General features: G+C 54.7%; 4 protein-coding genes and 1 long non-coding RNA gene across 7 annotated transcripts; 3 read left to right on the forward strand and 2 right to left on the reverse strand.

Moving 5' to 3' along the window:
* Positions 1 to 22,909: 22,909 nt before the first annotated feature.
* TMEM130 (transmembrane protein 130) lies at positions 22,910 to 38,445 on the reverse strand. 3 transcript variants are annotated; one of them, XM_040989932.1, is made up of 8 exons: positions 38,361 to 38,445; positions 33,198 to 33,503; positions 31,877 to 32,036; positions 26,661 to 26,827; positions 25,985 to 26,069; positions 24,796 to 24,998; positions 23,367 to 23,479; positions 22,910 to 23,062 (listed from the first exon to the last, which is right to left on the reverse strand). In XM_040989932.1, the coding sequence occupies exons 1-8, from the start codon at positions 38,443 to 38,445 to the stop codon at positions 22,910 to 22,912; spliced, it is 1,272 nt and encodes a 423-aa protein (XP_040845866.1). The 3 variants fall into 3 exon arrangements, with proteins under 3 accessions (XP_040845866.1, XP_040845865.1, XP_040845867.1); XM_040989931.1 differs by having other exon boundaries at positions 22,910 to 23,098; XM_040989933.1 differs by lacking the exon at positions 33,198 to 33,503.
* A 7,670-nt stretch (positions 38,446 to 46,115) lies between these two features.
* On the forward strand, positions 46,116 to 63,178 carry LOC121162752 (speedy protein E4-like). The gene is made up of 7 exons (XM_040989960.1): positions 46,116 to 46,218; positions 46,683 to 46,919; positions 47,394 to 47,452; positions 47,882 to 47,967; positions 48,596 to 48,773; positions 48,898 to 48,997; positions 63,103 to 63,178. Exons 1-6 carry the CDS (start codon positions 46,116 to 46,118, stop codon positions 48,955 to 48,957), a joined length of 723 nt encoding a protein of 240 aa, XP_040845894.1. The 3' UTR covers positions 48,958 to 48,997; positions 63,103 to 63,178.
* On the forward strand, positions 62,605 to 81,619 carry LOC121162753 (speedy protein E4-like). Its single transcript, XM_040989961.1, has 7 exons — positions 62,605 to 62,707; positions 63,172 to 63,408; positions 63,883 to 63,941; positions 64,371 to 64,456; positions 65,086 to 65,263; positions 65,387 to 65,486; positions 81,536 to 81,619. The coding sequence occupies exons 1-6, from the start codon at positions 62,605 to 62,607 to the stop codon at positions 65,444 to 65,446; spliced, it is 723 nt and encodes a 240-aa protein (XP_040845895.1). The 3' UTR covers positions 65,447 to 65,486; positions 81,536 to 81,619.
* A 14,110-nt stretch (positions 81,620 to 95,729) lies between these two features.
* LOC121162791 lies at positions 95,730 to 97,269 on the reverse strand. The gene is made up of 2 exons (XR_005884858.1): positions 96,563 to 97,269; positions 95,730 to 95,767 (listed from the first exon to the last, which is right to left on the reverse strand). It is a non-coding gene; the product is annotated as an uncharacterized LOC121162791 (long non-coding RNA).
* Positions 97,270 to 99,069: 1,800 nt separating this feature from the next.
* Positions 99,070 to 108,930, forward strand: RBAK (RB associated KRAB zinc finger). The gene is given in 4 exon segments (XM_040990019.1): positions 99,070 to 99,123; positions 103,126 to 103,252; positions 103,395 to 103,547; positions 107,071 to 108,930. Coding segments are annotated over 4 exon segments (2,160 nt in total). The 5' UTR covers positions 99,070 to 99,084; the 3' UTR covers positions 108,912 to 108,930.
* Positions 108,931 to 121,896: the final 12,966 nt, after the last annotated feature.

Consider the following 121,896-nt stretch of genomic DNA (forward strand, 5'->3'; position numbering starts at 1 on the left):
GGGAACAGGTGGACCTGGGGAGGAGTGGGGTGGCAGCTTCTGTTTCTGTAAGTGCCATTTGCTCATCCCCCGTGTTGCTGCAGTGGCACCATGCTGAGCACTTGTGGACCCGACTGTATTGGGTCTCCACCGTGCGCACAGTTGAGGGGTGGAGGCGGCCCCCTGGAGTATGCAGCATGGCTTCCGTGAAGAATTCTCAGACACTCAGAATGCCATCGGATTTGACCTTGGCAGGTGCAGTGAGACAGGATGAGGTCAGAGTGGACTCAGTGTCCCCTCTATCCAGTACCTGCGGTCCTCTTAGGAAGCAGAGGCGCACCACACAGAGGTCATGGTCGTGCTAGAAGCAGAGATCGGCACAACACATCCACAGTACGAGGAGTGTGGGTGGCCGGAAGCCACTGGCAGCTGGGGGGTGAGGCACAAAATTATATTCCTCCAGAGCTCGCAGAGGGACCGTAGCCCTGCCAACTCCTTGAGCTTGGGCTCAGCCCCCAGGACTATGGAAGGACACATCTCTCTTGTTTGAGCCACAAGACAAATTTGCTACAGCGGCCCCGGAGGCTCATGCCATCAATATTTATTGATCTGAAATGCAGAATCACACAGAGAGGGGAAAAGCGTTCTTCCATCCATTGTTTCACTTCCTGAATGGTCTCAACAGCCAGAAACGGATCAGATTGAAGTCAGAAGCCTGGCGCTCCCTCCAGATCTCCCACGTGGGTGCAGGGGCCCAACCACTTGGGCCATCTTCTGCTTTTCCAGATTCGCAGGAAACAGGATGACAAGTAGAGTAGCCAAGACATGACCCAGCACTCACAGGGGATGCTGATGCTGAAGGCACAGGCTTAGCATGCTACGTCACAGCATGGGCCCTGAAAACAAATTTTTAAGACAGTCACTAGTTTAGAAAGAAAATAAACCCTCAACCTTAAAGAGACCTGGGAGGCAAAAGGGCTGCAAGGCCACCACGCGAGGTCTCCTCTCACCCATAGACACCAGCCACAGAGCCCAGCGTCAGGCCTGGACATTCCTCCAGGCCCAGGTCTCTCACCTATGGCTTGGGGCCATGGAGCAGGCTTCTAAATGGCCCTTGTCGAGCCCCGGTCCCCTCAGGGGTGGACACTGGCCCTGAGGAGCAAGGCAGAGTGCCTTGAGGACACTGGCTCTTTCCTCCCGGGATATGCACTTTGAAGGAGCTCCTGGCTCGATGGCTTCGGGTGGCTGTTACAAGCTACTTGGCCCACAGTTTCAGAGGCAGCAAGGCCATACAGCATGAGACCTGCTGTGGCAGAAGACTCATGATTAAGGGCTGCTATGGCAGGAGAGGGAGAGAGGAGACCCTGGTGCCACCCACAGCAGGCACAAGCCCAGGGTCCCAGTCAACACCAGCCCAGCCACCATCTGATTGTGACCTGAAGAGGCCTGAGCAAGATCAGAACCGCCCAGCTGAGCCCTGTCCACCTCCAGGGTCCTGAGGGACACGAGGAGGTGGCTGGCCTCACAGGTCCAAGTAACAGCAGCTGTCCAAGCCCTGCTGTGGCTTTGAGCATCCACCTGGGCGGGGGCTCATGGGGAGAGGTGCCCTCTTTTAGCCACCTCTGCTACTCGGCCATCCTCCCTGCCATTTGCAAAGCAACACTGTGGAAGTATTGGAAACAGCAGGGACCAGTGTCAGATGAGGGTCCCCGTGTGACTCCCCCTCCCTGCACTCCCAGGGAGCCCGTGGCTGGGTGTACCTCCTCCTCTGAGCACTTCCCTCCTGCCCCCCACCCCCATGAGGCTCTGGGTACCTGGATCCAGGTGAGGGAGCATGGGGAACAGGGAACAGCTTGGAACCCACACCCCACGATCGTGGGGAGAGAAGGACATAGGGTGCAGTACACCCCAGAGAGCCTCTGGCACTCAGCCCAGGGTCTACACAGCCCTCGGAGTAGATGGGGCCCAGAGAGGATCCATCCCTGCCCGCGTCAGGCACTGGCACTGCCCATCCTGGGCTCGCCCCTCTCCTGAGTCCCTGCTGAGGTTGTCCAGGCAAGTGGGAGAGTCCCCTGGGCACCACGGGCCGGACCCTGCTGGACAGTGTTGCTGTCCCCTGCAGACATGGGCGTCACAGCACTAGACGCGGTTGGAGCGACTGTCATGATTGTCATCAGCCTTGGCGACAATCCAGGGCTGTTTGTGTGAGTGGCATCGCCATGGAAACCCTGAACCAGGGCTGCATTGGCAGAGCCTAACTATGTCAGGGGCTCTTAGGGCCTGACATCTGCCAACGCCAGAGGTGACAGACACCCGCCACATGGTGTCTCTGTGGGACTCATTAGCAGAGTGGAGGGGGAGGGGGGTAGGGAAGGGAGCCGATGGGGCAACAGACGGCGAAGGTACAGAACAGGCCTCTGGGACTAGAGCTGCCCAGCCGGATGGCAAGGGCCGAGAGGTGCTGCCAGCCCCACTGCCAGTCTGCCTCACACTGAATCGCAGCAGCCATACCGCCCAGGAGGCTGGCATCTGGGGTTGAACAGCCCGTTCCCCACTGCGACCCAATGGACAACACCATGGGGTCAGGAACCCCTAGACTGAGGGCTACACCCTGAGGGACACCCGGAGTGGCTACTTTGTTCCTTGGGGTCAAGAAGAAGTGGCTGGAGCCTCATGGTGGGACGTGACAGGCACACAGCGTTAGTCTACTGCCAAACTTCTTTCAGCTTCCTCCGGGCAGCGGGCACAGGGAGGTCAAGGCCCATGATATGGCCTGCGCCCAGCAGGTGACAAGCTGCTCCCATGTGGTATGTCCCTGGGTGCCCAAGATGTGCTGGTGTCTGGGTTCCATAGAGGGCCAGAATCCCAGGCTAGCCAATGTGGGCTCGTGCCCACCCCTCCAGGGGCCATCCTGGAGCTGCCCTCCCAGCTAGGGCCAACCTTCCACGGCTCCATCTTCCTGCCCGCCAGGGGCCTCCAGCAAGGGGAAGGCTGAGCTCCCTGTCAGAGTGCTGGGCTTTGATGCACAGCTCTGGCTCCTGACCCCGGCTTCCTGCCAGCACAGACCCCGGGAAGTAGCAGTGAGGACGCCTGCCAGCCACGTGGGAGACCCAGATTGTTGGTGCCAGCTCTCAGCTTCTGTAATTAGAATCCAGTTTTGTTCTCAGTTGCCCCCTGCCACCCTCCCCCCAAACGGCCAAGCAGCCTTGTTGTTCTTATGCTTATGAGGCAGGCGGCTGGAAGAGAGCGTCCTAAATGAGATCACATCTTATACATGTTTAATGTACTGCTCTCGCTGCTTCAAATGCAGTTCTATTAACATCCTGGGGAGGGAACGCGGCCTCACGGAGCTGGGCGTGGAGAGAATAGCTCACCAGTGAAATGAATAATATATTAACAGAATAATGATGTTGCTTCTCATATTAATCGTATAAATCACACGATTCTTGGGCTGTCTGCTGAAGTTAAGGGAAAAAAAAAAAAAACCAAACAGCTGAGTTTGGGTTGGCCAGCCTTGGTGAGTGTTGGTGCTGCTGGGGTGGGGAGCCTACACTGCCTGTTGATGGGACAAATTCCTGTTGTCGGGTGCAGCAGGAGACAGTGGGACACCTGCCCGAGAGTGACAGGGGCTGCTGCCTGCGCAGCCAGGGGTCTGCCGTCAGGGGCTGCTGCCTGCGCAGCCAGGGGTCTGCCGTCAGGCGAGGATGCGCCTGCACCGTGGGTGTCAGCCGCCATGTCCCCAGCAGGACCTGGGAATGGCAACAGCATCCAGTCCTGTCTGCAGGGAGGCGAGTCTCGGTTGTGGCGGACACTTCCGTCCCAGTGCTCCAGGAAGGGACAGGAAGGCCTGGGTAGGCAGTGGTGGCAGCAGGTGGGTTAACATGAGCATGAATGGAGCAGAGAACAGCCACGCTGGAGCAGGACACGGAGAGCTCAGATCCTGGCCAATGCAAACCACGTTGGGGCTTGTAAGGTTCACCCTGCCCAGAGCCAGCCCTCAGGGCAGTCAGCCAGGTTGGTTCCTGTCTTCACCCACACGACCTTACTCACGCACACCGTTCAACCGCGAGTGCTGTGATGTGTTTGGAAAGGGTCAGGTGGTGGAGCTGTACCTGAAATGGCCTCTTGTACCCGTACCAGGGTGCCAGTTCCGGTCCTGGCTGCTCCGCTTTGGGTCCGTCTCCCCGCTATGGTGCCAGGCAGAATAGCAGAAAGTAGCTCAGATGTTTGGGCCCCTGCCACCCATGCAGGGAGACTCAGATGCAGCTCCTGGCTTCAGACTTACCCAGCCCTGGATGGAAAATGGGTCTCTAACTCTTGCTCTCTGTAACTCTACCCTTCCAAGTAAATCAAACTTTTTAAGGATAAATTATTTCTTCAAAATTAGTTCACTTATTCGTGTATTTCAAAGACAGAGACACAGAGACACAGAGAAAGCGCTCCAGTCCGCTGCCTGACTCCTCGAATGCCCATTAACTGAAGCCAAGCACTCCAGCCAGGTCTCCCGTGGGTGGCAGGGACCCAGCTACTTGGGAAACTGGGCTGTCGCCTCCGCTCTGCCACATGAGCTAAGGCATGAGAGGACCTTTCCCCACCTTTCCTTAGCACAGGCTGTGGTTAGCAGGCCATGGGAACTGGGAGCCGGAGCCAGCAGGACTTGGGCATTCTGATATGGAATTGAATATTCCAAGTGGTATCTTGCCCACTGCACCTGCTCATGGTCATGCATGTCTGGAATCTTCCATTTACTGTCTTGCTATAGCTGTGATAAGGAAAGTGTTGGGAATGGCTCTGTTTTTGCTCCTTGTCGCTCCCCAGAAGTGTTGGGCTGGGCTAGGAACAGGTGAACAGCCTGGAGAGGGCCAGAGCACAGGATGGGCCTGCAGCTGGAATTCACACAGTGGGAATTCACAAGTCCTCAGGCCCCGGCTGATGGGGTGGGTGGCAGAGTAGCAGCAGGTGCCAGTGAGGATGGTGCTGGGCCTGCTGCTGTGGCTCAGAGGGACCCATTCAAGAGGGTCATTACCATGCCTAAGGGTTGGGACACATACCACCATGTTCTCAGACAGCTGACACCCATCTCACAGAGGAACCACCCAGAAGGTATGGCTCATCACCCAGTGTACCCCTGCCACCCACAACGGGCACTGCCCAGGGCCCCAGGACCGGAGGCTGCAGCCTTTTACAGAGAGCCCAGCTTAGGGGAGGCGCCCCGCCCACTTGAGCCAGTGTGGCTGTTGGTGTGGCCAAGCTGGACCCCCATCCCTGGCAGGGTCCACCTACAAGCCTCAGTGTGGAACTCAGCCCCTGCCTGGGGAGGTACAAAGGGCTGGGACTAAAACATCTCCATGGCAACCCCCATTCCGCCCAAAGAGATCCCTTAACTGCCTGCTGTCCAATGAACCCGTAGGCCAGGGAAAGTGGGGCACAGACAAAATCGGCTGGTGGCACAGGAGGGATTCTGGGCTCCCTACCCCACGCCCCTCCCCTGGTCTCAACCAGAGCCCTGACAAGCCAGGAAGGTAGGCCACGGCCTGGGAGTCCCGCCCACACAGCCTGCCTCCTTTCCTCTTCCGAAAAGACCGGAACTTTCCCCACCTCCATCCCAGACAGCTCAGGCCTCGGTGGGAGGCCAGCGTGAGCCGTGGTGCTGGCTACACAGCACCTGCCTGGGACTGTGGGAGCCAGGAGCAGCCTGGGGACCCTGCAGAGTGTGTGGTAGTGCTCAAGCTAGAAGAAGGAACCCCGTGTCTCCTAGGGCTCCAGCACAGATGTGGCACAGTGCCACAGGAACGTGAGGGTGTGTGGTTCCTGCTAAGGGGTGCCAGGGCTCAGCTGGCAAGACAGAGCCACAGCTAGGCACAGTGCCCAGCTCTGCTGGGGTCTACACCAGCTTCCTGGGGCAGCAAAATCATCAGCACTGTGTGCAGAGTTTTTTTGTTTGTTTGTTTAAAAAATAAAACGTTGGGCCTGGCGTGGCACAGTAGCCTAGTGACTGAAGTCCTTGCCTTGCACACCCGGGATCCCATATGGGCGCCAGTTCTGATCCCGGCAGCTCCACTTCCCATCCAGCTCCCTGCCTGGGAAAGCAGTCAAGGATGGCCCGCAGCCTTGGGACCCTGCACCCGCGTGGGAGACCTGAAAGAAGCTCCTGGCTCCTAACTTCAGATTGGCTCAGCTCCAGTCATTGTGGCCACTTGGAGCGTGAAACCAGCAGATGGAAGATCTTTCTCTGTCTGTCCTTCTCTCTGTAAAACATGCCTTTCGAATGAAAATAAATAAATCTTTTAAAATGTATGTGTTGATTTGAAAGGCAGAGTGACTGAGAGGCCAAGCATCTCCCAAGTGCTGGCTCACTCCCCCAGCTGGCTGCAGCCGTTGGGGTTGGACCAACTGAAGCCAGAGTGGGGAACACCCTTCCAGCCTCTCCCGCACGAGGACAGGGGCTCGAGTGTGGAAATCGCCCCAGGGGTCTGCCTCCTACCTGGTGGGCGTGACCTTGAGCTTGTCTGCCCTGGTCTAGTGTGTGACTTCCAACCCTGTATATAGAACGTGAGCTTTGATGTGATCGGAAGGTCAACAGGACTACCGGGTGAAGGGACTACCGGGAATGCCCTCACACCCTCCCTTTCCTTAAACCTTTGTGAGCCTGGAACTTGGGCGGAATAAACCAACGTTCCTCACCGGCTTGTCTCTGGTGTTTCTTATGGCCAAAGAACACCATGTCCTCACCCTCAGTGACCCCGGGGTCTCTGGCAAGATGCTTAACCCCGAGACTCGAGCACCTGGGCCCTCCTCCACCGCTTCTCCAGTGTGTGAGCAGGGAGCTGGAGCAGAAGAGGAACAGCCAGGGTGCAAACCAGTGCTCGGAGACGGAGTGTCGGCGCCACGGGCAGTGGCTTAGCCCTCTGTGCCACCATGCTGGCCCCCAAAACTTGCGTGTAAGCCCAAAATTAGTGTGCACTTGAAACATACAAAGATTTCACACAGAGTGACAATCATCAAACCAAAAAAAAAAAAAAAAAAAAGAGGGAGAGAAGTCATAGTGTGGCTACAGTTTTGAAAAACAAATGTAGATTTTATCAGCTTCTGCCCTGCAACCCAGCTCTTGATAAGCTCCAAGGTGGCCAGGGGTGGGAGAACGTGCAGCATCCTGGACGTCCAGCCTGGTCTCCCCTCCTCACACCCAGTGCCCTCTGGGCCACCCAAGACCCCTCCTAGCTATGTTTGATGCCCGGGGCCCGAAGCACCGATGTCCTGGCCGTTGCTGCCACCTCCCCGCAGCCTTGGCCGTGAACTCCACATCTGTCCCCAGGCCCTGATACATAATCCTGAGCTGGTAACAGTTGTGCAAACACAGGGGCCTTGGAGCCTTGACTCACACCGATGCCCATCCGCCCTGCCTGTCCTGCGTCATGGCCACGTCACAGCTACGTCACAGGTAGAGACACCCAGGCTCTCAGGAGTGACTCCTTCAGGGCACTCAAAGCTCTGAAAACTGAGAGTGAGTGAGTCAGTAAGTGAGTGAGTGTGTGAGTATAGCTCTCTCCTGGTTATTTTAAGACAACTCTGCTTTCCTCCATCCTAACACACAGGAAATGTGTTTTCTAGGCCTTCAAAAGACAGCAAGCGGAGAGCAACCCACCGGCCCACAGAGTCAAGTCCTGGATGGATGTGAATTATTCAAAGCGGCAAGAGTTCCCATCATCGAAGGTAACATACTTCGGGGGGGCAGCACCGGGGAGGGTTGGGGGGCAGCTAGGCTGACGTCTGATATCCTGCTGTGCGGCCCCAGGGCTCAGCAGCCTGGGCAGCACCTGCACATGGAGACACACACACACAGACACACACAGATATATGTGGGTACGTATAGACACATGAGGAAACATGAACCTACGCAGACATATGGAAACACGCAGACACACACGGACACACGTGCTCCTCCAGGGCTGCGTGGGTCGGGACCCTCCATGTGCTGCCAGAGCTGTTCTGTACAGATCAGCAGCCAACAGATACTGCTGTGGCTTTCAGTGGGGGCAGGAGAGGGGAGCATGGGGTGTCCCGTGGAAACCCCACAAGGACCACAGCTTCCACCAGCTGCCAGGGTCCTCTGGCCTCGTGCAGGGTGCAAGGCCCTCTGAGAGGTACCACTGGCCCCCTTCCCTGGCTGGGTGCATTGGGCCTACACCTGCCCCTTCCAACACAGCTCTCTCTCTCTCTCTCTCTCTCTCTCTCTCTCCCAAGGGCCAAGGGAGACCCAACAGGACCAGCTGTCACACAGCGCCTTGGCACTGAGCCACCTGCCCTTGTCCTGCTCCCAGTGCAGTGCCCAGGGCTGTTCAGCAGCTCAGGACTACCAACACGCTTCTGTCCCGTGTGACCCAAAAGGAGAGATGAAACCTCAGAGAACTGATTGGGGTGCATGGGGGGTGGTGGTTGAGAGTGCATCCTAGGCTTTGGCGTGAGAACTGCTGCTCCAAGGTAGCATTGAAGGAATGAAGAAGGAGGGAGATTCTTTCCTGGTCTCATAAAAAAGGCAGCGTGAGCAATCCCTCGTGACACCGGGCCCCTTAAAGTCCTCATTTCCATTCGCCTGACTTCATTAGGCTCATCCAAGCTATTCATCAGACAGGCACTCTTGCAAGGAGTGCCCGGCGGCTTGTATTCCAGCGTCTTCCTGCCCATGAGTACATTAGGTTTGCGCCGCCCCACCCCCATGCAGCTCTGGCTTCTCCTTATCGCTGGGCCCCACATGGTTGCAGGTGAGATGCTGGTTGACCAGTCACCCAGAAACACCTGATTCCTATGTATGAATTTCAAAGCTGTTGGTGGGTTTTTGTCCTTTTGTCTCAGAGTTTGGGAAAGATTTTCCATCGCAAAGAGCACAAGCTGACAATCTTTTTTAAAAGATTTATTTTTTAATTATTTTTCTATTGGAAAGGCAGATATACAGAGAGGAGAGACAGAGAGAAGATCTTCTGTCCGATGATTCACTCCCCAAGTGAGCGCAACGGCCAATGCTATGCCGATCCGAAGCCAGGAGCTCTTCCGGGTCTCCCACACGGGTGCAGGATCCCAAAGCTTTGGGCCGTCCTTGACTGCTTTCCCGGGCCACAGGCAGGGAGCTGGAAGGGAAGTGGAGCTGCCGGGATAGAACCGGCGCCCATATGGGATCCCGGGCGTGCAAGGCAAGGAGGACCTTAACCACTTGCGCCACCGCGCCGGGCCCGCCAATGGGTATTTTTGAAACTCAGTCCCTGGATACAGGCTGCGGAGTGTGGGTAAGGGGTGACAGGTGACCCTGGGGCCACAAGGCTTGGCAGGGGACCGGCTGGGTGCCAGCAACAGCAAACCCCTGGGGTATAAATGGGGACAGAAATCAGCAAGGATCTCCCAGGCTGTAGCTGTCCAGCAGAAGAGCTTGGAGCAGGGTGCTTAGCCTCTGTGTGCCTCAGTCTTCTCATCTGTAAAATGGAACTCAGAGCCCTCTCACCCCCACCCCCGGGATGTCAGAAGACCTGCAGGATGGCACCAGGGCATACAGAGCCTGCCGTGAGATGCCGGGCACACGGCACACTTAGAACGCGTGGTGGCTCTCAGGCCAGCGACTCCTCCAAGTTCATTCCCAGGTGGTAGCCACCAGTCCCATCGGCCAGGCAACCTTTGGGTGGAGGTGTGTTCCACCCCAGCAGTTTGGGGGCTCACAACTGTGACTGTCCCAGGAAGACTTCCCTGGCTGAGAGATCCGGCTGCCTGGACATGGTTCACAGCTGTGGTGCAGGGCACATGGGGGGACCCCATCTGCAGGGGTGACTGTGTTGGCCTCAAGCTGCATGGATAACACGGTGAAAAATCTCAGCAAGGATGGGGTGTCAGGGCTGGGGTGGCTGTGTGTTCTGTGGTGTGTGTGTCGGAATATGGCTATATGCGTGTGTATGTGCATCTGTGTGTGTCCATGTATGTATGCATATGTAGGTAAGTTTGTGTGTCTCCGTAGTATGTGTCTCCACAACGTGTGTGTGTGTGTCCCATTTAGAGAGGTGATCTTTGGAATTCTGGCTGCTGTTTTGAGATGAACGGGCACCTGCTGTGTGTTGTGGCGGGGGAGGGTCTGGGTGACCGCAGGGTGCTGCCCACAGCAGCTGGGGAGGCCCCTGTCACGGTACCAGATCACAGGACGGACATCTGTGGGGCAGGAGAGGACTCGTGGGGGGCCAGGCAGGAAAGGGGGCTGCCAGGGCTGGTGTGGGAACAGCAGGAGTGGGAAGCCACGGGCGGACCCTGGAGGAGCCAGGTCGCAACGGTCATCACCGCAGGAGGACAGGTGAGGTGAGAAAGTCACGGCCGCCTCTGCACACTCTTGGCTCCAGCCGGAAGGAGCAAGAATTCTCGCTGCAGAAACAAGATGTGTACACCTGCCGGTGGTCTCACACCCGCCGGTGGCCTCACACCCCTCGCTCGCTCTCCCAGGCAGGAGACTGGGGCTCTGTGTATTTCATCCAAGAGGCCACACGCAATGAGCTCCCTCTCCATGCCTGTAAAAACCTGCAAGTTGGCGCCCATGACCTTCAGATCTTGGGGCCCCACGGCTGGGGGTGACTCACCGGTGAGTTGGCATCTACGGGCTGAACCACCATCGCTCTCCCTTCCTCCGGAGGCCCTGGGATAGGGCTGGGGGTGTTGTCATTCCCTCAGTCTGCGTACACTGAATACCTGCTGTGTGCAGGGCCCTGGGGTGCCGGTGCTGCTTCTCCCCAGCCCACACATCTGTCTCTCTGTGCAGGTGTGGGACTGAGCTGCCAGCTGCTGGGCAGTAAAGAGCTAAGCCAATCCAAAGAGAGCTACCAGCCCCCAGGAGGTGCTGCCCGCCTAGTGGGGCCAGGCATTTGGCCCAGCATGGACCACTTCTGAATTCATGGCATTCATGAAGTTGGAGAGTCCACCCCTGGCCTCTCCCAGCCCCTGCAGGGACTCATCAGTGGCCCCTGGGCTTGTGAGCACTTAGATCCAGTCCCTGCCCCCAGGGCCACTTAGTCTTCCATTCTGCGTGTTTCTGTGTCCTGTCTGCTTCACAACACTAGTCACTGGATTTTGGGGTCCCCTGCCAAATTCAGAACGATGTCGTCTTCAGACCCCATATGATGTCCACTGTCTGAGGTCTGCATGGATGTGAGTTTAGGGTGGAGGTGGCTGAGGGGGTGGGGGACATCCTGCAGCCCCACTGCACTGCTACTGCCCTCGGTGACACCCAGAGCTGGTCCCTGTCCTCAGGGACCACCAGGCAAGCACAGGGGTGTCCTGGGCGGCTGCTCTTCCGTGCCGCTCACCCGCCTCCCAGCCCGGGGGTCTGTTCCTTCCATCTCCTGCGGGTTCTGGAGCCGGGCCTCCCGGAGGCTTCCAAGGTGTCCGTGCCCAAGAGGCTGTCACATTGATGAAAAGGCCACGGAGGTGTGTGCAGGCGCTTGCTCCGACTGCCTCTCCCGCATCCGAGATAAATAAGAAAAAGGCATTTCTGGCAGGGCCTGCCAGAGAGCTCACGGCAGGAATGGAAATTGGCCGCAGCATCCAAGAAAATCCTCGAGCGGTGAGGGATTTCCAGGGACAGCACACCTTCAGGAACTGGATACAGTGGCAGCGGCTGCAGCAACGCTGGAGGGGTCAGGTGTGCGTGTCCGCTGTGTGCACACCCGCACAGGTGTGTGCACCTGCTGGCCGTGTGTGAGGACCCAGAGCCAAGGCCACAGCAAGGACCCCCCTCCGCTGCTGGTCCATCTGCCAGCCCCCTGGGATCACCTTGTCCACAAAATGGGGCCTGGCTCCTGTCCAGGCCTGGGAGCGATGCTAGGCTTCCCTCAGCTCCCTGGAGATGCTCTGTGGGCTGACATGGCTCCGGGCCCAGCTGGCACCAAGCTCCGGCTTTTGCTGAATACTCCATCTGCACTGGCTTGTAGAGTGGCCCATGCCATCTGTGCCTTCTCAGCTGGGTGACCTGGCCATGGAGCGGCCAGCAGGGTTTGGGGGTGTGTGTGTGTACAGGGAGCAGTGTTGCTAGTTGGTGGCTTCCCCCGGGCTCCATTATAGCCTGGGATGTGCCAGAAGAACCCCAATCATTCAGTCCTGTCCCTGCAAGCTGGTCCTTCGCCCTGGGAACCCCCGTCCACACCAAGATCCCTGGTTCCTCCCCAGTTACCCATTCAGGGGCTGCCACAAAAGCCCCTCCCAGTCCCTAATCCCAGTGCAATCTACAAGACCTGTCCCACCTTCCCTTGGCTAGCTGAGCCCCGCCTTGCCTCCTCTCAGAGCCCTCCACCACCAACCTTGTCCCTCCGGAAGCACCCCCCGGGTGCTGCTGGTGTCTGTTTGGGGTTGGGAGCTGAGAACCCAGGAGAGCGCATGACCTGGACACAGGGACTGCCTCCCTGCCTCGCCTCCTTCTCTCCAGGGGCGGAGGCACAGGGGGCCAGGTGAGCTGACCTTAACATTTTCCTGTAGCCCCCTGACTTATCCCAGTTCCCCCAGCGCCCTCCTGCCCATCAAGGGAGAGTGTCCTCATTACAATCATTATAAATCGTCACCCCAAATCCAATCTTGGATCCCCAGTTCCCAGGATAGCTGTGTCTTTGGAGATGGGGGTCTCTAAGGAAGAAATGATGTTTAATGAGCTGCAATAGGAAGACAGTCTTGATAGGAACAGGATGCCCAGGGGCCACCATTGTGGCACAGCCAGTGTAGCCACCACCTGCAATGCCAGCATCCCGTATGGGCACCAGCTTGAATCCCAGATGCTCCACGTCCTACACAGCCCCTTGCTAATGCACCCAGGAAAGAGCAGAAAATGACCCAGGTAACCGGGCCCCTTGCCCCCACGTGGAAGACCAGGACGAAGCTCGGCTGCTGACTTTGGTTGGGCCTAACCCTGGCCATTGGAACCACTTGAAGAATGAGCCAGTAGATGGAAGATGTCCTCTCTCTTTCTTTGTCTCTTTTATTTTCTCTCTGCAACACTGCCATTCATATAAAAATAAGATCAATGGGGGCCCGTGTTGTGGTATAGCACATTAAGCCTCTGTCTGCGATGCCAGCATCCCACACAGGCACCAGCTCAAGCACCGACTGCTCCACTGCTCTTCCAGCTCCCTACTAATGAACCTGGGAAAGCAGCAGCAGATGGTCCAGATGCTCAGGTCCCTGTACCCACATGACAGACCCAGAAGAAGTTTCGGGCTCCTGGCTTCAGCCTGCACCAGCTCCTGCCATTTGCAGCCATGGGGGGAATGAGCTAGCAGTTGGAATATCTGTCTCTCTGTGTCTCTCCTCTCTCTGTGATTCTGCCTTTCAAGTTAGTAAAAAAAAAAGATGTATAAATATTAAAACTAAAATAAATCTTTTAAACAGAAAGGACACAGAAGCCCACACACCTCTGAGCAGGCAGGCCCAGAGGAAAGGCCACCTGAGGCCACAGCAGGGACTGGGAGGGAACAGTCCCGCCCTGTGTCTCGCCTATCCACCTTGCCGCCAGGCTGCGCGGTCTCTTTCAGCTGCTCCGCTGCCCAGGCTGCTGCGCTGTGCCGTGGCAGGCCCGGTGTGCTGCGAGCAGGGACCCAAGCGTTTGCAGACCCAGCGGTGGCATGGCCCAGGGGTTGCTTGGACACCTGGGTAGGCAGGTGGAGTGGGGGGAGGAAAGGGGCTGGGGGCTGGAGAAGGGGTGGGCTTTTCTTGTGTGTGTTTGAAATGTGTGACAGAGTGGGCGATCCCATGCACCCTCAGGCCTTTCTATAAAACGATGGAACATAGAACGTTCTGGAAGAGGACGCCCCCAGAAGGCATGACCTGCAATAATGCCAGCTATCATCTCTGAGCCGTTTCTCGGCAGACAGGGAGCTTCCGGAAGTGCAGCGAACCTGCAGTAAGGAAAAACATTCTTAAACTTTCTGTTTGTTTACCCTATGAACTTTTTTTGTTTCAAGCATTCCTCTCTGTGAAGGCTGGGTGTCCCGGGTCTCAATACCCAATACTCCTCCCATGGCAGAGCCGAAAGTCCTTTGTCATGGTCAGCTTGAGCTGCAGGTGTGGCTGGGGGCCAAACTTTGGTCCGGGAGCAGGAGAGAAGCCCCCGGCAACAAGACCTCCAGCGGCCCGGCAGCGTAGCCACGGATGGTTACTGAAATTCAAGTGCACTTTGAAGACGTGGATCAATGTTTTTGCTTTACATCCTACTGTCTTCGCTTGACTTCCGATTTCTAAGAGCGTCCTGCCTTTGGTCACGGGAAGAATTCAGTCCATGCAATCTCTCAGGCACAGACACCTATGTCTTGGGCAGCACATTTTATAGAATCTAAACCCAGAGCCAGCTTTAAACATGGCAGCAGATGGCAATGATGGAGCACGCGGGCACGAGCGTACACACAGGCAAGGGACCTCATTAATACAGTGCATGTAGCTCTCATGGCGAGATGTTGTTACTTGGGGAGAGAACGCATTGTTAACACCATCCAGTTTGTGTCTGGTGTTTTTAACAGGGTCGTTAGGAGGTGCCGCCAGTGCTCCGAGGGCTCCCTCACCCAGCAACGGACAGCCCAGGAAGCCAACGCCAGGGTTCCAGCTCCGAGTCCCCCGGGGAGAGCTGGGTGTCATGCGGTGGCTGTAGGCACAGAGATGGGGCTGTTGCCTGAGGAAGGTGACCTCACTGGGGCCGGGCGGTGGAAAGGGAGGGTGAGCAGGTGACACACAGGTCCTGGATGGCGCCCCTCGGGGAAGAGGACCCAGCACCAGCGTGGGTCCTTGCAAAGTGCCCACTCTACAGGTGCCAAACGAGATGAGCGTGACCAAGTCGGTGTTCCAGATGTTGGATTGGGGGTCAGGGAGCAGGGAGCACCCAGCACCCTGTGCTATCTAAGTTTTCGTTTGCTTATTCGTTGCATTTATGAAGCAGACACAGACAGCTCTGGCAGCCACTGCTTCTTTCCTCAGCCACCCACAATAGCCAGGAGCTGGCCGGGACTCGGATGACTGGAACCCTTGGTGGGCTGTCCCTTGGGCAGTGAGGTCAAGAGCCAGAGTGAGCAACTGAACTCAGAGACTGTGATCTGGGCCAGATCAGTGCAGCAGCGTGGAACCTGGCTGTCCCATGCGGTGGCAGGGAGCCAAGTGCTTGAGCCATCAGCTGCTGTCTCTCTTCCCACCCACACAGTGCAGGAGCAGCACAAGGAAGTGGAGCAGCTGGGACTTGAACCAGCAACTCCGGCTTCAGAGGACAATGTCTTAGCCACCACACCAAGCGCCTGCCAATGATATTAGTGCTACCGCTCCCTACTGCAGAGGTGGCCTGGCATCACAGGTCTGTGCCACGCGTCCCACCACCTCCGCCAGGCCAGCACCCTCTCTCCTGCGCCTGCCTGGGTCTTCCTTTAATGAGCCCTAATGAGCTGCTGGTCTGTGACAATCACACTGGGCCTTTTATGAACTTAACAAACAGAAGCTGCAGGGCATGAAAAAAAAAAAAAGAGCTCATTGAATAAGCAATGGGCTTTTCTGCACCAACTTTTAAAGTGGGAGCTGCAGGCTGGGCTGTGAGAGACTCCTGAAGGTCACAGACTTCAGAAGGTCCCAGAAGGCAACGGCAGGGGGTAGAACCTGCAGCCCACCCCAGATGACTCAGGGATTCCGGGTCTGGCCCTGCCCACCCAGCTCTCTGGGTGCACCCTGGGAGAAGTGGTAAGACCCAACCCTGGGCTTCAGGCTCCCAGCTTGTGCCTGCCCAGCCCCCAGTGTTGCAGGTTCTTTGGAGATCACATCACTGTCTGTGAAATAAATAAAAAATTATAACAAATAAAAAAAGGCAGAGGTGGCCTGCGCTTTGTCCATCCCTCCTTTCCTTGGCCCCTCTCAGAATGCCGCCCACTAGCCCCGGGCCTGCCCTTTGCAGGTCCCAGGTTGGGACACAGCCCCTTCCCCACCCCTGACTTGTGCCTCCCCCAGACCCCAACAGTCACTTCCAAGAATCCGAGGCGGAGGAGGTGTGTGGCCTGGCTGTGGCTCACGCCCTGCTCTGCTTCCACATTCCCCATTCTACTGGTGATGTGTGCTTCCAGGGACTTGGAAGGTTCTAGAACTTGGCAGGAAGGCATGTCTGGGCTAGGCTGCCAACTGTGTGGCAGAGCGGAGGGTTGCCTCTCGTTTCCCTGTGCAGGTAGCCCTGGCTCTCTGGGCTGCCATAGTAACAGTCGTAGTTTCGCCATGGGCTGTTTGGCACAGGGTCCCCGGAACAGGTGTCACTATTTCTCCCCCTTCCCGCCCTGCCATGGAGGCCAGGAGTGTGAGAGCCAGAGGAACAACATGGTGTTGCAAGCATTTAGCCCCTGCAGCCCTGGCAGCCACACCTCGCAGGGCTCCAGATGCCAGGAGGAACCTGCATTTCTGCCCTGAGACCCTCCATGCGCCCTCCCCACCGCCGGGGCCTCGGCGTCCCCTGGTGCACAGAGCAGCCCCTGCAGGTTCTGCCTCCACCCGCCCAGACCAGCTTCCAGCTCTGGACTCCCAACCCAGGCGGGCCTGGGACAAGGAAGACCGAGGAGCTGGGCGACAGAGAGGGCGGGCTTCCAAAGTCGCCAGCTGGGCCTAATGAAAGCCTCTGGTGGCCCCCTCTGGAACATCGAATCAAACAAACCCGGACTGGCAACAGAGGGGGCTTACTTGCAGGAACTACCGCCAGGGCTGGGTGTGGGCAGGGGAGCGTTAGGGCACTTTTGAGAGGCACAAGGACTGGCAATTTTTCTTTTTTCTGCTGGCAAGTGGCAAGCCAAGATGGGCAAGAGCCAGCATACGGACGGACGTGAGGGCTGAGGCTGCCTGGCTCACTCAGGCCGTGTGACAAAGGAGACATGGAGCCAGCATCTGCCTCAGAAGCACCACACTCTGTCAGGGTCTGCAACAGCCTTGCTGGACCCCAGAGCTCTGAGGTTGGACGGCAGCTCTTGGGGGTCCTGAGGGAAAGGCAGGCTGCATGGAGAGGCCCAGGAGCAGCCCCTAAGCCCAATCCCACCCACGCAGCTGACCCAACACTCCGCCCCCTACCCAGGAGACTCCCCGATCCTGGAACCAAGACCAGGTAAGGCTGCTGGGCTCCTCTGGGGAGAGCCTGCCTATTGCTATGGAGGTGGTGGTCGTGACACTTGGTGGCTGCCCTTACCATTCTGAGCTAGGGAGGAACAGTGAGCCATGGTGGTTCAGCACGTGCAGCTCCCCAAAGACAGCCTGGGGGTTCTCTGCCCCAGGAGCCACCTGCAGCCAGCATGGCCTGGGTTGTACTCAAGCTGACCCTGCCTTTCTGGGAGCTTTGGCACTGAAGGTCCTGGGGCTCCCCCTGGTGCCCATCTCAGGGTGTGTACATAGCACATCCAGACCACAGCTCACGTTTGAACGCCTGGCTCTCCCCGCACACGTGATTCTGCACACCTCAGCCCCGGGGTCACAGCAGGGAGGCGGGGAGTGGGCTCCTGGGGGTCAGCACGTGCTTCCGCAAGCTCAGGTTTGTCCCTAGAAAGGCTACGTCCACCAGAAGCTCGGGATGCGGCCTTACAGAGACTGCGTTTTGAGGCTTGGCACCATGGCACAGTAGGCTAATCCTCTGCCTGCGTGTCCTGGCTGCTCCACTTCCCAACCAGTTCCCCGCTAACATGCCTGGGAAAGCAGCAGAAGATCCAGCAAACCCAGGCACTGTGAGGTAGAGGTGGGCATCCCAACCACTGGCTCAAGTCCCTGCCCGTGGGCATCCTCATATTTTTTTAAAATAAAGATTTATTTTTATTATTTTTTCATTGGAAAGGCGGATTTACAGAGAGGAGAGACAGAGAGGAAGATCTTCCATCCGATGATTCACTCCCCAAGTGAGCACAATGGCTGATGCTATGCTGAACCGAAGCCAGGATCCAGGAACTTCTTCCAGGTCTCCCACGCGGGTGCAGGTTCCCAAAGCTTTGGGCCGTCCTCGACTGCTTTCCCGGGCCACAGGCAGGGAGCTGGAAGGGAAGCGGGGCTGCCGGGATAGAACCGGCGCCCAGATGGGATCCCGGGTGTGCAAGGCGAGGACCTTAACCACTGTGCCACCGCACCAGGCCTACATCCTGATTTTGAGGCCTGTCCTGGAAGAGTCCTCCTCGCTCCGTCATAGTTGCATGTTACTCCCTTGTATGGCTGTTGCCATGTGTACATCCATTCACCAGCTGGTGGACAATCGGGTTGGGTCTGCGTTTTGGCGATGGCAGCGTGAGGTTACGAACACCCTCGCACAGGTGTCTGTGGCTGTGTGTTCCTAGGAGAAGAGGTGCTGGGACCTTGGACCTTTTGTCTGACTCTGCGAGGAGCCACCTCCCCGTGTTCCACAGTGCCTGCGCCATTTCGCTGCCCTTGAGCCGCAGCTTCTCCCAGCCATGGCCAGCACTGACAACCAGCCACCTGCTGCTGTGTGATCCGGGCCGTGCCAGTGGCTGTGACGGGGTGTTGTGTGGTGGTTTGCCTTTGCATTTCCTTGATCAATAATGTTGCACATTGATTCATGTGCTTGGGGGTGGGAGTTGATCCTCTTTGGGGAAACATCAGTTCAAATCCTGCGATTTTTATTTAAGATATGTTATTTATTTGAAAGGCAGAGAATGAGGACTGAGGGGAGGAGAGAGATCTTCTCCCACATGGCAGCAACAACCAGGGTAGGATTAGGCAGAAAGCAGGAGGCAGGCGAGTCTTCGGGGTCTCCCATGTGGGTGCAGGAATCAACGCACGAGGACCGTCTTCTGCAGCTTTCTCAGGCACGTTAGCAGCAAGCTAGGTCAGAGGTGGAACAGCCAGGACAGAACTGCAGCTGATGCCCATATAGGATGCCAGCATCTCTGGCACCAGGTTTACCCACTAGGCCACACTGTTCATCTTTTTAAAGATCGTTTATTTATTTGAGAGAGTGGCAGAGAGAGGCAGAGAAAGAGAAAAATCATTTGGTTGACTTCCCAGTGGCATTCCAGAGAGGAACCAGCAGCTGCATTCGGGGGTCCCCTGTGGGTGCGGGGCCGTAAGCTGAGCCGTCCTCTGCTGCCCTCTCAGGCACATTGGCATGCAGCTGGAGCAGAAGGTGCAGCAGCCAGGACTTGAACCAGTGTTTCTGTTTGGGATGCCAGCTTTGTAGGTGCTGCCTGAGCTCATTATGTCACAGTGCTGGCCCCTCCTTTCTTTGCAATCTTCTTTATTTGTACGTATCAAACATTTATTAGTTGGAGCGCATTGAATGTAGTTGGTAGATCCTCTTGTGAGAACACAGCAGGACTCCCCTCCTCCCTCTTGGCTTGTGTGTGGAGCTGTTGGCTCTCGTGAGTGCAGCAGAGAATAGCTGAAACCCAAGCAGGTGACTGTGGTGCAAGGTCCCAGAGCCAGGCTGCAGCTGGGCCCTGCAACTCCTCACTGAGGTCCAGCTGGACTGCTTTGTGGCTGAGCTGTCGGCCAGGGTGCCACGGGGCAGATCTCAGAACAGACAGGAGGGAAGCATCATCCAAACCTCCTCCTGCCCACAGGTGCACCTGACAAGGCTGGGTGCATGGCTGGACAGAGACTGCCACCTGCCGGAGGAGCTGGGCACTGCCGTCAGATGCCTGCTAGGCAGTGTGAGGGGTGGGCTGTGTGTGTCTTTCATGGCCCCTGGGCGAGGGGAGGGTCCATCAGCGCCCCCTCCAACTGTACTCTCTTGTGATAGCAGGCCCCAGAAATGACGCTGAGATGAAGCTTGTTCCTTTCTGGACACAGGTGCATCCTGACTCCCGGGCGCCACCACGTGGGCCCACACCAGGGCCACTTGTCCAGAGACAGTCTACCCTCCCTAAACTGCGCTGTCAGCTCATGCCAGTCACAAGTTGCAGCCCCCCTCCCTCCCTGCTTGTGTCACCAGGGCACCTGGCAAAAACCCCCGTGATGAACAGGCCCGGCAGCAGCAAGCTATCTCAGACCTTGGTCTCCTGGGTCCTCACCCACACTGCTCAGAGGGCAACCTCCAACCCGCTGCCTGCCCACTGCCTGCCCGCTGTCCCCCACCTCCCCACGCTCACTTGCTCTCACGCAGTGGATGCTCCCAGTTCGAAGGTCGGAAAGCACGGAGCAGGCTGTCAGTGCCATGGCTATTTCAGGACGAAGCAGCAATGGGTCTGATGTTAGGAACCAGGAACTTCTTCCTGGTCTCCTGTGTAGGTTCAAGGGCTCAAGGCCTTGGGCCTGGAGCAGCTGGGACTCCAATTGGCACCTATATGGAATGCAGGCATTGCAGGCAGAGGCTTCACCTACAACACCACTGTGTGGTCCCAGCATTTACTGCTTTACTTCTCTATTGATACGAAAGGCAATGAGAGGAGCAGGTCTCCATCTGCTGTTGCACTCTCCCAAGTGCCCACAGCTGCCAGGGCTGAGCCAAGGACCCAGAACCCACTCTGGGTCCCTCGGATGAGTGGCATAGACCCAAAGACTAAAGCCATCATCTGTTGCCTCTCGGGATGAATGTTAACGGGAAACTAGAACTGGAAGCAGAGCCGCGACTTGAGACCACGCACTCGGCTGTGGCACTCGCACATCCCAAGCTGCAGCTTAACCCTGCAACCACATCCCCGCCCCCGTATCTCCTCCCACATGGAGCCATACAGTGCTCTGGGCAGCTCTGGGCAGCTCTGGGGAGCCTCATGGAGCCTCATGGAGCTCTGTGGCTCTATGGGGTAAGCTGTGGCGTGGGACACCAGCATTCAATTGGAGCCCCGGTTTGAGTCCAGGGTGCTCCACTTCTGATCCAGCTCTAGGGAAGCAATAGAAGACGTTGAAGTTGGGCTCCTGCACCAACCTGGGAGACCCAGGTGGAGTTCCTGGCTCCTGGCTTCAGTCTGGCCCAGATCTGGCTGTTGAGGCCATGTGGGGAGTGAGCCAGCACGTGGAACACCTCCCTCTCTGACTCTCCCTTCTCTGTTGCTCTGTCTTTCCAATAACCAGACACAGATACAACTTTCAAACAAAGCTTGTGTAGCATGAACAACTGATGACCCAAGCGGTTAAGTTAATTCATAACTTTTGGCAAAGCTGTAGCTCCTCTTGCAGTGTGAACAAGCTAGAAATTGGTGGGTCTTCTTATTCTTGGCCTTACCCAAGGCCAGGAATGGGAGCCACTCCAAGCAGGAAGCAGACGTGCAATGGCTCCTGACCCTCTGTTCCTGAGACCATGTGAAAAAGCTCAAAGCAGGAACCTCACTGCCCCCCAACTTCTACACAGTGACCCAAGGCCTGCAGGTCCTTGGCAATGCCCTGGACCCTTCCTGTCCTTGCCTGGCTCCCGACCTCAACTCCCTGCTCAGGCACATCTGGGAGCAACCCCGCATTGGGTCAAGCAGTTGGGTCTCTGAGACCCACACGGAAGGGCTGCAGTGTGGCCCATGGGTGGCCTGACTCTGGCCACTGTGGGCATTTCAGACCCAGGGTTTTGGAGCTCTGTGAGGCTGGGGACACCTGCAGGGTGTGGTGGGTCCTCAGTGTCCCACAGGACCAGGACCAGAGTGGGTACTGGATCCAGGCTCTGGCAAGCCAGCTCCAGGCCCTTAAGCGGCATCGGTACCACCTGCAGCCTGCTTGTCACATGGAAGGAAGCCGCAGTGGACATGACAGAGCTGATGACAACAAATGCCAGCATGGGTACCCCCTCCCCGGCCCCAGCTGCTGCTGCTGCTTCAGGACCCCAAGCATCTGCTATCCCACGGCTTCCCAGGGGCGGCCCATGTCCTCATGATGACTGGAGATGCTGTCCCAGCCTCGCACATAGGGGGTCATGCAGGTCCCCGCTGCATCCAGGTATAACCTTGCTGGCTGTGAGAACCCAGGGTCCACAGGTGACAGAGACCCTGGCCACGAGGCAGTGGCTGGTGATAGTCAAAGCACACGAACTTTATTTGGCAGGAATGGCGGCAGTTCATGACGATGATGGATTCGAGTACTGTTCCATGTCTGAGGGCAAATGGTGATGGCGACAGGGCCCTGCCCCCGTGGCCCTGCCCTTCCCCTCCAGCAGGTGCAGCCCCATGCCTGGGTGGCTCCTTGCTCATGGACGTCACTCCACTGCCTGCCCCAGCTCACTGGGCCGGGGAGGGGCTGAGCGCGGCACTGACTGCCTGTTCAGACAGTATCACCCGTGCTGTTCCCTACCCCCGGGGAATGCCACACACTGCCACCTGCTCCCGTGACACAAGAACCAAGGTCCCCCTGGGGCTGCATCTCTTTTCCCCCAATGCAACTTGAGTTTACAAGTCTCCACAGAATGAGGTCACACTCACACAGCTCTGTGTGCTTGAGTCAAGGCTTCCCTCCCCTACCCCAGAGTCAGCCCCACACCCAGCCCCCAACAGGCAGGGAGGGTAGTGGCCTTGGGGACAGTGTGCAGACGGAGGGGCTGGGTATAGGGGAAGGGGGGGTGGGCCAAACCTCATGTGAGTTCTAACTCAGGTACGGTGCTGCAGGTGACCCAGCAGATACACAGCAAGAGGCCCGTAGGACACTTTCAAGGGTGGGGGTGGGGGTTGGCTGTGTGGGAATGGTCTTTGATGAACTCATCCTCAGGGGAGAGACGTGTGACTCCCAACAGATGGCACTCATGCCCACCCAGGGACACGGACAGGACCAGGGACGGTGCCGAGCAGCAGCATCTTCCTCCGAGGCAGGCCGGGGCGGCGAGGGTGACAGACGGGCTTGCAGGTTGGGGCTACACTGGTCAGGGGGGCTTGGGGGATGGCAAAGAGAGCTGGCAGCAGCAGCAAGCAGCGGTACAGACGGAGGGTCTCCCTCATTCACATACACACACACACCCTGCCCCAACCCCAGGTTGGCAGTCAAGTTCACGCTGAGGTGGAGCTCACGTTGGGAAGGGTGGCACTCACACGGTGTAAGTTTTGACGGACTTGTAGAGGGGCGGGAGCAGCCCGTGGTTCTCACGCACGACCTCCAGGTACTCGGAATGGGTCTCCAGCAGGAAGGGCCCGCAGCACATCTGGCAGCAGCACCTGACCCCAGAGGGCGGCTCCGGGTTCTTGTCAGACAGGGGGGAAAAGTCAAAATCAGCCACCTATGGTGAACAAAACCCCATGCATGCGTCAATGAGCTGCCCACAGGGAGCCCAGTGGGAGGTGGCCTGGTGAACTCACTGTCCGGCTGGCCCCGGATGTGTGCGCGGAGGTAAGTCACGATGCCTTTGCGGGCACGTCTCCCCCTGTGCCTCACTACAACATCAAGACACCTAACCCACCGCCGCCAGCTCACCCCACCCCAGGCATCCTGGACTGGGCCCCGAACCCTGGCCTGGTGGTCCAGCCCCCACCCTGGCGAACACCCACCTCCACCATGTCCTTCTGCTGAGTGGCGTTTCGCAGGGTCATGTACATGATAAAGGCCAACATCACGGTGATGAGCGTGGCGCACGGGAAGGCAAAGACGGCCGGCTGCAGGCCTGGGAGCGAGACAGGGCAAGTCAAGACACCGGGGAGCTGGTGTCCCATCCCTGGTTCTTAGATCCCTGAGGGCACCTCACCCCTGCCAGGGTGCTTCTCAACTAGGCCAGCCACCACAGGTTAGGGCCAGCACTTGGAAAACAACCATGTCTCCCAGTCAACACAGCCACTCCTGCGAGCCTGGGGTCCGCAGGACTCATGGTCAGCTCCCAGTACAGAGGTGACAGCCAGAAAGACAGGGCCGGCTCTCCTGCCATGAGGCCGTTGCTTAGAAGAAAACTGGTGCCAGTGACTTTTCCTACTGTCTCCTCGGCAGAATTCAGGGAGCCCCAAGTACTCCATGCCCAGAGGGCACTGGAGGTCTCAGGGCCCAAGGCCTCCCCACCCGCCTCCAGTGAGGCCCGCCAGTTCACCCAGGGCCCCAAATGGAACATGGCATCGGCTCTGGCCCTGCAGAGAGCGGAGTGGAGACGAACGGTGTTGGGTGCCCTCCAACGGCCACCCTGGAGGGCAGGGACAGTGGGGAGGCTTTAGTGTGAGCTCATGGGCAGCACAGGGAATTCTCAGCCTGGACAAGAATGCTGCACTGGGTGTCCGGAAGCCTGGCTTTGGACCCAGCTGGTCTCCAGTCCTGTGGCTTCCCTGTGCCTCAGTTCCCCCTTTCATAGCACCAGGCTGGGTGTGGAAAGGCCACTACATAGGGTTCCGGGATCTTTCTCCTCGGTGTAAGGACACGCTTTTGTGAACCCCAGAGTTCCCCAGGGAAATGAAGGGTAGGCCACAATGCAGCCCCCAGTGGCCAGCCCGATGGTGGCGCCTGGGCTCCTGACACTTCCCCCTCGTCCCCCCGGCAGTCGGGCCGTGGCACTGGGAATGCTTGCTTTAATAGTGGCAACAGGAGGGGAGTGAGGCTGACGGTGATGAGGGCAGCAATACCGTGTTCCTGGTGGCTCCTTTGGCATGGGGTGTTGGCATCAGCGGTCGGCGTGGTCTTAGGCATTTGTAGAGGAGATGGTAGGAGCGGTGGGCCTGAGGAGTGGTGTCTGCAGGCTTGGTGGGCGTGTGGTCACAATGGGAGCTGAGTGGCAGTGAGCGTGTGCTGGTGGTGCCTGTCGGCTTGGTGGTGCTGGCCACTGGCAGAGTTTGGTGGTGATGGGGTGGGCAGTGTGGGTCGTTGATGGGGTGGTGGCTGCGTCAGGTTGCTCAACGTGCTCATGTTGGCGGGGTCACCCGTGGACTCCAGCGGGGCTGGCCGAGGAGCGCCGGGTGCTGGCAGCAGGACTGACCGACGGACAGCGAGCCAGCTGTCACTTACTGGAAGGCCACACCTGGACTCGGTGGTACTGGTGCGACTTGCTGATGACGTTCTCAGCCCGGATGCTGAAGCAGTAGTCGCCGGGGTCCCGGAAGGTGTGGGTCAGGTTGTAGGCCATGCTGGCCACAGACACTGGCTGGCACTCCCCTTCCTCCAGTGGCAGGCACTCGGCCTTGAGGCGCCAGCACACGGTCAGGGGTGGGCTGTGGGGCACGGGCACAGGCTTCAGAAACAAAGCAGAGAAGGGCACGGACCCCGGCTGAGGCGGCCTGCCTGGGGAGGCCGGCCTGGACACCCGGCCTGGGTGGGGAGCAGACCTTCCCAGGAGGGGATGCCATGCTGTGCTCAACATCCCATGTTCCAGACCAGCAAACCACATAGAGGTGCAGGTGTTCTGCCCCCACCCCAAACACCCAGGAGGATCCTAGGCTGGCGAGGCCACCTGAGACACCGCTGGGGGAACCAGGGACACATTCTTGAGGAGTAAGATGGGGGGCTTCCCGGAGGAGGGGGCATTCACACAGGCTCTGGAAGGACACACGCGTTGGACACTGGCTCTCTGCCCACACAGGCTCCCAGGCTGGAAAACACACCCCCTCCAAGCTCAATCCCCTGCCTGCCCTTCTCTTCTCAGATGCAGCCTCACCTCACGCTGCTGTGTGCAGGGTTGGGTGGCACGAGAGCCTGGCCCCGACTGCCAACCTCGACATGGGTGTCTCCGAGGGAAGAGAACCCAGCCTCAGAACTCACCCAGAGCCTGGGCTGCTCCTGCCAACCAAGTGGGTGTGCCTGCTCTGCTTGACCACCCCACCTTACCCTCACTGCATGTGACCCTGGGAAGCAGTGGCTCTTGCCTTCCACCTGGCTGTTCCAGCTCCTAGAGTGAGCGGTGCGTGACCCAAACCCCGGGCACTTCTCTCTGCTGGCCTGCCCCCTCCATGGAGGTCCTTTTCCAATAGGCACTTCTCTGCGGCCTTGACACAAAGCCTGAGACCCAAGCTATGACGGCTGGGTGCTGCCCACCACACAGCCACGGGGCAGGCGCTACTTCGTCCCATGAGCTGCTAGGTTGAGGGCCCGTGTCGTGGCATGAGTCATGTTTGGGACACCTGTCACAGAAAGATAGCCGGGGGGCAGGGGGCTGGCAATGGGGAGGGGGAACCGGCAGGGCACTCGGGTGCTCACTCACCTCCCCAGGAAGTTTAAGGTCAGTGTCAGCTTTTGGAAGGTCTGAATCAGTGTGGGTCCCAGCACCTGGATGCCCTGAAGGGTTTCTGGCAAAGCAGAGAGGACTTGGTCAGACCAGGTTGGTAGCTCAGGGCTGCTGCCACCAGAGGTGGTTCCTAGGACCTGAGCCATGTAACTGCCACTCAAGGGAGGCCACGGCACCCGTGCAGCTCGCCCTTCACAGTCAGTAGTGGGCGTGGAGCCAGCTCACAAGGAGGAAGCTGGAGGGACGGGCAGAGTCACCTTCAGAGCCATGGCCACAGGCACTGAGCGATGAGCCATGTCTTGCAGACATCACCACCCTTTTTGGCAAGAACCAGGAGGTTCCCCCTGCCAAGCTGGAGTGCAATGGGCTCAGGTGCTCACTGCCTAAGCAGGGACTGAGGCCTCCCACCAGGCTGGGGGTGGGCAGGGCAGATGTGAAACCGTGCCTGGGCTCTGAGAGTGTGCAGGTCTGGATTCAAATGCCAGCTCCACCACTCGGGCTCCCTTTTAAGTAGGGACGGTGACCAGCACTGCTCAGAGAACTACAGGCCCAAGAAGGCAGCCAGAACATCTGAGCTGGGGCCGCTGCTGGTCTGGAGTGCCCCTGCCACCTTGACGGGCAGGGTCCAGGGCTCGGGGGGAGGGAAGCCCACCCTGCAGCTTCAGTGAGGTGGAGAAGTCACCGGTCTTCTGGACGATGCCCTTGGTGGCATCCAGTCTCGCTTGTTCCCACTCGGCCACCACGTTGAGCTTCACTGTGAAGGTCCCGATAATGGAATAGTTATAATAGACCACAGGGTCCTCCGTCACCATCAGGGTCCTGCGAGAGGATGGAGGGAAGAGAGAGAGAGAGAGAGAGAGAGGACAGGACCGTTTCCCCTTCTTGTGCTCAGAAGGGACACCTGGGACCCCTGAGAGTCTGGCATGGCCAGAGAGAGACATGCAGGCTAGCAATCTGTACAGCTGTCATGGTGGTAGCACCCTCCACCCCCCAGAGCCAGCTAGGACAGCAGCATGGCTGGCCCATTTCCCAGAGCAACAAACTGAAGCCGGGGAGGGCAGGAAAGGCTCTGTTATGGATGGCAGGTTCTGCAGCCCCAGTTAACGATGGGGACAGCCCACCGGCCTCAGCTGACAAGGTGCTCAGCACGGCAGGTCAGCAGAGTCACCCACAGTTAGTTTTGTTCATGTGTATTCACTTATTCATTTGAAAGACAGAGACAAGCCAAAAGAGATCTTGGCACCAGCACCATGCCATAGCACATGAAGCTTCCACTGTGGCACTGGCATCCCCAGGACTGCCAGTTCGAGTCCCAGTTGTTCCACTTCTGACTTATCTCCATGTTAATGTTCCCAGGAAAGCAGAAGAAGATGGCCCAAATGCTTGGGCCCCTGCACCCATGTGGGAGATCCAGAAGAGCCCCCTTGCTCCTGGCTTTGGATCAGTTCAGCTCCAACCATTGTGGCTATTTGGGTAGCGGACCAGTGGATGGAAGATTCTCTTTGTCTCTCTTTCCCGCTCTGTAATTCTGCTCTTCAAATAAAAATAATGAGGGCCCGGCGGCGTGGCCTAGTGGCTTAAGTCCTCGCCTAGAACGCGCCCGGGATCCCATATGGGCGCCGGTTCTAATCCTGGCAGCTCCACTTCCCATCCAGCTTCCTGCTTGTGGCCTGCGAAAGCAGTCGAGGACGGCCCAAAGCCTTAGGACCCTGCACCCACATGGGAGACCCAGAAGAAGTTCCTGGCTCCTGACTTCGGATCAGCATAGCATCAGCCGTTGCACTCACTTGGGGAGTGAATCATCGGACAGAAGATTTTCCTCTCTGTCTCTCCTCCTCTCTGTATATCTGCCTTTCCAATAAATAATAAAATAAATCTTAAAAAAATAAATAAAAATAATGAATGCATTTTTAAAAAGAAAGAGAGAGATCTTGCACCTGCTGGTTCACACTCCGGATGCCCATGACAGTTGCTTGCTAAACCAGGCTGACTCCAGGAGCTGAGAACTCGGTCCGATCTCCCATGGGAGGGTGGGTGTAGGGACTCAAGCACTTGAGCCATCACCTGCTGCCTTCCAGGAACATACCAGAAGGAGGCTGAAGCCGGAAACTGAATCCAGACCCAGGCGCTGACAGCGATGTGGCTGTGCCTTAACCCCAGCTGCCCGCCCACGGGTCTGGGAGGCCAGCTGCCCGCCCACGGGTCTGAGAGGCCAACTGCCCGCCCACGGGTCTGAGAGGCCAGCTGCCCGCCCACGGGTCTGAGAGGCCAACTGCCCATACCTCCTCCCACGCCTGCACCTGCCAATCCTTCATGTCTCTCAGGTGCAGGTGGGAGAGTTGCTGGCAACAGGATAAAGCCAAGTGTTTGGGGGGGCGGTGCAGTCTGGGGAGAAGAGGAGTGTCAACTCTGAAGTGAGGACACACCCAGGCTTGAATCTCAGCTCCAGCCTGACTTTAAGCCTCCCTTGCTCCCTCCCTGGGGATGACAGAACACAGCAGGCGCATAGCACCAAGCTCCTCCCACGAGTCGCTGAGTCACTCAACAGGAACTTTAATAACAGCAGGTGTGTGCTGACGGACTGATGCTCTTTGCATAGGATGGGGTTGTCAGAACTTCGTCTTGTTCCCAGTGTAATGCCTGCTCTGACTTCCCTGTGTGCTGAAACGTTTAATTCTGGTGATACCTGATTCTGGCAAATTTTCCAAGTGTCTATTTTTGCTTTGATTCTAAAAGATCTTTTATCACTGTCACATTATTCGAATACAGCTGTTCCCCTGCATTTCAATCTATGAAAAGTTATGTCTCATTTTTTAACCCCTATAAAATGACCCTTATTAGGGATTGGGTTGTTTTGCGCCTAAATACTCAAATAACTGCCCCAGTACCGTTTATTAAGTGGTTTTTATTTAACTACCTGTACATGCCGCTGTTACCATGGACTAATGTGTCAACAGGTGACGGGTACTGGTGCTATAGAGCCAGCATCCCAGAGGGGTGCCAGTTTGAGTCCCAGCTGCTCCACTTTTTTTCTTTTTAATCGGATATACAGACAGGAGGAGAGACAGAAAGCAAGATCTTCCATCTGTTGATTCACACCCCGAGCAGCTGCAACAGCCAGAGCTGTGCCGATCCAGAGCCAGGAGCCAGGAGCCTCTTCTGGGTCTCCCACATGGGCACAGGGTCCCAAAGCTTTGGGCTGTCCTCGACTGCCTTCCCAGGCCATAAGCAGGGAGCTGGATGGGAAGTGGGGCTGCCGGGATTAGAACTGACACCCATGTGGGATCCCAGCACATGCAAGGTGAGGACTTGAGCCATTAGGCTACCGTGCTGGACCCGCTGCTCCACTTTTGATCCAGCTCCCTGCCATGCATTTGGGAAAGCAGCAGAGGATGGCCCAGCTGCTTGGACCACTGCACCCATGTGGGAGACCAGGAACATGTTTTGGGCTCCTGGCTTCTGCTTGGCACATTCCAGGACCATCGTGGCTATTCTGGGAGAGAATCAGTGGATGGAATCTCTCTGTAACTATGCCTTTTGAATAAATCAATCCTAGACCCCATGCACAGTCCGGGGCTAGGCCCAGAGTCAGACACACAGCCTAGGTGTCCCACATGCAAGGCAGGAACCCAACTGCTTGCTTTATCACCTGCTTCCTCCTGAGGACCACAGGGGCAGGGAGCCGGAGCCAGGGATGGAAGTCGCCTTCTCCGTCTGAGTACGGCTGGCACTTTAGGCTAACTGCCCACTCCAGGAACTGCTTCTCACATCTGTGAAGCAGTGCACTCTCAGTTCCCTTCTCCACCTGTCTTTATTCTTAGTTTTTGTAACTATCCTAAGAGCTCTGCTCGTAGCTCCAAAGCTGTGAATCTTTCTTTGTGTGTGTGACATACCATATTCCTAAAATACCGGGACCATTGTTGTTGCCCCCCACGATGGGTATCAGCAGGAAGCTGGGCCTGGAAGTGGAGGTGGAACTTGAACCCAGCACTGTGCCATGGGCATTCCCAACAGCATTCTGACCACTGCCAAATGCCTGCCCCAAGATACAGGGTCTTTGAAAGTCCAAAATTGGGGGCAGGCACTGTAGCACAGTGCATTAAACTGCCATCTGCAATGCCAGTATCCCGTAAGGGCATGGGTTCGAACCTTGGCTGCTCCTAAACAATTTTTAATGTGTGTATGCATGCGCATTTTCTCATCCGAAGAAATTAGTGCTAGCTTGAGGATTTTATACTTTACTTCTAAAACACAGTTTTGAACTTATCAATTCTGATTTTCTATCTTCTAATTCATGCTTTGGAATTAATTTTTTTTTTCATCCAAATTCTGATGCATGGGATTTTTCCTTCTTCTCACTCCTTGAGGGTTTTTTCATTCTTTCTTTATAAATAAAACACTGAGAGCCACAAATCTGACTCTGATGGCAGCCTCGGACCCACTCTCCACATCTTCATGTGCATCATAATTTTCAGTGACTTTTGCCCCCAAAATTTGCTTTTAAGGGTCTTATTTTTTTAACTTTTTTTTTTATTGGAAAGTTAGATATTCAGAAAGGAGAAGAGACAGAGAGAAAGATATTCTGTCCATTGATTCACTCTCCAAGTGGCTGCAACAGCCAGAGCTGAGCCACTCCAAAGCCAGGAGCCAGAAGCCTCTTCCAGGTCTCCCATGCGGGTGCAGGGTCCCAAGGCCTTGGGCTGTCCTCCGCTGTCTTCCCAGGCCACAAGCAGGGAACAGATGGCAAGTGGGGTCACCAGGACACAAACCAGCACCCATATGGGATCCTGGCACATGCAAATGAGGATTTTAGCTGTTACACTACTGCGCCAGGCCCAAGAGTCTTATTTTAAAGTCCTGACTTGGTAGGATGTGCTTGTGTGCCCACAGGGCCTTAGGTCACCTGCTGTCTCTTGGCCTAAGCTTGAGCACACAGGCAGTTTCCCATGCTTATTTGATGCAACCCCAAATACAATGCTCTGAATCCCTAGGCCCTAGAGTGATTGTATCTGGAGACAGACCCTTAAAGTTTGAATGAAATCACAAGGGCAGGACCCTAATCTAACAGGCTCTGCTGGCTCCTCCCCCTCCCCCAGCCACCAGATTGGCAATCACCCCTGATGCTGTCGCCCGAGATCGCTGGAAAAGCACCTTACCTTGCTCAAGGGCGCTGCGGGTCCTCGCACTGTGGGAGACCTTCACCGGGACAGGCGCGGGGCCTGGCAGCGGTGCGACAGCCGGGATGCTCACGTCCCACTTCCCTGGCTCCTAACCCCAGCTGCTGGGGTTCTGACAAACGCAGACCCTGCTAGTCCAGTGAGAACTGGACTCCTGCTGCCCACACAGCATGAGTTCCTGGGTCCTGGCTTTGCAGCCTGACATCAGCCCCTGGGCTGGAGCCGTTGCAGGAATGTACGAGTGTAAAACACCAGATAGGAGCTTCCCGTCTGTTTCTGCAGTTCTCAGAGCCTCCCAATACATTAAATAATAAGAAGAATAATAAGTAAGCCATAACTACAGCGGCTTTCAGTGATTCTGGAAAGTTCTCTAAGCCTTTAGCTGACCTTCAGTGTGGTCTTGGCAGCATAGCACCAGTTTTGTAGCTAGGGTCAAAGGTCGAGGAAATGAAGCATCTGTGGCAGCTGCTGGGCAAAACCCCTCCTCACCCTGGCCTTCCCTCAAGGGGCAGCTGGGATGCCATGGCCTCCTTTAGCAGGCCATGAACCTCCTGGGCAGGTTCACCCAGGGACCCCGAGGCCTGGCCCTCAGCAGGTACTGGAGGAAGAATGTCTGGGGAGGGGGTGGGGAGAAAGGAGGAGGGGAGAACAAAACAGGGCACCTGCACGGGCCAAGGGGCCAGGGACATACCCGTCTCCAAAGTCCCAGCTGTAGAGGAACGAGGCGCTCTTGAAGAAGTCGCTGGGGTCGTGCAGCAGGAAGGAGACTTTGAGGCCCATCCTGGTGAGGTAGGAGCTGGGCCAGGGCAGGGAGCTGTTCTGGGTGACCACAAGGTTCCCCACGAGGGAGTCTGTGAGAAACAGGGAAGGGTGAGTCCAGGGAGGTAGAGGCGGCCGGGGACCTTGTGGGCAGGGCAGGGTGGGGGACAGAGGACCCCACATGTCCCTCCCCGCTGTGCAGATGCAGGTGAAGAAGCACGGTGCACAGCATGGGCATGGCTTTTGCTCCCAGCACACTCTCCTTTCGCCAGGACCCCGAGCCTCGGTCACTGTGAGGACCAGAGGGACAGGCTCAGTTGAAGGGAACTTGGGGGAAATAGTTCAGAACGTTTTCTGAGTCCACCAAGAAAACAACACTCCATGCTGATTTTTTTCTTCCCCTACCAGAGCCAAAAGTGAGGCATGCTCAGCAGAGCCTCATTGGGTATATTCAAATGTAGGATTTTTTTTTTTTTAAAGGAACGAAATGGCCTACCATTCAAACACTACTAACCCTGACATGGCGAGGAATTTAGAGTATTCCATATGTGCTTCACATATGTCTATGGCAAACATGACTCATCAAATTTATTCTACAGTTCTGTGTTTTATTTCACAAATACACACATAATGCCCAGACACCACAGAGGACAGCACACTTCTTACAAGGTGCATAAATGCTCACGGCGCATTCAACCAGCCCCTAAGGCTCCAGACTTAGGAATCTTTCCTTTTGCTAGTTTGAATACCTGAGCACACAAAGCATGCTCTAAGCAGAAGTTTGTTTCCTCAAGATGACTTCTTGATTGGGCTGTCAGTTCTACAAGGCTAGGAGGAGAGAGAGCTGTCAGAATAAGACAGACAACTGACAGAAGATAAAGAAGATACAGGATAGAAAAGACAGAAGGTAGATACAGGTGACAGATAAAACATACAGAGAGAGATGACAGAGAGACGGGGGAGATAGGAGAAAGAAGTAGTGCATGAAAGCGTGGACCAAAGACTAGAGTAATTCACACCCACGAATACACAGCCATCGGCTGCGTAACTCGTCCCCCGGGCAGCCATGTGTGCCGTCCGAGTCAGCACAACCTCTCCAGCAATGCATGTTCTGACCACAGAGAAAGAGCCCTGGCAGGGCTGCAGTGGGGGGCTGCCTCATTTGCCTTCCCTTGATTCACGGTAGGCTGAGTGTTCCCTGCTACACTGTGCTGTTTGGGGCAGACCAGCCAACGGGACAGCTGCCCCTGTACCTGTGATGGAGACGACGGTGAAGCTCCTGGTCACCGGCTGGCACATCCAGCAGTCGGTGGCAGTGACCCACACGGAGACGGGGAAGTCGCCAGGCAGGTGGCCCACCAGGCGGATGGTGGAGGTGAGGTCCTTCTCCATCTTGCCGGTGAGCATCAACGGAGTGTGGATCCAGTGGAAGCGGTACAGGTGAGTGTCGGGGGCCATGGCCAGGCTGCCATTGTCCTTGGCCACCAGGCTGGCTGAGATGGTCATCTCTGTTCCTGTGGTGGCCGGGCCATCGGTGGTCAGATTGAGCTCATACAGGCCTAGCGTCCAGAAACAGACTGTGTCTTAGGAGGGGGCTTTTCAGGCAGACCAAGCCCTGGGCAACTCAGGGGACAGGCCTTAAAGGTCACATAAGGCTAATGACTGTCAAACTTGGCTCTAAATGACAGCTTCTTAACTATTACCAAGTTGTATTTTTTTTAAAAATTGTTTTTATTCGAAAGGCAGATTTATAGAGAGAAGGAGAGAGTGAGTGTGAGAAAGCTCCCTAGACAACTACAATGGCTGGAGCCAAGCTAAGCTGATGCAAAGCCAGGAACCGGGAGCCTCCTCTGGGTCTCCTATGTGGGTGCAGGGTCCCAAGGCTTTGGGCCGTCCTCCACTGCTTTCCCAGGCCACAGCAGGGAGCTGGATGGGAAGTGGAGCAGCAGGAAGAACTGCCACTCATATGGGATGCCAACGCTTGAAGGTGAGGATTAACCTGTGAGCCGAGGAGCTGTCTCCCCATCTCCTGCTCGCACTGTGCTTCCTCCTGACGTCAGACAGGCTACCTGTGTGGCTCAGGCATGACCAGACCACACCTGGACTTAGGAAAGTGACCGGTGGTCCCTTGGAGGGGGGGAGCTGGAGCTGTCCCTGCTGGACAGCTATTATCAAGGAAGCGCCACCACTCACTCCCCTATGGCAGAGGGTTCAAATCGTATGCATGGAATGGGAGGGAAAACACAGAGCTTCCTTCACCCTCCCTGCTGTGGGCAGCTGTGGATCACCAGCAAAGGTCTATGGCCTTCCAGGCAGACCCCGTGAGGGCCCTGTGTCCCCTGCTCCCTTTCTCCCTTGGTTGCACTTCCAAGTCCATCATGGCCAAGATTCTGGCTTCAACCTGGTCTAGCTCTAACTCTTTTTTTTTTTTAAAGATTTATTTTTATTATTTTTTTTATTGGAAAGTCAGAAATACAGAGAGGAGGAGAGACAGAGAGGAAGATCTTCCATCCAATGATTCACTCCCCAAGTGAGCGCAACGGCTGATGCTATGCTGATCCAAAGCCAGGAGCCTCTTCCGGGTCTCCCACGCGGGTGCAGGGTCCCAAAGCTTTGGGCCGTCCTCGACTGCTTTCCCAGGCCACAGGCAGAGAGCTGGAAGGGAAGTGGGGCTGCCGGGATAGAACCAGTGCCCATATGGGATCCCGGGCGTGCAAGGCAAGGACCTTAACCACTTGCGCCACCGCGCCGGGCCCTAGCTCTAACTCTTGTAGCCATTTAGGAGTAAACCAGTGGATGGAAGATCTTTCTCTCCCCCACCTTCTCTATAACTCTGCCTTTCAAATACATGCATACATACATAACTAAATAAATTAATTCCCACTATAGCAGTAACACAAAAAAATCTTCAAAAAGTCTGTGGAAGGAGTTGGTGTCACGGCATAACAGTGTAGGCTTCCACCTGTGGCACTGGCATCCCAAATGGGCACCGGTTTGAGTCCTGGCTGTTCCATTTTCCATCTAGCCCCCTGCAGATGCGTCTATGAGGACAGTGAAAGCTGGTCCACGTCCTTGGGCCTCTGCACCCACGTGGGAGACCCAGGAGAAGCTCCTGGTTCCTGGCTTTGGATTGGCTCAGCTCTGGCCGTTGATCGGGAGTGAACCAGCAGATGGAAGATCTCTCTTTCTCTCTGTAGAAAACAAAACAAATAAAAGCCTACCTATCAAATAGAAAATAAATGAGTTTAAAAAGAAAAAAAGACAAGTGGAACACCTGGGCCTTGAGCCGATGCCCACACAAGATGCCAGCCTTGCAACCAGCAGCTTCACCCGCTGCACTGCAGGCTTGGCCCCTGCACGCAATTCTGCATCACGCTGCTGTACCTACAGCACGCCCACAGCATGTGACACGTTCAAGATCATCCCACAAGCCGGTGTATCCCAATCCCATAATCCCTCACTCTTGCCAACAGAGTACTGCGAGGCTCCGAGCGTGCCATCACTCCTGCGACTTGGTTCTTCCTGCAGGACGTGATGCCCAGGAGGGTCTCAGGCTTCTGGGGAAGAGAGCCAGAGCAGGCTGGACAGCAGACAATCCCCGGTCCCCACTGAAAGCCACCAAAGTGACCCCTCCTGTGCCTTCCAGTGCCGGGGATGGACCTGCCCTCTGAGCTAGTACTGCTCATGTGCAACTACATTTGAATGACAATCCAATCACCTCTAAAGGGAATGGAGACCAAAAACTCAGCTGCACTGGCCACAGTGTCAGAGCTAGAAGCTGCATGTGGGTGGCAGCTGCTCTCCTGGGCAGGGGACACGCCGTTGCCTAGATCTGTCAGACCGTGTGGGTCTCATCCCTCTGGGTGCTTCCTCGTCTCTCGCTCTCTGTCATCCCGACTTCTGTCAGGCATCCTCTCCCACCAGGGACAGTGCCCTCACCTCATCTCTGGCAACCTGTGTGGGTTCCTGCTCCATACCCGCCTGGTTCCTGGGCCACTAATGCAGCCCTCAACCGAGGCCCCCGACAACAAGCGTCCCAGTTTGAACCAGCACAGGGTGGCTTTCCAACTCACGGCATCCTTGCTGCAGCCACTTGAACTCTTGCACGCAGCTGCCCCCACGGGTTCTGCCCTTTGCATATACTGTCCCACAACATCCTTCCCACCTGCTAGCCTGTGGGGAACACCTCTTCCAGGAAGCCTTCCTGGTCCCTCTCACCCAACAGCTCGAACATACCACCATCATCATTCCACGGGGAACCCAAAGTTTCCACATCTCCCCATGCATTGTCTGGAGCTCCTTGAGGGCCGAACTCACTTTTGGGTCCCCCATGGACCAGCAGGTTTGCCATGTTGGCTGTTGCTGAGGCATCAGGCACTGTTCCAGGAGCTTGCCCACCCACTCAGTTGCTACTGACCAATCCCCTGACCCTACCAGTGCCAGGGTGTGGGGGTTAGAATTCTCAGACTCCTGCCTGGAAGGAGCTCACAGCACACCTGTTAAGCTTTCAGCAGAGACAGGAGGTCAGCGATGGGGCTCCTCTGGCTCACAGCAGCTGGGACTCAGGCTCTGGTCAGACCTCTTGTCCATGTCATGTGTGTCCCTGTTCGGAATCTCTTTCCTTCATGGATGTGTCTTACACAGTCATTCGAATCCAGATGCCAAGTGCCAGTGCAGTCATCACCCCCGGAACGCCCCACCCCTGGCACAGCGGAGGAGGCTTTTCCAAGGAAATGCATGTGTCACACTGGGGGACCCAAGGCCAGCAGGGGCCACCCAGCTCCCACCCCCAGCTGCACTTTCCCCCTTTCTGGCGGGAAGGCAGTGTCTGGGCAGGCTGCTGGGCTCCCACCTGTCCCCTCCCTTCTCCCTGGGCTCCTAGCCCCCTCCATCCTACCGCCTCTCAAGTCAGGAAGCGTGGGCCAGAGCGAGGCTGGCAGGTGGCAGGGACATTCAGCTGCACGCTAATGGCCACCCAACATCCACAGCGAGCCGGGCGCATGTCAGCTCCATGTCAAACCGTTGCCAAGGGAATGGGACCAGGAGGGCAGCCAGCTGGGGCTGCCTGGAGGGAGGGGCGGGGCACAGCAGCTGCAGGCTCCATCCAGCTCTGGGGAGCCCCACCCCCTTTAAACTACCCAGCCGCCCGGCAGCTCCCAGGTCACTTGCGTCCCCTGCTGGCTTTGACTATGATCTCTGGGAGCTCAGTGGCCCAGCTGAAAACTGCCAGACGTGGCTGAAAGAAGCAAGCCCAGTCTCTTGCTGTCCTCATGCAAATTCATGTTCCCAGGCCCCTGCAGCGGCAAAGGCAGGGTCTAGGGCGGGGGAAGGAAGTAGGGAGCGGACTCCACAGGTGGCCTCAGGCATGCCAAAGCTGAGGGGACCAAAGCAAACAGGGAAGGGGCCACTTTCCCTCCCCTCAACCTGGCACGGGAACAAACTCCCCTGCTTCCAGGGCTTCCAGTGTTCCAACACTGACCAGCAACACAGCAAATGGGGTTCTAGAAAGCCACTACACCAGTTCTCCAGCCCATGAGTTGGCGTGTTTCTATGATGACCCATGGTGCAGCTCGTGGCCTGGACATGCCAATCCCTGCAGTGGGAGGCGCCCATGAGGCCTGAGGGGGCTTTTGAGCCCCCCCCCCCAAATTTCTGGGTGTCAAAGGTGCACTGCACCCACCTGTGTGTCACGGGCCCTGCTGAGAAGGGAACCACTCTCCTAATTTGTTCTCCGTTCTGGGCACATTCCAAACCTGCAGACTACAGACCCCCACCTTTCTCTGATTCTGGCTGCAGAGGACCTCCTGGGAGGACGACCCAGTCCCTCTTACGGATGGCCTGTCCTGGTCAGCCCTGCATGAGCACCTGCTGCCCACCTGCCCATCCCTCCCCTCCAGTGCGCCAGCAAGGTGGGCTGGGGGGAGGTGGGCGCTCTGAAGAACCACCGTTCAGGATCCATTTTACAAATCACTCCCAGAGGAGAGGAAATGGCCCAGCGGCCTCCTGGGTCGACACTGTAACATCACCCCTCCCCGTTCCAGCTCTCTCCACCAGAAACGGGATCTCTCCGGACGCCCGGCGTTTTAGGGAGAACCTGGAAGGGGGGTGCTGTGGCGCCATCACTTGCTTAGGCACCTTTCACCCCCACCCTCATCCCCGGCCCTGCCAGGCTCTCCCCCGGGGCCCAGGAGGTATCCTCCACCACCACCTCCCCCCACCCCCGCGCTCCCTAAGGGTAGGATGCGCCAGCGTGGAAGTGGGACCCCGGGGGAGGCTCCCCGCCTGCAGCTCCAGGGCAGGGTAACTCCAAGAGGGAGGAAGGGAGGCCGGTGGGGTGCCACTGGGAATGTGGGAGGCGCGCGCCAGGGCACCCGGCGCCACCTTCGCAGCCCAGGACGGGCCCCACAGCGCCTTACCTGCGGCTACCCTCGCGGGGGCTGAGCACAGCATGCAGGTGAGCCAGAGCAGGTGGCCGCGGCGCGACCCCACGGCCGGGGCCATGGCGGGACCCCCAGCGAGCAGGCGAACGGAGCGCGGCCCCGGGTTCGGCGGCCGCTCTGGTGAGCTACGTGCGGGCGCAGCGGCTGGCTCCTCCTCGCCTGGGCCCGCGGTGTCGCTGCGCGTCGCCGCTGCCTCCGCGCGACCCTGACCCACGTCAGCTCGTCCAACGCCACGCCGCGCCCCCTCCCCGCCCACGACCACGCAGGCCACGTCTGACTTAGCGGCTCCAGGGGCACGATCGGACCCCGTGGGGACTCCGCAGGTGGGCAGCCCTCTGCGGCTCCTTGCTTGGCGTTACGGCTCATAGCATTCCAGGGGGCCGAGGCCTGGAGCCCTGTTAGAGTTGGGCCTGGCATGGGTCTTGGTCCTGCACACGCCGGTTCCCACAAGAATCAGCTCCATCCTCACCCTCACTAGAAGGGAACCGCTCCGTGGTGTCAGCTCATGCTACCAAGGCTGGCCTCTTAGAAAATGTAGCCGGGCTAGGCGGATTTAAAGACGCAAATGACCCTAACCAACATCAAGGTCCCAGCTTGACCTCTCGGACTTCCTGGGTCAGCACAGTGCTCAGGCTCTGGGTACTCCTGGTTAGTGCTGCCTGACCTGCTGGCATCCTCTTAAGGATGTGGCAGTGTCATTGGGCATCAGGCACTTAAGTACCTGAGAAATAGAAGACTAAGTTGGGGGAGTTTCAGGATTTAGGACTATTGAGCTTTACCTGAAGGTCGTTTGTGTTTTTAAAAACCTATGGGGAAGCGGGACTAGCACGATGGCTCAACGGCTAAATCCTCAACTTGTAAGCGCTGGCATCCTGTGTCCCAGATGCTCCACCTTTAATCCAGCCCCCTGCTAAGGTGCCTGCAAAAGCATGTCTTCGAAATCCTTGGGTCCCTGCACAAACGCGGGAGACTTAGAAGCTCCTGGATCCGGGATTCAGATCGGCCCAACCCTTGCCATTTGGAGAATGAATGAGTGTGTGGAAGATCTCTCATGCACCTCACTTTATATAACTCTGCCTTTTCAATAAATACAGTAGGTCTTTTTAAAGATTTTTTTTCTTTTTCTTTTTAATAAAAAAAGTGTTTTAATTGGAAAGGCAGAAGAGATTTATGGAGAGAAGAACATTGAGAGAGATGTCCCATCCGCTGGGTCATTCCCCAAATGGCCACGCTGGCCGGCAGCTGAGCTGATCTGAAGCCAGGAGTTTTTTCTGGATCTCCCATGTGGACAGGGTCCATGATTTTGGGCCATCCTCGACTGCTTTCCCAGGCCATAAGTAGGGAGCTGGGTGGGTTTGGAGATGGATTTGTTTTTCTTGGTGAGGCAGATTTACAGACTGGAAAGACAGAAAACTCTTCTGTCTGCTAGTTCATTCCCCAAGTGACTCCAACGGCTGGAGTTGAGTCTATCTGAGGCCAGGAGCAGAAGCCTCCTCTGTGTCTCCCATGCCGGTGCAGGGTAGCAAGGCTTTGGGCCATCTTCCACTGCCTTCCCAGGCCACAAGCAATCTTCACCAGGTTGCTCGGTAGGAAATGAGATTGGGGGGGGGGGGGCATTGGGTGCGTAGGGACAGGTCCTGGGGTACCTGGATGGAGCCTTATGTGTCTAGCTTGGCCCAAGGCCTACCTGCTTTGCAATAAAAACAAGTACATCTTTTAAAAAATTAACAATAGCTGGAATGGTTTGTAGGCCAGCCCGGAAAGGCCACTGTTCCTGGCAGATCTAAGGATGTGGACTAAGTAGTGTGAGCCCACTGACCCAACAGTGTGCAAGAAATTGGCTTTGGGAGAGATTCTGATAGGGGAGCTTGGGATACTATTCTGTCAGGACGCAATGCCTACAGGTGAGCGCAAGAACCACAATAAGGTGCATTCCAGAACCAGACCCAGCAAGGGAAAGGTACCCAGCAACATATATTTGCCATAGGCTGGTGGCAGATTAGGCTGAACCAGTGCACACCACCCACTGGTGAATCTGAGCACCAGGACAGAGTGTGGGTCAGGCCACAACTGGTCACAACACATACCAGTACACAGTACAGCTGGGATTGGGTGCCTACCTGGCTGGGCTAGATTGTAATGCTCACCAGCTGGAATTGGGGCTGAGCCGGGCCGGGCCAGGCTAGAGCACCCACTGGCAAATGCCAAGACAAGGTGGGCTATGCCAGACTGGGCTGCAATACCCAATCAGCACACATGAGAACCAGGGGTGGTGGGAGCAAAGTTGATCTGGTTGTGGGCCCAGGAGGGAAACAGTGTGAACCTCCCTGCTGGATTTTCACTCCCACTGGAGAGCATGAAAACCAGGACTGGGGCAGACCTGGCTGGACAGAACGGCACCCACCAGCATGTGTGTGGGCTGGAGAGTGGGGCTGGATGGGTTGAAATAGTCTTCAGTGCTCACTGATATTTAGAAAAACTGAATGGGATGTGGGACAGACTGGACAAGTTTGCTGTACATACTGGCAAGCAGGGGCACCAGGGCAGGGGATGGGCCCTGTGGGGGTTATTGTAGGTTGCTCTGACTAGGCTGCCGCTGCCACTGGTTTGCGTGAGGACTGAGTGTGTGCTGGACAGAACCAGAATGGACTGCAACACCCTTTGGTTTATGTGGAAGACCTGGCTGGAAACGGAAAGAGAACTGACCCAGCCATTGCAGCCACCAGCTGACTGGGGGTGAAAGACTGCACTGGGCCCTCCTATACTTACACATACACAGAAGAATCTGTTCTGGAATCACCTCAGATGAGGTTTCGCTGGGGATCCCTCCAACTGAACTGCTCATCTCAGAACCCTAACCATGCACAGAAGTGCAGGTTCCAAGGTCTGACCATGGAGTGCAAGTGTCAAAGCTGAGCCTCCTCAGAGACTCACATGGAGCAGTGGACAGCATTTCCAGGTGCACGTGGAAGATATGGCAGTGCATCGGAACCTGCAGAGGACACTTGGTACCACAACAGTGGACAGAGGACAGAACAAATCAATTTCCCTAGCCATGTGTTGGCAGTGAAAATTGGGCAAACAAATAGTCTACTCTAAGGTAGACTATGTCAATTAGTGGATTCTGCAGTGATTTCATTGTGCTTGGAATGGTGAGAATGACAGATTCAGAACTGTTGAACCAGCAAAAGCACTTTAGCAGGACCTCTGAGCATTCCCCACATCAGGGACCTGTGATGGGTGCGAGGCTGGGTGCGGCTTCTCCCTTTATCTCCTAATTTACCCCAGAGACAGGGGGAAAAAAAAAGGAATAAAGTGGAAGCAATAGTCTTACCCACTTTCCTGTAGCCCTTGACCCTTAATGCCTTAATCAACTATGCAAAGATTTTCAAAAATAAAGAAAAAAAATAAAATAATAAGAGAAATTTCCCCTAATGTAGAGAAAAAACTGGGAAACAACATCCAAGAAGCACACAGAACTCCCAACAGGCTTAACCGAAAGCGACCTTCACCACAGCACATGATAACCAAGCTGTCCTCAATGAAACATAAGCAAAACATCCTTAAATGTGCATGCGAAAAAAGTTAATGCACATATAAAACAACGACAATTAAACTCACAGGAGACCTCTCACAGGAAACTCTGCAGACCAGAGGAGAATGGAGCGACATAGTACCAATTCTCACAGCAAAAAACAGTCAGCCCACGATGTCGTACCCAGCAAAGCTTTCCTTTGTCTTGGAAAATGAAATAAAATTCTTCCACAGTAAAGAAAAGTTAAAAGAATATTCTTCTTCTAAACCTGCCCTAAAAAGGATATTTCAAGATGCTCTCTTGACAGAGAAGAGGAATAACGCCCAAAAAAACCCAAGGCAAATTGTGATGGACCGGCTCGGCCGGGAGCAATCGGGAGCAATCAGTCCGACGGGAACAGGACCCCGGGAACGGTGGACAAGGATTTGGCGAGTGACAAACAGACACGACAACTCAAGGAAGTTGTATCTGAGTGCATTTTGCAAAAGCAAGGCATCAGCTTATATACAATAGATGATTGCAAAGGGACATTTTCCTTGTTTATACATGTGGTTACATTTCTACAAGCAATTATTCCAGGGAGGTAAGCAGGTGTGTTGAGCAAAGATTGTTCTCTAATAGCTTGGTGACAGCCCGCAGTTGCTATTTCTTGTGGACGCAGTTTGGCACCATTTGACTTTTAATCTTTAAGCAGTTAGCTCTCATTGTGCTTTGTGCCTTACACTGGTTTTAATATTAACTTGCCTATATTTCTAGTTTTTCTTCCTGTATGGCTTTTTAAGCTATAGATTTCTACTATAATCTTCTTTTTAGGAATTCTCAAAAATAGTCCTAAGTAGGTTTATTAAAGCTAGTAACTTGATAGTTTTTATCTCAGACTGCTTGCTATCCTTGTCCAGTCTCCTGTCAGAAGGCTTCATAGAACTATAAAGGAACATTGAGCCTTTGCTGCACATAAATAGTATTATTCCAGCCATAAAGATAAGAGCAAAGAGAGTACAGCTAGGAACGCCAAGACCACTAGAGATGCAGCCGAGTCCAGGAGGCATCCTTCCTTGGAGCTTCCGCCTCGGCCCGGTGATTTCTCACACAGGCTCCACTGGAGGTGGCGTGACAGCAAATGAGAAGAACATCCCAGGAAAAGAACAACAGAAGACTAAATCAATGAACAATCCATTGCTACAAGGACAGCACCAACTTACCACCCATTCATATGAACCCTGAATGGAAATGGCTTAATCTACTCAATCAAACATCATAGATTGTTAGATTAGATTTAAAAAACACCATCTGGGCCCAGCGCAACAGCACAGTGCTCGAAGTCCTTGCCTTGAACATGCCGGGATCCCATATGGTCACTGGTTCTAATCCCGGCAGTCCCACTTCCCATCCAGCTCCCTGCCTGTGGCCTGGGGATAGCCCAAAGCCTTGGGACCCTGCACCTACGTGGGAAATCCGGAAGGGGCTCCTGGCTTCTGGTTTCGAACTGGTTCAGCTCCAGCCGTTGTGGTCGCTTGGGGAGTGAACCATCAGATAGAAGATCTTCCTCTTTGTCTCTCCGCCTCTCTGTATACCCGCCTTTTCAATAAAAATAAATAAACCTTTAAACAAAATAACACCATTCATATTTTGCCTACAGAAGACATATCTCGCCAACAAGGACCAACACAATCTACATCTCATGGATCTTGATTGTCATATTTAGGTTCATCTCTTCAAAACACTTTCTTTCTCACTAAATTCTTCACTGCCTCATAGATCATATGGTACCAGCATTTTCTACACGAATGTTCTTGAATTCCTTTTGTATTTCTTCAGTGACACATTACTCAGTCAGTACCATGTTATTGAACTTCACCGAAAGTTCAATTTCAAATAAAGAAATTTTTAATTTCTTCTTTTCTTCCTGTTCTTGGTTGGCTTTTGTGGCTTTCCATGTGCGAGGATGTGCAGTAACTGCAATGGAGACGATCATGTCAGGTAGCATGTTACTCAGTTTCATGGCATTGTCAATTTCTATTTTTCTTCCTGTTGTTGATTTTGTATTGTGGCATTTCATTTGAGGGGATGTATAGTACGCGTGCAATGGAGACTATCATATCCAGATGTGAGGATACAACGCAGTACGCATCGCTACTTCCAGATCAAAGATGGACTCCCAGTGAAGCTGTTCACTAAATACTGAAAATAGCATCCTGGACTCTTTGCCATTGTCCATTCCCTCAACGATGGACATATAATTGTTTATGAAGAACTACACTATAGTAATAATGTAGGGAAACTCAGTGGGGTGGAGAGGGAACTTGGGGAAAGGGTAAGGAAAATCCCAGGGCCAATGGAAATGCATCCTCATTGATAACAATAATAATAAAACTAATTTAAATAATGTATTCTTCTTTAAAGAGCACACTATTAAAAAGAAGAAGAAAAAAAGCTGGAAGCCTTCCTAACACCCGCTGAGTCCATGGGAGCTGGGTGAGGGGGAGTGCAAACCTGGGCGATACAACTGTACCCGCTCTTGCACGCAAAAGTCAGAGTCGGTGCAGGCTGGTTGGTCTGTCACTGCATCAGGTGGCAAGTGCTAGGAAAGGAGGCAAAGTCCTTTTGAGCTAGACTGCAAAGACACCTGCAAAGGGAATCATCCGGGGCTGGGAGTGGGCCCAGGAGGGCGAGGGGGCACCGCTCTGAGGGGCTGTAGTGAGCATGACATCCAAGCCTGCTGGTGGACCCGGCTGGACAGGCGTGATGACCACCAGCCTAGGTACAGGACAGATAGCTGAGTAGACAGGGCTAGGTTAGCACTCATAGGTGTATACAAAACAAAATGTGGTGTGGGCCAGGCCTGAGCAGCCTGCTCTACTCACTGTCATGTGCATGGCAAGGGCTGGGAGCAGTGCAGGGGGCTGATTGGGAGCTGCTCCATGTGGGCTGCAGCGGATGTTGAGTGTGAGGACTGCGTGTGTGGTCGGGCGGTAACATGCTGCGCTGCTGCATCCATTCATTTGCGTATGACATGGGATGGGAGACAGAACTAAGCCAGCACCTGAACCACCAATCCGAACACAATGATTAGCATGACAGAGAACCCAGACCCTGTACTAGCAAGCACACAAAGGAGTCAACCATGGGATCACCTCGGGTCAGGTTTCTTTGGCTAAATTCCCAAACAACCACAGGACGTCAAACTATAAGGGAGGGGAAAGAGCAGGATCTGAGGTCTCACCATGGCATGACTGTGTCAGAACTGGGCCTCCTCACTTGCTAAGCCTGAGCAGTGGACAGCATGCCCAGATGCACTTGGGGCATATGGCAGCTCACCCAGGTCTGCAGAGGACATTGAGTACCATGTAGACGATGGGAGACAGAACCAATCGGACAACTCTCCAAACCAGGCTTTAGCATCAAGCATCGAGGCAAACGGACACTCTCAGGTGGACAACGTCAGCCAGCAGATCTTGGAAGAATTTCCTCATTCTTGCAGCAACAAAACCAACAGCCTTTCAGAACTATCACAACCCCTTGCGCAGTGCCCTCAGAGCCTGATCCACATCTGGGACCCTGGGATGATATGGGGTGGCTGTCCTCCACCCCCCGGCACTCATGCAGTTAGGATGCTGGGTATGGCTTCACCTCTTCTTCTTCCCTTTCCCCAAGAACAAAGAGAACAAAATGAACATCAGAAGCGATGGTGTCATGCACGGGAGCCTATTCCTCCACCCTTCCCATGGGATACACTGGTACACATGGACATGGATCCATCTCAACTACATCATCAACACCAAAATAAAATCATTTTATCAGACTTGATGTGGATGAGTAGGGAGGCCAGAGGCCTGGAGTGTGGCAGTGGACAGTGTGGTCAGAGATGGGGTCCTGGGTCAACCAAACAAATGGTCCACACAGGGTCAAGTGTCAGGCAGGTATGGCAGTTACTCCTGCGATGCTTCGAGCTGGTTGCCAGGTTGGAATAACAGATGACATCAGAGGATTCCGCCCCTCCTGATTGGAGGGGCCACACTCACTGGCACCTGCCAGCACTGGCTAACAGCGTCTTCTCCGAGCTGGGCTTCAGTGTTGACTCCCACGCTGAGGAAGATACGACACGGTGCGCTTGAGCCAGCCAGGCTTGATCGGGAAGGACTGAGAGAGATCAGGGTGTGGGTCCGCAACAGGGAGCCAGGGTTTTGAGAAAGACCATGGCCAGCTGCGAACCGGACCCCCAGATCGAGGACTGTCCCCTGGAGGCGCTGGTGGATGATGAGGTCCCAGGACCACCAGATGAGGGGCCCGAGGGAGCAGGTGACTCACAATCTCACTGGGGAGGAGGAGGGTGGCAGCAGTCCTAGGGAGCTGAGGACAAGTGTGATGGCAAAGAAGGCCTCGGGGGGTCAGGATTGGAGGACAGGCCTCCAAGAGGAGACCAGGATGCCCACAAGGACACAACCCCAGGGAGCTAGGCACGGCAGTGGGGGGATTGGGAATGGGGCAGGTGTCCTGGCTTCCATTACAGGCTAGAAGACAGGCTGGGCAATGTTGGGTGTTGGGGGTGGTACCAAGTGTGCCATGTGTCAAGGAGCAGGCGGCCTCAGGAGGAGGCCCCAAGCTGGGGCTGGGGAGCATGGCAGCTTTCAGTTATTCTGTGGGGGCCAAGACTAGAGATGGCCCGTCACAACAGAGCCAATTCCTTCCCACAGCCCCACACGTGGACACCAGCTCCCAGCCCCAGAGTTCTGCCGGCAGCACAAAGAGGCCTTGGTCCACAGCCTTCTCAAACTCGGGGTCAGACTCAGAGACAGAGGTGACAACAGAGATGCAGGGCATATGGCCTCGGGGCTGCAGGGCGAGCTGGCCCCGGAGACCAACCCAAAGGTGCACACAAAGCACAGAGCCCACGGAGAATTGGGATGTGGAGTGGCTCCTGGGGCTGAAGATGAGGCTCAAGAAGCAGCGTGTGTCGACGGTGCTGCCTGAGCACCACAAGGTCTTCAACAGGCTGCTCGGTAGGGCATGAGACTCGGGGAGGGTTGTGGGGGGTGCTTCGGAGGGAAGGGACAGGTCCTGGGGGACCTGGATGGAGCCTCACCTGTGTAGCCAGAAAGACTGGGGGCCTGGGGAGAGCCCTGGATCTGCCAGCCTCTCTGATACACATGAGCTCTTGCTGCCCACGTCCACCAGCGGGGCTGCGGAGATGCCGGGCTCACTGTAAATGCCGGGCTGCCTCCCACTGATCACCCCATACAGACTGAAACAGGCCTCAGTGGCACATGGGCAGCCACGGGCATGTGCACAGGCCCAGGACACACATCCATGCTGGACCAAGCCCTTCCACACTGGCAGCCACAGACCCTTGCTTGCCAGCCACATGTGCCCAGCCTCTGCATGGCTGCTGGACCCTTGGCTCTGACCTGACACTTCCCCAGAAGAGGCCAGGGCCCGCCTGCTTCTCAGCCTAACACACTGGCCCCTTTCCCCAGAGGATCCCGTGGTCAAGCGGTTCCTGGCCTGGGACAAGCAGCTCAGAGTATCTGACAAGGTGAGTGGGCCCGACACACGGGGATAGATTGGGTTGGGGGACACAGGGCATAGCACCCCTGCAGTCATCTGCCCCTGCACGTGCCTCCACCCAGCACGCACACACAGTGCCTGCCCTTTCCTGACGGGCCCCGCATGTATGACGGAGCCTGTGGCATCTCTGCTCCCCACTGAGACTGCTGCCTCTGTGCCAGGCCCCAGGTCAGGCCAGCCTGGATGTCACAACTCTCGTGGGCATCCCTGATGATCAGGGCCCAGGTGCCCAGCTTCCTGCTCCTCCAGAGCCCTGGGAACCCCAGCTGCCCTCACACAGGGCCCTGGCAGTGGCAAGGCTACACTGAGTGGCAACAGCCCACTGCCCCAATACCCACCACCCTGTCCTGATTCTCGTCAAGTCATGACTCGTGTCGTGCTGCCCTCTCTCCATCAGTACCTGCTGGCCATGGTCATCGCCTACCTCAGCCGAGCCGGCCTCTACCCATGGCAGTACAGGCGCATTCATTTCTTCGTAGCTCTGTGAGTATTCTGCTTCCCGACTCTCTGCCCTGGAACATGCAGGACTGAGTCCTCCCTCCACCTGCAACAGCAGAGTCAGCTCCAACACCACACCCTCCCTCTGCTTCTCTGGCCTCCCAGCGCTGCTGCCCAGCCCGCTTCCGGGGGCACCCTTTCTGATCCCTGACCTGCTGGGCCCAGGCCCGTGTGGCAGGGTCACGTCACAGTGCCCACAGGCTCTTACAGGCTTGGCCCTACTTGAGTGTAAGATGACAGCTCAGCTCCTGCCCTTTTGTGGCACCTCATTCACTCTGCACAAGGCCTTGCCTGGTACATGCCATGGGTCAGAGAGTTGACAGGGAATGTGGAACTACAAGCTGCATGTGGAATGAGTGCACGGGAGTGGATGGACACGCTGTGTCTGCCCTTGGGGGCACGTCTGTGTCGTTGGGGAGGTGTGTGCACCTGCATCATGGTGAAGGGGTGGGGAGGGGGAGGGCAGGGATGCAGTGCCCAGGGCCCAGGAGGGAGGCATTCTCTGCCAGTTCCTGTCCAGCTACAGGGGCACTGAGGGCTCCCATGCAGAAGCTGAGCTTGGCCAGAGGTCTTCCCGCTGGGCCCGCGCAAAGAGATGGGCTTCTTTTCCCAGCTACCTGGCCAACGACATGGAGGAGGACGAAGAGGACGACGAGCCTCCCAAGCAGGCCATCTTGTCCTTCCTCTTCGGCAAGGATGACGCCCAGCGGCCCCTCTTCGACCACCTGCGCCTGCAGTTCATGCGCTGCATGGGCTGGAAGGCCTGGGTCACCCTGGAGGAGTGTGAGGAGGTGGGTGAGGCTGGGGCGGCTTGAGCAGGACCCAGGAGCAGGGCTGCAGGGCCCGGGGCTTGGGATGTGGGGACAGGCAAGAAGGGCCAGGGAAGAGCCTCTGAGGGAACGTTTGTCTTTCCAGATCCAAGCCTATGACCCAGAGCTCTGGGTGTGGGGGCGAGACCGGGCCCTCCTAGCCTAAGCTGCTGCACTGACACCAGTGGTCACCGGCCAGAGGGCAGGTGCGTGCAGGTCCTCGGGGTGGGCTGGGAGGGGGCTGTCTCCAGTCTGGGAGATCTGGGGACCCCTTGAGCTGCACTCCCTTTTGTCACCCCCACCTTTCTAAACCTGGTCCAGATCCACAGTGGGAGATGATTAGATGAGATGATTGGATGGGACTGTGTGCATGTCCACACCTCCCATTCAATTCTGCCGTGCTCTGCAGTCACCCACACTCACTTTCCAACAACCCTCACCACGTTGGCCACTCCAGCATCAACGCTGGCCCCTGACTCCCACCCCTGCCGCCTTGTCCCCTCCTGCAAGCTTCCACCCCAGCAACACCTCCAGCATGGCCAGTGCAGCTGCACAATTGTGTGGCAGCTCTCATGGGGGACCATGCATGCATGACTCTCCTTTGGGGTGGGGAGGGCACCAGCTAAACATCTCTATCTACTTTCCAAGTATTCCTATGCTCATGGAATTTGCCAGAACGCGGAAGGGTAAGCACAGCAACATCCTGCATGGTGGTCACCCCGACTCATCAGTTCCTGTCAGGGATGGGGGCTGGGCAAGGATGCACCTTGGGCCGTGAGCTGAGTGGTTAGGGTCCGGGATTGGGCATGGGCTCTCCTGTTGGCGAGTGGCCCACCTCAGGCCCAGAGTCAGGGACCCCCACTGACAGGCCGAGGATGGCTGACAAAGACCAGAGTACAGAACCAAGGGCCAGGGCGCCAGGGAGTCTGTCTCCCAGCCCACCCGTGGGGACTGAACTGGCTGCGAGTCACGTCTGACTGGGTCTCTCCTGCTTCCAGGTCGGTGAGCCCAGGGGAGACGTTCTTCAGCAACAGCAGCAGTCCAGACACCAAGGGCCACTGCGAGACAGGCGACAGGCCTGCTGGCCGACAGTCTGGAACAACCCAGACTCTTCGACAACAGCGTCCCCGCCAAGTACTCCTGCCAGCTGTGGGCACTCCCGGGGCTGTGCGGTGGGACAGGCCTTCTATCCACTTCCATCCTGGCCCGACACTCCATCAAACTGGCACAACTGATCTCCTCCCCTGAGACAGCAGCTGCAGCCCTACTCCTTTATTGATTTAGTCACTCAGTTTTCAACTATCTGGTCCCCACGGTCAAAAACCATCAGAGGGGTCCCACTCTTGAACCCATCATTTGTTTGAATTGCACTCCAATTTTACTCATACTTCTAATGGAGTGCATATTCTATATATAGCTCTTACAGAATGTATACATATTAAGATATATTTTCTTAGAAAAATATTTTTAAAACGCTATTTTTAGAGATACCTTATTAAATTTATTGCACATCGTTTTGAAATAGGGGGCAGAATTGGGAGGGGGGCTACAGGGAGTCGCTCAAACTAGGCTGCAGCTCCCACTGGTTCGCGGGAGGACTGAATAGGAAGTGGATAGGATTCAGCTGGACTACAACACACTCGTTGGGTTATGAGGAAGACAGGGCTGGAAACAGAATGGACCCAGCAAGCTTAACGACCAGCATGTGCATAAGCTGACTGGGGTGACGGACAGTGCTGGACTCTGTACTAGCAAACTCACGCAAGAATCAGGTCTGGGATCATCTCAGAGGAAGTTTCTTTGGAGATCCCTCCAACGGAACTGCTGATCTTAGAAGCCCAACCACCAAGAGACTGTCCGCCAGTGGACTCTGAATAGGTTTCCTTGCGATTGGAACTGCGAGACTGGCAGCAATCCAGAACTGATGAACTACCAAAACTGCTTGAGCAGGACCCTCGGAGCGCGCCTCCCCTTGGGGATCTGGCATGGGTGGTAGGCTGGGTGGGGCTTTGCCCTTTGTTACTCCCCTAACCCCAGAAAAACAGACAAAAATGCTAATATTAGTGTGGAAACAATGCTATTACCCACTTTCACCCTGTAGCCCTTGAATCTCAGGACCCTAATCAACTAAGTCAGAGTATAAAGAAAAAAAAATTTATAAAACGCTATTTTTAGAGATAATGTATTACATTTATTGCACATAGTTTTGAAATGGCCACTGTTGTGGAATCGTGGCTTGTATACTGTTGTTGGCATTTTGACTGTTATGTTATATATATATATGGAATTTTGTACAACATTAAAAATTTTTTAACTCATCTGCCCTGGACACCATGAGGACCGTGGTCAATATGTGAGGGGAGAACATGAACTACACCTCTTGGGGTCTTGTAATAAAACAGTCTCCTTACCTCCACCATGCATGCTGGCTTTTCTGTCCCATCTTGCGTGCTGTCAGGTGGTCTTGCTGCGCCATGGCGTGGTGGTCCCTTGACTCCCTCGCTGGACCCTGAGCACTGATGGTGACTGACTCTTCACCTGCAAAGGGCCTTGGAGCGGGAGGCGTGGCCTGCACTGCAGTGCAGAGAGACCCAGGGTGCAAAGCTGGCAGGGGCCTGTCGGTTAGATGATAGGGACAAGGAAAGTCAGCTCCTGGGTTAGTCCCCAAACAAAGCTCCACAAGCACCAGGGCTGGGCCAGAGGCACACGCGGGAGGCTGACACCTCTGTGGGCAGCACCGGGCAGCGGGGACATTCACCTGTGCTCAGGGAAGACAGGACCACCCCTCCCTCATGTGCAGGGTCCCACACCTGCGGTGGAGGATACCTCTTCCTCCTCGGCTCCTGAGGCCAATGCACTCTCCCCTCCTGTCACCAGTTCACTGCAGGAAGACCCTGCTGGCCACACCCTGGCTGGCTGCTTCTGCTCCTTGCCTGCTATGTCTGCTCTCTCCAGCACTCCATACTTCCTGCTGGAGGCCAGGCAGCCTGTGGTCTCTTTGGTGACAGTCCCCACCTGTCCCCTAGGCTCAGCAGGCTTCCTCTCTCTCTTTACACAGTCGTGCTCTATGTGCTCCACTGAATGGAGCAACAGCGTTTGATAGGACGCACCAGACACCCTCTGTGAAGACAGGGCCAGGGAGCCTGCCAGAGTATGGGGAAGTACAAAGGGGAGCTCCTGCCAACTCCAGAGCTTCCAAACATGGACTTCTTGATCACAAACACAGAGCTACAGAGAGGGACAGAGGGACAGACAGAGAGAAAGCTTCCATCTGCTGGCTTCCTTCCCTGAGGGCTGCAACAGCCAGCACTGTCCCAGGGAGAAGCCCACATTCCAGAACTTCATCAGGGTCTCCTGCACAGGTGACCATTCGGCTATCTACTGCTGCAGCTTCCCAGGTTGTGTTCACGCAGCTGCAAGGGAAACACAGCAGCCGGGACATGAACTGACATCTCTGTGAGATCTTCTGTGTTTGTGGGGAAGGGGGCAAGGAGGGGGCTGGCTCAGAGGCACATGCTCAGGAGGGAGGGAGGGAGCCATTGCTTTCCACTTCCCTCACGGTAGCCTGTGCATGGAATGTTTTGTGTGTTGTTTGGTTTTGTGCATGCTGCCCTATCAGTGGGGCGATGTAGGTTGAGGAGGACCAGATGGCACAAGAGCCTCGATTCAGCTCCCAGCAGCGTGGCCATCCAGCCTGCGACCTAGCCGCCAGCTGAGGCACAAACAACATGGCCCCAACCTGGCACCACAAGAGCACAGCACCTGCCTCTGAAGATAGAAATTGGGACTGATAATATTAGGTTGCATGATAATACTAACTAACAGGCTAGAGAACCAAGTCTGAGGAAGATTGTGTGAGGTATCTGTGGACTCATCCCTGTGCAACTGCAATACTCACTGGTTTGCTCAGGAGTTAGGGTGGCCATGCGTTGAGCTAGGCATGACCAAGGAACCCGCTGGCACTCATGGAAACTCGGGTTGGGAACAGACCCAACTCATCCAGGATGCAGCACCTGCAGGAACACACACACACACACAAATAAATGATATGTAGTGGCAAGGGCAACATCATACATCAGCTCACACAAAGGACAAGACAGAGGGTGCAGACTGCAGGGTTAGGGGCTAGAAACCTCTAGAACAAGTGAGATCTGGGTGTGGGAGTCGGCCTGGTGGGGGAAGGTGGGGAACTCCCCAGCTGGGCTCTAGCCCTCACTGCTGAGCACATGAGGCAAGCTGGCAATTGGTCAGTCCGGGCAAGGCTACTCCACTTGTTGTCAAGTGTATCGGGTGTTTCTGGTGGAGGGGTAACTGGTGCATGTGGCAGGGCCAGAGAAAATCGTGGCACACTAGCATATGCAGGATTCCAGATGCATTGTGTGCTAGTAGGTTAGGCTATCATAACAACTTGCAGCATGAAAGCCTGGGATGACACCAGACTTGACTAGGCTAGGTTGCACCCAACCCCAGTCCCCATAAGAATTGAGCCTTGGGCTGGCTCACCTGGTTAGATTGCAGCATCTGATGGGAAAGGCCAAGATGGGTGATGGGTTACGCCAGGCTGGGTCAGAGCATGCACTGGCACATCCAAGCTCTATGGCTGGGAGCAGGTCTTCTCGGGAAGGTAAGAGGATGCCCCAGCTAGGGTACGGTTCCCACTGGAGAGTGCCAGAGCCAGAATTGGGGTGGCAAACTGGGCTGGACAGGTCTGCAGTATCCCTCAGCATGTGTGTGGACACGTCTGGGGGTGTGCCAAACTAGGTCAGCTCTAGCACCAACTAGTGCCTGAAAGAGCCAGCGCAGGAACTGGTGCTCTGCAGGACCAGGGCACATGTAGGATGGAGTAGCCTAGGTCTCTGCCCCAACTGAGTCTCGTGATGAACGAGCCTTGGCTGTGCTGAAACCTGCAACAGTAAGAACTGGAGGGCACAGCGCCTTGGCCCAATGGCTAAAGTCTTTGCCTTGAAGGCACCAGGATCCCATAGCAGTGCTGGTTCTCATTCTGGCAGCCCTGCTTCTCATCCAGAGCCCTGCTTATTGTTGGGGAAAGCAATCAAGGACAGCACAAAGCCTTGGGACCCTGCACCCACATGGTAGACCCGCAAGGGGATCTGGGCTCCTGATTGGGATCAGTGCAGCTCTGGCCATTGTGCTCATTTGGGGAGTGAATCATTGGACAGAAGATAGTTCTCTTTACTTCTCTTCCTCTTTGTGTATGATTTTGAAATCAAAATGAACATATAGTTTAAAATATAAAAAGAACTGGAATGCTTTGTAGGCCAGCCTGGAAAGGCCACTGTTCCTGGCAGATCTAAGGATGTGGACTAAGTAGTGTGAGCCCACTGACCCAACAGTGTGCAAGAAATTGGCTTTGGGAGAGATTCTGAATGGGGAGCTTGGGATACTATTCTGACAGAACACAGTCCTGACAGGTGAGCACAAGAACCACAATAAGGTGCATTCCAGACCCAGACCCAGCAAGGGAAAGGTACCCAGCAACATATATTTGCCATAGGCTGGTGGCAGATTAGGCTGAACCAGTGCACACCACCCACTGGTGAATCTGAGCACCAGGACAAAGTGTGGGTCAGGCCACACCTCGTCACAACACATACCAGTACACAGTACAGCTGGGATTGGGTGCCTACCTGGCTGGGCTAGGTTGTAATGCTCACCAGCTGAAATTAGGGCGGGCCAGCCGGGGCCAGGCTAGGGCACCCACGGGCAAATGCCAAGACAAGGTGGGCTACAGCCACTCCCACTGGAGACCGTGAGTTGGGATGCAGGCACACCAAACCGGACAGGGCTACAACACCCATGTGCCTCATGTAAGCCAGATCAGGGAAGAGCCAGGCTGGGCTGACTGTCCCTGCTGGTGCAAGCATACAGCACAATGGGTGAGGGTTGGTTGCCTTTGCCACAGCTTCAGACGGAATATGCTGGCACTGGGGGCTAATTCTGTCAAGCTAAACTGCACAACCACCTGGAAACTGCATGATCCAGAAGTGGGCCCAGGACAGAAATAAATAATGGGCACCTCCTTCTTGGGTCAGCATTCCCACTAGAAAACCAATCCTGAAAACCAGGACTGGGGCAGACCTGGCGGGACAGAGTGGCACTCACCAGAATGTGTGGGGGCTGGAGAGTGGAGCTGGTTGGGTTGAACTAGGCTTCAGTGCCCACTGACATGCATGAGAGTTGAATGGGATGTGGGACAGGCTGGGCCAGTTTGCTGTACATACTGGCAAGCACGGACACCAGGGCAGGGGATGGGCCTGGTGGGGGTTATTGCGGGTTGCTATGACTAGGCTGCAACTCCCAATGATTTTTTTTTTTTGCCTGAGGGTTGAGTGTGTGCTGGGCAGAATCGGGATGGACTGCAACACCATTTGGTTCATGTGGATGACAGCGCTGGAAAGGCAACTGACCCAGCAATTGCAACCACCAGCATATGCATAAGCTGACTCGGGTGACAAACTGTGCCAGACCCTGTACTGGCATGCACACACAAGATTCTGTTCTGGAATCACCTCAGACCAACTTTCCCTGGGGATCCCTCCAACTCAACTGCTCATCTCAGAACACTAACCATGCACAGAAGTACAGGTTCCATGGTCTGTTCATGGAGTGCAAGTGTCAAAGCTGAGCCTCCTCAGAGACTCACACGGAGCAGTGGACAGCATTTCCAGGTGCACGTGGAAGATATGGCAGTCCATCAGAAACTTCAGAGGACACTTGGTACCACAACAGAGGACAGAAGACAGAACAAATCATTCAACAATCAACTCCCCCAGCCATGTGTTGGCAATGAATACCTCGGCAAACAGAGACTCTAAGGTGGACTATGTCAATCACTGCATTCTCGAGAGATTCCATCACGCTTGGAATGGCGAGATTGGCAGGAATTCAAACCTGTTGAGCTACCACAACCTCTTGAGTAGGACCTTCAGAGCATGCCCCGAGTCGGTTACTTGGCATGGCGTGGAGGCTAGGTAGGGCTTCTCCCTTTATTTACCTTCTTCAAACACATACAGAACAAGAAAATGTGGAAAAAAAGGTCTCACCCAATTTCCTGTAGCCACTGACCATATGTGCATTAAACAACTATGAAAATGTATCAAACACAAACAAAAAAAACACCAGCCAGGGTAGGTGTGTGACACACTGACTGAGGTCTCCACACTCGCTGACACACACAAGAGCTCTCTCTGGGAACAGACATTCGAGGTCAGTTCACGGCACACACTGGGTGCAGGACAACCTGCTCTGGACTTGGAGCTAAAATGTGGCAACAACTCCACAGTCCCCGTGTAGTGAACAAAATCAGTGGTGGCATCTCCTGAAGGGGGTGGGTGTAGTACTTAGCTTTAGAAAGTGCAAGCTTTTGGGAGAATTAAGATCTGCTGGAATCAGGTGAGGACACATTTCAGCAGACAGAAAAATGTTAGCCCATGTGAAGCACAAAGGGCACATTCCAGGAAATAGGGGAGGACAGAATGACAGCAGAGGGGCACCTGGAGACTGACAGACACAGGAAAGCAGCAGACAAAATGCTGTGGTGTTGCAGTGACCAGTAACCCAGCGGCATTTAGCAAGTGGCGATCTGCATTGCACTGGCGCTCAGAACCCCAGCAGCAACAAGGTGGGAAGGGGCGTTCACCAGAAGCCTAGGAGAACTGTATGTGTTGGGAGCAAACCTGGCCTGATCCACACTCTGTTCTGGTGCTCAGATTCGCAACTGGGTGATGTGTACTGCTTCACTACCCAACTTTTCAACCTACAGATACACAATACACTTTTATTTTTACTGAAAAGGCGGATAGACAGAGAGGAAGATCTTCCGTCCCATGATTCACTCCCCAAGTAAGCGCAACTGCTGATGTTATGCCAATCCGAAGCCAGGAGGCTCTTCTGGGTCTTCCACACGGGCGCAGGGTCCCAAAGCCTTGGGCCATCCTCCACTGCTTTCCCAGGCCACAGGCAGGGAGCTGGATGGGAAGCCAGGCCACCACGATCAGAACCGGCACCCAGATGGGATCCCGGGCATGCAAGGCGAGGACCCAAACCACTGCCACACCACGCTGGGCCTTTTGCTTTTCATCAGTGAATGGAACGTTCTCAGGAACTGACCATGTTTACGCCACAAAACAAGCCTCAGCAAACATAAATAACATCAACATTATACCATGCATCATGGAGTAAGCTAGAGACCAAGAACTCAAAGCAGCCAAGAAGACTTGCAAACACATGGAGGCTGAATAATATGTTACCACATGAGCACTGGATTCAAGAGGAAATGAAAGGAGAGATTTAAAAATTGCTTGAAATCAATGAAGGCATCAACACATAGATTAAATCTGATGAGACACAATCAAGCCAGTGTCAAAATTCATCTCAATCCATGCTTACATTCAGAAACTAGAAAAGCATCAAGTAAATCCACTCTCCTTACAGGAGTCAGACAAACCAGACCAACAACAGCAAGCAATCCCAACATCATGAAGGAAAAGAAATCATCAAAATAAGGGAGGAAATAAACCAAAGAGACACCAAGACTACAGTTCATCAGCTCAATGAATCAAAGAGCTGGTTCTTTGAGAAAATCAACAAAATACACTCCCCACTAGCACAACTCTTCAAAACAAGGAGGGAGAAGATACACATCAATAGCATCAGACATCAGAAAGGAAACATAACAACTGATACCTCAGACAGACAGACAATTCTTACAAACTATCACAAGCAACTCTACAGAAACAAATCAGAAGAGCTAGTAGACATGGATAGATGTTTGGACACATACGAACCACCAAGACTGAATCAAGAAGCAATTAACAATCTAAATAGACCCGTAACATCATTGTCTGTGTTTCAGTCCTTTCCACTCAATCTCTACCATCTCAAAAAAGAAATAAAGAAAAGTTCAGAGAACTAATAGTGATATCCCATTGGTCACTGGTCATCTTTGACGTTTGCAAACTAATTTCTGCTTTTAAGATCCTGTGAAGATGAGAAATACATGCACATATGAACTATCCCTCAGAACAAATCATTTCCCCAGAAAGCAGTTGCTTAGCTTCACTTATGAGCACTTTTTCTTAATATATATCAATGTAGGCACAGCGATTTGGCATAGTGGCTAAAAATCTCGCCTTGAATTTTCTGGGATCCCATATGGGCGCTTGTTCTAATCCCGGAGCTCCACTTCCCATTCAGCTCCCTGTTTGTGGCCTGGAAAGCAGTCAAGGATGGCCCAAAGCCTCGGGACCCTGACCTGCATGGGAGAATTCATGGAAATTCCTCTCTCCTAGCTTCAGATCGGTGCAGCTCCGGCCACTGCCGTCACTTGGAGAGTGAATCATTAGACGTAACATCTTCCTCCCTGTCTCAAATAAATATAAATATTTATTAATAATTACATATATATGTATGTGTGTATTTACATTTATGTCAACGCTGATCCTGGTGTGATAGCTCAATTGGATAATCCTCCCCTTGCAAGCACCAAGATCCTACCTGTGTGCTGCTTTAACTTCTGGCCGCTCCATTTCCCAACTAGCTCCCTGCTTGTGGCCTTGGAGGACACGGAGAAGAGCCCAAAGCCTGGGGACCCTGCACCCGCATGGGAGACCTGCACAAAGCTTCTAGCTCCTGGCTTCTGACTGGCTTGGCTCTGGCGGAGTGGCCATTGCAGAGTGAATATATAGCCATTCACACAATTCAAGGGAGTCTGTGTACCAACTGACTAACACAAGCACTGTTTGTTATACGTGATATTGCCATGTAACTTAGCGACTGATCATGGTACATGCATACAGTGGAAAACTCAAAGGTTACAAAAAAGCAATGAAAAACAAACATCTGTAGAAGAATCTCTAGGTCATACTGTTAAGTGAAGCAAACATAAAAGGCAGATGTTGTGTGCACATTACAAGGGGGAATGATAGCGGAATAAGGGAAGGACACGTTTAAACAAATGGAGAAACATTAGCCCGTGTGAAGCACGAGGGGCACATTCCAGGAAATAGGAGAGCACTGAATCACAGCAGAGGGGGACAAGAGACTGACAGACACAGGAAAGCAGCCGACACAATGGTGTGGCATTGCAGAGACCGATACCCCAGCTGCTTTCAGAACACCACTGGCAGCCAGAACTACACCAGCAACAAGCTGGGAAGGGACTTTCACCAGGAGCTCAGAAGGTGAACCCAGACAAACAACTGCCCGTCCTGCTGGCCTGTTGGATTTCACCAGGAGCAGAGACAGAGCAGCACGTCCCAGACGGGCAGTGAGGGAACAGGGTGGATCTCACAGCCCAGTTGGCCCCCACAAAGCCGACTCAGGTGTCATTTGGTATAGGGAGGCAAAGGCTTTGGGGCAGGACTGAGCATGCACTGAGCTGGGAGTGAACGCATTTCTGGCTCATTTGTTGAGTCAACTGCAACAAAGTGCCATCCTACAGGTTCCACCCAAGAGAGGCACGGGTAGCCCTCAACCTGATAGCCAGCAGATCAACAACTCTACTAGCGGCACATCACGTGCCACTTTGTACAGTGTGGAAAGACTTTAAGACTGTAGGACAAGAGTGAGCTGTGCATGTGCTGAACGGGGATGAACTCACTGAGCTCAGTGCATTGCACTGGTCCCACAGGGAAGAACACCGACTTTGGCATTGTATGGGTCAAAATAGGTACATGTGGCCCTCTGCCTAACAGCCAACAGGTTCAGGAAGGATCAGCACCAACAACAATCCAGTTATACAAGACACCGGATGCCTCCCTAATTCTGGGACCTCCTCTAACTCAAAACCGGAAAAAGATCCTATAGACAATGGTGCAGCCTCAGCTTGGTATCACAGCAGGTGGAGATGGAAAGCCAGGAGCTGGGGCTACGCAGACCATGCTAAAATCGAACATAAGAATCCAGACCTGGAACTCGTGGAGGGAGTGGCACAAGGGATTGCAAGCAAAGAGCCACGTGCCAACCACAAAAAGAAAAATCAAATTGCAGACTTGTGGGTGACACAGCTTAGAAACCTGCCCCAAGGAGAAGAATCTCACAACCTCAAGTACAGTGACCAAGAGAAAGGAAGAGACAGAGACACAATGCATGTTACTCAAGACTCCCTTGCAAAGCAGCAAAACCCTTGGTCAATCTCAGAGTGAACTGAGGAAGACATCAAGAACATGAGGGATAATCCTCAAGACTCTCGAATCCTCACAAAGGACTATCAGTACGGGCACCAAGGACTTCATCCCAACAGCCAAGCAGAACACGCGGAATGGCAGTGCCTCTGGAGGCCGAGAACTCCGAGGTCACCCAGCCCCGTCTGGATCTGCTACATGGGATGGAAGAAGCTCAAATCCTTCCTCACATGATCCAAGGTCCTCGGAACAACAGCCAGGAGCCCAGAGTCGTCTGCAGAAACACAACAACAGTAGGCTTCCTTCAGGACCAGGCAGAGCAGCTTTTTCTGGTCCTTACTTAGTTCCTACTTGGATCCCCACCCTCTCTTGCAACGACCATCAGGGTCGCTCCGGATCCCCTGCCCCCACCCCCAGAAAACTAGAATAGATACACAGAAATACAAGCAAAGCTTAGAACCAGACAGGAAATGGTCAGCATGGATCCACATAAACCTTACGAGGTAGGAAACAAAGGATTAGTTACTCCTCAAAGGATTAGTTACTCCTCACTAGGGGATTGGAGATTTCTCTGCACACCCCTCCTAAAACGCTTCTGCACCTCAACTGTTGACAAATGCCTTGTTGAAGTTACAAGCCAGTTTAGACTATCCTAAAATCTGCCAAGTTCAGCAAAATTATGCTTCAACACTGTAAACTGATAAACACTAAAATGAAAATAGACACGAGACAGCTGAAAGCACCCGATAGCCACTTCAAGGTGTATAGCAGCCAGTCCTGTGTATCAACAAAAATTGAAATGTCAATGAAGTAGTCAGGATGTGGTTAAGAACTTGCATTTTTTTTAACATATTGTTTACTCAATACTATGTCAGTTGATTCCATAATGGTATCAATTCTTGCTGATATTATGTTGGGGCTTTTAAGGGATCGGGATGATATTCTGCTGGCTCTCCCTTCAGACCACAGAAGGTCTCCCCAGCAAGCCGTTCAACTTCTCTAGACTACAAGGGGCTGGACTCTATGCTGGGTATATGCTTGCAAAGAAAGAATCTCAACTGAACTTGAACTCTGGTCATGCAACAAGGTGGAGGAATCCACCATGGGCAGAGGGGTGGGGGGAATCCCAGTACTTATAAAACTGTGTCACATAAAACAATGTAATTAATAAAAACAAAACAAAAGAACAAACAGAAAAGAAAAAAAAAAAGAAACAAAAAAATGGCAATTAAACTCACAGGAGACCTCTCACAGGAAACTCTACTGGCCAGAAGAGAATGGAGCAACATCTTCCCAATCCTCAAAGCACAAAATGGTCAGCCCACGATGTCGTACCCAGCTAAATTTTGTCTTCACAAATGAAATAAAATGCTTCCAAAGCAAAGAAAAGTGAAAAGAATTTGCCTCTTCCAAAACTGCACTACACAGAAGACTTAAACAGGTTCTCTTCACAGAGTAATGGAATACCACCCACCAAAACCAACAACATCCCAGGAAAAGAACAACAGAAGACTCAATCAATGAACAACCCATTGCTAAAACGACAGGACCAAATTACCACCCATTTACACTAACACTGAAGAGAAATGGCTTCAACTCCTCAATGAAACGTCACAGATTAGTAGACTAGATCTAAAAGAAAAACAAACACATCTGTTTCTTGCCAACAGGACACATCTCTCACCAACAAAAACTAGATCTCATGGATTTTGGAGAACTGGGCCTCCTCACTTGCTAAGCCTGAGCAGTGGACAGCATGCCCAGATGCACTTGGGGCAGATGGCAGCTCACCCAGGTCTGCAGAGGACATTGAGTACCATGTAGACGATGGGAGACAGAACCAATCGGACAACTCTCCAAACCAGGCTTTAGCATCAAGCATCGGGGCAAACGGACACTCTCAGGTGGACAATGTCAGCCAGTGGACCTTGGAAGAATTTCCTCATTCTTGCAGCAACAAAACCAACAGCCTTTCAGAACTATCACAACCCCTTGCGCAGTGCCCTCAGAGCCTGATCCACATCTGGGACCCTGGGATGATATGGGGTGGCTGTCCTCCACCCCCCGGCACTCATGCGGTTAGGATGCTGGGTATGGCTTCACCTCTTCTTCTTCCCTTTCCCCAAGAACAAAGAGAACAAAATGAACATCAGAAGCGATGGTGTCATGCACGGGAGCCTATTCCTCCACCCTTCCCATGGGATACACTGGTACACATGGACATGGATCCATCTCAACTACATAATCAACACCAAAATAAAATCATTTTATCAGACTTGTTGTGGATGAGTAGGGAGGCCAGAGGCCTGGAGTGTGGCTGTGGACAGTGTGGTCAGAGATGGGGTCCTGGGTCAACCAAACAAATGGTCCACACAGGGTCAGGTGTCAGGCAGGTATGGCAGTTACTCCTGCGATGCTTCGAGCTGGTTGCCAGGTTGGAATAACAGATGACATCAGAGGATTCCGCCCCTCCTGATTGGAGGGGCCACACTCACTGGCACCTGCCAGCACTGGCTAACAGCGTCTTCTCCGAGCTGGGCTTCAGTGTTGACTCCCACGCTGAGGAAGATACGACACGGTGCGCTTGAGCCAGCCAGGCTTGATCGGGAAGGACTGAGAGAGATCAGGGTGTGGGTCCGCAACAGGGAGCCACGGTTTTGAGAAAGACCATGGCCAGCTGCGAACCGGACCCCCAGATCGAGGACTGTCCCCTGGAGGCGCTGGTGGATGATGAGGTCCCAGGACCACCAGATGAGGGGCCCGAGGGAGCAGGTGACTCACAATCTCACTGGGGAGGAGGAGGGTGGCAGCAGTCCTAGGGAGCTGAGGACAAGTGTGATGGCAAAGAAGGCCTCGGGGGGTCAGGATTGGAGGAGAGGCCTCCAAGAGGAGACCAGGATGCCCACAAGGACACAACCCCAGGGAGCTAGGCACGGCAGTGGGGGGATTGGGAATGGGGCAGGTGTCCTGGCTTCCATTACAGGCTAGAAGACAGGCTGGGCAATGTTGGGTGTTGGGGGTGGTACCAAGTGTGCCATGTGTCAAGGAGCAGGCGGCCTCAGGAGGAGGCCCCAAGCTGGGGCTGGGGAGCATGGCAGCTTTCAGTTATTCTGTGGGGGCCAAGACTAGAGATGGCCCGTCACGACAGAGCCTATTCCTTCCCACAGCCCCACACGTGGACACCAGCTCCCAGCCCCAGAGTTCTGCCGGCAGCACAAAGAGGCCTTGGTCCACAGCCTTCTCCATCTCGGGGTCAGACTCCGAGACAGAGGTGACAACAGAGATGCAGGGCATATGGCCTCGGGGCTGCAGGGCGAGCTGGCCCCGGAGACCAACCCAAAGGTGCACACAAAGCACAGAGCCCACGGAGAATTGGGATGTGGAGTGGCTCCTGGGGCTGAAGATGAGGCTCAAGAAGCAGCGTGTGTCGACGGTGCTGCCTGAGCACCACAAGGTCTTCAACAGGCTGCTCGGTAGGGCATGAGACTCGGGGAGGGTTGTGGGGGGTGCTTCGGAGGGAAGGGACAGGTCCTGGGGGACCTGGATGGAGCCTCGCCTGTGTAGCCAGAGAGACTGGGGGCCTGGGGAGAGCCCTGGATCTGCCAGCCTCTCTGATACACATGAGCTCTTGCTGCCCACGTCCACCAGCGGGGCTGCGGAGATGCCGGGCTCACTGTAAATGCCGGGCTGTCACCCACTGACCACCCCATACAGACTGAAACAGGCCTCAGTGGCACATGGGCAGCCACGGGCATGTGCACAGGCCCAGGACACACATCCATGCTGGACCAAGCCCTTCCTCACTGGCAGCCACAGACCCTTGCTTGCCAGCCACATGTGCCCAGCCTCTGCATGGCTGCTGGACCCTTGGCTCTGACCTGACACTTCCCCAGAAGAGGCCAGGGCCCGCCTGCTTCTCAGCCTAACACACTGGCCCCTTTCCCCAGAGGATCCCGTGGTCAAGCGGTTCCTGGCCTGGGACAAGCAGCTCAGAGTATCTGACAAGGTGAGTGGGCCCGACACACGGGGATAGATTGGGTTGGGGGACACAGGGCATAGCACCCCTGCAGTCATCTGCCCCTGCACGTGCCTCCACCCAGCACGCACACACAGTGCCTGCCCTTTCCTGACGGGCCCCGCATGTATGACGGAGCCTGTGGCATCTCTGCTCCCCACTGAGACTGCTGCCTCTGTGCCAGGCCCCAGGTCAGGCCAGCCTGGATGTCACAACTCTCGTGGGCATCCCTGATGATCAGGGCCCAGGTGCCCAGCTTCCTGCTCCTCCAGAGCCCTGGGAACCCCAGCTGCCCTCACACAGGGCCCTGGCAGTGGCAAGGCTACACTGAGTGGCAACAGCCCACTGCCCCAATACCCACCACCCTGTCCTGATTCTCGTCAAGTCATGACTCGTGTCGTGCTGCCCTCTCTCCATCAGTACCTGCTGGCCATGGTCATCGCCTACCTCAGCCGAGCCGGCCTCTACCCATGGCAGTACAGGCGCATTCATTTCTTCGTAGCTCTGTGAGTATTCTGCTTCCCGACTCTCTGCCCTGGAACATGCAGGACTGAGTCCTCCCTCCACCTGCAACAGCAGAGTCAGCTCCAACACCACACCCTCCCTCTGCTTCTCTGGCCTCCCAGCGCTGCTGCCCAGCCCGCTTCCGGGGGCACCCTTTCTGATCCCTGACCTGCTGGGCCCAGGCCCGTGTGGCAGGGTCACGTCACAGTGCCCACAGGCTCTTACAGGCTTGGCCCTACTTGAGTGTAAGATGACAGCTCAGCTCCTGCCCTTTTGTGGCACCTCATTCACTCTGCACAAGGCCTTGCCTGGTACATGCCATGGGTCAGAGAGTGTGACAGGGAATGTGGAACTACAAGCTGCATGTGGAATGAGTGCACGGGAGTGGATGGACACGCTGTGTCTGCCCTTGGGGGCACGTCTGTGTCGTTGGGGAGGTGTGTGCACCTGCATCATGGTGAAGGGGTGGGGAGGGGGAGGGCAGGGATGCAGTGCCCAGGGCCCAGGAGGGAGGCATTCTCTGCCAGTTCCTGTCCAGCTACAGGGGCACTGAGGGCTCCCATGCAGAAGCTGAGCTTGGCCAGAGGTCTTCCCGCTGGGCCCGCGCAAAGAGATGGGCTTCTTTTCCCAGCTACCTGGCCAACGACATGGAGGAGGACGAAGAGGACGACGAGCCTCCCAAGCAGGCCATCTTGTCCTTCCTCTTCGGCAAGGATGACGCCCAGCGGCCCCTCTTCGACCACCTGCGCCTGCAGTTCATGCGCTGCATGGGCTGGAAGGCCTGGGTCACCCTGGAGGAGTGTGAGGAGGTGGGTGAGGCTGGGGCGGCTTGAGCAGGACCCAGGAGCAGGGCTGCAGGGCCCGGGCTTGGGATGTGGGGACAGGCAAGAAGGGCCAGGGAAGAGCCTCTGAGGGAACGTTTGTCTTTCCAGATCCAAGCCTATGACCCAGAGCTCTGGGTGTGGGGGCGAGACCGGGCCCTCCTAGCCTAAGCTGCTGCACTGACACCAGTGGTCACCGGCCAGAGGGCAGGTGCGTGCAGGTCCTCGGGGTGGGCTGGGAGGGGGCTGTCTCCAGTCTGGGAGATCTGGGGACCCCTTGAGCTGCACTCCCTTTTGTCACCCCCACCTTTCTAAACCTGGTCCAGATCCACAGTGGGAGATGATTAGATGAGATGATTGGATGGGACTGTGTGCATGTCCACACCTCCCATTCAATTCTGCCGTGCTCTGCAGTCACCCACACTCACTTTCCAACAACCCTCACCACGTTGGCCACTCCAGCATCAACGCTGGCCCCTGACTCCCACCCCTGCCGCCTTGTCCCCTCCTGCAAGCTTCCACCCCAGCAACACCTCCAGCATGGCCAGTGCAGCTGCACAATTGTGTGGCAGCTCTCATGGGGGACATGCATGCATGACTCTCCTTTGGGGTGGGGAGGGCACCAGCTAAACATCTCTATCTACTTTCCAAGTATTCCTATGCTCATGGAATTTGCCAGAATGCGGAAGGGTAAGCACAGCAACATCCTGCATGGTGGTCACCCCGACTCATCAGTTCCTGTCAGGGATGGGGGCTGGGCAAGGACGCACCTTGGGCCGTGAGCTGAGTGGTTAGGGTCCGGGATTGGGCATGGTTTCTCCTGTTGGCGAGTGGCCCACCTCAGGCCCAGAGTCAGGGACCCCCACTGACAGGCCGAGGATGGCTGACAAAGACCAGAGTTCAGAACCAAGGGCCAGGGCGCCAGGGAGTCTGTCTCCCAGCCCACCCGTGGGGACTGAACTGGCTGCGAGTCACGTCTGACTGGGTCTCTCCTGCTTCCAGGTCGGTGAGCCCAGGGGAGACGTTCTTCAGCAACAGCAGCAGTCCAGACACCAAGGGCCACTGCGAGACAGGCGACAGGCCTGCTGGCCGACAGTCTGGAACAACCCAGACTCTTCGACAACAGCGTCCCCGCCAAGTACTCCTGCCAGCTGTGGGCACTCCCGGGGCTGTGCGGTGGGACAGGCCTTCTATCACTTCCATCCTGGCCCGACACTCCATCAAACTGGCACAACTGATCTCCTCCCCTGAGACAGCAGCTGCAGCCCTACTCCTTTATTGATTTAGTCACTCAGTTTCCAACTATCTGGTCCCCACGGTCAAAAACCATCAGAGGGGTCCCACTCTTGAACCCATCATTTGGGTGAATTGCACTAACTCAAATTTTACTCATACTTCTAATGGAGTGCATATTCTATATGTAGTTCTCACATAATGTATACATAATAAGATATATTTTCTTAGAAAAATATTTTTAAAACGCTATTTTTAGAGAAAATTTATTAAATTTATTGCACATCGTTTTGAAATAGGGGGCAGAATTGGGAGGGGGGCTACGGGGAGTCGCTCAAACTAGGCTGCAGCTCCCACTGGTTCGCGGGAGGACTGAATAGGAAGTGGATAGGATTGAGCTGGACTACAACACACTCGTTGGGTTATGAGGAAGACAGGGCTGGAAACAGAATGGACCCAGCAAGCTTAACGACCAGCATGTGCATAAGCTGACTGGGGTGACGGACAGTGCTGGACTCTGTACTAGCAAACTCACGCAAGAATCAGGTCTGGGATCATCTCAGAGGAAGTTTCTTTGGAGATCCCTCCAACGGAACTGCTGATCTTAGAAGCCCAACCACCAAGAGACTGTCCGCCAGTGGACTCTGAATAGGTTTCCTTGCGATTGGAACTGCGAGACTGGCAGCAATCCAGAACTGATGAACTACCAAACCCGCACAATTCTTGTAGGCGATCTCAACACGCCTCTAACACCAATGGACCGGTCTACGAAACAAAAACTCAACAAAGAAACAACAGAGCTCACACAAACAATAGAACAACTGGACTTAGTAGACATATATAGAACTTTTTATCCTAAGGCCACAGACTATACATTCTTCTCAGCGGTGCATGGCACCTTCTCCAGAATCGACCACATGATAGGTCATAAAGCGAATCTAAACAACTTCCAAAACATTAGAATCATACCATGTACCCTCTCAGACCACCATGGGATGAAACTGGAAATCAACAACTCAAAACTCCCCAGGAAGTATAGGCACTCTTGGAAATTGAACAATATGCTATTAAATGAACAATGGGTCAGAGAAGAAATTAAAGATGAGATCAAAAAATTTATGGAAACCAATGAAAACTCTGATACAACATTCCAAAACTTGTGGGACACCGCCAAAGCAGTGCTACGAGGTAGATTCATCGCAATCGGAGCCCATGTCAAGGCCCAAGAAAGACGCCAAATACAGGAACTAACCACACACCTCCAGGATCTGGAAAAACAGCAGCAGAAGAGTCCCACGCACAATAGGAAACAAGAAATCATCAAAACAAGGGAGGAGATAAACCAAATAGAAATCAAAAAAACTATACATAAAATCAACAAATCAAAAAGTTGGTTTTTTGAGAAAATAAACAAAATAGACACTCCACTGGCCCGATTGACCAACAAAAAACAAGAGAAAGTGAGAATCAATAGCATTAAAGATGAAAAAGGCAACACAACAACAGACACTACAATCATTAAGAAAATAATTAGAAATTACTACAAAGAACTGTACTCCCACAAATTTGAGGACCACCAAGAAATAGAAAAGTTCTTGGACTCCCACCACTTACCAAAACTCAGTCCGGAGGCAACTGAAGAATTAAATAAACCCATAACCGAGGTAGAGATTGAAACAGTCATCAAGGATCTCCCAACGAAAAAAAGCCCAGGCCCAGACGGCTTCACTACAGAATTCTACAAAACATTCCGAACAGAACTAACCCCAATCCTCTACAAGCTCTTCAAAACAATAGAGGAGGAAGCAACCCTTCCAAACTCATTCTATGAAGCCAACATCACCTTAATCCAAAAACCGGACAGAGAACCGTCAGAGAAGGAAAACTACAGACCTATTTCTCTGATGAACATTGATGCTAAAATTCTCAACAAAATCCTAGCCAATAGAATTCAAAAAATCATCAGACAGATCATTCATCCGGATCAAGTAGGATTCATCCCTGGAATGCAGGGATGGTTCAACATTCGGAAATCCATAAATGTTATAAACCATATCCAAAAACTGCAAAACAAGAACCACATAATAGTTTCAATAGATGCAGAAAAAGCTTTCGACAAAATCCAACACCTCTTCATGCTAAAAACTCTAGCCAAAGTAGGCATAGATGGGAAAATCCACAACATAATCAAAGCAATTTATGAAAAACCCAACGCCAGTATCATACTGAATAAAACAGTCTTTTTACCTCCACCATGCATGCTGGCTTTTCTGTCCCATCTTGCGTGCTGTCAGGTGGTCTTGCTGCAACTTGCTCCCTCGCTGGACCCTGAGCACTGATGGTGACTGACTCTTCACCTGCAAAGGGCCTTGGAGCGGGAGGCGTGGCCTGCACTGCAGTGCAGAGAGACCCAGGGTGCAAAGCTGGCACGGGCCTGTCGGTTAGATGATAGGGACAAGGAAAGTCAGCTCCTGCTTTAGTCTCCAAACAAAGCTCCACAAGCACCAGGGCTGGGCCAGAGGCACACGCGGGAGGCTGACACCTCTGTGGGCAACACTGGGCAGCGGGGCACATTCACCTGTGCTCAGGGAAGACAGGACCACCCCTCCCTCATGTGCAGGGTCCCACACCTGCGGTGGGGGGCACCTCTTCCTCCTCGGCTCCTGAGGCCAATGCACTCTCCCCTCCTGTCACCAGTTCACTGCAGGAAGACCCTGCTGGCCACGCCCTGGCTGGCTGCTTCTGCTCCTTGCCTGCTATGTCTGCTCTCTCCAGCACTCCATACTTCCTGCTGGAGGCCAGACAGCCTGGAGTCTCTTTGGTGACAGTCCCCACCTGTCCCCTAGGCTCAGCAGGCTTCCTCTCTCTCTTTACACAGTCGTGCTCTATGTGCTCCACTGAATGGAGCAACAGCGTTTGATAGCATGCACCAGACACCCTCTGTGAAGACAGGGCCAGGGAGCCTGCCAGAGTATGGGGAAGTACAAAGGGCAGCTCCTGCCAACTCCAGAGCTTCCAAACATGGACTTCTTGATCACAAACACAGAGCTACAGAGAGGGACAGAGGGACAGACAGAGAGAAAGCTTCCATCTGCTGGCTTCCTTCCCTGAGGGCTGCAACAGCCAGCACTGTCCCAGGGAGAAGCCCACATTCCAGAACTTCATCAGGGTCTCCTGCACAGGTGACCATTCGGCTATCTACTGCTGCAGCTTCCCAGGTTGTGTTCACGCAGCTGCAAGGGAAACACAGCAGCCGGACATGAACTGACATCTCTGTGAGATCTTCTGTGTTTGTGGGGAAGGGGGCAAGGAGGGGGCTGGCTCAGAGGCACATGCTCAGGAGGGAGGGAGGGAGCCATTGCTTTCCACTTCCCTCACGGTAGCCTGTGCATGGAATGTTTTGTGTGTTGTTTGGTTTTGTGCAGGCTGCCCTATCAGTGGGGCAATGTAGGTTGAGGAGGACCAGATGGCACAAGAGCCTCGATTCAGCTCCCAGCAGCGTGGCCATCCAGCCTGCGACCTAGCCGCCAGCTGAGGCACAAACAACATGGCCCCAACCTGGCACCACGAGAGCACAGCACCTGCCTCTGAAGATAGAAAGAGGGACTGATAATATTAGGTTGCATGATAATACTAACAGGCTAGAGAACCAAGTCTGAGGAAGATTGTGTGAGGTATCTGTGGACTCATCCCTGTGCAACTGCAATACTCACTGGTTTGCTCAGGAGTTAGGGTGGCCATGCGTTGAGCTAGGCATGACCAAGGAACCCGCTGGCACTCATGGAAACTCGGGTTGGGAACAGACCCAGCTCATCCAGGATGCAGCACCTGCAGGAACACACACACACAAATAAATGATATGTAGTGGCAAGGGCAACATCATACATCAGCTCACACAAAGGACAAGACAGAGGGTGCAGACTGCATGTAGGGTAGGTGCTAGAAACCTCTAGAACAAGTGAGATCTGGGTGTGGGAGTCGGCCTGGTGGGGGAAGGTGGGGAACTCCCCAGCTGGGCTCTAGCCCTCACTGCTGAGCACATGAGGCAAGCTGGCAATTGGTCAGTCCGGGCAAGGCTACTCCACTTGTTGTCAAGTGTATCGGGTATTTCTGGTGGAGGGGTAACTGGTGCATGTGGCAGGGCCAGAGAAAATCGTGGCACACTAGCATATGCAGGATTCCAGATGCATTGTGTGCTAGTAGGTTAGGCTATCATAGCAACTTGTAGCATGAAAGCCTGGGATGGCACCAGACTTGACTAGGCTAGGTTGCACCCACCCCCAGTCCCCATAAGAATTGAGCCTTGGGCTGGCTCACCTGGTTAGGCTGCAGCATCTGATGGGAAAGGCCAAGATGGGTGATGGGTTATGCCAGGCTGGGTCAGAGCATGCACTGGCACATCCAAGCTCTATGGCTGGGAGCAGGTCTTCTCGGGTAGGTAAGAGGATGCCCCAGCTAGGGTACGGTTCCCACTGGAGAGTGCAAGAGCCAGAATTGGGGTGGCAAACTGGGCTGGACAGGTCTGCAGTATCCCTCAGCATGTGTGTGGACACGTCTGGGGGTGTGTGCCAAACTTGGTTGGGCTCTAGCACCAACTAGTGCCTGCAAGAGCCAGCGCAGGAACTGGTGCTCTGCAGGACCAGGGTACATGTAGGATGGAGTAGCCTAGTTCTCTGCCCCCAACTGGTCTGTGTGAGCAGTGTCTTGGTATGAACAAGTCTTGGCTGTGCTGAAACCTGCAACAGTAAGAACTGGAGGGCACAGCGCCTTGGCCCAATGGCTAAAGTCTTTGCCTTGAAGGCACCAGGATCCCATAGCAGTGCTGGTTCTCATTCTGGCAGCCCTGCTTCTCATCCAGAGCCCTGCTTATTGTTGGGGAAAGCAATCAAGGACAGCACAAAGCCTTGGGACCCTGCACCCACATGGTAGACCCGCAAGGGGATCTGGGCTCCTGATTGGGATCAGTGCAGCTCTGGCCATTGTGCTCACTTGGGGAGTGAATCATTGGACAGAAGATAGTTCTCTTTACTTCTCTTCCTCTTTGTGTATGATTTTGAAATCAAAATGAACATACAGTTTAAAATATAAAAAGAACTGGAATGCTTTGTAGGCCAGCCCGGGAAGGCCACTGTTCCTGGCAGATCTAAGGATGTGGACTAAGTAGTGTGAGCCCACTGACCCAACAGTGTGCAAGAAATTGGCTTTGGGAGAGATTCTGATAGGGGAGCTTGGGATACTATTCTGTCAGGACGCAATGCCTACAGGTGAGCGCAAGAACCACAATAAGGTGCATTCCAGACCCAGACCAGGGAAAGGTACCCAGCAACATATATTTGCCATAGGCTGGTGGCAGATTAGGCTGAACCAGTGCACACCACCCACTGGTGAATCTGAGCACCAGGACAGAGTGTGGGTCAGGCCACACCTCGTCACAACACATACCAGTACACAGTACAGCTGGGATTGGGTGCCTACCTGGCTGGGCTACATTGTAATGCTCACCAGCTGGGAGTAGGGTTCGGTCAGTCGGGGCCAGGCTAGAGCACCCACTGGCAAATGCCAAGACAAGGTGGGCTATGCCAGACTGGGCTGCAATACCCAATCAGCACACGTGAGAACCAGGGGAGGCAAGGGCAAAGCTGGAGGGGGAAAGTGGATGGCTCCCCTGCTGGACAGCCACTCCCACTGCAGACCATCAGTTGGGATGCAGGCACACCAAACCGGACAGGGCTACAACACCTGTGGCCTCATGTAAGCCAGATCAGGGAAGAGCCAGGCTGGGCTGACTGTCCCTACTGGTGCAAGCATACAGCACAATGGGTGAGGGTTGGTTGCCTTTGCCACAGCTTCAGACGGAACATGCTGGCACTGGGGGCTAATTCTGTCAAGCTAAACTGCACAACCACCTGGAAACTGCATGATCCAGAAGTGGGCCCAGGACAGAAATAAATAATGGGCACCTCCCTCTTGGGTCACCATTCCCACTAGAAAACCAATCCTGAAAACCAGGACTGGGGCAGACCTGGCGGGACAGAGTGGCACTCACCAGAATGTGTGGGGGCTGGAGAGTGGAGCTGGTTGGGTTGAACTAGGCTTCAATGCCCACTGACATGCATGAGATTTGAATGGGATGTGGGACAGGCTGGGCCAGTTTGCTGTACATACTGGCAACCACGGACACCAGGGCAGGGGATGGGCCTGGTGGGGGTTATTGCGGGTTGCTATGACTAGGCTGCAACTCCCAATGATTTTTTTTTTTTTTGCCTGAGGGCCGAGTGTGTGCTGGGCAGAATCAGGATGGACTGCAACACCATTTGGTTCATGAGGAAGACAGCGCTGGAAAGGCAACTGACCCAGCAATTGCAACCACCAGCATATGCATAAGCTGACTCGGGTGACAAACTGTGCCAGACCCTGTACTGGCATGCACACACAAGATTCTGTTCTGGAATCACCTCAGACCAACTTTCCCTGGGGATCCCTCCAACTCAACTGCTCATCTCAGAACACTAACCATGCACAGAAGTGCAGGTTCCATGGTCTGTTCATGGAGTGCAAGTGTCAAAGCTGAGCCTCCTCAGAGACTCACACGGAGCAGTGGACAGCATTTCCAGGTGCACGTGGAAGATATGGCAGTCCATCAGAAACTTCAGAGGACACTTGGTACCACAACAGAGGACAGAAGACAGAACAAATCCTTCAACAATCAACTCCCCCAGCCATGTGTTGGCAATGAATACCTCGGCAAACAGAGACTCTAAGGTGGACTATGTCAATCACTGCATTCTCGAGAGATTCCATCACGCTTGGAATGGCGAGATTGGCAGAATTCAAACCTGTTGAGCTACCACAACCTCTTGAGTAGGACCTTCAGAGCATGCCCCGAGTCGGTTACTTGGCATGGCGTGGAGGCTAGCTGGGGCTTCTCCCTTTATTTACCTTCTTCAAACACATACAGAACAAGAAAATGTGGAAACAAAGGTCTCACCCAATTTCCTGTAGCCACTGACCGTATGTGCATTAAACAACTATGAAAATGTATCAAACACAAACCAAAAAAAAAACACCAGCCAGGGTAGGTGTGTGACACACTGACTGAGGTCTCCACACTCGCTGACACACACAAGAGCTCTCTCTGGGAGCAGACATTCGAGGTCAGTTCACGGCACACACTGGGTGCAGGACAACCTGCTCTGGACTTGGAGCTAAAATGTGGCAACAACTCCACAGTCCCCGTGTAGTGAACAAAATCAGTGGTGGCATCTCCTGAAGGGGGTGGGTGTAGTACTTAGCTTTAGAAAGTGCAAGCTTTTGGGAGAATTAAGATCTGCTGGAATCAGGCGAGGACACATTTCAGCAGACAGAAAAATGTTAGCCCATGTGAAGCACAAAGGGCACATTCCAGGAAATAGGGGAGGACAGAATGACAGCAGAGGGGCACCTGGAGACTGACAGACACAGGAAAGCAGCAGACAAAACGCTGTGGTGTTGCAGTGACCAGTAACCCAGCGGCATTTAGCAAGTGGCGATCTGCATTGCACTGGCGCTCAGAACCCCAGCAGCAACAAGGTGGGAAGGGGCGTTCACCAGAAGCCTAGGAGAACTGTATGTGTTGTGAGCGAACCTGGCCTGATCCACACTCTGTTCTGGTGCTCAGATTTGCAACTGGGTGATGTGTACTGCTTCAGTAGCAACTTTTCATCCTACAGATACACAATACACTGTTATTTTTATTTTTATTGGAAAGGCGGATAGACAGAGAGGAGAGACAGAGAGGAAGATCTTCCGTCCCATGATTCACTCCCAAGTGAGAGCAACGGCTGATGCTATGCCAATCCGAAGCCAGGAGCCTCTTCTGGGTCTCCCACACGGGCGCGGAGTCCCAAAGCCTTGGGCCGTCCTCCACTGCTTTCCCAGGCCACAGGCAGGGAGCTGGATGGGAAGCCGGGCCACCGGGATCAGAACCGGCACCCAGATGGGATCCCGGGCGTGCAAGGCGAGGACCCAAACCACTGCCACACCACGCTGGGCCCACAATACACTTTTGCTTTTCATCAGTGAATGGAACGTTCTCAGGAACTGACCATGTTTACGCCACAAAACAAGCCTCAGCAAACATAAATAACATCAACATTATACCATGCATCATGGAGTGAGCTAGAGACCAAGAAGTCAAAGCAGTCAAGAAGACTTGCAAACACATGGAGGCTGAATAATATGTTACCACATGAGCACTGGATTCGAGAGGAAATGAAAGGAGAGATTTAAAAATTGCTTGAAACCAATGAAGGCATCAACACATAGATTAAATCTGATGAGACACAATCAAGCCAGTGTCAAAATTCATCTCAATCCATGCTTACATTCAGAAACTAGAAAAGCATCAAGTAAATCCACTCTCCTTACAGGAGTCAGACAAACCAGACCAACAACAGCAAGCAATCCCAAGATCATGAAGGAAAAGAAATCATCAAAATAAGCGGAGGAAATAAACCAAAGAGACACCAAGACTACAGTTCATCAGCTCAATGAATCAAAGAGCTGGTTCTTTGAGAAAATCAACAAAATACGCTCCCCACTAGCACAACTCTTCAAAACAAGGAGGGAGAAGATACACATCAATAGCATCAGACATCAGAAAGGAAACAGAACAACTGATACCTCAGACAGACAGACAATTCTTACAAACTATCACAAGCAACTCTACGGAAACAAATCAGAAGAGCTAGTAGACATGGATAGATGTTTGGACACATACGAACCACCAAGACTGAATCAAGAAGCAATTAACAATCTAAATAGACCTGTAACATCATTGTCTGTGTTTCAGTCCTTTCCACTCAATCTCTACCATCTCAAAAAAGAAATAAAGAAAAGTTCAGAGAACTAATAGTGATATCCCATTGGTCACTGGTCATCTTTGACGTTTGCAAACTAATTTCTGCTTTCAAGATCCTGTGAAGATGAGAATACATGCACATATGAACTATCCCTCAGAACAAATCATTTCCCCAGAAAGCAGTTGCTTAGCTTCACTTATGAGCACTTTTTCTGAATATATATCAATGTAGGCACAGCGATTTGGCATAGTGGCTAAAGATCTCGCCTTGAATTTTCTGGGATCCCATATGGGCGCTTGTTCTAATCCCGGAGCTCCACTTCCCATTCAGCTCCCTGTTTGTGGCCTGGAAAGCAGTCAAGGATGGCCCAAAGCCTCGGGACCCTGACCTGCATGGGAGAATTCATGGAAATTCCTCTCTCCTAGCTTCAGATCGGTGCAGCTCCGGCCACTGCGGTCACTTGGAGAGTGAATCATTAGACATAACATCTTCCTCCCTGTCTCAAATAAATATAAATATTTATTAATAATTACATATATATGTATGTGTGTATTTACATTTATGTCAACGCTGGTCCTGGTGTGATAGCTCAATTGGATAATCCCCCCCTTGCATGCAAGCACCAAGATCCTACCTGTGTGCTGCTTTAACTTCTGGCCGCTCCATTTCCCAACTAGCTCCCTGCTTGTGGCCTTGGAGGACACGGGGAATAGCCCAAAGCCTGGGGACCCTGCACCCGCATGGGAGACCTGCACAAAGCTTCTAGCTCCTGGCTTCTGACTGGCTTGGCTCTGGCGGAGTGGCCATTGCAGAGTGAATATATAGCCATTCACACAATCCAAGGGAGTCTGTGTACCAACTGACTAACACAAGCACTGTTTCTTATACGTGATATTGCCATGTAACCTAGCGATGGATCCTGGTACATGCATACAGTGGAAAACTCAAAGGTTACAAAAAAGCAATGAAAAACAAACATCTGTAGAAGAATCTCTAGGTCATACTGTTAAGTGAAGCAAACATAAAAGGCAGATGTTGTGTGCACATTACAAGGGGGAATGATTGAGGAATAAGGGAAGGACACGTTTAAACAAATGGAGAAACATCAGCCCGTGTGAAGCACGAGGGGAACATTCCAGGAAATAGGAGAGCACTGAATCACAGCAGAGGGGGACAAGAGACTGACAGACACAGGAGAGCAGCCGACACAATGGTGTGGTGTTGCAGAGACCTATACCCCAGCTGCTTTCAGAACACCACTGGCAGCCAGAACTACACCAGCAACAAGCTGGGAAGGGACTTTCACCAGGAGCTCAGAAGGTGAACCCAGACAAACAACTGCCCGTCCTGCTGGCCTGTTGGATTTCACCAGGAGCAGAGACAGAGCAGCACGTCCCAGACGGGCAGTGAGGGAACAGGGTGGATCTCACAGCCCAGTGGGCTCCCACAAAGCCGAGTCAGGTGTCATTTGGTATAGGGAGGCAAAGGCTATGGGACAGGACTGAGCATGCACTGAGCTGGGAGTGAACGCATTTCTGGCTCATTTGTTGAGTTAACTGCAACAAAGTGCCATCCTACAGGTTCCACCCAAGAGAGGCACGGGTAGCCCTCAACCTGATAGCCAGCAGATCAACAACTCTACTAGCGGCACATCACGTGCCACTTTGTACAGTGTGGAAAGACTTTAAGACTGCAGGACAAGAGTGAGCTGTGCATGTGCTGAACGGGGATGAACTCACTGAGCTCAGTGCATTGCACTGGTCCCACAGGGAAGAACACCGACTTTGGCATTGTATGGGTCAAAATAGGTACATGTGGCCCTCTGCCTAACAGCCAACAGGTTCAGGAAGGATCAGCACCAACAACAATCCAGTTATACAAGACACCGGATGCCTCCCTAATTCTGGGACCTCCTCTAACTCAAAACCGGAAAAAGATCCTATAGACAATGGTGCAGCCTCAGCTTGGTATCACAGCAGGTGGAGATGGAAAGCCAGGAGCTGGGGCTACGCAGACCATACTAAAATCGAACATAAGAATCCAGACCTGGAACTCGTGGAGGGAGTGGCACAAGGGATTGCAAGCAAAGAGCCACGTGCCAACCACAAAAAGAAAAATCAAATTGCAGACTTGTGGGTGACACAGCTTAGAAACCTGCCCCAAGGAGAAGAAACTCACAACCTCAAGTACAGTGACCAAGAGAAAGGAAGAGACAGAGACACAATGCATGTTACTCAAGACTCCCTTGCAAAGCAGCAAAACCCTTGGTCAATCTCAGAGTGAACTGAGGAAGACATCAAGAACATGAGGGATAACCCTCAAGACTCTCGAATCCTCACAAAGGACTATCAGTACGGGCACCAAGGACTTCATCCCAACAGCCAAGGAGAACACGCGGAATGGCAGTGCCTCTGGAGGCCGAGAACTCCAAGGTCACCCAGCCCCGTCTGGATCTGCTACATGACATGGAAGAAGCACAAATCCTTCCTCACATGATCCAAGGTCCTCGGAACAACAGCCAGGAGCCCAGAGTCGTCTGCAGAAACACAACAACAGTAGGCTTCCTTCAGGACCAGGCAGAGCAGCTTTTTCTGGTCCTTACTTAGTTCCTACTTGGATCCCCACCCTCTCTTGCAACGACCATCAGGGTCGCTCCGGATCCCCTGCCCCCACCCCCAAGAAAACTAGAATAGATACACAGAAATACAAGCAAAGCTTAGAACCAGACAGGAAATGGTCAGCATGGATCCACATAAACCTTACGAGGTAGGAAACAAAGGATTAGTTACTCCTCACTAGGGGATTGGAGATTTCTCTGCACACCCCTCCTAAAACGCTTCTGCACCTCAACTGTTGACAAATGCCTTGTTGAAGTTACAAGCCAGTTTAGACTATCCTAAAATCTGCCAAGTTCAGCAAAATTATGCTTCAACACTATAAACTGCTAAATACTAAAATGAAAATAGACACGAGACAGCTGAATAGCACCCCATAGCCACTTCAAGGTGTATAGCAGCCAGTCCTGTGTATCAACAAAAATTGAAATGTCAATGAAGTAGTCAGGATGTGGTTAAGAACTTGCATTGTTTTAGCATATGGATTACCCAATACCATGTCAATTCATTCCATAATGTTGCAAACTGTCGTTGATGTTGTGCTGGGGCTTTCAATTGATAGGGATGACATTCTGCCAGCTCTACCTTTAGACCAGAGAAGGTCTCCCCAACAAACTGCTGAATGTATCTGGACAATAAGATGCTGGACTCTATGCTTGGTGTATGATTGCAATGAAAGAATCTGGACTTAACTTGAACTGTAGTACTGCAACAAGGTGGAGGAATCCACACTGAGCAGAGGGCACGGGAAGGGCTGGGGGGAATCCCAGAGCCTATGAAACTGTGTCACATAATGCAACCTAATTAATTCAAAAAAAGAGTTATGGGTAAAAAAACATTGAGCAAAGCATAGCCTTACCCACTTTCCTGTAGCCCTTGACCCTTTCTTGCCCTAATCACCCCTGTGAAGATTATCACAAATAAAGAAAACAAAAGTCATGGCTATCCCAGGAGGTATAGAAAGGGAAGCTGGGGTTCAAGGTGTATTCAACCAAATAATAGGGAAATTTTCCCTAATCCAGTGAAAGAATTAGGAAACAACACCCAGGAAGTGCACAGAACTCCCAACACGCTTAACCAAAAGCAATCTTCACCACAAAACATGACTAAATATTAGAATGAAAATAGACACAAGACAGCTGAACAGTAATCCAGAGCCATTTTAAGATGTATAGAATCCGGCTGTATATAAACTAAAATACAAATGTCAATGAAGTAGTCACAGGATGTGGTGAAGAACTTGCATTCTTTTTTTCATTTACATATTGTTTACTCAATACTATGTCAGTTGATTCCATAATGGTATCAATTTTTGCTGATATTATGTTGGGGCTTTTAATGGATTGGGATGATACTCTGCTGGCTCTCCCTTCAGACCACAGAAGGTCTCCCCAACAAGCCGTTCAACTTCTCTGGACTACAAGGGGCTGGACTCTATGCTGGGTATATGCTTGCAAAGAAAGAATCTCAACTGAACTTGAACTCTGGTCATGCAACAAGGTGGAGGAATCCACCATGGGCAGAGGGGTGGGGGGAATCCCAGTACTTATAAAACTGTGTCACATAAAACAATGTAATTAATAAAAACAAAACAAAACAAAAGAACAAACAGAAAAGGAAAAAAAAAAACAACAAAAATGGCAATTAAACTCACAGGAGACCTCTCTACTGGCCAGAAGAGAATGGAGCAACATCTTCCCAATCCTCAAAGCACAAAATGGTCAGCCCACGATGTCGTACCCAGCTAAATTTTGTCTTCACAAATGAAATAAAATGCTTCCAATGGAAAGAAAAGTGAAAAGAATTTGCCTCTTCCAAAACTGCACTACACAGAAGACTTAAACAGGTTCTCTTCACAGAGTAAAGGAATACCACCCACCAAAACCAACAACATCCCAGGAAAAGAACAACAGAAGACTCAATCAATGAACAACCCATTGCTAAAACGACAGGACCAAATTACCACCCATTTACACTAACACTGAAGAGAAATGGCTTCAACTCCTCAATGAAACGTCACAGATTAGTAGACTAGATCTAAAAGAAAAACAAACACATCTGTTTCTTGCCAACAGGACACATCTCTCACCAACAAAAACTAGATCTCATGGATTTTGGAGAACTGGGCCTCCTCACTTGCTAAGCCTGAGCAGTGGACAGCATGCCCAGATGCACTTGGGGCAGATGGCAGCTCACCCAGGTCTGCAGAGGACATTGAGTACCATGTAGACGATGGGAGACAGAACCAATCGGACAACTCTCCAAACCAGGCTTTAGCATCAAGCATCGGGGCAAACGGACACTCTCAGGTGGACAATGTCAGCCAGTGGACCTTGGAAGAATTTCCTCATTCTTGCAGCAACAAAACCAACAGCCTTTCAGAACTATCACAACCCCTTGCGCAGTGCCCTCAGAGCCTGATCCACATCTGGGACCCTGGGATGATATGGGGTGGCTGTCCTCCACCCCCCGGCACTCATGCGGTTAGGATGCTGGGTATGGCTTCACCTCTTCTTCTTCCCTTTCCCCAAGAACAAAGAGAACAAAATGAACATCAGAAGCGATGGTGTCATGCACGGGAGCCTATTCCTCCACCCTTCCCATGGGATACACTGGTACACATGGACATGGATCCATCTCAACTACATCATCAACACCAAAATAAAATCATTTTATCAGACTTGTTGTGGATGAGTAGGGAGGCCAGAGGCCTGGAGTGTGGCAGTGGACAGTGTGGTCAGAGATGGGGTCCTGGGTCAACCAAACAAATGGTCCACACAGGGTCAGGTGTCAGGCAGGTATGGCAGTTACTCCTGCGATGCTTCGAGCTGGTTGCCAGGTTGGAATAACAGATGACATCAGAGGATTCCGCCCCTCCTGATTGGAGGGGCCACACTCACTGGCACCTGCCAGCACTGGCTAACAGCGTCTTCTCCGAGCTGGGCTTCAGTGTTGACTCCCACGCTGAGGAAGATACGACACGGTGCGCTTGAGCCAGCCAGGCTTGATCGGGAAGGACTGAGAGAGATCAGGGTGTGGGTCCGCAACAGGGAGCCACGGTTTTGAGAAAGACCATGGCCAGCTGCGAACCGGACCCCCAGATCGAGGACTGTCCCCTGGAGGCGCTGGTGGATGATGAGGTCCCAGGACCACCAGATGAGGGGCCCGAGGGAGCAGGTGACTCACAATCTCACTGGGGAGGAGGAGGGTGGCAGCAGTCCTAGGGAGCTGAGGACAAGTGTGATGGCAAAGAAGGCCTCGGGGGGTCAGGATTGGAGGACAGGCCTCCAAGAGGAGACCAGGATGCCCACAAGGACACAACCCCAGGGAGCTAGGCACGGCAGTGGGGGGATTGGGAATGGGGCAGGTGTCCTGGCTTCCATTACAGGCTAGAAGACAGGCTGGGCAATGTTGGGTGTTGGGGGTGGTACCAAGTGTGCCATGTGTCAAGGAGCAGGCGGCCTCAGGAGGAGGCCCCAAGCTGGGGCTGGGGAGCATGGCAGCTTTCAGTTATTCTGTGGGGGCCAAGACTAGAGATGGCCCGTCACAACAGAGCCAATTCCTTCCCACAGCCCCACACGTGGACACCAGCTCCCAGCCCCAGAGTTCTGCCGGCAGCACAAAGAGGCCTTGGTCCACAGCCTTCTCAAACTCGGGGTCAGACTCAGAGACAGAGGTGACAACAGAGATGCAGGGCATATGGCCTCGGGGCTGCAGGGCGAGCTGGCCCCGGAGACCAACCCAAAGGTGCACACAAAGCACAGAGCCCACGGAGAATTGGGATGTGGAGTGGCTCCTGGGGCTGAAGATGAGGCTCAAGAAGCAGCGTGTGTCGACGGTGCTGCCTGAGCACCACAAGGTCTTCAACAGGCTGCTCGGTAGGGCATGAGACTCGGGGAGGGTCGTGGGGGGTGCTTCGGAGGGAAGGGACAGGTCCTGGGGGACCTGGATGGAGCCTCGCCTGTGTAGCCAGAGAGACTGGGGGCCTGGGGAGAGCCCTGGATCTGCCAGCCTCTCTGATACACATGAGCTCTTGCTGCCCACGTCCACCAGCGGGGCTGCGGAGATGCCGGGCTCACTGTAAATGCCGGGCTGTCACCCACTGATCACCCCATACAGACTGAAACAGGCCTCAGTGGCACATGGGCAGCCACGGGCATGTGCACAGGCCCAGGACACACATCCATGCTGGACCAAGCCCTTCCACACTGGCAGCCACAGACCCTTGCTTGCCAGCCACATGTGCCCAGCCTCTGCATGGCTGCTGGACCCTTGGCTCTGACCTGACACTTCCCCAGAAGAGGCCAGGGCCCGCCTGCTTCTCAGCCTAACACACTGGCCCCTTTCCCCAGAGGATCCCGTGGTCAAGCGGTTCCTGGCCTGGGACAAGCAGCTCAGAGTATCTGACAAGGTGAGTGGGCCCGACACACGGGGATAGATTGGGTTGGGGGACACAGGGCATAGCACCCCTGCAGTCATCTGCCCCTGCACGTGCCTCCACCCAGCACGCACACACAGTGCCTGCCCTTTCCTGACGGGCCCCGCATGTATGACGGAGCCTGTGGCATCTCTGCTCCCCACTGAGACTGCTGCCTCTGTGCCAGGCCCCAGGTCAGGCCAGCCTGGATGTCACAACTCTCGTGGGCATCCCTGATGATCAGGGCCCAGGTGCCCAGCTTCCTGCTCCTCCAGAGCCCTGGGAACCCCAGCTGCCCTCACACAGGGCCCTGGCAGTGGCAAGGCTACACTGAGTGGCAACAGCCCACTGCCCCAATCCCCACCACCCTGTCCTGATTCTCGTCAAGTCATGACTCGTGTCGTGCTGCCCTCTCTCCCTCAGTACCTGCTGGCCATGGTCATCGCCTACCTCAGCCGAGCCGGCCTCTACCCATGGCAGTACAGGCGCATTCATTTCTTCGTAGCTCTGTGAGTATTCTGCTTCCCGACTCTCTGCCCTGGAACATGCAGGACTGAGTCCTCCCTCCACCTGCAACAGCAGAGTCAGCTCCAACACCACACCCTCCCTCTGCTTCTCTGGCCTCCCAGCGCTGCTGCCCAGCCCGCTTCCGGGGGCACCCTTTCTGATCCCTGACCTGCTGGGCCCAGGCCCGTGTGGCAGGGTCACGTCACAGTGCCCACAGGCTCTTACAGGCTTGGCCCTACTTGAGTGTAAGATGACAGCTCAGCTCCTGCCCTTTTGTGGCACCTCATTCACTCTGCACAAGGCCTTGCCTGGTACATGCCATGGGTCAGAGAGTTGACAGGGAATGTGGAACTACAAGCTGCATGTGGAATGAGTGCACGGGAGTGGATGGACACGCTGTGTCTGCCCTTGGGGGCACGTCTGTGTCGTTGGGGAGGTGTGTGCACCTGCATCATGGTGAAGGGGTGGGGAGGGGGAGGGCAGGGATGCAGTGCCCAGGGCCCAGGAGGGAGGCATTCTCTGCCAGTTCCTGTCCAGCTACAGGGGCACTGAGGGCTCCCATGCAGAAGCTGAGCTTGGCCAGAGGTCTTCCCGCTGGGCCCGCGCAAAGAGATGGGCTTCTTTTCCCAGCTACCTGGCCAACGACATGGAGGAGGACGAAGAGGACGACGAGCCTCCCAAGCAGGCCATCTTGTCCTTCCTCTTCGGCAAGGATGACGCCCAGCGGCCCCTCTTCGACCACCTGCGCCTGCAGTTCATGCGCTGCATGGGCTGGAAGGCCTGGGTCACCCTGGAGGAGTGTGAGGAGGTGGGTGAGGCTGGGGCGGCTTGAGCAGGACCCAGGAGCAGGGCTGCAGGGCCCGGGGCTTGGGATGTGGGGACAGGCAAGAAGGGCCAGGGAAGAGCCTCTGAGGGAACGTTTGTCTTTCCAGATCCAAGCCTATGACCCAGAGCTCTGGGTGTGGGGGCGAGACCGGGCCCTCCTAGCCTAAGCTGCTGCACTGACACCAGTGGTCACCGGCCAGAGGGCAGGTGCGTGCAGGTCCTCGGGGTGGGCTGGGAGGGGGCTGTCTCCAGTCTGGGAGATCTGGGGACCCCTTGAGCTGCACTCCCTTTTGTCACCCCCACCTTTCTAAACCTGGTCCAGATCCACAGTGGGAGATGATTAGATGAGATGATTGGATGGGACTGTGTGCATGTCCACACCTCCCATTCAATTCTGCCGTGCTCTGCAGTCACCCACACTCACTTTCCAACAACCCTCACCACGTTGGCCACTCCAGCATCAACGCTGGCCCCTGACTCCCACCCCTGCCGCCTTGTCCCCTCCTGCAAGCTTCCACCCCAGCAACACCTCCAGCATGGCCAGTGCAGCTGCACAATTGTGTGGCAGCTCTCATGGGGGACATGCATGCATGACTCTCCTTTGGGGTGGGGAGGGCACCAGCTAAACATCTCTATCTACTTTCCAAGTATTCCTATGCTCATGGAATTTGCCAGAATGCGGAAGGGTAAGCACAGCAACATCCTGCATGGTGGTCACCCCGACTCATCAGTTCCTGTCAGGGATGGGGGCTGGGCAAGGACGCACCTTGGGCCGTGAGCTGAGTGGTTAGGGTCCGGGATTGGGCATGGTTTCTCCTGTTGGCGAGTGGCCCACCTCAGGCCCAGAGTCAGGGACCCCCACTGACAGGCCGAGGATGGCTGACAAAGACCAGAGTTCAGAACCAAGGGCCAGGGCGCCAGGGAGTCTGTCTCCCAGCCCACCCGTGGGGACTGAACTGGCTGCGAGTCACGTCTGACTGGGTCTCTCCTGCTTCCAGGTCGGTGAGCCCAGGGGAGACGTTCTTCAGCAACAGCAGCAGTCCAGACACCAAGGGCCACTGCGAGACAGGCGACAGGCCTGCTGGCCGACAGTCTGGAACAACCCAGACTCTTCGACAACAGCGTCCCCGCCAAGTACTCCTGCCAGCTGTGGGCACTCCCGGGGCTGTGCGGTGGGACAGGCCTTCTATCCACTTCCATCCTGGCCCGACACTCCATCAAACTGGCACAACTGATCTCCTCCCCTGAGACAGCAGCTGCAGCCCTACTCCTTTATTGATTTAGTCACTCAGTTTCCAACTATCTGGTCCCCACGGTCAAAAACCATCAGAGGGGTCCCACTCTTGAACCCATCATTTGGGTGAATTGCACTAACTCAAATTTTACTCATACTTCTAATGGAGTGCATATTCTATATGTAGTTCTCACATAATGTATACATAATAAGATATATTTTCTTAGAAAAATATTTTTAAAACGCTATTTTTAGAGAAAATTTATTAAATTTATTGCACATCGTTTTGAAATAGGGGGCAGAATTGGGAGGGGGGCTACGGGGAGTCGCTCAAACTAGGCTGCAGCTCCCACTGGTTCGCGGGAGGACTGAATAGGAAGTGGATAGGATTCAGCTGGACTACAACACACTCGTTGGGTTATGAGGAAGACAGGGCTGGAAACAGAATGGACCCAGCAAGCTTAACGACCAGCATGTGCATAAGCTGACTGGGGTGACGGACAGTGCTGGACTCTGTACTAGCAAACTCACGCAAGAATCAGGTCTGGGATCATCTCAGAGGAAGTTTCTTTGGAGATCCCTCCAACGGAACTGCTGATCTTAGAAGCCCAACCACCAAGAGACTGTCCGCCAGTGGACTCTGAATAGGTTTCCTTGCGATTGGAACTGCGAGACTGGCAGCAATCCAGAACTGATGAACTACCAAACCCGCACAATTCTTGTAGGCGATCTCAACACGCCTCTAACACCAATGGACCGGTCTACGAAACAAAAACTCAACAAAGAAACAACAGAGCTCACACAAACAATAGAACAACTGGACTTAGTAGACATATATAGAACTTTTTATCCTAAGGCCACAGACTATACATTCTTCTCAGCGGTGCATGGCACCTTCTCCAGAATCGACCACATGATAGGTCATAAAGCGAATCTAAACAACTTCCAAAACATTAGAATCATACCATGTACCCTCTCAGACCACCATGGGATGAAACTGGAAATCAACAACTCAAAACTCCCCAGGAAGTATAGGCACTCTTGGAAATTGAACAATATGCTATTAAATGAACAATGGGTCAGAGAAGAAATTAAAGATGAGATCAAAAAATTTATGGAAACCAATGAAAACTCTGATACAACATTCCAAAACTTGTGGGACACCGCCAAAGCAGTGCTACGAGGTAGATTCATCGCAATCGGAGCCCATGTCAAGGCCCAAGAAAGACGCCAAATACAGGAACTAACCACACACCTCCAGGATCTGGAAAAACAGCAGCAGAAGAGTCCCACGCACAATAGGAAACAAGAAATCATCAAAACAAGGGAGGAGATAAACCAAATAGAAATCAAAAAAACTATACATAAAATCAACAAATCAAAAAGTTGGTTTTTTGAGAAAATAAACAAAATAGACACTCCACTGGCCCGATTGACCAAAAAAAAACAAGAGAAAGTGAGAATCAATAGCATTAAAGATGAAAAAGGCAACATAACAACAGACACTACAATCATTAAGAAAATAATTAGAAATTACTACAAAGAACTGTACTCCCACAAATTTGAGGACCACCAAGAAATAGAAAAGTTCTTGGACTCCCACCACTTACCAAAACTCAGTCCGGAGGCAACTGAAGAATTAAATAAACCCATAACCGAGGTAGAGATTGAAACAGTCATCAAGGATCTCCCAACGAAAAAAAGCCCAGGCCCAGACGGCTTCACTACAGAATTCTACAAAACATTCCGAACAGAACTAACCCCAATCCTCTACAAGCTCTTCAAAACAATAGAGGAGGAAGCAACCCTTCCAAACTCATTCTATGAAGCCAACATCACCTTAATCCAAAAACCGGACAGAGAACCGTCAGAGAAGGAAAACTACAGACCTATTTCTCTGATGAACATTGATGCTAAAATTCTCAACAAAATCCTAGCCAATAGAATTCAAAAAATCATCAGACAGATCATTCATCCGGATCAAGTAGGATTCATCCCTGGAATGCAGGGATGGTTCAACATTCGGAAATCCATAAATGTTATAAACCATATCCAAAAACTGCAAAACAAGAACCACATAATAGTTTCAATAGATGCAGAAAAAGCTTTCGACAAAATCCAACACCTCTTCATGCTAAAAACTCTAGCCAAAGTAGGCATAGATCGGAAAATCCACAACATAATCAAAGCAATTTATGAAAAACCCAACGCCAGTATCATACTGAATAAAACAGTCTTTTTACCTCCACCATGCATGCTGGCTTTTCTGTCCCATCTTGCGTGCTGTCAGGTGGTCTTGCTGCAACTTGCTCCCTCGCTGGACCCTGAGCACTGATGGTGACTGACTCTTCACCTGCAAAGGGCCTTGGAGCGGGAGGCGTGGCCTGCACTGCAGTGCAGAGAGACCCAGGGTGCAAAGCTGGCACAGGCCTGTCGGTTAGATGATAGGGACAAGGAAAGTCAGCTCCTGGTTTAGTAACCAAACAAAGCTCCACAAGCACCAGGGCTGGGCCAGAGGCACACGCGGGAGGCTGACACCTCTGTGGGCAACACTGGGCAGCGGGGACATTCACCTGTGCTCAGGGAAGACACGACCTCCCCTCCCTCATGTGCAGGGTCCCACACCTGCGGTGGGGGGCACCTCTTCCTCCTCGGCTCCTGAGGCCAATGCACTCTCCCCTCCTGTCACCAGTTCACTGCAGGAAGACCCTGCTGGCCACACCCTGGCTGGCTGCTTCTGCTCCTTGCCTGCTATGTCTGCTCTCTCCAGCACTCCATACTTCCTGCTGGAGGCCAGACAGCCTGGAGTCTCTTTGGTGACAGTCCCCACCTGTCCCCTAGGCTCAGCAGGCTTCCTCTCTCTCTTTACACAGTCGTGCTCTATGTGCTCCACTGAATGGAGCAACAGCGTTTGATAGCATGCACCAGACACCCTCTGTGAAGACAGGGCCAGGGAGCCTGCCAGAGTATGGGGAAGTACAAAGGGGAGCTCCTGCCAACTCCAGAGCTTCCAAACATGGACTTCTTGATCACAAACACAGAGCTACAGAGAGGGACAGAGGGACAGACAGAGAGAAAGCTTCCATCTGCTGGCTTCCTTCCCTGAGGGCTGCAACAGCCAGCACTGTCCCAGGGAGAAGCCCACATTCCAGAACTTCATCAGGGTCTCCTGCACAGGTGACCATTCGGCTATCTACTGCTGCAGCTTCCCAGGTTGTGTTCACGCAGCTGCAAGGGAAACACAGCAGCCGGAACATGAACTGACATCTCTGTGAGATCTTCTGTGTTTGTGGGGAAGGGGGCAAGGAGGGGGCTGGCTCAGAGGCACATGCTCAGGAGGGAGGGAGGGAGCCATTGCTTTCCACTTCCCTCACGGTTGCCTGTCCATGGAATGTTTTGTGTGTTGTTTGGTTTTGTGCAGGTTGCCCTATCAGTGGGGCGATGTAGGTTGAGGAGGACCAGATGGCACAAGAGCCTCGATTCAGCTCCCAGCAGCGTGGCCATCCAGCCTGCGACCTAGCCGCCAGCTGAGGCACAAACAACATGGCCCCAACCTGGCACCACGAGAGCACAGCACCTGCCTCTGAAGATAGAAATTGGGACTGATAATATTAGGATACCTTATAATGATCAAAGAATCCATTCCGCAAGGACAGATCAGCAGAAGAAATACATATACGCCAAATGCAAAAGCAACTAGCTGCATAAAACAAACATGAATGAACATCAAGGGAGATACAATCCCCAATACAATTACACTGAGTGACTTTAATACGCAGTAACATCAATGCACAGATTTTAAAAAGAAAAAAAAAAATACCAGGAACTCAGCATCAAAACAACAGAACTCACCCAAACTCTACAGCAAATGGACTTAGCTGATATCTATAGAACCTTTCTTCACACTGACAGAGAATACACCTTTTTACTCATCAGTACAGGGAATGTTCTCCAGAATAGACTGAGTCATAGGTCACAAAACAAGCCTCAGGAAACATAAATAAAATCAAAATTATACCATGCATCTGTTCTGACCATCATGGAGTGAGCTAGAGACCAAGAAGTCAAAACAGCCAAGAAGACTTGCAAACACATGGAGGCTGAATAATATGATACTAAAACAGCAATGGATTAGAGGGGAAATGAAAAGGGAGATTTTAAAATTGCATGAAACCAATGAAGACACCAACACAACAGATCAAAACTGATGAGACACAATCAAGCCAGTGTCAAAATTCATCTCAATCCATGCTTACATTCAGAAACTAGAAAAGCATCAAGTAAATCCACTCTCCTTACAGGAGTCAGACAAACCAGACCAACAACAGCAAGCAATCCCAAGATCATGAAGGAAAAAGAAATCATCAAAATAGGGGAGGAAATAAACCAAAGAGACACCAAGACTACAGTTCATCAGCTCAATGCATCAAAGAGCTGGTTCTTTGAGAAAATCAACAAAATACACTCCCCACTAGCACAACTATTCAAAATAAGGAGGGAGAAGATACACATCAATAGCATCAGACATCAGAAAGGAAACATAACAACTGATACCTCAGACAGACAGACAATTCTTACAAACTATCACAAGCAACTCTACAGAAACAAATCAGAAGAGCTAGTAGACATGGATAGATTTTTGGACACACACGAACCACCAAGACTGAATCAAGAAGCACTTAACAATCTAAATAGACCTATAACATGCACTGAGATTGAATCAGTACTTAAAGCACTCCCAAACAAGAAAAGTACTGGACCACATGGCACCACTGCTGAACTCTCCCAAACACACCAAGAGGAACTGGTCCCAGTCCTCCACAAGCTTTTCCAAACTATAGAAAGACAGGCAATTCTTCCAAACCATTTCTATGAAGCCACTATCACCTTAATTCCAAACCCACATAGAGAAACAACAGAAAAAGAGAACTACAGACCGAAATCCTTGATGAACATAGATGCAAAGATCCTCAACAAAACACTAGCCGAGGGCCCGGCGGCATGGCCTAGCGGCTCAAGTCCTCACCTTGAACGGGCCGGGATCCCATATGGGAGCCGGTTCTAATCCCGGCAGCCCCACTTCCCTTCCAGCTCCCTGTTTGTGGCCTGCGAAAGCAGTCCAGGACGGCCAAAAGCTTTGGGACCCTGCACCCGCGTGGGATACCTGGAAGAGGTTCCTGGATCCTGGCTTCGGTTCAGCATAGCATCGGCCGTTGTGCTCACTTGGGGAGTTAATCATCGGACGGAAGATCTTCCTCTCTCTCTCTCCTCTCTGTATATCTGACATTCCAATAGACAAATAAATCTTTAAAAAGAAAAAAGTACATGAGAAATGGCTTGTTTTTATGCAAAATATTTTGAAGTTCATTTCTAGTTTGTTCAGAATATGCATTTCCATGCATTTGTTGAATTATGGTTCAAAAGTCCTTCTCCAGTTATATTCACCCAAAATTCACCTTTTCATACTCTGCTTTTTGTCTGAATCTTAACCCTGGTACTATTTACAACTTTGCCACTCGTTTGAATAGTACTTCCACCTTCATTCAAAGAAATGAACCCCCTTTCAAAGCTGGACGCATTCATTCTCTAGCTGCACACATGGATAGGGCTTGTGTGAAAGATTCGCAAAAAAAGACCTTCATTATCATTGGCTTACCAAACTAACCTTCTTTTAGAAAAAAAAAAAAATAGACCAAGGCAGCAACGACCAACCCATAATCATTAAGACGTCAAGTAAACTCCAGTGATACAATCTCTAACTTACTCTGGACCTTATATAGAAGCAAGGACATTCCAGGAGCAGGCTTTGGGCGCCATGATTCAAATGTCATTGGGCAACCTCCAGCCCCTTTCAGGGTAGACTGAGTCCTGCCCCGGTAGGAGTCCAGCTTCCTGCTGATGGGCACCCCAGGACGCAGCAGGCGACAGTGCAGTCCTTAGGTCCCTGCCATACATGTGAGAGACCCAGAACAAGTTCTCAGTTCCCTGCTTTGTTCTCACCCCACGGCAGCTGCAGCAGGCATTACAGGGTGAGTCCGTGCACGAGAGATCTCTGTCATCTCTCGCTGCCATTCAAATCAAATACACAGGAGAAGGAAAACTTAGTAAAACTCTGCTTCAAATGGTTGGGACTTCAGCAATATGAGAATGGCCGTGTGTTATTAAACTCATGAGGCTCTGACTCTGAGGAGAATTAGATTTTTACTGCCCTAGAAACTTAAGATCAGTAAACTGAGGGTGGGGATGGACAAGAAATGAGAAGAGCTTATATGATACTGCAGCAAGGTCACAAGCAAAGTCTTCATCAGATCAGAGTGGAACAGGATGCGACGACGACAAGAACCAAAATAACTGTAAGGACAGAGAAAAGCTGACAGAGCCAAAAAGGGAGATTTGAGGTCAGGCCTTCGATTCATCCAGTGCGTTCTAAAGGATCAGGGCATCGCTCACCAGCTGTGTAACTGCAACTCGCCTTCTCACAAGCTATTCAGGGATCCAATCTATGTAACTGCCCATTTTCTACCTTATTCAGTCTCACAGAGCACCCCACATCACCCACTTTATTTACATTAGACCATTATGGGAATATAAAGCAGAGAGTTAAATAAGCAGAAAGGCACAATATTAACTTTCAAAATCAATAGCAGTTAGGGGTAGAACCTACTTTCTCTTCAGACATCTATTTGGGATTTACATGTATTTTAGCTAGTACAGCTGGCAAAAAAGTAACAGGAAACCTCAGGCTCCAACCATCCACCACACCTGAAACAAACAAAACAGAGCAAAGACAGGAAGCTCTTCCCCCTCTCGCCTTAATCCTCCCAGGACCATGAGCAAACTAAGAAACAGCAACAATGAACTCATCACTGGTTCTCGGGTCATTCTAGATCTGTCTCAGTGAATGAAAGATGGTGACCAAGCTCTAGGCAATAGACGAAACTCCTATTAACCGTCCAAGGAACAAACATTATTCTGACCAGATCACCGCACACATGCCGGAAGCAGCGGGAGGAGCACACACCAGCCACCTAGCAGACCACGCCGCATCCTGCCTCCTGCCTTATTCTCCGGGACAGGCAATGCCTCTCTTGGTAAGACCAGCCAGGCCTTCGTTTCCAATCAACTGCATTCACTCCTCTCTAGACTCACAACCGCCTGTAACCACACCCTTGCTTCTCATTTGCCCAATACAGCAACATAACAATGTTTAAATCAACCTTCTACATAAACCCTGCTGCCAGAGGCGTGCACATTCCGGCATGGTCACTTTGGCCCGGCCCCTCCGGCGAGGACACGCCGGCCCCGGACCCTTTTGCGTGGACAACCCAGCATGGACCCCCCGGCATGGACACTCCGACCCGGCCCCGCCCGGCCCCCCAGCCGCCCCCGGCCCACCTCCCGCTCGCCCCGCCACAGCCGCTGCTCCGACACCGGGAAGCCCGTCTCGGCCAAGATGCGCTCCTTGAGCTCGCGCGCCGTCCCGGACGCCGGCACCGTCACGGTCCTGCAGCCCACGCAGCCGGGGACGACGGTCACCCGCACGACCTGCACCAAAGCTACAGGGACCCTCAGGCCAAGGGGGCCCCCCGCGCGGGCCGGCCGCGCCCCGGGGACGCCGCCTCCCTTACCTGTCCCCCTTCGCCGGCATCACCCGCGGCCGCCCCCGGGTCACCGCCGCAGGCCCGGCAGCCACAGTCCCCGCGTGGACCCGCCGGGCCGGAGCCTCAAGGGGCAGGCCGGTGGGGCGCCTGCGGCCCGGCTCCCTGCGCCGCGGCGGGGGAGAAACGTCCGAGCCCGCGGGAAATGTAACGGGAAAGCGCGGCTGAGGAGGAGGAGGAGCGGCAGGAAGGAGGCCGGGGTTCCTGCAGGAGGCGCCGCGGGCACGCGCCCGTTCCTCCGCCAGCAAGTGAGCGCAGGTGTGGTCCCGCCCCGCCCGCGGCCACGCCCCTCCCGCTAGTCCCGCCCAACGCGGCCTTCTGTTTAGCGCCAGCCCCGCCCTCGCTCCTGCCTGGCTCCGCCCAACGCGGCCTTCTGCTGAGAGCCAGCCCCGCCCTCGCTCCCGCCTGCGGCCACGCCCCACTCCTACCTGGCCCCGCCCTCGCTCCCGCCTGGCCCCGCCCCCGCTCCTACCTGCTAGCCCCGCCCTCGCTCCCGCCTGCGGCCACGCCCCCGATCCTACCTGGCCCCGCCCTCGCTCCCGCCTGGCCCCGCCCAGCCCCGCTTGCAACCTGCAGTGGTGCCTGTGCCCAGCTTGCAGCCAGGCAGTAGCATTTGCAGAAGGAAGGTCTAGACCAGAGAGGCAGGCTCCCTGAGCGTGTTCCACAGCGCCTTGAAATGCACAGTGAGACGTTTCCAAGGCCAACGTCTCCTCCACTCCAATGAGGTTTGCTTGTCTGGAGGAAACTTGGTCATGGTCTGTTAGCCATGAGGGGAACTCGGTGGTTACAAAGGACAATGAGTTTTCCATAGAGTCTTTTAAGGAAAAGAAGTAGGATAAGTGATTCAGCTGACTGGAGCAAGGATGGAGCAAAGCAACCCAGCAAAGAAAGCTACCTGAGGGTAGGAAAGCCACTCAAACGCAGCCTGAGACATGTTAAAGCTGTGGTGCTTTGGGGCAATGTGGTAATCCTATTATTAGTGACGTCGAGATCTCCCATCTACTGGGGTGCTCCTTGAAGGCAGAATCAGGAGTTGCACCCACTATTAACCACAGTTGCCATTTGAAAGTGCCATGTACCTAATAAGCTTTAGTGGGCATACCAACCCTTCCCATGGCTCCTTTCTTTCCATTTTAAATTCAGGAGACACCATGCAGCAGGAGTGGCAGCAGCTGGAGCCAGTGCAGAGGAGGACATACCAGGAGGAGATGCTGGAGAACTGCAGCCACCCGTGGCCATGGGTGAGGAGTGCCCCTCCTGAATGCCCACTGGGGGGCGCCGGCAGGCCACTTCATGCCCACTGGTGGTGCATAGGGTACAGATAAGTGCTCAGGAACCTGGCAGCCCAGCCCTGACCTGAGGGCCCTGCTTCTCCCAAACAGGAAGTGACCTCTCCAAGCCACGCGTGATCGTGAAGTTGAAGCTGGGAGAGGAGCCCTGGCTGGCGGACAGCGAGCTTCCCTGTCTGAGTCCTTTGGGTGAGCAACAAGACTGTTTACTGTCCCAGCCGAGGTGACAGCAGGACCTGTGTGCACGTGGCCCCAAGCTCCCTGCCCTCTGCTGGCACTGGCTGTGGCTCCAGCTCAAGATGTGGTCCACCTTGCCAGGGAGTTGGCTCTCACAGCCCTCAGGCCCCTCTTGGCCCTCCACTTGCTACTGGCAACCACCTTTGTTCGCAGACACCCCAAAGTCTTACAGGAAAATCACCATGAGACTTTTGTGTTCACCCTTCCTGGCTTGCATTTCCTCCCTGCTGGATGGCAGCTCCGCCCTCTCTCCTCTTCCCAACTCCACTTCCCCATTCAATGCTCAGTCAGGGCCTGTGCTGCCCAGGATTGAACACCTGCCCCCGGCCAACAGATGACCTGTAGCACTGACTGCCACGTGCACCCAGCACCTCAACTGTCTCCTGGGTGACCGGCCTGACAGCATGGCAGCATGGCAGTGCCAGGGCCTGTGCTGCTCTGTGCTCCCCACAGTGCCCAAGGACTTGAGTCACCAATCTCCTCCTCCATAATTTGTTTTTGAAAGATTTGCTTTATTTGAAAGGTGGATTCATAGAGAGAAGTAAAAACAGAGAGAGCTTCCATGTGCTAACTCACTCCCCATAAGCTGCAGCAGGACATTCCAAAGCCAGAAGCCAGGTGCTGCTTCTGGGTCTCCCAGTGGGTGGCAGGGTTCCAAGCACCTGGACCATCCTCTACTGCTTTCCCAGGTGCATTAGGCAGGATCTGGGTCAGAAATAGAGCATCCTGGACACGAACCAGTTTCCATATGGGAGGCTTAGCTTGCTGTGCCATGGTATATTTTTGGTTTCTGGCTGTTGTTGCTGTGCAAGGCCACTGTCCACACATTGTCACCATCTGCATATTCCCACTGTCCATGTGTTCTCATGGCCCACGCACCTTCACTGTCACGTGTTCTCACTGTCCACACGTTACCACTGTCCATGCATCCTGTACCGAGAGATGGGCTTTCTTCCTCAGCTACCTGGCCAACGACATGGAAGAGGACAACGAGGCCCCCAAGCAGGCCATCTTCGCATTCCTCTACGGCAAGAACTACACTCAACAGCCCTTCTTCGACAACTGCACCTGCAGTTCATGCGCTGCCTGGGCTGGAAGGCCTGGGTCACCCTGCAGGAGTGTGAGGAGGTGGGTGAGGCTGGGGCGGCTTGAGCAGGACCCAGGAGCAGGGCTGCAGGGCCCGGGCTTGGGATCTGGAGGTAGTGAGAAGGGCCAGGGAGGAGTCTCTGAGGGAACGTTTGTCTTTCCAGATCCAAGCCTATGACCCAGAGCTCTGGGTGTGGGGGCGAGACCGGGCCCTCCTAGGCTAAGCTGCTGCACAGAAGCAGGGGGCTGGCCGCTGATGCACGTTGGGCCGTGAGCTGAGTGGTTAGGGTCCGGGATTGGGCATGGGCTCTCCTGTTGGCGAGTGGCCCACCTCAGGCCCAGAGTCAGGGATCCCCACTGACAGGTCGAGGATGGCTGAGGACCAGAGTTCAGAACCAAGGGCCAGGGCGCCAGGGAGTCTGTCTCCCAGCCCACCCGTGGGGACTGAACTGGCTGCGAGTCACGTCTGACTGGGTCTCTCCTGCTTCCAGGTCGGTGAGCCCAGGGGAGACGTTCTTCAGCAACAGCAGCAGTCGAGACACCAAGGGCCACTGCGAGACAGGCGACAGGCCTGCTGGCCGACAGTCTGGAACAACCCAGACTCTTCGACAACAGCGTCCCCGCCAAGTACTCCTGGCAGCTGTGGGCACTCCCGGGGCTGTGCGGTGGGACAGGCATTCTATCCACTTCCATTCTGGCCCGACACTCCAACAAATTGGCACAATTGATCTCCTTCCCTGAGACAGCAGCTGCAATCCTGTTGATTGTTTACTGATTACTGAGTTCTTTTCATCTCTCTGGTTGCAACAGTCGAAATCCCTCGGAATGGATCAGCACTGGAACCCATCATTTGGGTGAACTGCACTCCAATTTTAGTCATATTTCATACAGAGTTCATATTCTATATTTCGCTCAGTATGTTATATACATTTTCTCATCTATTTAAAAAGTATTGGTAAACTTTTTTGTAAATGCTATTTTTTGAAACAATATGTTAAATGTATTACAAATAGTTTTGACATATCCACTGTTGTGAAAACGTTGCTTCTATATAGTTCTGTGTTGCCATTGTATCTTTTACACGTTATTTACATGGAGTTTTGTTCCACTTTAAGAATTTTTCTTTACCTCTTATGCTTATATAATCTACTACATAGCAAATCCTGTAAATTCCAGAATGAGTGTTTGTGGAGATAATGGATGTTTGTTAGTGACTTTTGCCGAGATTCCCTTGTCAGTTTCATCAGGCCTTGACACCTTGAACTTGAAGGAGGACCGTGGTCTGTATGTGAGCGGAGAACGTGAACTACACCTCTTGGGGTCATGTAATAAAACAGTCTTCTTACCTCCACCATGCATGCTGGCTTTTCTGTCCCATCTTGCGTGCTGTCAGGTGGTCTTGCTGCGCCATGGCGTGGTGGTCCCTTGACTCCCTCGCTGGACCCTGAGCACTGATGGTGACTGACTCTTCACCTGCAAAGGGCCTTGGAGCGGGAGGCGTGGCCTGCACTGCAGTGCAGAGAGACCCAGAGTGCAAAGCTGGCAGGGGCCTGTCGGTTAGATGATAGGGACAAGGAAAGTCAGCTCCTGCTTTGGTCCCCAAACAAAGCTCCACAAGCACCATGTCTGGACCTGTTGTGAGCCAGAAGCCATTCCTTCCTTTTGGGACTTGGCGGCTGGGGCCCCGCCACTTCTACCTTCCTCGGCCACCTTTCCAGGAACACTAGCACGCATCTGGATGGGAAACTCTCCAGTACGGACGCACTTGAGTTCACAGTTCGAGGGGCAAGTACTTGCAGTTGAGCATCAGTTAACGGTCAAGTCAGGGACAAGCATTTCAGTGGCTGTTTCAGGAGCGGCGCGTTGACCTTTGGGAAATGTAGTCCTGGGACTTGCCCTGGGACATAGGGGGTGGCCCTGGGAGGCAGCTTCCGGTGCCCGGTCGCGCATGTGCACGCCCCCTAAACGTTCTGTACATCCACGCGTGCGCGGCGCGGCCGCACTGCCCAGGCTTGCTGTCCTGTCCCTGTGATGTTGCAGGCCCCATCTCCCGGGCTTTCCTGGCGTGGGTGAGACCCGAGCGCTCCTGCGGGGTTGAGTGGCTCCACCGGCCGAGGTCCCACGGGGAACAGGGAGCGCGACCCCGGGAGCGCACGGCGCGGGACGGTGAGTCCTCGGCGGGCGGACAGGGCCCCGGGAGCGCCGCCTGCCCCAGCTGAGCCCCGGAGGTGCAGACCCGGCCCCTGGGAGAGGCCTGGGGGACCCGCGGGGCAGGTGGTGGGCACTGCCCGGAGCCCCATGCTTGTAGGTGGTGGGCACTGCCCGGAGCCCATGCTGGGTAGTTTGTGGACACTGCCCGAAGCCCCTGCTGGGTAGGTGGTGGGCACGGGTCCGGAGCAGCCTGAAGGGATAGTTGGTGGGCACGGGCCCAGAGCCCCCTACGGGGCAGGTGCTGGGCACTGCCCGGAAGCCCCGCGGGGTAGTTTGTGGACACTGCCCGGAGCCCCTGCGGGGTAGGGTACTGGGCACGGGTCCGGAGCAGCCTGAGGGGTAGTTGGTGGGTACGGGCCCAGAGCCCCCTGCGGGGCAGGTGGTGGACACTGCCCGGAGCCCGTGCTGGGTAGGTGGTGGGCACTGGCTGGGAGTGGACGGGAGGGTGGCGTCGCTTCTGGAGCAGTGCCCCTGCAAGGTCGTTCCCACTCCTCCCTTCACCAGCGGGTCCTCGGTGTCCCTAAACGTCCCTCCGTGTCTGGCTGCCCCTCGCGTCTGTCCTGATGGCGTTCCGCCTTAGAATCAGGGGAAACACGTGGCAGCTTTAATGTCTTAGTGGGAAAGCAGGGTAGGAAGAAGGCGACAGGCACCCTTGGCAGTGACCTGTGTCAGCTTGTCACGGGGCAGAGTGGCAGGGCTGCCTCCTGCTGGACGAAGGTGAGGGGCGCTGAGAATTGGGGTGACTTGGCAGAGGGCACTGAGTGTGTGTGTGGCTTGGCTCATGGTGCCACTCCGGAGTCTTACCTCGCCAGCGTCCTGCCCACCATGGCCCCCTTGGTTCTCTTCCCCCTCCCCGACCCCCATTTCCCTGAAAAGCAGAGTGACAAGAGGCAGAGAGAAGCTTCCATGTGCTGCTTCACTTCCCACGCGGCTGCCACGGCTGGGGCTGGTCCAAGCCCGAGCCAGGAGCTCCGTTGCAGTCTCCCCTGTGGATGGCAAGGACCCTGGGACTCGGGCCGTCTTCCCTGGCGCATGAGCTGGGAGCTGGTTCCGATCCATAACATCTGGGACTCCATGCAGCTCGGACCTGGGACACCCATGTTGCAGGCTGCAGCGGCACCACCTTCTGTGCCACACTGCCAGTCCCACCCCATCTGTCCCCAGGAACAGCTGGGTGCTAGGCAAGGCTGGAGCCAGGAGCCAGGAGCTCCCTGCGGGTCTCCTACATGGAGGTCAGGAGTTCAGTTCCTTGGGCCATTACCCGCAGCTTTCCCAGGCACAGGGAGCTGTGTTGGCAGTGGGGCAGCAGGACTCCAGCCAGTGAGCACGTGAGATGTGGGCACAGAGGTGGCGGCCCAACGCTGTCGTGCCACAGACCCAGACCCCTCCCATTTGCTTCTTGTACTGCCCGAGGACATCTGCTTGTGACAGGTGTCCCGGTCAGTCCTGACCAGAGAGGCTCATGCTGCTCGCCATCACCGAATGGTGTGGGGGCCCGCAGGGGCAGGTGTGGGGGCCCACAGTCACCCTGCCAGCCCCAGCCGAGCGTCCACGGCGGGCCTCCGTGTGCTGGGCATGTCTGCCTGCACAGGCCGCCAGGCCCCCGAGCTCAGCGCCCGCCTCCTCTCTTCCCCTAGGTCCGCTGTCAGCCGGCTCCATGCTGACCCAAAAGCCTCAGAAAATGAGCCGATCGCAGGTGAGTCTCCGGGTGCTGTGTGTTTGCTCCCGCGGTGAAGAAAGAGGAAGCTCCAGATCACGTGAAACACACCCTCACTGCAGAGGGGGGTGAGCTGGGAGTCTTGGTCGCCTCTGCATGCCGGCGGGGGCCACTGGGCACTGGGTCAACGAGGGACTTCTCGTTGTTCGTGAGTTTTCCATGTTGCCACGTTCGTGGAAGTGTTTCCGGGCTGGAGCCAGTGAAGTGGCCTGTGACCTCGTGCAGTAGGAACCGTGGCGTCCTTGCCACACGCGCATCCGTGCGGCTCACAGAAGCCCAGGGCCTGCTGCCCAGGGAGAACTTGATGTGGACGTGCTTGGCCTGCCGGGCCAGGGGTGAGCCCTGGGAGGGTGACCGGTGCCTCACCTGCCAAGGATTTCTGTCCGTGGGGCTGAGTGGGCCCCACAGCTGACCACGCAGGTTTCCTCTCGTCCCACGTTTCCCACGTGGTGTGGCCTCTCGCCACTTTCCTGCCGGGGATTTGTTTCATGATCAGCTCTAGGCGGCTTTGTCCAGTACCTCGCCGGACGAGCCTCTGACGTCTGCTGTTTCTACGTCTGTGTCTTCCCCGTAGTCTCCATTTCCCTTGACTTTGAAAAGACATGAATCAGCGAGCAAGGACCACGCCAGGCCCAAGACAGGAGCTGGGAATTCCATCGGGGTCTCGCGTGTGCCTGGGCCCAAGTGATGAGCCATCACCTGCGGCCTGCCAGCGTGGGTGATGGTAACAGGAAGCTGGGCTTGGGGAGCAGCCAGGCCCAGGTGCCAGGCATCTGTGCGGAATGTGGCCGTGAGGCCCAGCGCCCACCCCCGTGTTTGTCTTTCCACACCCTAGGGGTCTTTCCTTAAGGTCCAGCATCCTGTGTTCTGAAGTCACGTGGTCCTCGTGGACAGAGAGCTCGTGTTGCTCTTGGTCACCAAGTTGCAACAGCAGCTGCCCTGGCGGGTCTCTTGTGCGTCCTTGCCCCCGTCTAGCGTTTCAAAAAACCGGGTTGTGTGTCTTGGTTTGCCAGTTTGGACTGTGTTGACGTGTTTTATCTTACTCTTTGTGGAAATCAGTCCATTGACAAGGTGGAGGTCTGGCTTATGGAGGGCAGCCTAGCAGGCGTGCTGTGCCCAGGAGGCAGTGGCCAGTAGCACCCTTGGGAGGTTTCCCCAGGTTCTGGTGGCAGTGAGCATGCACGGGCTTGGCCGGCAGGAGGCGCTGCGGGTGGGGTGGGTTTTCCACGAGGGTGAGGCCTGGTTTACACACAGGGGCAGAGACAAGGTCTGTGAGGAGCAGCCCGCTGAGGACTCCATGGACACGGCCGGGGTGTCAGGGGGAGTGCTGGGTCCAGGCCCGCACGTTGTGTTTCTGACCTAGCTCCCCTGCTGATGCATCTGGGGACCTGCGGATTGTGGCCCAAGTGCTGGGGTCCCTGCACTCACGTCGGGGACTCAGGTGGAGCCCCTGGCCCCAGCTGTCACACCATTTCAGAAGTGAACCCCAGGATGGAAGCTCTCTCACTCTCGTTCTCTTGGTCCTGGTTTCTCCTGCTGTATCACTCTGCCTTTCAAAAGACGTTTCTGAGGACATGTTGGGACAGTCTGTCCAGGCGAGGGCCATGTAGGTGGACAAGAAAGGACTGCAAGGGCGCCTGCCGTGGGCGCTGAGGCGGGAGGCTGTACGTGCGCATCACCCGCGTGACCTGGGGCCTGGGCCGGCAGCTCTGGCCGCAGCCCTGAGACAGGACTCCTTGTGGGTGTGCATGCGTCAGTCACTCGGGGAGCAGACACTGCAGGTAAAGGCTCAGCCGGCAACACCAGCATCCCATGAGGCCGCCAGCTCGTGTCCCGGCTGCTCCACTTCTGACCAGCTGTCTGCGAGTGGCCTGGGAAAGCAGCAGAGGATGGCTCAAGTACTTGGCCCCTGTTGCCCACGTGCAAAATCCAGAAGAAGCTCCTGGCTTCAGCCTGGTCCAACTGCAACCTTTGCTGGCATTTGTGGAGTGAACTGGACGGTGGAAGATCTCTCCCTCGCTGCCTCTCAGTAATGTCCTGCTGACTGGCTTACCCTCCATTGTCATTGCTGACCTCCCCAGGCTGTGCCCTGGGCTCCAGGGCTGCCGTCTTCATGGAACGTCCGGGCTGACTGGCACAGCCCGCTCACCTTTCACTTGCTCCCTCTTTGCATTTTTACACCTTTTTAAGATTTATTTTTTTTTTATTGGAAAGTTAGCTTTAACGAGAGGAGGAGTTCCATCCGATGATTCACTCCCCAACTGGCCACAATGGCCAGAGCTGAGCCAATCTGAAGCCAGGAGCCAGGCGCTTCTTCTGGGTCTGCCATGCGGGTGCAGGGTCCCAAGGCTTTGGGCCGTCCTCAACTGCTTTCGCAGGCCACAGGCAGGGAGCTGGATGGAAAGCAGGTCAGCTGGGACATGAACCAGTGCCTATATGGGATCCCAGTGTGTGCAACACGAGGACTTCAGCCGCTAGGCTACCGTGCCGGGCCCTCGCATCTTCCTTAATTATTTCTTTGCATCTACTTGGAAGGTGGACTGACAGAGGGAGGAAAACAGCTTCTATCTACAGTACCACTCCCAAATGCCAGAGCTGACCCAAGCCCGAGCCCAGCGCCCAAAATGCCCCCCAAATCTCCCACGAGGGGGAAGGGGCCTGTTTGACACTAGCATCCTCCATCATCCCCCAGTTTGCACCGGCAGGAAGCCAGAATGAAAGTTGAGGAGCCGGGACTTGAACCTGCGTTCCTATGGGATGCACATGTTCCAGGCAGGAGCCTGACCCATAGCGCCACAGCACCCACCCCTGAACCCTCTTCTTACAAAGTTACATTTATGTTACTTGAGAGAGTCTAGACAGGGAGATCTTCCATCTACTGGTTAAACCCCACAAATGGCTGCAGCTGCTCCAGCTGAGCTGCTCCTAAGCCAGAAGCCAGGGGTTTCGTCCAGGTCTCCCACGTGGGTGCAGGGGCCAAGCATTTGGGCCATTCTCCACCACCTTCCCAGGCCAGCAGCGTGGAGATGGGTCTAGTGGGCAGCCAGGACTCCAACCAGTGTCCATATGGGATGCCAGTGTGTAGGCAGAGGGCTAACTTGTTGCACTACTGGCGCCTGCACCTTCCTTTTCAAAAGTGTGCTCTTGTAGGTAGCACATTGTTCCATCTTGCCTTTTTCCCCGAGTCAGTCTGACAGTTCTGCATGTTAATTGGGCTTTGTCGGCCATTCACTTGTACTGTGCTGAGGGAGAGGTTGGGCTCCAGTGTGCTGCTTCCGGTTTGTCCCCGTTGGGTTGTCAGTGGGAAGGCGGCTGTGGGAATGGTGGCTGCTTCGGGGTTGCTGGTGTGCTGCTGCAGTGTGTCCCAGCTCAGCAGGAGCTGCTTTCCTGGGTCCCTCTTGTTGCCTTGGATTTCCACGCGCAGTGTGCACACAGCAGTCCACACTTATGTTTTAAATGACCGCTTGTGTGATGCCCTTTGCTGGAGTAGATTCCTGCTGTTGGCCGGAATCCCAGACGTGTGCTGGTTCAAGTCCAGCAAGCCTCCACCTTTGATCCAACTCCCTGCTTATGGCCTGGGAAAGCAGCAGAGGACGGCCCAGCTCTGGCCGTTGTGGCCATTCAGGGAGAGAATCAGCAGGTGATTCTCTGTATCTTTATCTCTAGTTGTCTCTCGTCTCTCTAACTCTGCCTTTCCATTTTTATTTGAAAAAAAATCTAAAAAGAAAAAGGAGGTGACAGGAGAAGTCCAGCAGCTGGTGGGCTGGCCGTGTGCACTGTGGCCCCTGGCCGTGAACAGCACAAGGGTGGAGGTCAAGGAGTCTGGTGGGGGATCATGGTGGTGGGTGTTCGTCACCCTTGGGTTGTTGCGGCTGGGCTGGCTCTGGGTGTCATGTCTGGCACAGGGCAGAGCCCCGAGGCAGAGCGGGCACCAGGCGACCCCACACACATGTCCCACTTGGTGTCTCGCTGCCGTTGCAGGGGCCCGTGTCGTTCAAGGACGTGGCCGTGGGCTTCACACAGGAGGAGTGGCAGCAGCTGGAGCCAGTGCAGAGGAGGACATACCGGGAGGTGATGCTGGAGAACTACAGCCACCTCGTGGCCGTGGGTGAGGAGTGCCCCTCCTGAATGCCCTCTGGGTGACGCCGGCAGGCCACTTCATGCCCACTGGGTGGTGCATAGGGTACAGATAAGTGCTCAGGAACCTGGCAGCCCAGCCCTGACCTGAGGGCCCTGCTTCTCCCAAACAGGAAGTGACCTCTCCAAGCCACGCGTGATCGTGAAGTTGGAGCTGGGAGAAGAGCCCTGGCTGGTGGACAGCGAGCTTCCCTGTCTGAGTCCTTTGGGTGAGCAACAAAACTGTTTACTGTCCCAGCCGAGGTGACAGCAGGACCCGTGTGCACGTGGCCCCAAGCTCCCTGCCCTCTGCTGGCACTGGCTGTGGCTCCAGCTTAAGATGTGGTCCACCTTGCCAGGGAGTTTGCTCCCACAGCCCTGAGGCCCCTCTTGGCCCTCCACTGGCAACCACCTTTGTTTGCAGACACCCCAAAGTCTTACAGGAAAATCACCATGAGACTTTTGTGTTCACCCTTCCTGGCTTGCATTTCCTCCCTGCTGGATGGCAGCTCCGCCCTCTCTCCTCTTCCCAACTCCACTTCCCCATTCAGTGCTCAGTCAGGGCCTGTGCTGCCCAGGATTGAACACCTGCCCCCGGCCAACAGATGACCTGTAGCACTGACTGCCACGTGCACCCAGCACCTGAACTGTCTCCTGGGTGACCGGCCTGACAGCATGGCAGCATGGCAGTGCCAGGGCCTGTGCTGCTCTGTGCTCCCCACAGTGCCCAAGGACTTGAGTCACCAATCTCCTCCTCCATAATTTGTTTTTGAAAGATTTGCTTTATTTGAAAGGTGGATTCACAGAGAGAAGCAAAAACAGAGAGAGCTTCCATGTGCTAACTCACTCCCCATAAGCTGCAGCAGGACATTCCAAAGCCAGAAGCCAGGTGCTGCTTCTGGGTCTCCCAGTGGGTGGCAGGGTTCCAAGCACCTGGACCATCCTCTACTGCTTTCCCAGGTGCATTAGGCAGGATCTGGGTCAGAAGTGGAGTATCCGGGTCTCGAACCAACATCCATCTGGGAAGCTTGGGAGGCTTAGCTTGCTGTGCCATGGTGTATTTTTGGTTTCTGGCTGTTGTTGCTGTGCAAGGCCACTGTCCACACATTCTCACCGTCTGCATATTCCCACTGTCCATGTGTTCTCATGGCCCACGCACCTTCACTGTCACGTGTTCTCACTGTCCACACATTCCCATTCTTGTTTCTTCTGCTGTTGGTGTGGACCTTGCTCCCCTCTTGTGTTTGCACGAATCATCTTTAGAAGTTGCCAGATGTGCTCAGCTGCACACAGGTTCACTCAGCAGCTGGAGGAGGGAAGCCCAGACCTGTCCCGTTGCATGTGGCCCCTGTTGCATGGCCCGGGGTGCCCAGCCGAAGCACCTGCGTTTGCTCAGTTTCTCGTCAGGTTCTTTTGGGTTTGTGTGTCTCAGTGTCCTTCATGCCAACAACTGTCCCTTTGGTGTGCCCTTCCCCTGCCTGGGTGATGCCTGCTCTCCCTCCTTCCCTTCCATGCATGCCTTTGTTGTCCAGTTCTGTTTTGCAAAGCACATAGCCTGGAGTCAGCATGTAAAAGTGGCAAAGCTGTTGCTTGGGAAGCCCGACCACTCCCAGGAAGCCTGGGTCCAGTCCTGGGTGCTCCAGTTCTGACGCAGCTCCCTGCAGCTGTGCACCCGGAGCGCAACAGTTGGCTCCAGTGCTTGAACCTTCCACTCATGTGGGAGAGCCAAATGGAGCTCCAGGCTCCTGGCTTTGTCCTGGCCCAGCCCAGTTGTTGGAGACATTTGGAGAAAGATTTCCATCAGTTTTTCTGCCTGTCTCTGTCCGCCTCTGCGTTTCAAGCAAAAAAGTAACAGCTTCAAGTTAGTGGCTCCGCACCTTCGCTGGTTTGCCAAGTGTGCTGCAGTGTGCTTAATCTGATCGTTGTCCGGGTGATCTTGACAACAGAACCCTTTACAGTTGTACCTCCAAGGGTACCTCCTGGCACACCCCTTCTTCCTGTCCACTCTGCCACAGGGCAGGCAGTCGGGGCTCTGGGCCCATGGGAGCAGCTGGCGGTCGTTGCTCCAGCTCGCAACACCTGCTGTGCACCACGCCGCAGGACAGGCCAGGCCAGCAACAGAGCGGCCACTTCCCGTGGAGCCGGGCAGTGAGGGGGTGGCCGCACTGCTGAGAGCCCCGGTTCTCAGGTGGGCGTGCTTGCACAGGCAGGCACTGTGGGTCAGGCTGTGAGCTGCCACTGTTTCCATTTAGAGTTGACCAAGGGGAAATGGCAAGTGGGAAGGAGTGCTTGCAGGTTATGGGGTCGGGCTAGCAGATGAGGGCACAACTGTGTGGGCAAGTGTGGAATTCACCTTTTAGCTGGAGGCTTGTGTCCTGAGCCCCGTTACACACAGGGCTGGTGTGGGACACTGCCAGCATGTATGGCAAAGAGCCCAAGTGAGGTGGCAGGACGTTGGCAGATGTTCTCCATCCTGGCCTTCAGAGCCAGGCCAGGGAGCTCACAAGGCCAGCAGTGGGTGTGGGAGCTGGGCCAGGGCACAGCCTGGGCTCCCGTGGGGCTGGGCCAGGGAGCTCACAAGGCCAGCAGCGGGTGTGGGAGCTGGGCCAGGGCACAGCCTGGGCTCCCGTGGGGCTGGGCCAGGGAGCTCACAAGGCCAGCAGTGGGTGTGGGAGCTGGCCAGGGCACAGCCTGGGCTCCCGTGGGGCTGGGCCAGGAAGCTCACAAGGCCAGCAGCGGGTGTGGGAGCTGGCCAGGGCACAGCCTGGGCTCCCGTGGGGCTGGGCCAGGGAGCTCACAAGGCCAGCAGCTGGTGTGGGAGCTGGGCCAGGGCACAGCCTGGGCCCTGTGGTGCCCATGCCCCCAGGATCCTGTCAGGAAGGCCACGCTGGAGAGTGACTTCTCCATGTCCTATGGGTGTTTGGCAGCTGAGTTCGGATGCAGCACAGACAGCGTTGTCCTAGGGTCCCTGGGACAACACTGGTAACCTAGAGGGTCCCAGAGTGAAATATGGCAGAACAAAAGCTGCGATTGCAGGGACGCTGTCTTTAGAGCACGTGGAGCCCAGGGGAGTGAGAACTCAAGATGTTCAGGTTCAGTGAGGGCGCTGTGATGGGATGGGCTGGCTGTGGAGAAGCAGGGCAGTGGCTTGGTGATGTGAAGGCACTTGAAGTGCGTGACTAAGGTTAACACATACTCGAGTTGGCTGTCAGGTGTTGGGAGTGTGGCGGTGCCCCGGTGTAGTGTGACATGGGTGCCACTGCCCACACTGCAGAGCTGACATCACGTCCCAGCACCCCAGAGAGGAGCTGCTGACAGGCCAGAGCTGAGGCGGGCTGCTCCAGCGTCCGCCTCTTCAGCCCAGTGTGCGCGGCACAGGCGGGAATGGGTATGATGGGTACACACTTGTAGCTGGTGTTGGCTCGGATTCCAAGTATCCCCAGGGCGTGACTGTATCACAGACGCATCGAAGAACCAGTGTCTGCTCTTGCCTGTGTTCCTCATCCAGGGAGATGTCTTAGCTGTCTGTGTGTAAATTTATGAAGGTGTCTGATTCACTGTGTAGTTAGGTTCGCTTTTTCCCCATGCCAGGTCTTATCCCACACCATGCTTTGCCTGTGCCTATCGTAAGTCAGGCTTGTGCGTGTAAGCTCACGTGTATGTTACGGTGCAAATCTAAGGACAGAGCGAGTGGTCCGTGTGTAACAGGTCAGCCCTCTGCTGGCAGCTGCACCTGTGTCTGCAGGGTCACATGTCGCTTTCCTCTTGTCCGCCTTATAGACGCCTGCAGAACCCGGGACCTGCCAGCAGGACCCCGTGCCCCTGAGGACAGCCAGCACGCGGCTGAGGAGAGAGATAGCACGGTGGGTAACGCTCAGCATGCTAACACCGGCGCTGCTCCTGCGGGCACAGCAGGGCACACGTGCATCTCGTGTGGGAAGGGTTTCCACTCCACCACGGAGTTGATCAGCAGTGATGGGAGCTATGCACGGGAGAACGGTGAGACGTGCGATGCGTGTGGGTCGGGCTGTCCTGGGCAGAAGCCCTGGGAGGGCACCTGCCCTCGTGACCTGGAGCGTGGCCTGCAGAAAACACGGATTTTGGAGAAGGCCTTTGATTATAACGAGTGCTTAGCAGCAGCCCTCGGTGATAAAGCCATCTTCCTCACCCAGAAGAGCAGCTGCGTGGTGACTGAGCCCTGTGAGTGGGGGGGTGCCTCGCCAGGGCTCCTCCAGGTGCCAGATATGGACACGTGTGCCCAGGACCAGGTGGAAATGAAGCCCTTTGAGTGTGCCGAGTGTGGGAAGTCCTTCTGTAAGAAGTCCAAGTTCATCATCCATCAGCGGGCACACACGGGCGAGAAGCCCTATGCATGCAGCGTGTGTGGGAAGTCCTTCAGCCAGAAGGGGACCCTCACAGTGCACCGGCGCTCGCACCTGGAGGAGAAGCCCTACAAGTGCAGCGAGTGCGGCAAGACCTTCTGCCAGAAGCTGCACCTCACGCAGCACCTGCGGACGCACTCGGGCGAGAAGCCCTATGTGTGCGGTGAGTGTGGCAAGACCTTCTGCCAGAAGACGCACCTCACGCTGCACCTGCGGAACCACTCCGGGGAGAGGCCCTACCCGTGCGCCGAGTGCGGTAAGTCCTTCTCCCGCAAGTCTGCCCTCAGCGACCACCAGCGGACGCACACCGGGGAGAAGCTGTACAAGTGCGAAGAGTGTGGCAAATCCTACTACCGCAAGTCCACCCTCATCACGCACCAGCGCAGCCACACAGGCGAGAAGCCCTACAAGTGCAGCGAGTGCGGCAGGGTCTTCTCACGCGTGTCCTACCTCACCGTCCACTACAGGAGCCACCTGGAGGAGAAGCCCTGCGAGTGTGCCGCGTGCGGTAAGACCTTCAACCTGAACTCGGCCTTCGTTAGGCACCAGAAGGTCCACGCTGAACAGAAGGCCCGCGCGTGCGGGGCCTGCAGTCAGCCGTCCCCACTGTCCCGTGACACCGGCCAGCAGACGGCCTGCTTAGGAGAGGAGCCGTACGAATGTAGCGAGTGTGGGAAAAGCCTGCAGCCCCCGGCGGCGCTCAGCGGGCCCCAGGCACCAGCCCGAGCAGACAAGTCATACGGGTGCAACATCTGTGGGAGGGCCTTCTCGGACTTGGCTCACTTCACTGTGCATGCCAGGAGCCACCCGGAGGAGAAGCCTTATGGATGCCCCGAGTGTGGGAAAACCTTCTCCCACAACTCCTCGCTCTTCCGGCACCAGCGCGTGCACACGGGCGAAAAGCCCTTCCAGTGTTACCAGTGCGGGAAGTTCTTCTCGCAGAAGTCCTACCTCACTATCCACCACCGCATCCACTCTGGGGAGAAGCCCTACGGCTGCAGCAGGTGCGGGAAGGGCTTCTCACGCATGTCCAACCTCACCGTGCACTACCGGAGCCACTCGGGCGAGAAGCCCTATGAGTGCCGCGAGTGCGGGAAGGCCTTCTCGCAGAAGTCCTACCTCACTGTCCACTACAGGACCCACTCCGGAGAGAAACCGTATGCGTGTGCCGAGTGCGGGAAGAAGTTCCACCACCGCTCTGCCTTCAACAGCCACCGGAGGACCCACGGGCCGGGGGCCGGGGGCGTGCTTGCCAGGGGGCACCTCTGACGGCCCCGTGGGCAGAGGTACTCATGCCCAGTTGTCACTGTGATCCGGGCTTCCGTGGCTGAGCCTTCCGGAGAAGACCACAGCGCGCACACGCCTCGCAGGACACTTGGTGATTTATCCAGGAATGAAAATGTATACATATTTAATATTTATTTTGGGTTCCAGCTGTATTTACATATCAGGGACTCAAATCAGGCCTGTTGATAGGATGACTGTAGAAGGGATGTTAAACGTTAACGCACAAAGCCATATTTCTGATGTGAAGTCACCATGTGTGGGGACGCAGCCAGGGGCTGTCCTGCGTGAGCCGCCTTTATTCAGAAACCGTCAGGTGGGAAGACTGTGGCATTAAATCACTGCACCGCAGGCCCTGCCCTGTGCATAAGGTTTAGTCTCACTGGAGTGTTGGGGTGGCCAGCGGCACTGGCAGGATACAGGGTTGAGATGGTCAAGCTGAGCCCAAAGTAGGAAAAACATCATTTTTCAGGTAGAGAGATTTATAAATGGATTTTAGTGGATGCTTAGTAGAGGCAGTGATTACACATTTCCAACTTCGCCTGCTTAAAACATTAAAAAAAAAAAGTTTAAATGTTTTGATAAGCTGCATAGTTTGAAATGATTCAAGTCACTTTGCATGAAAGAACACATGCAGTGTTTATGCTCTTCAGGCCTGTGCCCCAGTGTCCCACCCACTTCCATGTCACCCACCGGCTTGGACGCAGAGAGAGCCAGCGATACCAGCTCAGTACTCTTAGCCTGAATGTTTGTTGCATAAACGTGTGGCCATTTTGTTCATGGTCCCTTTCCCCCAGCACTTTGGGACATGTTAGTTCGTTTCCAGAAGACTCGTTTTGGTTGGTTAACTCTCTGTCTTTCCTCTGTTCCTGCTGGAGGAGTGGATGCCTCCTGTTCTCATCCTGATGAGGCCAGAGCAACAGCACACGTTCCTGCGAGTGTGGCTTGTCCTTGTCCAAGGGGGCTACACCCCACACCCTGGGTGCGACCCTGAAGCCAGGGTGATGCGAGTCTGTTCCTATTGCAGGGGCGCCACGGGAGGCTTCGCCCTGCTCGGAAGGATGAAGTGCCCCTGGAATTTTCCAGTGAGTATTTTCAGAGGGTGGCTGGCCGTGCGTAACTGAGGAGACTCCTGTGTGCCTGGTGGTGGTCGTGACCAGCCCTCACAGGAGCAAAGCAGAGCAGGTAGGTTGTTGTAGAAAAGCAACAACGTGCCCATCAGAGGGATCTTGGCTCCAGTAATGCACAGGTAGTGAAAGCAAGGCAGAGGGGGCAGATGGAGAAAGCGAGTGCAGGAAACTCATGTGGCAAGCGGAAGTCTGTTTATGAACTCCTGGAGGATAGAAAGGAAACTTCGTAACCAGGCCAGGAGTCACCTGCAACCAGCAGGCTCTCGCTGGCGGTGAGCTCGGCAGGGCTGTCAGTGACTGCTGGTTCCATGCAGTGCCCTGCTGAGGGGCTTGGCCAGAGAAGAGCGAGAGGCGTGAAGCTGGCCAGAAGCCGACGTACTGGGCCCAGCTCGGTGGCCTAGTGGCTCAGGTCCTCACCTTGAACGCACTGGGATCCCATATGGGCGCCGTTTCTAATCCCGGCAGCTCCACTTCCCATCCAGCTCCCTGCTTGTGGCCTGGGAAAGCAGTCAAAGACGGTCCAAAGTCTTGGGACCCTGCACCTGAGTGGGAGACCTGAAAGAAGTTTCTGCTCCTGGCTTTGGATTGGCACAGCACCGACTGTTGCTCTCACTTGGGGAGTGGATCATCAGACGGAAGATCTTCCTCTATAGATATATATCTGACTTTGCAATAAAAATAAACATTAAAAAAAAAAGCCAACATACCGAGTGTATAGAGAATCAGCCAGTGTGCCCACAACAGGTCCCTGCCCTCTGGGCCATACATGCAAAAAATCGCTAATCCAGCAGCCAGAACACCACGGGGCCCAGCTGCTTTTTAGAGCAGTACCATTAGCAAAGATCTTCAAGTGCCCAGGGGGAAGTCAGCATTTTTTTCTTTCTTTCCTTTTTTTTAAGATGTATTTATTTCTTATTGGAAAGGCAGGTATACAAAGAGGAGAGACAGAGAACTTCCATCCACTGATTCACTCCCCAAGTAGCCACAGAACCAATACGAAGCCAGGAGCCTAGAGCTTCCGGGTCTCCCACGCGGGTGCAGGGTCCCAAGGCTTTGGGCCATCCTTGACTGCTTTCCCAGGCCACAAGCAGGGAGCTGGATGGGAAGCAGGTCAGCTGGGACACGAACCAGTGCCCATATGGGTTGCCAGTGCGTGCAAGGTGAGGACTTTAGCCACTAGGCTACCTTGCCAGGAAGTCAGCATTTCTAAGAACTGTATTGAGAAAAATCACAGAAGGGAGGCTGTCCTGCCTGGGCCCCAGACGCGCCCTGTGCCTGGGCTGATCCAGGTGTCCGCAGCAGGAGGGTGCTCGGTGGTAGCCTTCCCTCAGAATTTGGCCCTGAGGCCCAGGTGAGCCAGGGTCTGCCATGTGACAGGAGCTGGGGGGGCGGGCCTGGGCGGCAGAGCCCCCCGGGTGAGCTGAGATTCACCACACCGGCTCCTTGGGGTTGAACAGGGTGTGCCTCAGGGTTGACATGCATGGGTCACCCTGCATCTGGCACTTGGGCACTTACAAAGGGGTCCGAGATGGCCCTCAGTAAAGACGCTGATGGGCGAAGATCCCGGGCTTTCTCCCTGTTTCTCAGTTTGGGGTGCAGTTACCATCCAGATGACCTTTCTCTAGAGGTAAGGAATAAAACTTGGAGTATTGGTTTGGTACTAAATCTTACCTAATTGGCCCTCAGCTCACCCTTTGAGCAAATTGGGAAAATCAAGACACTCAGGTTTTAATCGCGCGTGGACTTGGCTCCGTGAAAAGCCAAGGGTGGCGGTGAGGTCTGCGCCGACCACCATTTGGGCTCACTGGTACCACCTGGGCTCACTGCCTCTCTGAAGCGAGCAGTGAGGAGTTGCTGCCCTGGGGCGGAGGGTCACGGACCTCGTGCCTCATTCCAGCCCAGGGGTGATCCCCGGGTGTGGGCAGGTCGGACTTTAAAGCCTCACCTGTTGCAAAGGGCCGAGGTGCAGGCAGGACCGCCAGGGCCGCCCTGGACAAACCCAGGGCTGGAGGGTGTGGTCCGGGTGGGCGTGGCCCGGGGCTGAGGGGCGGGGGCCGCGAGGGGCGGGGCCCGGGGCTGAGGGGCGGGGCCGCGAGGGGCGGGGCCGAGCTCGAGGTGTCCGGTGCCAGGGCAGCTCCGGGCCACAACCGTCTCAGTTCAACCGTCCCCGGGACCCAGAGGTCGTTGACCGCGGCGGTGCAGCTCGGAAGTGAGGACCGCGGGCCTGGCTGGCAGCAGGGGGCAGGCGGGATGTGGGGCAGGGTGGAGGGGTGCGAGCCTGGCCTCTGACCGCACCCGCACTTCTCCAGCCGCGCTGTCCGCCGGCCATGGGGCCCCCACTGGTGCTGCTGCTGCTGCTGCTGCTGCTCCCGGCCGCGCAGGCCGCTCCGCTGCTGGAAGCCGCCGCGCGGGACAGCCTCCCAGGCGTCCTGCCAGGTCTCAGCCCAGAGGGCGGGAAAGTGGGAGCGGCGGGGCCCCAGGCGGAGAGGGAGGCACGGGGGGACCCGCACACTGGCTCCCGGGGGTCCTCGCCGCGCAGCAAGGACGGCGCACACTCCCGAGGGTCCTCGCCGCGCAGCAAGGACTGCACACACGCTCCCGGGGGTCCTCGCCGCGCAGCAAGGACTGCACACACTCCCGGGGGTCCTCGCCGCGCAGCAAGGACTGCACACACGCTCCCGGGGGTCCTGGCCGCGCAGCAAGGACTGCACACACGCTCCCGGGGGTCCTGGCCGCGCAGCAAGGACTGCACACACGCTCCCGGGGGTCCTCGCCGCGCAGCAAGGACTGCACACACTCCCAAGGGTCCTCGCCACGCAGCAAGGACTGCACACAGGCTCCCGGGGGTCCTGGCCGCGCAGCAAGGACTGCACACACGCTCCCGGGGGTCCTGGCCGCGCAGCAAGGACTGCACACACTCCCGGGGATCCTCGCCGCGCAGCAAGGACGGCACACACTCCCGGGGGTCCTCGCCGCGCAGCAAGGACTACACACACTCTCCCGGGGGTCCTGGCCGCGCAGCAAGGACGGCACACACTCCCGGGGGTCCTGGCCGCGCAGCAAGGACTGCACACACGCTCCCGGGGGTCCTCGCCGCGCAGCAAGGACTGCACACACTCCCGGGGGGTCCTGGCCGCGCGGCAAGGACGAAGCCCCCGCCCGTCTCTCTCCCTCAGAAACCTCGGCCGGAGGCGACCAAGAGCTGCCGGCTGACCCACACCCAGTCCCGGGCTCGGGCTGTCCTCCAACTTCTCCTGAAACTGCGGCATGATGCCATCCAGGAAGGGCCTGTGTCCCCCCATGGACGGGCCACAGCGCCTCGTCCCCAGGCCGGCCGCCTGGGTCTTCACATCACCGGCTCCCAACACCCGCTTCCCGTCCCTTCCCTGGCCAACCGCTGCAGCGGGGCCTTGCGGTGGACACCACCACCCTGCCAGGGGACCAGCCCGCCTTCACCACACCCCAGCCTCGCCCCGTTTGGAAATAAAGGTTATTTCTTAGAGCTGACCGTGCTGCTTCCTGGAGCCCCCGGCTGCGCGCTCACAACCTGCGTGGCCACACCCCCTGAGCCCCGCCGTCCCCGCTCTCCCCAGCCCTCAGCCCCAGCTGTGCCCTTGGTCACCCATGGATGCTGCAGCCAGGGCCTGGCCCTCTCAGATCTCACGTGGGGAACAGGAGCCCCTCTCATGCTCTGCTTCTCCGGAGGGGAAGCCGTCAGCCACCCCTCCTGCCTCTCAGGGTGCCACCCTCCCACAGAGGGCCAGATGGGAAACAGCAGGCACCCAGCCACCCAGGCGCACTGGTGTGCGATGTGGCTCTCCCATCACAGTGCTCACCCCCACGTCAATTTAAAGTGCCTAGCCTTCCTTTAAAAGTCCACACAGCGGCGCCACCATGGGACCTAGCCACTCCAGCCCTGGGGCTCTGGAGGGACGGATGGCGCCCTGCCCTGCACCCCCCGCCATGTGGACCCTTGAATAATAAGGCTTGCACGTTGCTCCCGCTGGGAGGGGCTGTGCTGCCCGTGCAGCCCGACGCAGGACAGGCGAGCAGAGAGCAGCTACGTGGAGGCCCTTGCTGCGGTCCCGCGTCCACACTGTCCACCGCTCTGGACTGGGACGATGCAGGTGCCGCTGCCCCAGCGTGAGGTCGTCCCCGCCAGCGGCAGCCATCTCTGCAGGACCGGGAAGGGCCCAGAGGACCATCAGCTAGGGAGTGTTGGGGCCCCAGCCTGCACGGGCCCTGGCTTGAGCTGTAGGAACTTAGCTCAGGGGACGTAGCCCTGGTTGGCGAGGGGTGACTGAGGAGCGCACAGGGAGGTGGCGGTGGGGCCTGTGATGGAGACCCACGGGAGCTCGTGGGGCACACAGAGTGGCGTGGGGTGACTGCCTGGGGATGGGCACCCAGACAGCGGTCGCACTGCTGTAGGGGGTGGGACGGCCTCAGGGTTCTCCCACCCTTCGGTGGCCTCCAGGACCACGGTCTGCTAGACTCGCTCATTGGCCAACAGGTGGACGCTCGTGTGGTGTGGCAGCCCGCGGCCCCTGGTGTGGGCCCCACCTTCCTCATGGGACCATTCTGCCAGGGCGAATGGGAGGAGTAGGAGGCCCTGTGACAGAGCCTGTAAGATGTCCCATTGCATGCCCCGGGGATTTGAGGGCTTGGGTAAGATGGACAACCAACAAGTGTGTGTCCTGTAACACAGCCTGGGCGCTGCTAGTTCACTTAACCTAATGCGCTCCCGTTACATGTGTTCTGCTGCCGGTGACGGGGTTTTGTTGCTGTTTATAGCCAAAGGAGACTCGATTCTGCACCTGCCACACAGAGTTTTTCGTTGGCTCCTAGTGGCTCTTGGACACAGTGTTGCCACGTTCCCGGAACTGTTACCAGGGGTGAGGTAGGGCAACTGCCGTCTGCCTTTCCACTGACAGCCTTCCCCACTGATGAACCTGGGAGGTTCTGACCTGCATCCCTGTGGGGAGGGGTAACTTGGAGCATCCTCTCACATAATCACTGGCCCTTTTTATGGTTTTTCTGAAGTCAGATTTTTCTGCTTAATCGAATCCCACTGTCTAGGTCTCGGTCTTCTGTGTAATTTGTGAATAATATCGCTTGTTGTGGGCTAAGGAGTTGATTAATGCTCGTTGGGCTGGGCAGGAACAGGAACTGGGCTTGTGGCTAAAAACACCTGAACTAACTGGACTCTTCTGTATCCAATATCCTGCTAAATGAGGATGTGGGGGAAGAGTACATAAGGAGAGGTGAAGCAGCAATGAAGCCAGACTTCACAGAGACTTCCACCGTCATTGGTCTCCTGTCGGTGCTTCATCCCCAGACCCTCTCACTGTCCACGTTACTGGCTCTGCTGGCCGGAGCAGTCTCTCATTCTGTATGCTGTTTTTTCTTTCACTCTGTTGCTCACTAGAATCGCTTCTGTTTACTTTTAGTTTTGCTTTCGGTTTTTGTTTTTGTTTTGCTGTTTGCTTGCTTGCTTTTAATCCCCAAAGGCAATTTGCCTGGACCAATGCCAGGCAGTGTTTTCATCTGTTTTCCTCCAAGAGTTTCAGAGTTGGGGTCTCACTTTCAAGACTCTGACCTGTTCTGTGTTGATTTCCAAGTGTGGGAGGGAGCAGGTCCTGCCTTCCTCCTGGGATGTGCGCTGATCCAGGGTCCTCAGCGGGAGTCCTGGTGCCCAGGCCGAGACCAATTCGGCAGGTAGGTGAGTAACTGTATGGGATTTTACGCCAGTGCCACACCTTTCAGGTTACCGTCATTTGAAAGTATGTGTTGAAGTCAGGAACTGTGGTACCTTTCAACATCTCGATAACGTTAGTGGTTGTGTGTGTGTGTGTCTTTTAATGTCCTCTTTAATTCCATTCCTCGGTGTGTTATAACTTCCATTACAGACTCCTGTCCCTTCCTCAGCTAAACAAATCCTTAGGAACCTCAGTAACAGTATTCTTTGATTGCTGTTGTGCGGTAGGGACTACTTCCTTGGGACTTGAACGGCACCTTGGCTGTTAGTATCCAGTGACTGCTGCTGCTGCTGAGGCAGGTGCAATGACTAAGCTGCCCCCGAGGAGAGCCCCATGCCAGTCTTCAAGTCCCCACCTCTCTAATCCAAGTCCAGCTTCCTGCTAAGGCGTCCTGGAAGGCAGCAGGTGGGGGCTCAGGAGCTGGGACTTCGGTCAACCCTGCTGGGATGCAGGCGGAGCTCCTGGCCCTTAGCCTTGCCTCATGTTGGGACCATGTTGGGGGTGAAACATGGAAGATAAATCATAATTTTAAAAAATTTTAAAAAATTTAATACTGCTTCCTTTTTTAAAATGTTGCTTCTGTGTGCTGCAAATCTGACTGACTGACCAGTCCCAACACTGTTGGGGTGCACTGCCGGGTTTTCCTATAAGTGAAACTGTATTACCTACAAGTAGGGACCGCTTGATTCCCCTTTACCAGCTGATGCGTGCTGCCCTTTCTCTGGCCTTGGCTTGGGAAGTCGCAGTCCAGTGTTGAGTCGGAGTGGTGGCACAGGCACGTTTGCCTCACTCCGGGTGCCTGGCAGCGCCTCACAGCTCATCCCCGCCGTGTGATGTTGGCCCTGAGTTCATCATACACAGCGCTGGCCGCCTTGAGCTGTGTGCTTGCCTTCTTGTGTGGGTGAAAGGCATAGAGATAGAGATTTTCCACTGGTTTGTTCCCACCTGCCCACAACCGCCAGGATGAAGCTTAGAACTCCAGCCTGATTTCCCATATGGGTAGCAGGGGCCCAAGCTCTGGGCCTAGAAGCTCCTGCCTCCTGGCTTGGGATCAGCTCAGCTCCAGCCACTGTGGACACCTGGGGAGTGAACCAGAGGATGGAAGATTTCTCTCTCTCTCTCTGTTTCTCCTCCTTTCAGTAAATCTGCCTTTGTAATAAAAATAAATAAGGAGCTGAGCTGATCCAAACCCAGGAGCCAGAAGCTTCTTCTGAGTCTCCCATGCGGGTGCAGGGTCCCAAGGCTTTGGGCCACCCTGGACTGCTTTCCCAGGTCACAGGCAGGGAGCTGGATGGGAAGTGGAGCCACAAGTAGCATGCACATGGGCTCCTAGCACATAGAAGGCAAGGATTTAGCCCCTGCACCACTGCACCAGGGAAAGATAGATCAGTCTTTGTAAAAAGCAGCACTGTGGTGGAGTCTTGGGGACAGCACTGTGGTGGAGTCTTGGGGACAGCACCGTGGTGGAGTCTTGGGGACAGCACCGTGGTGGAGTCTTGGGGACAGCACCGTGGTGGAGTCTTGGGGACAGCACCGTGGTGGAGTCTTGGGGACAGCACCGTGGTGGAGTCTTGGGGACAGCATCGTGGTGGAGTCTTGGGGACAGCATCGTGGTGGAGTCTTGGGGACAGCATCGTGGTGGAGTCTTGGGGACAGCATCGTGGTGGAGTGGCTTAAGTGGCAATGAGCCACACCAACATCCCGTTTCGGAGTGCTGGTTCATGTCCTGGCTGCTCTGCTTCTGATCCTGTCCCCTACTAAAGCACCTCTAAAGCAGTGGAAGGTGGCTGCGGTGCGTGGGCCCCTGGCACTCGTGTGAGAAACCAGGATGGCATTCCTGGCTCCCAGCTTTGGCCCATCCAAAGCTATTGCAGGCTCTGTGGGGAGAGAGCGAGAGAGAGACAGAGAGAGAGAGGGAGTCAGAGTCTTTCTATATTTCTCTCTATACATATCTCTTAAATAAATGAATAGCTGTTACAACAGATCAGGTGGGACTAAAACCAGTACTCCGGGATGCCACTGTTGTAAACGATGGCTTAACCGACTATACCATGATGCAAGCTTCTCATCCTAATAAATTACAAGAAATGTTTCCATTTCCCTTTTAAATTCCTTCCTTGATGCGCTGGCCGTTCAGGAGCAGGTGGTTCAGACTCCAGGTGCGTGTGGATCTTCCCGTTATTATGTCTATTGATCTCTAGATGTATTTTGTAGTTGTTAGAGAAAATAATTTCAATTCTTTAAAAGATATCCCCAAGCACTCACGTGGGAGTCAGGGATATGGCAAAGGCTTTGGCCTGACCCAGCCCTGAACGTGGCGGCCATTCAGGGGAGTGAAGCGGTGGATGGAAGATTCTAATATTCTCTCTCGGATACCACTGGGTTGCAGTGCCAGCCCAGCTGCTGAAGCAGCTCCCGGCAAGTGTCTTCCTGGGAGGCGGCAGGCGGTGACTCGAGCTGCAGATTCCCAGCCACCCACAGGAAAGACCGGGGGGAGTTGTGGGGTCCCAGCTCTGACTGGCCCAGCACTGTGTGTTGCATTCATTTCTGGAAGTCACTGGCCGAGGGAAAATGTCCCTCTGCATTCCAAATAAATTATCTGAAACTTTTAAAATAGTTTTTCAAAAAATAATTTATTTGGACCCAATGTGGTGGCCTAGCGCTCGGGATCCCATATGGGCGCCGGTTCTGAACCCAGCAGCCCCTCTTCCCATCCAGCTCCCTGCTTGTGGCCTGGGAAAACAGTTGAGGATGGCCCAACACCTTAGGATCCTGCACCCATGTGGGAGACCCAGAGAAGCTCCTGGCTCCTGGCTTTGGATCGGCACGGCACCGGCTGTTGCGGCTCACTTGGGGAGTGAATCATTGGATGGAAGATCTTCCTCTCTGTCTTTCCTGCTCTTTGTATATCTGACTTTGCAATAAAAAAAAAATAAATCTTTAAAAATGATGTATTTATATTCTTGAAAGACAAAGTTTCAGAAAGGGAAGGGAGGGAGAGAAAGAGAAAGATCATGGATCAGCTGGGTCCTCCCCCAAGATGGTCACAATAACCAGGGCTCAGCCAGGCCCGACGACAGGACCTGGGGACTCCAACTGAACCTCCCACAAGGGTGTGAGACCACTCGCCACTGCTTCCCCAGAGCATCAGCAGGAAGCTGGACCAGAAGCTGAGCAGCCCCTGCTTGAGGTCTGGGAAAGCAGTCTAGGACAGCCCAAAGCCTTGGAACCCTGTGTTCCGGCCAGCAGAGCCAGCAACACGGACGGGGGAGGGTCTGAGGGATGGGGCACCAACAGGAGACCAGTGATGGAGGAAGTCTCTCTGAAGCCTCCCTTTATCACTCCTTAGATACTCTTCCCCAAGCCCTTTAACAGAATGGGATGCCAATGAGTCTGATTAGACCAGGTGCTACTAGCCCCAAGCCCATTTCCTGTAGGTGTTCAGCTTTAGGAGTGCTAATCAACTCCTTAGCCCACAACAACCCTGCACCCGTGTGGGAGACCCAGAAGAGGCTCTTGGCTCCTCACTTTGGATTGGCTCAGCTCTGGTTGTTGTGGCCACTTGGGAATCAAATCAGTGGATGGAAGATCTTTGTCTCTGTATCTGATTCTCTCCATATATCTGCTTTTCCAATAAAAAGAAGTCTTAAAAAGAAGCGGGCTCAGCATGGTAGTCTAGTGGCTAAAGTCCTCACTTTGAATGCACCTGAATCCCATATGAGCACCAGTTCTAATCCCGGCAGCCCCGCTTCCCATCCAGCTCCCTGGATCAAGGACAGCTCAAAGCCTTGGGACCCTGCACCCGCGTGGGAGACTCGGAAGAGACTCCTGGCTCCTGACTTCAGATTGGCTCTGTTCTGGCCGTTGCAGTCACTTGGGGAGTGAATCAGCGGATGGAAGATCTTCCTCTCTGTCTTTCCTGCTCTCTGTATATCTGACTTTCCAATAAAAATAAATCTTAAAAAAGTAAAAGAAAAGAAAATCAGTTCAGCCATTTTATGGCTTATTGATAGGCATTTCATCCATTTATATTTAAAGTGATTACTGATAAATAAGGGTTTGCTGTTGTCATGTCATTGTTTCCCATCTTTTTCTTTTTAAAAATATGTATATAATTGGAAAGGCAGATCAAATGTATGGAGAGAAAGAAGGACACAGAGAGAGAGAGAGAGACAAGCAAGGACCGGGGACCAGGGAAGAATCTTCCATCTGCTGGTTCATTCTCTGTGTGGCCAGAATGGCCAGGGCTAGGATAGGTGGAGGGGGCCAGGAGCTTCTTCCAGGTCTCCAATAGCAGGGGCCCAAACATGTGGGCCATCCTCTGGTGTCTTCCCAGGTCATTAGGGAGCTGGATGGGTAGTGGAGCAGCCAGGACATGAACTGGCGTCCAGATGGGATGCTGGCATCCCAGGCGCTAGCTTTACCTGCCATGCCAGTGTGCCACCGGCTTGCCCTTCTTACCCTTCAGTATTTGTATTAGATGTGATGTTACTCTGCATCTGTGCTCTTATGTTTTCACATCGTGATTAAGCATGTTTTTATTTCTGAAGAATGGTTGCTACTCTCCGAAATACTTCCCCTCTCCCTCATTTGTGAAGTCGGGGGGCAGGTGCTTCACCCGGCCGCTCAGGGGCTGCCAGGGATGGCTGCCTCGTGCTGGGCCTGAACCTTATCCCCAGTCCAGCTTCTGCTGCTGCATGCCCTGGGATGCCCAGGGGACTCTTCAAGCACATGGGCCCTCCAGTCCTGGCCCTCCTCAGCGTGTGGCGAGTGGTGGGCGGGCATGCCTTCCCATGGCTCCTGCCAAGACGGGTGCAGTGACATAGGCCTTGCATGGCTCAGGCCGCTGATGGGACCCTGGGGTGCTTACAGCAACAAAGGGGGGTGCCAGGGCCACGGAGGGTCAAGATATTAGTGTCCTTTACTGTCCCCTGCCAGTGGTCCTGGGGATGGAGCCATTGTGGCCCCAGCCAGTGCGGGGTGTGTGTGTGTGAAGCAGGGGTTGGGGGGAGTGACCTTGCACTTCCTGTCCCCTTTGCTAGCCAGTTCCTCTTGGGTTTTGTTCTTTCCTGGTTCACTGCAGCTCTGTCTCCACTGCACTCAAACACTCACTCTGTTATTCAGATCTGTGGGTAGTGATGAAATCATTGGTTTTTAAAAAACTTTTAATCCATCTTTGCTTTATTGCTAAGATCCATCCTAAAGGCCCTGAGCGGCCGGGGTTGGGCCTGGCCCAAGTCAGGAGCTCAGAACTTGACCCAGGTCCCTGCTGCAATGCTAGGGGCCCGATCCCTCGCTGCTCTACAGCAAACATCCGCAGGGAGGTGGGTCAGAAGCAGAGTGCCCAGGACGAGCTCTGCAATATGGGGGGCTTGTAGGGTGGAAAGGCTGGACCCTCCTCCCATGCTGGTATCACTCCTGGTCAGTCCCTTCTGAGGTCCTCAGTTGCCGGCCACCATTGGCCCAGGGCAGGACATCCCCCTCTGTTCCCCAGAGAGCAGTGAACCCATATGATTCAGGCTACTCCCTCCCCTGGGGTCCATGCTGCCCCCACTCCCACTGCAGACAATTCCCTTGGCACCACAGGGCGGTGGCCTCCTGTCCCCCTTGGCATACAAGTTTTCAGACTCTCCCAAGATGCCCGGTTCAATCTCCCAGGGCTCTTCCCCCTTTCCTCCAACCCCATGGGCATCCTGCCCCTGGGCACTGCAGGGTGGCGAGGAGGTCTCTAACGAGGCCCCCGGGCTTTCGACGGATCCAGACCCTTAAGTGGGCCCGGGGAAACCTATTAAGCAACTTTGCTTTCCAAGAAAAAGTCTTCCCTTCCCTACTGGGAATGAACGTTGGGAGCCCGGGACAAGATGTGGGATAAAGACTTGGGGCATGTGCACACTCCCGGCTGTGCGAGCCCCGGCTGCGGATGACTGGCTTGGCGTTGCTGACGGAGGGGCCGAGTGAGCTCATTTCTGGGCCCGGGTAACAGAGGGGAGTGGGTGTGCAGGGAACAGCTTACAGCACAGTGGTCCGTGCTGGGGATGTCAGAGCTGCCCCACTCTGATCCAACCCCTCCCTGTCTCAGGAGTC

The sequence above is a fragment of the Ochotona curzoniae genome, unplaced genomic scaffold, assembly GCF_017591425.1.
Source record: "Ochotona curzoniae isolate NIBS_2020 unplaced genomic scaffold, NIBS_Ocur_1.0 contig_54, whole genome shotgun sequence".
NCBI classification, from domain to species: Eukaryota; Metazoa; Chordata; class Mammalia; order Lagomorpha; family Ochotonidae; genus Ochotona; species Ochotona curzoniae.

Bases quoted from the DNA above. Each gene is read 5' to 3' on its own strand.
- TMEM130 (XM_040989931.1), bottom strand. From the start codon at position 38,445: ATGGCCCCGGCCGTGGGGTCGCGCCGCGGCCACCTGCTCTGGCTCACC. The intron at 33,504-38,360 runs GTAAGGCGCTGT...TCTGGACGCTAG, and splicing joins CCCCGCGAGGGTAGCCGCAG to GCCTGTATGAGCTCAATCTG. The intron at 32,037-33,197 runs GTACAGGGGCAG...TGTTTCTCACAG, and splicing joins CACCGTCGTCTCCATCACAG to ACTCCCTCGTGGGGAACCTT.
- LOC121162752 (XM_040989960.1), top strand. From the start codon at position 46,116: ATGGCCAGCTGCGAACCGGACCCCCAGATCGAGGACTGTCCCCTGGAG. The intron at 46,920-47,393 runs GTAGGGCATGAG...CCCTTTCCCCAG, and splicing joins GGTCTTCAACAGGCTGCTCG to AGGATCCCGTGGTCAAGCGG. The intron at 47,968-48,595 runs GTGAGTATTCTG...TTCTTTTCCCAG, and splicing joins ATTCATTTCTTCGTAGCTCT to CTACCTGGCCAACGACATGG.
- LOC121162753 (XM_040989961.1), top strand. From the start codon at position 62,605: ATGGCCAGCTGCGAACCGGACCCCCAGATCGAGGACTGTCCCCTGGAG. The intron at 63,409-63,882 runs GTAGGGCATGAG...CCCTTTCCCCAG, and splicing joins GGTCTTCAACAGGCTGCTCG to AGGATCCCGTGGTCAAGCGG. The intron at 65,264-65,386 runs GTGGGTGAGGCT...TTGTCTTTCCAG, and splicing joins CCCTGGAGGAGTGTGAGGAG to ATCCAAGCCTATGACCCAGA.